At 40.9% G+C, this 123,296-nt stretch overlaps 2 pseudogenes and 11 gene segments (V, D, J or C); 11 read left to right on the forward strand and 2 right to left on the reverse strand.

The window, feature by feature from the left end:
- The first annotated feature begins 7,369 nt into the window (after window positions 1-7,369).
- Window positions 7,370-10,202, forward strand: LOC127186534 (Ig heavy chain V region PJ14-like). The segment is given in 3 exon segments: window positions 7,370-7,418; window positions 7,502-7,881; window positions 10,182-10,202. Coding segments are annotated over 3 exon segments (447 nt in total).
- A 446-nt stretch (window positions 10,203-10,648) lies between these two features.
- LOC127186522 (shugoshin 1-like) lies at window positions 10,649-14,179 on the reverse strand (annotated as a pseudogene).
- A 1,609-nt stretch (window positions 14,180-15,788) lies between these two features.
- On the forward strand, window positions 15,789-16,362 carry LOC127186523 (Ig heavy chain V region PJ14-like). The segment is given in 2 exon segments: window positions 15,789-15,895; window positions 15,983-16,362. Coding segments are annotated over 2 exon segments (426 nt in total).
- Window positions 16,363-28,369: 12,007 nt separating this feature from the next.
- LOC127186524 (Ig heavy chain V region PJ14-like) lies at window positions 28,370-28,919 on the forward strand. The segment is given in 2 exon segments: window positions 28,370-28,475; window positions 28,558-28,919. Coding segments are annotated over 2 exon segments (408 nt in total).
- Window positions 28,920-42,018: 13,099 nt separating this feature from the next.
- LOC127186525 (Ig heavy chain V region PJ14-like) lies at window positions 42,019-42,527 on the forward strand. The segment is given in 2 exon segments: window positions 42,019-42,064; window positions 42,148-42,527. Coding segments are annotated over 2 exon segments (426 nt in total).
- Window positions 42,528-49,044: 6,517 nt separating this feature from the next.
- On the forward strand, window positions 49,045-52,579 carry LOC127186526 (Ig heavy chain V region 6.96-like). The segment is given in 2 exon segments: window positions 49,045-49,084; window positions 52,251-52,579. Coding segments are annotated over 2 exon segments (369 nt in total).
- Window positions 52,580-54,868: 2,289 nt separating this feature from the next.
- LOC127186527 (phosphoglycerate mutase 1-like) lies at window positions 54,869-56,326 on the reverse strand (annotated as a pseudogene).
- Window positions 56,327-64,105: 7,779 nt separating this feature from the next.
- LOC127186528 (immunoglobulin heavy variable 3-21-like) lies at window positions 64,106-64,638 on the forward strand. The segment is given in 2 exon segments: window positions 64,106-64,225; window positions 64,319-64,638. Coding segments are annotated over 2 exon segments (366 nt in total).
- A 9,774-nt stretch (window positions 64,639-74,412) lies between these two features.
- Window positions 74,413-77,785, forward strand: LOC127186529 (Ig heavy chain V region PJ14-like). The segment is given in 3 exon segments: window positions 74,413-74,461; window positions 74,545-74,852; window positions 77,714-77,785. Coding segments are annotated over 3 exon segments (426 nt in total).
- Window positions 77,786-81,732: 3,947 nt separating this feature from the next.
- On the forward strand, window positions 81,733-82,249 carry LOC127186533 (immunoglobulin heavy variable 3-48-like). The segment is given in 2 exon segments: window positions 81,733-81,842; window positions 81,936-82,249. Coding segments are annotated over 2 exon segments (360 nt in total).
- Window positions 82,250-98,495: 16,246 nt separating this feature from the next.
- LOC127186530 (immunoglobulin heavy variable 3-74-like) lies at window positions 98,496-99,001 on the forward strand. The segment is given in 2 exon segments: window positions 98,496-98,568; window positions 98,673-99,001. Coding segments are annotated over 2 exon segments (375 nt in total).
- A 5,272-nt stretch (window positions 99,002-104,273) lies between these two features.
- Window positions 104,274-104,768, forward strand: LOC127186531 (Ig heavy chain V region PJ14-like). The segment is given in 2 exon segments: window positions 104,274-104,355; window positions 104,440-104,768. Coding segments are annotated over 2 exon segments (375 nt in total).
- Window positions 104,769-115,387: 10,619 nt separating this feature from the next.
- On the forward strand, window positions 115,388-115,930 carry LOC127186532 (Ig heavy chain V region PJ14-like). The segment is given in 2 exon segments: window positions 115,388-115,467; window positions 115,551-115,930. Coding segments are annotated over 2 exon segments (426 nt in total).
- The last annotated feature ends 7,366 nt before the right edge of the window (window positions 115,931-123,296 follow it).

Consider the following 123,296-nt stretch of genomic DNA (forward strand, 5'->3'; position numbering starts at 1 on the left):
AAGTTGCACAAACTTGGGGCTATGCTCTTGAGGGTTTGGTGGCCATGCTTTCTGCCCAGAAGAACCACCAGGTGCCCTCAACTGACAGCTGTCTCCTCACCAGCAGCAATTGTTTACTTCAGACCACCATTCCCCTCTTCTCCTACATGTCTAGCCTGGCTTAATTGGTATTGAATTTCATGTCCAAACTTTTGGCTGTAATACTAGGTCTAGTGTTCTAAGCAGATTCTGTTTACTGCTTTGGACACCATGTGGTACAAAGGGACTTTCTTTGGACTTCCAGCTCCAAATATTGCACAAGATTATTATATTTACGTAAGTTAAGCACTATATCAGAGCAGATTCTCAGATGTCTAACCCAACTACTGGCCTGGTCTATGTCAGACCACATGGCCCATGGCACCCATCATGCCTCCTCATCCCTTCACCCTTGTTATGGTTTCTTCCTCAAGTGTTGGCTGGGACCAATCTGAATCTGGTTTCATCCCTAGAGTTCCTAAATTGCAGAACAATCCTTCTTTATCCTCTTACTGCTCTTGTGCTACCGCTAACAGCTATTGCACATTCAGGACTTTATTTTAAACCAGTCAGTATGTGTTGGGTAGATGCTCAAATACAGCCCCCAAATATGAATACCAAAGTACAGCTGCATCCAATCTCTCTGCGTACAGAAATCAGCATTTAAAGTTACTACACAAAACCATTAATTGTACCACAGTGCATTTAAAAGATCACTCTAAAAGGCCCATATGAGGAATATACTACCCACAAAAGTCCAACCTATGGACATACTGACCATGAAATATTTCCATAACACTTGTTAATCTATTGCTGGAAATAGTATAATTGAAAAGTTTTCTTGTGTCGGGCATATATGCGGTTTGATTCAATGGCCATATTTCAAAAAAATCCCTCATTTTGGTTAATACAATATGTTTGACTCAATCATTACACCCTGTCGAAGGTTAGGCTACTCCTGTCACCTCCAAGAAAGAAAGAGTAGTAGTATATTTATTTCTTCTCCCAAAAACAATTCAGTTTTATCACTTATAAGGCTTATTAAGCCCAACATAGATTGTCTCTGAGAGATTTTTCACCTCATCTGCAGATCAGACAAAATGCTTGGAAACTTCTAGACTTGGGTTGAGCATGAGGAGTGGTGATATAAAGAATGGGCGATGGGAACGACCAAGACGGTTCAGGAGACCCACTTGGAGACCCTCAAGGTAGGCAGATCTGGGAACCCAGGGCCCTGCACAAACATTTGCCCCCAACCAAGAACAATCCGTCCGTAAACCTACAGCCCCTTTTTCAGATAGAGCCAATGGACACTCATTTACACAGTTGTGTGGGCGCACCGTTTTTTGTCCTCCGACCTTGTACTTGGTGGTCCCCAATTCTGCTCCTTGTCCCTTGGTGTGGGAGGCACGTGGGTAAACAGGAAGACGGTGACGCAGGCACTCCGATGAGACTCGATATGCTAAGCTCATATGGTAGGAGAGGAGATCCCCTTCTTTCATAGGCCTCGGTGAGGGGAAATAGTACAGAAGAGGGAGGGACGGTTGGGGCAGGAAAGATCTAATGGGGATGGGAAACATTTGGATGTAATCTGGAATAACTTATAATAAAAATTTAAAACTCTAGAATTAAAAAATACCTTTTCCACCCCTTCCTCTAAGTAATATTTACTTGTTTGCTGAGGTGTTTTTCTTGAATGCAAACAGTGTGATGAGTCCTGTTACACTTCAGTTCTGTGAGCCTGTTTCTCTTCGTTGGGAATAGCTGCTATTGATGTTGAATATATTACGGACCCATGGTTTATTTGTTTTTTTTCCTTTTTTAATTTTTTTGGATGTTGATATTGATAGAGTGTTGTGGGTGTTTCTGTGTGTGTGTGTGTGTGTTGTGTGTGGGTGTGTGTGCATGTACAATATAAAAAATGCATCATATATATATGTGTGTATCTATAAAATTTTCTGGACATTATACCTTGAACGTATAAATTTTATAAAATTATACTATATATTGTGTATATCACTATATCAGTTCTATATAATTATATACCCAAATATGTGTGAAACAAAATAACCTTCATAATGGTGAAAAATATATAATCCTATATGTCCATATTACCTGGATATAATGTGCTTATCGGAATATATACGTGTGTATTCTACATAAGATGAGTATACTTACCTTTCAAAAAGAGGCTGAAATTATGGCACTCGCTATTGGAAGTTTTGTATAAAGTTAGTCTTGACCTTTGAAGTGATCTGCACTTATCTCTGTACTTTTCATCCTCTTGTGACAAAACTGAAGTTTTTTCCTTAAGTAAAATTGTTGATTTGCCAGTAATAAAACAGCAGGTTGGTACTGGCACCAGCCACTATAGGTACGTGGACCACTGGAAAATGAATTGAAGACCCAGGAAGCATACACAACCCTTTGATCACTTGATTTGACAACGAAGTCAAATCCTTCCAATGGAACTACACCAGCTCTTCAAAAAACTGGTCTGTCTAACAGGGATGTCTCAGGTAGAAAAAAAAGCAATTCGATCACTATTGTCACCAAGCACAAAACTCAAGTCCAAGGGATTAAAGGACCTCAACCTAAAATAAAACAGAGGACATTAATCCAGCTAGAGGAAAAAGGGGGAAGCGTCTGGAACACATATGCACAGGAGACAACTCCTGAACAGAACACCACAGTCCAGGGCCTTAACTTCAAACAATTAATAAATGTACCTTCATGAGGCTGAAGAAGCTTCTCTACGGACAAGTGACATGTAAAGAGCACAAAGCGCCAGGCCTACAGATGGGAAAAGATCTCACCCAACCTTCATCTGACAAAAGGTTCTAATATCCAACAATTCTACGAACTCAAGAAATTAACACTCACCAAACCAAATACCAATTAGAGAACTGGGGCTCCGAACTAAACAGAGAATTCTCAACATAGAATATCAAATGCGCTGAAAAAAAAACTTACAGCAATGCTCAACTCTCCTAAGTCATCAGATAAAGTACATCAAAACGACACTGAAGATTCCTCTTACACCCATCCGAATGGCTAGATCCATAAATAACTCGACTGACCACTCCATGCTGGCAAAGGATTGGAGACAAGCGGAACACTCCTCATTGTGGTGGGAATGCCAAAACTAGAACAACAACTTTGGAAACCTATCTGGTGCTTTCTTTACAAATGGACTAGGGCTTCCTCAAGACCCAGCTATTCCCCTCCTGCGAATATACCCAGAAGATGCACTACACACATAGGGACCTATGTCAACCCTGTTCCATAGCTGCTCTAATCATATCGCCAGAACATGGAAACCCACATGTCCCTCAGTAGAAAAATAGATAAAGCATGCTGTGGTAATTCACAATGGAAGCTACTGCAGCTATGAAAAACAAGGCATTCCGAAATTGGGGGACACAGAGGTTGAACTGAGAAATTACCATCAGAAGTGAGTTCACCCAGAAGCAAAAAAACCTTAAAATGGTAATAGATCACTTATATGATGAAACTAGTCCAAGGTTACATCCCTAATGAAAACTGTTACCTACCAGGAAAGTCAGTCAGTAGGGGAGGACATCCATTGAGACTTTGAGGTGTGAGAAGCCTGGGAGAAGGAGAAATAAAGAATCCAGAGTCCTGGAAAACTCATAGCAGGTCTGGGCCCTGGGGTGCCTCCTCAAACATGGCCACCAGCCAGAAAAAATAGCAGTCAAACTTCGACACCCTACCCAGACTACCGAATGGACGGTGACATTCTCCACTACGTGGAGAAGGAGGATCTGACTTTCACCACAAACTAGGGTGCCCCATATTTGGACCATGTCCCTTGGTTGGGTACAGCTGGAGGCACTCAGCGGAAGGATAATCGTGTCACCAAGAGGAGACTCGATACCCTATGAGCACATACAGGGGGAGGGAGCCCCCTAGTCATCAGACACGGGGAGGGGAATCAGGAGTGGGGAAAGCGGGAGGGGAGGAGGAATGGGAGAATACAAAGGATGAGTAACAACTGAGAGTTGTAACTATGAATAATCATAATGAAAAGGGAAAAAAGAAATTGGTGAGTTTGGAGGTCACTTGGAAACTGAAGCTCTATGGGTTTCCTTCTCCTGAACCCGAAGGACTCATAAAAAGCATACAGGTTACGTTGCATTGTCTGACGTATTTAATTTTGTGGCATTTCCTCTTGGTAAAAATTACCTTACACCTCAAAGGAACAATATTGAATTTTCCTCAGTTTGAGGTTATGTACCACACTCATGAAATCTCAACACCCATGTTACTTCACAGACTGGTGTCAGGTACAGTCCATGCCCCATGTCTTCTCAGCCCTTCCCTCACACAGCCAATTCTACAATGTTCAGTTCTTGTTGGTGTTTCAAGCTTACAAAGCATCCATAGTTACTCTTCTTGAAATATGGTGCTGCTGACAGGAAGAATCTGGTGTCTCCGATGTGAGTTGGAAAACTGTCATTCAGAGATTCATTGTTTGTCTGTGGGATCCTTGCTAATGCACTTGAGCAGCTTTTAAAAAGGAAAAGAGAATCTGCTCATCTGAGGCTGGGCTTCCCTGGAAAACTCTTCTACTCACATGTGCACTGTGTGATGAAGCATCTGGGCCAAACTGAGTAGATGGTAAGCCATGAGATCAGGACTGTGAATCTTAAAATTCCACACTGTTGGGAAAACAATGGATCCACTGCCATATTTATCGGATCAAGTTGAGCATCAGGCTACATGGGTGAAAGTAAAACTGGACGAGCAGGGCAAAATCTTTTAACTGATTGGTTAGATCAAAAATGTGTTAGAGCCAAGTACAAGCATTTCTAATTCTCAAACATTTCCATTTGACCAAGAAAATAGAGAACATCTTAAGATTCTACCACTGTGTCCCAAAAATAACATCTAAATATCCATATAGTTGTAAGTAAGTTTTTAAACAAGTAAGCACAGAGAAATATTTTTGTCTGGAGCACAGCAGAGGTGGCAGTGGTGCATAGCTAGTCCTTGAAACCTTCCTCTTGATTATTTTCTTCTGATTAGTCCCTAGAGAGTTAGAAAGAAAAACATAGCCAGGGGATGTGACCCAGAATCCTGGCACACTCCACCTCAATCCAAAGCACCCAGCGTGAGTGTTCTCACAGGTGTCACCTGATAGCAATGATATGCAGGCAAGACATCTTCCTTGCTCTTTCCCTAATTCCATCTGAACACCAGGAAATATCACCTTAGTGTCACATCTCTAATAACCAGAGGAAAAAACATTAAATCCTAACTGATAATGGTATGGGTTACATTTCGTAATGGAAAAAAACAAAAGCAAATGTGGATGGAGAAGAAACAGATGCCTATGGCCTGACATGTGAACATGGTTCCACTACAGTACTGGCAAATATTGTGTGGATCACTCAGAGTGAGACATCCCACTACAAGTGGCACAAAAGTCTCAGATACAGGTGGGTAGTGTTGAAAGTGACAATTTCATTAAAAAAATAGTTTTGCATTTTCCTGTTCACATCCAGATTCCACTGTTGCTGCCCTGTAGTTTCTGTCCATAGTCTCTTATAGGATTCTGCAAGCCAATTTGGGGCACATGTTCTAATAATATTTATGCTTGATGCATGGGCTCATCCTTGCACTGTGTCCTTGGAAAAATAATGTCTGAATTATCCTAATGGCAGCAGACCCTACTGGTCTCTGTTTCACATACTCATGGACTATATTTCTCCAGGCATTTGCTTTTACAATGCCTGTGTCTACAACAGTAGGGAGCCTGCTTATACAGATTCTTTGTATCTCAGTGTCTTGAAACTCAACAGATAACAGGTACTTTTAAAACAAGGTTGTTTTTGAGAGACACATAAAGTGGAAATACCATGAATGTTGCTGATCTCCACCTGTCAGGGACCCTCCTACTCTTTCATAGGCTAAAGAGGCCAAAGTAATCCCATACAACTCCTTGGTACTTCTTACCAATAGGAAATTTCCAAACCCAATGGACTAGTCATGTGGTGTCTTGTGCTACTTGTCCTTGTTTCCTTGAACTTCATGAAAACCTAACTGAAACCCACAGACTATCAAAAGCCCTTTTTGTGTCCAAAGAAGCAAAGAGACCTACATTGTGAAAAAATGTTGCATTTATTTCTGTGAATTCTTTCTCAAATGTTTATAACCAAACGTAAGTACCAGACAAACCCAGATGAGACACATTGAGAATAGTGTCTGGACAAATATTTTTCTAACCCTCAGAGCTTGATGAACAAGAGGAGGACATACTGTGGGTGAGCATCACAAATTTCACAGATGGCTGTCTCTCTAATGAGAAGATCTGCCTCCTCCACTTCACTTACATTGTGAAGAAATGGAGGAAAAACTCTACAGTCTCTTGGGCTGTGTGGTGATAAACACGTCAAGGCATAGGGCTTCCCATGTTCATGTTTGACCTCCTCATTTCTTGCCATCACCTTATCTTGCTTATTTTTATGTCAGTTAATATTACTCGCAAGTCTGGTTGGATGCTACAGCTTTTGTGACACATTATGTGATAGTTGAAATCTCATCTCTCACCAATAAAACCTTATAATTAGGAATTTGCATTTTATGTGCTACAAATTAAGGTGAGGGAGAGAGAGAGACAGACAGAGACAGAGAGAGAGAGAGAGAGAGAGAGAGAGAGAGAGAGAGAGAGAGAGAGAGAGAGAGAGAGAGATCTCAAGACATAAAAATATCAAGATATGCTGTCTCTGGGTAATTAGCTGAACATTTGAATCTAGTCAGACGAGACCCAAAGCAGACATTTGGGTCTACTCTAATATAAACATTTGAAATCACAGGTACTAAATGTTACTGAGGTGTTTTTTCACAACTTACTTTCAAAATTAGTGGTAAAAACAAAGGATTCCCACTGATGGCAAGAGAAAGAATTTTTAGTTCCTTAAGCAGAATTTCAGATCAATAAGAGGCCAAATGACACCCAATAAATTCTCCTCAGAAACTTTCAGACATAAAGAGGTGCATGTAGGACAGGGTGCCCTGTTCAGCCAGCACTGCATGAATGCAGACACATTAACTATAAACAGCCCCACGTTTTTTTTCCAAGTCCTCTGCAGTGTGAATCTGGATATGAAACAAGACAGAAGTAGAAATTGGGTCTTAATTTTTCTCAGAAGATGCCCTAAGAAGCACAAAAAATCTCAGTCACCTGAAAATTAATCTGGAAAGTTGCCCTGTACTTCCTTTTATCCTCTCAGGAACCTCCTCCAATGCAAAGCAGCCCTCAGCCTCAGCCTGAAAGCCAACAACTAGCTGAGAAGCCCCATGTCCTTCTCACTGGAGCCTCCATCAGAGCATGGCTGTCCTGCTGCTGCTCCTCTGCCTGGTGACCTATCCAAGCTGTAAGTGTTTCAGGACTTCAGGAGATGGACCAGGGCATGTCATCTATGGGATGTGTGACTGATGGTGATGTCCTTTTCCCCAGGTGCCCTGTCCCAGGTGCAGCTGAAGGAGTCAGGACCTGACCTGGTGCAGCCCTCACAGACTCTGTCTCTCACCTGCACTGTCTCGGGGTTCTCATTAACCAGCTATCATGTAACCTGGGTCCGCAAGCCTCCAGGAAAGGGTCTGGAGTGGATGGGTGCTATGTGGAGTGATGGGGCCACAGGTTATAATTCAGCTCTCAAATCCAGACTCAGCATCCGCAGAGACACCTCCAAGAGCCAGGTCTTCTTGACACTGAACAGTCTGCATACTGAGGACACAGCCATGTACTACTGTGCCAGAGACACAGTGAGGGAACTTCACTCTGAGCCTGCAAAAAAAAAACTTTCTACAAGGATGTTCAAACCAGAAGAGGGCGCTGTAGCTAAGAAAGGGTTTTCTAGGTCACTCCATTTAGGGAATTTAAGACTATGCTGCATGCACATGTATTTAAATGCTAGGAACCAGAATTTCTTCTCCGAGGAAATGCAATCCTCTAGAGCCTTTCTCCAATGTCATATTCTACCAAACTTGATTTTTGTTGACACACAAGAAGAATTTTTTTACACACAAATAATATAAGCTATGAAGATTCGTCTTGTTTTCAGACTAAATGGTAGAAAATTTAATATGTTCTATATAAATGCAAATGTATTTAACCTTTTATATCCATTCATATACATAGAACTTACACTATATATTATATATTGTGTATGTATTTAATTATATAATGTATGAATAATTATATAATCATATATGTGGAACATATAAAAGTGTATATATGGTTAAAATTACATCGTATTGACATATATAATCCTATATATCCATGTATGATGTGCTATATATGAATATATATGTATATTATATAACAGAAAATGCTTATTTTTCATAAAGAGACTGAAATTACAGCACTTGTTGAGCGCAATTTTTGTAAGAAGTTTGACAATTTGAGTTTTCTGTAATCAACATCTGTACTTCAGCTGTTGTTATAGACAAAATGAAGCTTCTTTGATATTGTGATTTTCCAAAGTAACTTGGAAACTGAAACCTCCATTGTTTCTTTCTTCTGAACCAAGAAGACCCCATAAAAGATGCACTTGGTTGTCGTTTATGACATATTTAATTTTGTGTATTTTCTCTTGGTAAAAATTACCTTAAGCTTCAAAGGCAAAATTATGACTCTTCATCAGTTGTCTTATGTACCTAAAATCATGAAATTCTCAGACACCTGTGTATACTTTCCAGCTGGTGTCAGCTACAGTCCATGCCCCATCTCTCCTCAACCCTTCCCTCAGACAGCCGATTCTAAGATGTTCAGTTCTTGTTGGTGTTTTGAAGCTTACAAAACATCCATAGTTGCTCTTCCTGAAATCTGGTGCTGCTGACAGGAAGAAACTGGTGTCTCTGATGAGAGTTGGAAAAGTGTCATTCAGAGGTTCATTGTTGGCTGTGGGACCCATGCTAATGAACTTGAGTAGCGTTAAAAAGGAAAAGAGAATCTGCTCATCTGAGGGTGGGCTTCCCTGAAAACTCTTCTAGTGACACCAGTACTGCGTGAAAAAGATTCAGGGCCAAATTGAGTGGATTGTAAACCATGAGATCAGGACAGTGAATCTTAAAATTCCACACCTTTCGGAAAGCAATAGATGCACTGCCATACTTATGTGGGTGAAGTTGAGCACCAACCTACATGGATGAGCAGTGCAAACTTTTTAAACAGATTAGTTAGACCAAAAATATGTCAGAGCCAACGACAAGCATAATAATTCTCACACATTTCCACTTGACCAAGGAAATAGCATGTTCTTGACATTCAAACACTGTGTCCAAAAAAATATTAATGAAATAGCCGTATAACTGAAAGTAAGTTTTTATAAAAGTGAGCGCAAACAAGTTTTTCCTCTGGAGTAGAACAGAGGTAGCAATGTTGCATAGCTAGTCCTTGAAATCCTCCTCTTGATTATGTCTTCTGATTAGTTTTAGAGATTTATAAAAAAGACATAAGCAGGTGATGTGACACAGAATCCTGGCACACTCCACCTCAATCAAAAGCACCAGCATGAGTGTCCTTATAGCATGTCCTCTGATAGCAAATGATAAGCAGGCATGACTTCTGTGATGCTCTTTCCCTGATTCTGTCTAACCATGAAGAAATATCACCTTGGTGTCAAATACCAACTCAACAATTAATAACTGTTTTATAAATCATGTGTGATGTTTCTGTAAATAGATCTCTTAGAAATAACAGAAGGACCCCAACAGTTTTGTTGGTCAGGAACATGGTCACAGATAAGTTGAGTGACCTGATTCAGGCTGAGGAGACATGAAAACAAAGTTCAGCAGTGCCTGGTAGCCTCAAATCTGTCGTATTCTGTTCCCACATTAAATAACACTATTACTGTCTACAGTACTTAGTTGTTTCTGTGAATTATAGACTTTTAGAATTGTTTACTTATCAGGTAAAAGCTTAAAAATAGTGATAACTCTAAAGTATTCTAAGTGATGTAAACTACTCCAGGAGTACTTTTAACATTTTAGAAAGTTTAAATATAATTAAATGTTGGTATAATTTAATAATGCAATATACAAACATTTTTTTTCAAATTTCAGAACCAAACTATTTATATTTTGTTCCCAGATCAAAACCTAGAGCCCTTACTATTCACACTTTTCTACTGCAGAATGATAACATGAAGGGCTAGCCCACGGTCCATGACATACTACGATTCTGCTGAGGAATGGCAGTGTACTCACTCATAGTTTACAACAGTTACCTTGTCCCAGAACACAAACCATTACTTCTCTTAACCATGATTACACACACACAGTACATGAACAATTAATAATAGTAGAAGGAATCCTCACCAACATATGGAATGTCTTACTTTGATGTTAAGGATTTATGCAAGATCTACATCCTATCTTTATAAATTTTCCACTCTGTAATTCTCCTGCTTAAGAAAAAAAATAAAGATGTCAGAGAAGCTAGATGTTGGTACCAATCCACAGAATTACAAAGTACATGTCCAGGGCACATTCTCAACCCAGATGCTGAAAAGAGAAGGTTCTGCCCATTGTGAACTGTCTCCTAGACCCTAGTAGACAAAAAAGAAGGATCACCTTCTTCAGCATCCAACAAAAGGAGTTACTATGTTTGCTCTGTACTTCTTTTAGGACATCTCATATTCTTTTTCTGTTTGAAAATAGGAGAATTCAAGAAACACAGGTCTGATGTCCCCTGGATGGGGAGACCTGGTGGCACTCAGAGGAAGGATAGCAAGTTACCAAGAAGAGACTTGATATTCTATGAGCATATATAAGGGGAGGAGGTCTCCCTCAGTCACAGACATAGGGGAGGGGAGAAGGAGAGAAATGGGAGGGAGGGAAGAATGGGAAGAAACAGTTGAAGGGCTAACAATCGAGATGTAATATGAATAAATTAATAAAATTAAAGAATGAAAAAAAGATAGTAGTGAGCATGTGTAATGAAGAAGGTAGCTTTAATAAATTCTACATGACAAACAATTGTTGCGTGAATGTGGGTCTTATGCCATTTTATGTCTATAATTATATTACTTTATATTAATTTGTGAAAAAAAAAGAAACACAGGTCTGTGTAAGGGTTCCCTCTTCCTAGCTGCGAAGTGAGTGTTGGCTTTTTATAGCTTGTGATGGTGGTGCACCTGCGTTTAGGCAGAGGTACTGCTGGGATGTTTTCATTCCTTTTCAGAGACAAAGAAAGTCTCTTGATTTTCACCACAGGACACAGCAGGATGTTGGTGACATCCTTTAGTCTACAGTGAGGTGACTCTAGTTGGCGAGACACCCTCCATCTCTTTTTCATCTGTGAATTTATGTCCTCTTTTAGACCAAGGCCTGGTAACTTCTCTGTTCACCTCTTGCAAATCCCTGCAAGGAGGCAGGCAGAGCTCATCAGAATTGTCCTCAGAGGCACTGACTTCCTCCACACTCACTTCCCAGTTGCTGCTGTTAGTTTCTCCACTGGGGCCATTGCTCATTTTTTGTCTGAAAGGCGTAAGGTGAACACACTATTCCAGATTAAAATCGTAAGCATCACTGGAACTCATAGAGCCTCCAGTGTTGGAGGGACTACAGCCTTCTTACCTTTGCTTTTGTTGTCCTAACACTTCAATGAGGACTTAGATTTGCATCTCTTCTTGGCTCTTTTCTGCTCTGCTCTTCTTTTTTGTGCATGTTTATGCTAGCTTTTCATTTGTTGAGGATTAGATGGTAAAATGACTTCTTTTATTTTAGCAATTTTTTTCTGGGTAAGTCGGTCCAGGGGATAAGTTCATTTGGTCTTTGTTCCATAGACCAACATTTTGTCCTACATTTCCAAGTTTATGCAGTGTTATGGTTAGGTCTTTACATCCACTTCTCATGTCCAAAGGCTGCCCCACCCATTGACTGGCTTCATGCCCCAAAGTAGTGGAGTGACGTAAATTACTAAAATCTTCCCTTACTTGGTAATGGAAAGACATAGTCCTAGGTAAGCTGTTATCGGTAGACTCGACTTTACCAGAATCACAATTGCTCCCCAATGTGTCTGGAGAAACAGTAGGATTTGGCTCTTCAGTTTGAAAAGACCAGTTAGTTTCTTCAAGAGTAGTTTGCTGTAATGTCTTCACAGTAAAGTCCCTGGGCATGTTGTCATTATTGGGACCACTTCTGAGGGTCATCCTTTCTGGTTCTGAACAGTTTCTCCATGCTATCGGGAAGTTAGCCTCTCTTTCAGTGTATACAGCTGACATGCAAGATAGTAACACTCTCTCCTCAGGTTTAGGATGATGTCCTGGGCTTCTCTCACTTTGGATTTTTCATTTTCCAAAGCCAAAACTAACAACCTGTTGTTTTCTTGGTAATTTTTCAGCAGTGTAGAACTGTTAGTGGGTACTTGGCATGGTGCAACAATAAAGGACTTGCACCTGCCAATCTCTGCCAAGTTTTTATTCCTTTTCTCCTTCATTTGCTTCTTAATGTCTTCAAAACTATCTTGAAAGAACTTTTTCTGACACCTTTCCTTAACCACCTTTATCCAAAAGAGGCAGGAATTCAGATGTTCTCAGCTTTAAAATATTATTAATAGTCAGGTGCTGTGGAATAATCCAAGCTACTAAGAAGGCTAAGTCAGGTGGATCACACATTTAAGCTTGGACTACATAGTAAATCTCATCTTTGCCGCTTGTTCCCCGCTAGCTCATGTGGCCTCCTGCTCTGCTGCTCAGGTCACAACTACTGCCCCCACATTTGAAATGCTGCATTGCCAATATAAACATTATTGAGTTGATATTTATCTAGACTCTTCACTAGAGTTCAATTTATCTAACAACCACAAGGGAGATGTTATTAATTGGTTTACTTTTCTTCTGCTCCAATCCTTACATCTATTCCATATCTTCCTGAGAATCTTCTGCATTTTGGATGAACATGGATGAAGCTGGAAGTCTTTATATCAAACAACATAACGAAGATTGGGAAGAACAATCCTACCTGTTCTACCACATGCAGGAAGTAGATTGTGTGTTTTAGGGGTTTGGGCTTCTTTTTGTAGGGTTCAAAACTAGAATTGGAATGCTAGGAATGGAAGATTTCTTAAGGGAGTAGCAAGTGTGAGCCAGGGTAATAATCATGGTGTGAAAACAAAGGTGAGGTGTGGCGAGAGAAAAGCATTTTAGTTTAAGGGATTTTTCCTCCTTTAAGGCCTCTATCATTTTCATAATCTCAGATTTGAAATCTTTCTCTTGTGCATTGGTTGTGATAGGATCTCCAGGGCTTGTTGTCATGGTGACCCTACTGATTTCTGGTGGTATCAAATTGACCTGATGATTGCTGCTTGTGTTCTTCTGCTGGCCTCTTCCCATTTTGATGTCTCTTGTTGGAGCCTATGTTCAGTGGCTACTTGGACACCTGGAGCTTTCTGTGGGTTTTCTGGGTGACATGAAGTCAGATCAACTTGTGTTTGAGATTATGCTGTTTACCTGGTGCTTGGACCAAGCAACACTGGTGTTTTGGTGAGCCAAGGCTTTTTCTGTGCCTAGGGATTTCAGATGCTGTTCCTCAGTCAGGAAAACCCAGGAGCCTGGTGGCTGTTTGTCAAACTGGAGCTTTCTGTGGGTTTTCTGAGAGAACTGAGGATAGATCTATGTGTGTTCCCAACTGTGGTGTCTGCTCAGGGCTTGGACCTCCAGATATTGGTGTTTTTGTAAGCAGAGGCTTTCAGCCCCCTGGAATTTCAGACTCTGCACACCTGTCCGGGATCCTCGGTGTTTATTTGGCAAGGCAGATCCTTTTGTTGGGTTTTTAGGTGACCTATGGTAGGATCTACTCATGTTCCAGACTTTGGTATCTGCTCAGAAGTAGGAGCCAGAGGCACTAATGGTTTTGTGAGCCAATACTCTTTCTGGGCCCTGGGGATTTCAGAAGCTTCTCACCAGGCAGGTAAGAGCACATGAGCCCAGAAGCCAGAGGATGCCCTCCAGATAGATGTGTGCTGCTAGCCTTATGATCATGAGGACCTGAGTCCTTTCTGTGCTTTTTCTGGGTGGCTGGAGACAAGACTCAACTGTGCTCTGCACAATTTGGAGACCTCTCACCTGTGAGTTACAGGTGCTGGTGTTTTCTTGGCCTCAGCTAAGTCTTTAGGTGAATGAATGGTCATTGTTGTCATCCTACTTAAACAAGGTGTGTCTTCAGTGCCAGCATCTTGGATCACTTCCACATTTTACTTCTTTTTATGAGGTTTTGTGGACAACTGACATTCACATTCCTCAGGAATGCAATAATATTATTTAGGAACCTGGATTTTTAATGCATTTCAAACTGTAGAGACAAGGAGAAACAAAAAAGTACACACACACAAACAGGCAGACAGATGGAGCCAGACACAAAGAAATGTGAATCAGGACCTCATCTCCAAGTAATGTGTCCCCAGGTGCTCACGTGAATACTGACATGGCAGGAAACTCAGTCCTTTGGGTCTCCTGTCAGACAAATATTTAGAATCACTCATATTAAATGTTTGTGAATTGCTTCCTCACAAGTGAGATTTCCTAGGTGAGTGAAAAGAGGAGGATTGACACTAAGAGAAGAGTTTAAGTAGTTCCTTAATCTGGCTTTCACATGACTAAGAGCCAATGTGCATCATCTGACTAAATTTTATCCTCAGCTTCTGCTGGAATTGACAGGAACATACACATGCACTGAGGATGTGCTACTCTCTTCTGCCTGCACAGCAGAAATATGGACCCAGTTAAGGTTCTGCACAGTGTGAATCATACAATTTCTGTTTATATGGAAGTAGAAATATTGACAGAAGCATAAGTATTCCTGATTTTTGTTACCAGTTGCTCTAGAAAACACAGGGCAAATCTCAGACACTTGGAACTGTAGAGGAATTTTCATTCAGAACATGGCTGTTCTGAAAAGAGATCACATCCAAAGACCTTATTGGTCTGTGTGATCCATCTGGAATAGAAACATCCATTTAATCCAGGAGGCAGAGGCAAACAGATCAGAGATCAAGGCCAGGCTGGTATAGAGCAAGTATCGGGTGAAGAGAAGCTTAGGTACAGGTATGGTGGTGGTACATGTCTTTAATCACAAACAAAGGTACAGTTAGTTTGTAGAAGGAAGCACCCATGTTTAAAAGTGATGTCTAATTGAGTCACAGAGAAGCTGATGAATCAGAGAAGATTTGACAGAAAAAAATACCCCCAACCCTAAGAAGAAGAGAGTGGAAAGGGAAGCTACTTAAGAGGCAGTTTTTTGGAGTAGTAGGCGGTTTTGCCAGGACAGTATTAAAGAGGTGTGTTGCAGAGAGAGAACTCAGGTGAAGACTGAATGAGCCAGAAAATGAGAAGAAGCCAGAGATTAGAGCAGATTGATGACTTAGTTTGAGGCCAGTCAAAGCAATTCCAGGCCAAGAGAGAAGCTAGATTAAGTACATCAGCTGGGAGAAGAGTTTGAGCCAGAACAAGTGAGTTGAACCAGCAGCCCAGTACTCAGAAAGAACAGGTGAGAGAGAAAGTTTCTAAGAAGCTAGTCTCAGATGATGAAAATATTCTAGGCCTGTGTTAGATTTCATCGATGCTAGAAGCTTCTAGGTCTGGCCTTAGGTTAGCAGAAGGAAGCAGTAAGACTCTGAGACAACAATGGAAACAGGAGAAGTGCATTACATTTTCATGGAGGTGAAACTAGTGTACTTGCTGTGTTCTTCATTTTATCCTCTCAGGAACCTCCCCCAATGCAAAACATCCCTCAGCCTCAGGTTGAAAGCCCAGGCCTAGCTGAGAAGCCCTATGTCCTTCTCACTGGAGCCTCCATCAGAGCATGGCTGTCCTGCTGCTGCTCCTCTGCCTGGTGACCTTTCCAAGCTGTAAGTGTTTCAGGGCTGCAAGAGAGAGACCTGGGCATGTATGTCATCTATGGCATGTGTGACTGGTGGTGATGTTCTTGTTCCCAGGTACCCTGTCCCAGGTGCAGCTGAAGGAGTCAGGACCTGACCTGGTGCAGCCCTCACAGACCCTGTCTCTCACCTGCACAGTCTCTGGCTTCTCATTAACCAGCTATGGTGTACACTGGGTCCGACAACCTCCAGGAAAGGGTCTGGAGTGGATGGGAGAAATATGGAGTGGTGGGAGCACAGACTATAATTCAGCTCTCAAATCCCGGCTCAGCATCAGCAGAGACACCTCCAAGAGTCAGGTCTTCTTAAAACTGAACAGTCTGAAGACTGAGGACACAGCCACTTACTACTGTGCTAGAAACACAGTGAGTGAACTCCACAGTGAGCCAACACAAAAAATGTATTACACTGATGCTCAAACCAGCAGGGGGCGCTGAAGCCAAGCAAGGACTTTCTAGGTCACTTCATTTAGGAAATTCAATGCTATGTTGCAGGAATATATATTTCAATGCTAGGAACAATAGTTTCTTCTCCCAGCCAAGGCAATCCTCTAGAGACATTCTCCACTGTCATATTCTACCAAACTTAAGTTTTGTTGACACACTAGAAGAATTTATTTACCCACAAATGATCTAAGCTATTCATTTACTTCTTGTTATCAGACTAAAGGTTATATAATTTACTATGTTCCATATAAATACATATATATGTAACCTTTTATCTGCATATGTATAGAACATATAAATCATATATAATTATATATCATCCATGTGTAGAATTATATAATTATATATTAGGCATAATTATATACTCATATTTGTGAAACATAAAAATTACAGATATGGCTAAAATTATAACATATTGATATATATAAAATCCTATATTTCCATATATGATGTGATATATCTGAATATACATGTGTGTATATATATAACTGAATATTCTTATATTTTTAAAAGAGACTGAAATTCTAGCACTTCTTGATTAAAATTTTTGTACAGTTTTGAGTTTTCTGTAATTCAGCCTCTGCATTTTAGCACTTGTGATAGAAAGACTTAAGCTTCCTTGAGATACTGGGATTTTCAATGCTAGCTTGGAAACTGAAGTCTCCATTGTTTCCTTCTTCTTACCCCAGAGGACCCCATAAACGATCCAGAGCCAAGGACAAGCATTTCTAAATCTCAAACATTTTCATTTGACCAAGAAATTATAGGACATACTCTGGACATTCTTATACTGTGCCCCACCATAGCATCTAAATATCCATAGAGTTGTAAGTTTTTAAACAAGAAAGCAAGACAAGTATTTTCCCCTGGAGTAGAGCAGAAGTAGCAATGGTGTGTGGCTAGACCTTGAACTCCTCCTCTTGATTATGTCTTCTGATTAGTCCTAAAGAGTTAGAAAGAAAACATAGCCAGATGATGTGACACAGAATCCTGGCACACTCCACCTCAATCAAAAGCACCAGCATGAGTGTCCTTATAGTGTGTCCCCTAATAGCAAATGATAAGCAGGCATGAATTCTGTGATGCTCTTTCCCTAATTCTGTATGACCATGAGGAATTATCACCTTGGTGTTAAGTGTCAACTAAACAAAGGTCATAACTATTTTATAAATCATGTGTGATGTTTCTGTAAATAGATTTAATAGAAATAACAGAAGGGCCCCAACAATTCTGTTGGTCAGGAAGATGGTCACAGATAAGTTGAGTGACCTGATTCAGGCTTAGCAGACATGAAAACAAAATTGACCAGTGTCTGGTACTGTTAAATCTGTCGTATTCTTTTTCCACATTAAATAACACTTTTACTATTTATACTACTTAGTTATTTGGGTGAATTATAGACTTTTAAAATTGTTTGCTTATCAGGTAAAAGCTTAAAAATATTGATAACTTTAAATTAATCTAAATTATGCAAACTACTCCAGGAATTTAAAAAAAATCAGAGACTACATTATAATTATGCATCTACCAGTGGTATAGGTAGTAATGTAAGAAACCACTTTTAACATTTTTGAAAGTTTAAATATAATTAAATGTTAGTAAAATTTAATAATACAAAATAAAAACATTATTGAGTTGATATTTATCTAAAAACCTCACTAGAGTTTAATGTATCTAACAACAACAATGGAAATGTGATTAATTGGTTTACTTTTCTTCTACTTGTATTTTTAGAAACATTCCTACACTATCATAATCCAGTGATATTTGGCCCTGGTTTTATTAAGCATGTCATGATATTTTCATATACATGTCCACAGTTAAGACAGATATTGTCTGGGGATACCATATAAAATCTACTCTCTCGATGTATGATGAACATGATATGATTTTACTCTTGGTCAATATTCATACAGCTTATTTTTGAATAATCTGTCCCATATAACTTTTTAGTCTTGTCATCCTGCAGTCCACAAACCATAGTAACCCTTCCCTCAATTTTAGTTTGTCAGAGATCAAATTTCTTAGGTTCCACTTGATATAAGTTTCCTTTTTTATTTTCATGGCTGGTGTCACTAATAAAATGTGTTCCAAGCTCACCCAGGTCAAGGTGAAGTTTAGGCCATTGAAAACAGACCTGCATCAACTGCAAGAGGGAACATTATGACAGCTCATCAAGGTGCTGGAGAAGCAGCTCAGCAGTGCTAGAGCTCTTGTGTGGTGGATATGAGGGCTTAACTCAAAGGCTGATATTTCAAATTCACTCCACACTTTGAATAATAGTTGTTTGAACTATCAATGTCAATGGTTAGCCTATTGTTTTTTATATAAAACAGCAGCATCACGTTTTTTCTCAAAATCAATTCACTTTTATCACCTGTCTAAGGTTGAATCCAAGGATGACGCAGAGATCAGACAGCACAGAAGTCTGAGGTCATGTCCTCTTGCTTGCACATCATTCTGCTATCCATCCTGATTTGGATCAGTTACCTGGACCAATGTATTTGAGTACAATAAGTTGCAAAACACTCACATCTCTAATCATCAGAGAAATAAAAATTAAATCCTAACTGATAATGGTATGGGTTACATTTATTAATGGAAAAAAAAAACAAAAGCAAATGTGCATGGACAATAATGGGTCCCTATTGGCTGATGTCTGAACATGGTTTTACTACAATACTGGCAAACACTAGGCAGAACACTCAGAGTGAGGCATCCCACTACAAGTGGAACAAAAGTCTTATGTACAGGCTGGTAGTGATAAAAGTGGCATTTTCATTAAAAATATAGTTTTTCATTTTCCTGTTCACTTCCAGATCCCACTCTTGCACTGCCTCTCCCTGCTGCATTCTCTGTCTGAAGGGCTGAGGTGGGCAGTCCCATAAACACAGCCTGGCTGAATGTGCTCATGGCTCTCACATCCTTCTTCTGTTTCATCACATGTAGCTTGTCCTTGAGTAAAAATGGAGACAAAAGTTACACTACTCAGATTTTAATAATTAATTTACTGAGGTACTCTGGGCATACACTAACCTCTTTGTACTAACACATGGCTTCCTGAGTTTTCATGTGATTTATTACCCGTGGAACCACTAAAATGACAGACAAGAAAACATTCGTTGCTCCCCTGCAGTTTCTCTCCATAGTCTCTCATATGATTCCACAAGCCAATTTGGGGCACATGTTCTTGTAATGTTTATGCTCGATGCATGGGCCCATCCTTGCACCGTGTCCTTGGAAAGATGATGTCTGAATTATCCTAATGGTAGCAGACCCTGCTGGTCTCTGTTTTCCAAACTCATGGACTATTTTTCTCCAGGCATTTGCTTTTACAATGCCTATGTCTTCAACAGTAGGGAGCCTGCTGTTGTATCTCATTGTCTTGAAACTCAACAGATACCAGGTACATTTAACTAAGTTTGTTTTCAAGAGACACATAGTGGAAATATCATGAATTTTGTGGTTCTCCACCGGTCAGCGACCCTCCTCCTCTTCCATGGGCTAAAGAGGCCCAAGTAATCCCATGCAACTCCTTGGTGCTCCTTACCAATAGGATATTTCCAAACCCAATGTACTAGTCATGTGGTATCTTGTGCATCTTGTCCTATGTCCTTGATGTTCATGAAAAGTTAACTGAAACCCACAGACTATCAATAGCCCTTTTTGTGTCCAAAGAAGCCAAGAGACCAAAATATTGATTTTAAAAGGTGTGTTTCGTCGATCCAAGATGGCGGTGAGCAGTGTGGACCGCGTTTGGAGGCTCCAGTGAACAATTCAGGGAATTGCACAGATTTCTGAGCCAGGAACACCGAGGTCCGAACATCACGGCAGCGGGAGTGCTCCACGGTTCGGAGGGACCAGGGTGCAGAGGACCTGCGTGCCCCTGCACATGGGAGGAACGTGGTTTTTCTCTGATCGGAGCAGCAGCGGCAGAGGCAGAAGCACCAGCGGCACCAGCAGCGGCGGCTGAGGTTTGCAGCTCATAGCCTTCCGGTGGAGGCGACTGGTGTGGTGGATAGTGGGAGTTGCTGCGGGAGAGGGGTCTCGGGGCAGGATTTGGGTCGCGTGGAGCCTTTGGACCCAGACTGGACTCAGCAGACAGTTCGGCCCCAGAGTCCCGGGTACTGGCCCGGCCCAGCAAGCAATTCTGCCTGAGGCACTAACTCAGCTCCAGCCACAGCTCCCCTGCTGTGGCGCAGGGTTAGTTGAGCACGCTGCTCCACACTAGGCAGCACCTCAGCTCAGCGACAGCTCCCCTGCGGTGACACAGTCTGGGCGGAGCACTTGGTTTCACCACAGGCACTAACTCAGAGCAGCTGCAGTTCTCCTGCTGCAGTTTTCCTGCTGTGGCGCAGGCCTGGCCGAGCACTGAGTTCCACCCTAGGCACCACCTCAGCTCAGTGGCAGCTCCCCAGCAGTGACACAGTCTGGGTAGAGCACTTGGTTCCACCATTGGCGCTAACTCAGAGCAGCCGCAGTTCTCCTGCTGTGGCGCAGGCCTGGCCGAGCACTGAGTTCCATCCTAGGCACCACCTCAGCTCAGCAGCAGCTCCCCTGCGGTGACACAGTCTGGGCGGAGCACTTGTTCCACCACTGGCGCTAACTCAGAGCAGCCGCAGTTCTACTGCTGTGGCGCAGGCTGGACAGAGCTCTCGGTTCCACCAGCTCTAAGACTCTGGTTGGACACAGTGTGCAGTTTGAATCCAGAATTCCTGGCTGAGATTGGTGGTCAGTTCGGGCCCTGAGTCAATAACTGACCACAGCACGCACTTTGGGCCAAAAGGCCCTAGCGGAGCTTGGTGCGTAGTCCCAGCCCAAAAATTCTGGCTGGACCCTGTGTGTATTTTGGGCCCAGAATCCCTAGCTGAGCTTGGCAGACAGTTCAGGCCCTGAGAATCTAGCTGAGTTCAGCCCGTGGTTCGGTCCCAGTGCTCCTGGCTGGACTTGGCAGGGAACACAGAAGTCTGTGGATACCTTGGCCTGACCCAATGCTCATTCAGAGACCCAGATCAATTTCAGGATCCACAGAAGAGGGGGGCTGAGGATCACTGGCTGTGAGAGACCAGAACAACAGGGCTAACCTCCTAACATCCACACCAGTGAAGCTTTGAGCTCCCAGCCTAGGGAAATCGTGAGAAAACAAGTGAATCTAACGTCAGACACCTTCCATTCAACTCTGGAAGCTACCCAACAAAAACAAAGACGGCAAGATGTCTAAAGGACAACGAAAAAGCATACGCAAAAAACCCCAAAACAACATGGCGTCTCCAGTTTCCAGCTATCCCAAAGAAAACAACCCAGAGAACTCAAATACAACGTAAATACAAGAAAATGACCTCAAATCCTTAGTAATGAGGATGATAATGGAGGAAACAAATAAAATTCGTAATCAAATGCAGGAAGACGCAGACAAACAGGTGAGAGATATAAAAGAAGCACATAGAGTGGAACTGGAAAAATTGCAGGAAAATGCAAACAACCAGATGAAAGAAATAGATAAAACGGTTCAAGTTCTGAAGACCTATAAAGAGGCAATGGAAGAAACTCAGGAATATACAAAAAATCAGATGAAAGAAATCAAAAAATCAGTTCAAGATCTGAAAATGAAAATGGATTCAATGATAAACACACAGACAGAAGAAAAACGAGAACGTGAGACCTCAGAGAAGAAGGCGAGCAACACAGAGGTGAGCTTTTCTAACAGAATCCAAGAGATGGAAGAACGAATCTCAGGTCTAGAAGATACAATCACATATATTGAATCAACCATTAAAGAAAATGCCAAATCTGGAAAACTCCTGACACAAAACATCCAAGAAATTAAGGACACCATGAAAAGAAGAAATCTGAGGATAATAGGCATTGAAGAAAGAGAAGACATCGGACTCCAGGGCCCAGAAACTATTCTCAACAAAATCATAGAAGAAACTTTCCCCAATCTAAAGAAAGAAATGCCTATAAACATACAAGAGGCCTACAGAACACCAAATAGAATTTACCAGAAAAGAAAAACTGCCCCCCACATAATAATCAAAACACAAAACTTGCAGAACAAAGAAAAAATATTAAAAGCTGCAAGGGAAAAGGGCCAAATAACATTTAATGGTAAACCTATCAGAATTACACCCGACTTCTCAGCAGAGACCATAAAAGCCAGAAGGGCCTGGACAGAGATCCTGCAAACCCTAAGAGACCACAGATGCCAGGCCAGACTACTTTACCCAGAAAAATTATCAATAACCATTGATGGAGAAAACAAAATATTTTATGACAAAAACAAATTCAAACAGTACCTATCCACAAACCCAGCTTTACAGAGGGTACTAGAAGGAAAACTCCATCCCAAAGGGTCAAGCTACAACCAAAACTACCCAGGAAATAGATAACTATCCCATGGCAAAAACACAACTACACAAAAGCTCGACTGGAAACAACATCAAAATTAAGACTCTTAACAGTCACTGATCATTAATATCTCTCAACATCAATGGCCTCAATTCTCCAATAAAAAGACACAGACAAACTGAATGGGTACATAAACAAGATCCAACATTCTTCTGCATCCAAGAAACACATCTCACCCATAATGAAAGGCATTACCTCAGGGTAAAAGGTTGGAAAAAATTATTCCAAACAAATGGTCACAAGAAGCAAGCAGGCGTAGCCATTTTAGTATCGAACAAAATAGACTTTCAACCAAAATTAATCAAAAGGGATGAGGAAGGACACTTCATACTCATCAAAGGTAAAGTCAACCAAGATGACATCACAATTCTGAACATCTATGCTCCCAATACAAGGGCACCCACATTTGTTAAAGATCTCCTAAAAAAGCTGAAACCACACATCGATCCCCACACAATAATAGTGGGAGACTTCAACACCCCACTCTCACTGAAGGATAAGTCATTGAAACAGAAACTAAGCCGAGAAATAACATCATTAACCAATGCCATGGGTCAAATGGATCTAACAGATATCTATAGAACCTTTCACCCAAACAAGAAAGAATACACCTTCTTCTCTGCACCCCATGGAACCTTCTCCAAAATTGATCACATCGTAGGTCACAAAGCAAGCCTCAATAGATACAAGAGGATTGAAATAATACCTTGTATCCTATTGGATCACCATGCTCTTAGGCTGCAATTCAACAACAACAGAAATAACAAAAAGCCTACATGTACGTGGAAACTAAACAACTCTCTGCAAAATGACACCTGGGTCAGGGAAGAAATAAAGAAAGAAATCAAGGAGTTTCTGAAATTCAATGAAAATGAAAAAACAACATACCCAAATTTGTGGGATACATTGAAAGCAGTGCTAAGAGGAAAATTCATAGCACTAAGTGCCTTTAAAAAGAAATTGGAAACATCACACATAAGCATCTTAACAACACAACTGGAAGCCCTAGAAAAAAAAAAGAAGCAGAAACACCCAAGAGGAGTAGACGCCTGGAAATAATCAAACTCAGGGCTGAAATTAACAAATTAGAAACTAAGAAAACAGTCCAAAGAATCAACAAAACCAAAAGCTGGTTCTTTAAGAAAATCAACAAGGTAGACAGACCACTAGCCAAACTAACTAAAAGGCAGAGAGACAGTATTGAAATCAACAAAATCAGAAATGAAAAGGGAGACATAACAACAGACAATGAAGAAATTCAAAGAATCATAAGATCCTACTTTGAAGGCATATACGCCACAAAATTTGAAAATCTAAGGGAAATGGACGATTTTCTTGAACAATTTCACTTGCCAAAGTTGAATGAAGAACAGATAAACAAGCTAAATAGTCCCATTTCCCCTACAGAAATAGAAGCAATCATCGATGGTCTCCCAACCAAAAAAAGCCCAGGGCCAGATGGTTTCAGTGCAGAATTCTACCAGACCTTTAAAGGCGAGCTAATACCGATACTCTTCAAGCTACTCCAAAAGATAGAAATGGATGGAAAATTACCAAATTCATTCTATGAGGCCATAGTCTCATTGATACCTAAACCTCACAAAGACTCAACAAAGAAAGAGAATTTCAGACCAATTTCTCTTATGAACATCGATGGAAAAATACTAAATAAAATACTTGCAAAACGAATACAGGAACACATCAAGGATATCATTCATCATGACCAAGTAGGCTTCATTCCAGGCATGCAGGGATGGTTTAATATACGGAAATCCATCAATGTAATCCACCATATAAACAAACTGAAAATAAAAAACCACATGATCATCTCCTTGGATGCAGAGAAAGCATTTGATAAAATTCAACACCCATTCATGTTTAAAGTTTTAGAGAGATCAGGGATACAAGGCACTTTCCTCAACATAATAAAGGCTATATACAGCAAGCCAATAGCCAAAATCAAAGTAAATGGTGAGATACTCAAGGAAATTCCTCTAAAATCGGGAACAAGGCAAGGCTGCCCACTCTCTCCATATCTCTTCAATATAGTACTCGAAGTTCTAGCCAGAGCAATAAGACAACAAAAGGAGATCAAGGGTATCCAAATGGGAAAGGAGGAAGTCAAATTATCCCTCTTTGCAGATGATATGATAGTGTACATAAGTGACCCTCAAAACTCCACCAGAGAACTCCTAAAGCTGATAAACACCTTCAGCAAATTGGCTGGATACAAAATTAACTCAAAAGAGTCTGTAGCCTTCCTATACGCAAATGACAAGCTTGCAGAGGAAGAAATTAGGAAAACCACACCCTTCACATTAGCCACAAGCAATATAAAATATCTAGGAGTTACCCTAACTAAGCAAGTGAAGGACTTGTATGAAAAAAATTTCAAAACTCTGAAGAAAGAGATTGAAGATGACCTGAGAAGATGGCATGATCTTCCTTGCTCATGGATCGGGAGAATTAACATAGTAAAAATGGCCATCCTACCAAAAGCAATCTACAGATTCAAAGCAATCCCTATCAAAATACCTACACAATTTTTAAAAGACATTGAAAGTTCAATTCTGAACTTCATATGGAAAAACAAAAAACCCAGAATAGCTAAAACAATCTTGTACAATAAAAGGTGCTCCGGAGGAATCTCCATACCTGATCTGAAACTGTACTATAAAGCAATAGTAATTAAAACAGCATGGTACTGGCACAGCAACAGGCTGGTTGATCAGTGGAATCGAATCGAAGACCCAGATATGAATCCACACACATATGGTCACTTGATTTTTGACAAAGAAGCCAAATCCATTCAATGGAAAAGGATAGCATCTTCAACAAATGGTGCTGGTCTAACTGGAGGTCTATGTGTAAAAAAAATGAAACTGGACCCATATTTGTCACCTTGCACAAAACTCAAGTCCAAGTGAATTAAAGACCTCAACATAAAACCAGAGACACTAACCCACTTAGAAGAAAAAGTGGGAAAGAGCCTGGAACATGTTGGCACAGGAGACAACTTCCTGAACAGAACACCAACGGCCCAGGCCTTAATGTCAACCATTAATAAATGGGACCTCATGAGGCTGAGAAGCTTCTGTAAGGCAGGAGACACTGTCAAGAGAACAAAGCGACAGCCTACAGACTGGGAAAAAATTTTCACCAACCCTACATCTGACAAAGGTCTAATATCCAAAATATATAAAGAACTCAAGAAATTAAACACCACCAAACCGAATAACCCAATTGAGAAATGGGGCTTGGAACTAAACAGAGAATTCTCAACAGAGGAGTATCAAATGGCTGAGAAACACTTAAAGAAATGCTCAACCTCCTTAGTCATCAGGGAAATGCAAATCAAAACAACTCTGAGATTCCATCTTACACCCATCAGAATGGCTAAGATCAAAAACTCAAGCGACACCACATGCTGGTGAGGATGTGAGGAGAGAGGAACACTCCTTCATTGCTGGTGGGAATGCAAACTAGTACAGCCACTTTGGAAATCTATCTGGTGCTATCTCAGAAAAATGGGAATAGGGCTTCCTCAAGACCCAGCTATCCCACTCCTTGGAATATACCCAGAAAATGCCCTACCACATAACAGGGACATATGCTCAACCATGTTCATAGCTGCTCTATACATAATAGCCAGAACATGGAAACAGCCTAAGTGTCCCTCAGTAGAAGAGTGGATAAAGAAACTGTGGTACATATACACTATGGAATACTACTCAGCTATTAAAAACAAGGAATTCCCAAAATTTGTGGATAAATGGATTGAACTAGAAATGATCATAATGAGTGAGTTAACCCAGAAGCAGAAAGAATCAAATGGTATATACTCACTTATATCTGCATACTAGCCCAAGGGGCATGTCCCACGAAAGCCTTCACTTACCAGGAAACTGGGACACAGGGGAAGGCATCCTATTGGGACTCTAAATGAGAGACGCATGGGAGAATAGCAAAATAAAAGAATACAGATGGTCCTAGAAATCTACAAGTAGAACAATATGATAGGCAGATTTGGGCCCAGGGGTCCAGCTCAAACTAAGGCACCAGCCAAGGACAATACAGGAGGTAAACTTTAAACCCCTTCCCAGATCTAGCCAATGGTCAGAATATTCTCCACAGTTGAGTGGAGAGTGTGATATGACTTTCTCACGTACTCTGGTGCCTCACATTTGACCATGTCCCCTGGAGGGGGAGACCTGGTGGCACTCAGAGGAAGGACAGCAAGTAGCCAAGAAGAGACTTGATACCCTATGAGAATATATAGGGGGACGTAATCCCCCTCAGGAACAGTCATAGGGGAGGAGAATAATGGGAAAATGGGGTGGGGGAAGGAATGGGAGGATACAAGGGATGGGATAAACATTGAGATGTAACAAGAATAAATTAATTTAAAAAAAAGTTGCAAAATAAATAAATAAATAAAAAATAAAAGGTGTGTTTATTTCTGTGAATCCTTCCTAAACCTTTTTATCCAATATGTAAATACCAGACAAACCCAGATGAGAAACACTGAGAATAGTGTCTGGAAAAATATTCTTCTAACACTCAGAGCTTGATGAACAAGTGGAGGACATACGGTGAGTGAGCATCACAAATTCCACAGATGGCTGTCTCCATAATGGGGAGACCTGCCTCCACCACTTCACTCACAATGTAAAGAAATGGAGAAATGCTCTACAGTCTCCTGGGCTGTGTGGTGATTAACACGTTAAGGCATAGGGCTCCCCATGTTCATGCCTGACCTCCTCCACATTTCTTGCCATCACCTTATCTTGCTTATTTTTATGTCAGTTAATATAACTCTCAAGTCTTGTTGGATGCTATAGCATTTTTTAAAAATTATGTGATAGTTGAAATCTCATCTCTCATTAATATAAACTCATAATTAGGATCTTAGGTTTCTATGTGCTACAACCTAAGGAGAGAGAGAGAGAGAGAGAGAGAGAGAGAGAGAGAGAGAGAGAGAGAGAGAGAATGAAAGATAGACTGGCATAAATCAGGAGGTACAAAGATGAGTATCAAGGTCTGCTGTCTCTGGGTAATGAGCCGAACATCTGAATCTAGTCAGATGGAACCCACAGCAGACACTTGGGTCTACTCTAATATAAACATTTGAAATCACAGGTCCTAAATGTTACTGAGGTGTTTCTTCACAATTTATTTTCACAAGTAGTGGTAAAAACAAAAGACTCCCACTGATGACGAGAAAAAGAATTTTAGTTCATTAAGCAGGATTTCAGATCAATAAAAGGCCAAGTGCCACCCCATAAATTCTCTTCTGGAACGTACAGAGATAAACAGGGGCGTGTATGAGAGGGTGCCCTGTTCAGCCAGCACTGAATGAATGCAGCCACATTAAGTATAAACAGCGCCATGTTTTGTTTACAAGGCCTCCGCAGTGTGGGTCTGGATTTTGAACCAGACAGAAGCAGAAAGTGCTTCTTAATATTTCTCAGAAGATGCTCTAAGAAGAACAAAATCTCAGTCACCTGAAAGTGAATCTGGAAAGTTGCCCTATACTTCCTTTTATCCTCTCAGAAACCTCCCCCAATGCAAAGCAGCCTTCAGCCTCAGCCTGAAAGCCCAGGCCTAGTTGAGAAGCCCATGTCCTTCTCACTGGAGCCTCCATCAGAGCATGGCTGTCCTGGTGCTGCTCCTCTGCCTGGTGACCTTTCCAAGCTGTAAGTGTTTCAGGGCATCAGGAGAGGGACCTGGGCATGTCATCTATGGGATGTGTGATTGATGGTGATGTTCTTTTCCCAGGTGCCCTGTCCCAGGTGCAGCTGAAAGAGTCAGGACCTGACCTGGTGCAGCCCTCACAGACCCTGTCTCTCACCTGCACTGTCTCAGGGTTCTCATTAACCAGCTATCATGTACACTGGGTCCGCCAGCCTCCAGGAAAGGGTCTGGAGTGGATGGGAGTAATATGGGCTGGTGGCGGCACAAACTATAATTCAGCTCTCAAATCCCGACTCAGCATCAGCAGAGACACCTCCAAGAGCCAGGTCTTCTTGAAACTGAACAGTCTGCAGGCTGAGGACACAGCCATGTACTACTGTGCCAGAGACACAGTGAGGGAACTTCATAGTGAGCCTGTACTAAAAACTTACTACACTGATGCTTAAACCAGCAGGGGGTGCTGAAGCCAAGCCAGGACTTTCTACATCATTCCATTTAGGAAATTCAAGGCTATGTTGCAGGAACATATAATTTAATGCTAGGAAAAATAGTTTGTTTCCCAGGCAATGCAATCCTCTAGAGATCCTCTCCACTATCATACTCTACAAAACTTGATTTCTGTTGACACACTAGAAGAATTTATTTACCCAGAAATGATGGAAGCTATTCATTTACTTCTTGTTAACAGACTAAAGGTTATATAATTTATTATGTTCCATATAAATGCATATATATGTGACATTTATATCCACATGTATGGAACATATAAATCATATGTAATTATACATTGTGCATGTGTAGAATTATATAATTCTATATCATGCATAATTATAGATTCATATTTTAGTTAGACCAGTGCCATTTATTACAGATACTCCCTCTTCTCCACTGTATGATTTTGGCTTCTTTGTCAAAAATCAAGTGTACATAGCTGTGTGGCTTTATTTCTGGGTCTTCAATTCAATTCCATTCATGCACCTGGCTGTGTCTATGCCAGTAGGGTGATGTTTATGTTACTGTAGCTCTATAGTGCAGCTTGAAATCAGGGATGGAAATACCTTCAAAAGGTCTTTTGTTGTACAGATTTGCATTAGCTATTAGGGGGGTTTTTTGTTTTGTTTTCCAATAAGGAAGTGAGAATTATTCTTTCAAGATCTGTAATGAATTGTGTTGGAATTTTGATAAGCATTGCATTGAATCTGTAGAGTACTTTTGGGAAGTTGGCCACCTGTTAGAAGAAAAAATGGGAAAGAGCCTTGAGCTCATTGGCACAGGAGACAACTTCCTGAACAGAACACCAATAGTTCAGGTTCTAAGATAAATAATTAATAAATGGGACCCCGGGATCCAAGATGGCGGCGAGCAGTGTGGACCACGTTTGGAGGCTCCAGTGAACAATTCAGGGGATTGCACAGATTTCTGAGCCAGGAACACCGAGGTCCGAACATCAAAGCAGCGGGAGTGCTCCACGGTTCGGAGGGACCAGGGTGCGGAGGACCTTCGTGCCCCTGCACAAAAAAGGAGCGTGGATTATCTCTGATCAGAGCGGCAGCGGCAGAGGCAGCAGCACCAGCAGCACCAGCAGTGGTGGCTGAGGTTTGCAGCTCATAGCCTTCCGGTGGAGGCGATTGTTGTGGTGGATAGTGGGAGTTGCTGCGGGAGAGGGGACTTGGGGCAGGATTTGGGTCGCGTGGAGCCTTCGGACCCAGACTGGACTCGGCAGACAGTTCAGCCCCAGAGTCCCGGGTACTGGCCCAGCCCAACGTGCAATTATGCCCGAGGCACTAACTCAGCTTTGGCCACAACTCCCCTGCTGTGGCGCAAGCTTAGTGGAGTGCGCAGCTCCACACTAGGCAGCACCTCAGCTCAGCGGCAGTTCCCCTGCGGTGACACTGTCTGGGCGGAGCACTTGGATCCACCACCGGCGCTAACTCAGAACAGCCGCAGTTCTCCTGCTGTGGCGCAGGCTTGGCAAAGCACTCGGTTCCACCCTAGGCACCACCTCAGCTCCGCGGCAGCTCCCCTGCAGTGACACAGTCTGGACGGAGCACTTGGTTCCACCACTGGCGCTAACTCAGAGCAGCCGCAGTTCTACTGCTGTGGCGCAGGCTGGACAGAGCTCTCGGTTCCACCAGCTCTAAGACTCTGGTTGGACACAGTGTGCACTTTGAATCCAGAATTCCTGGCTGAGATTGGTGGACAGTTCGGGCCCTGAGTCAATAACTGACCACAGCACGAACTTTGGGCCAAAAGGCCCTAGCGGAGGTTGGTGCGTAGTCCCAGCCCAAAAATTCTGGTTGGACCCTGTGTGCATTTTGGGCCCAGAATCCCTAGCTGATCTCGGCAGACGGTTCAGGCCCTGAGAATCTAGCTGAGTTCAGCCCATGGTTCGGGCCCAGTGTTCCTGGCTGGACTTGGCAGGGAGCACAGAAGGGTGTGGATACCTTGGCATGACACAACGCTCAATCAGAGACCCAGAACAATTGCAGGATCCACAGCACAGGGGGGTTAAGATCACTGGCTGTGAAAGACCAGAACAACAGGGCTAACCCCCTAACATCGACACCAGTGAAGCTTTGAGCTCGCAGCCTAGAGAAATCGTGAGAAAACCAGTGAATCTATTATCAGACTCTCTCCATCCAACTCTGGAAGCTACACAACAAAAACAAAGACGACAAGATGTCTAAAGGACAACGAAAAAGCATACGCAAAAAACCCCAAAACAACATGACGTCTCCAATTTCCAGCTAACCCAATGAAAACCACCCAGAGAATTCAAATAAAACGGAAATACAAGAAAATGACCTCCAAACCTTAGTAATGAGGATGATAATGGAGGAAACAAATAAAATTCATAATCAAATGCAGGAAGACGCAGACAAACAGGTGAGAGATATAAAAGAAGCACATAGAGTGGAACTGGAAAAGTTGCAGGAAAATGCAAACAACCAGATGAAAGAAATAAATAAAACGGTTCAAGCTCTGAAGACCTATAAAGAGGCAATGGAAGAAACTCAGGAATATACAAAAAATCAGATGAAAGAAATAAAAAAATCAGTTCAAGATATGAAAATGAAAATGGATTCAATGATAAACACACAGACAGAAGAAAAACGAGAACGTGAGACCTCAGAGAAGAAGGCGAGCAACACAGAGGTGAGCTTTTCTAACAGAATCCAAGAGACAGAAGAACGAATCTCAGGTGTAGAAGATACAATCACAGGTATTGAATCAACCATTAAAGAAAATGCCAAATCTGGAAAACTCCTGACACAAAACATCCAAGAAATTAAGGACACCATGAAAAGAAGAAATCTGAGGATACTACGCATTGAAGAAAGAGAAGACATCAGACTCCAGGGCACAGAAACTATTCTCAACAAAATCATAGAAGAAAATTTCCCCAATCTAAGAAAGAAATACCTATAAACATACAAGAGGCATACAGAACACTAAATATAATTGACCAGAAAAGAAAAACTGCCCACCACATAATAATCAAAACACAAAACTTGCAGAACAAAGAAAAAATATTAAAAGCTGCAAGAAAATAGGGCCAAATAATATTTAATGGTAAGCCTATCAGATTTACACCTGACTTCTCAGCAGAGAACATAAAAGCCAGAAGGGCCTGAACAGATATCCTGCAAACCCTAAGAGACCACAGATGCCAGGCCAGACTATTTACCCAGCAAAACTATCAATAACCATTGATGGAGAAAACAAAATATTCCAGGACAAAAACAAATGCAAACAGTACCTATCCACAAATCCAGCTTTACAGAAGGTACTAGAAGGAAAACTCCATCCCAAAGGGTCAAGCTACAACCAAAACTACCCAGGAAATAGATAACTATCCCAAGGCAAAAACACACCTACACAAACGCTCGACTAGAGACAACATCAAAATTAAGACTCTTAACAGTCACTTGTCATTAATATATCTCAACATCAATGGCCTCAATTCTCCAATAAAAAGACACAGACTGACTGAATGGGTACATAAACAAGATCCAACATTCTTCTGCATCCAAGAAACACATCTCACCCATAATGAAAGGCATTACCTCAGGGTAAAAGGTTGGAAAAAATATTCCAAACAAATGGTCACAAGAAGCAAGCAGGCGTAGCCATTTTAGTATCGAACAAAATAGACTTTCAACCAAAATTAATCAAAAGGGATGAGGAAGGACACTTTATACTCATCAAAGGTAAAGTCAACCAAGATGACATCACAATTCTGAACATCTATGCTCCCAATACAAGGGCACCCACATTTGTAAAAGATCTCCTAAAAAAGCTGAAACCACACATCGATCCCCACACAATAATAGTGGGAGACTTCAACACCCCACTCTCACTGAAGGATAAGTCATTGAAACAGAAACTCAGCCGAGAAATAACATCATTAACCAATGCCATGGGTCAAATGAATCTAGCAGTTATCTATAGAACCTTTCACCCAAACAAGAAAGAAAACACCTTCTTCTCTGCACCCCATGGAACCTTCTCTAAAATTGATCACATAGTAGGTCACAAAGTAAGCCTCAATAGATACAAGAGGATTGAAGTAATACCTTGTATCCTATCAGATCACCATGCTCTTAGGCTGCAATTCAACAACAACAACAGAAATAACAAAAAGCCTACACGTACGTGGAAACTAAACAACTCTCTGCTAAATGACACCTGGGTCAGGGAAGAAATAAAGAAAGAAATCAAGGAGTTTCTGAAATTCAATGAAAATGAAGAAACAACATACCCAAATTTTGGAATACATTGAAAGCAGTGCTAAGAGGAAAATTCATAGCACTAAGTTCCTTTAAAAAGAAATTGGAAACATCACACATAAGCATCTTAACAACACAACTGGAAGCCCTAGAAAAAAAAGAAGCAGAAACACCCAAGAGGAGTAGATGCCTGGAAATACTCAAACTCAGGATTGAAATTAACAAATTAGAAACTAAGAAAACAGTCCAAAGAATCAACAAAACCAAAAGCTGGTTCTTTGAGAAAATCAACAAGATAGACAGACCATTAGCCAAACTAACTAAAAGACAGAGAGACAGTATTGAAATCAACAAAATCAGAAATGAAAAGGGAGACATAACAACAGACACTGAAGAAATTCAAAGAATCATAAGATCTTACTTTGAAGGCATATACGCCACAAAATTTGAAAATCTAAGGGAAATGGACGATTTTCTTGATCAATTTCACTTGCCAAAGTTGAATGAAGAACAGATAAACAAGCTAAATAGTCCCGTTTCCCCTACAGAAATAGAAGCAATCATCGATGGTCTCCCAACCAAAAAAAGCGCAGGGTCAGATGGTTTCAGTGCAGAATTCTACCAGTCCTTCAAGTGCAAGCTAATACCAATACTCTTCAAGCTACTCCAAAAGATAGAAATGGATGGAAAATTACCAATTCATTCTATGAGGCCATAGTCTCATTGATACCTAAACCTCACAAAGACTCAACAAAGAAAGAGAATTTCAGACCAATTTCTCTTATGAACATCGATGGAAAAATACTAAATAAAATACTTGCAAAACGAATACAGGAACACATCAAAGATATCATTCATCATGACCAAGTAGGCTTCATTCCAGGCATGCAGGGATGGTTTAATATACGGAAATCCATCCATGTAATCCACCATATAAACAAACTGAAAATAAAAAGCCACATGATCATCTCCTTGGATGCAGAGAAAGCATTTGATAAAATTCAACACCCATTCATGTTTAAAGTTTTAGAGAGATCGGGGATACAAGGCACTTTCCTCAACATAATAAAGGCTATATACAGCAAGCCAATAGCCAAAATCAAAGTAAATGGTGAGATACTCAAGGAAATTCCTCTAAAATTGGGAACAAGGCAAGGCTGCCCACTCTCTCCATATCTCTTCAATATAGTACTCAAAGTTCTAGCCAGAGCAATAAGAAAACGAAAGGAGATCAAGGGTATCCAAATGGGAAAGGAGGAAGTCAAATTATTCCTATTGGCAGATGATATGATAGTGTACATAGGTGACCCTCAAAATTCCACCAGAGAACTCCTAAAGCTGATAAACACCTTCAGCAAATTGGCTGGATACAAAATTAACTCAAAAAAGTCTGTAGCCTTCCCATACACAAATGACAAGTTTGCAGAGGAAGAAATTAGGAAAACCACACCCTTCACATTAGCCACAAGCAATATAAAATATCTAGGAGTTACCCTAACTAAGCAAGTGAAGGACTTGTATGAAAAAAATTTCAAAACTCTGAAGAAAGAGATTGAAGATGACCTGAGAAGATGGCATGATCTTCCTTGCTCATGGATCGGGAGAATTAACATAGTAAAAATGGCCATCCTACCAAAAGCAATCCACAGATTCAAAGCAATCCCTATCAAAATACCTACACAATTTTTAAAGACATTGAAAGTTCAATTCTGAACTTCATATGGAAAAACATAAAATCCAGAATAGCTAAAACAATCTTGTACAATAAAAGGTGCTCCGGAGGAATCTCCATACCTGATTTCAAACTGTACTATAAAGCAATAGTAATTAAAACAGCATGGTACCGACACAGCAACAGGCTGGTTGATCAGTGGAATCGAATCGAAGACCCAGATATGAATCCACACACATATGGTCACTTGATTTTTGACAAAGAAGCCAAATCCATTCAATGGAAAAGGATAGCATCTTCAACAAATTGTGCTGGTCTAACTGGAGGTCTATGTGTAAAAAAATGAAACTGGACCCATATTTGTCACCTTGCACAAAACTCAAATCGAAGTGGATTAAAGACCTCAACATAAAACCAGAGACACTAACCCACTTAGAGGAAAAAGTGGGAAAGAGCCTGGAACATATTGGCACAGGAGACAACTTTCTGAACAGAACACCAACGGCCCAGTCCTTAATGTCAACCATTAATAAACGGGACCTCATGAGGCTGAGAAGCTTCTGTAAGGCAGGAGACACTGTCAAAAGAACAAAGTGACAGCCTACAGACTGGGAAAAATCTTCACCAACCCTACATCTGACAAAGGTCTAATATCCAAAATATATAAAGAACTCAAGAAATTAAACACCACCAAACCGAATAACCCAATTGAGAAATGGGGCTTGGAACTAAACAGAGAATTCTCAACAGAGGAGTATCAAATGGCTGAGAAACACTTAAAAAATGCTCAACCTCCTTAGTCATCAGGGAAATGCAAATCAAAACAACTCTGAGATTCCATCTTACACCCATCAGAATTGCTAAGACCAAAAATTCAAGTGACACCACATGCTGGTGAGGATGTGGGGAGAGAGGAACACTCCTTCATGGCTGGTGGGAATGCAAACTAGTACAGCCACTTTGGAAATCTATCTGGTGCTATCTCAGAAAAATGGGAATAGGGCTTCCTCAAGACCCAGCTATTCCACTCCTTGGAATATACTCAGAAGATTCTCCAGCACACAACAAAAAAATTTGCTCAACCATGTTCATAGCAGCCTTATTCATAATAGCCAGAACATGGAAACAGCCTAAGTGTCTCTCAGTAGAAGAGTGGATAAAGAAACTGTGGTACATATACACTATGGAATACTACTCAGCTATTAAAAACAAGGAATTCCCGAAATTTGTGGATAAATGGATTGAGCTAGAAATGATCATAATGAGTGAGTTAACTCAGAAACAGAAAGAATCAAATGGTATATACTCACTTATATCTGCATACTAGACCAAGGGGCATGTCCCACGAAAGCCTTCACTTACCAGGAAACTGGGATAGAGGGGAGGGCATCCTATTGGGACTCTTAATGAGAGACGCATGGGAGAATAGCAAAATAAAAGGATACAGAGGGTCCTAGAAATCTACAAGTAGAACAATATGATAGGCAGATTTGGGCCCAGGGGTCCCGCTCAAACTAAGGCACCAGCCAAGGACAATACAGGTGGTAAACTTTAAACCCCTACCAGATCTAGCCAATGGTCAGAATATTCTCCACAGTTGAGTGGAGAGTGTGATATGACTTTCTCACGTACTATGGTGCCTCACATTTGACCATGTCCGGTGGAGGGGGAGACCTGTTGTCACTCAGAGGAAGGACAGCAGGTAACCAAGAAGAGACTTAATACCCTATGAGCATATACAGAGGGAGGTAATCCCCCTCAGGAACAGGCATAGGGGAGGGGAATAATAGGAAAATGGGGGCGGGGGAGGGAGAAATGGGAGGATACAAGGGATGGGATAAACATTGAGATGTAACAATAATAAATTAATAAAAAAAAGTGAATACAAAAAAACAGATTTTCACTTGCTTGCTTAGAGTTAGATCAAGATATTTTATATTACTTGTGGCTATTGTGAAGGGTGGAGTTTCCCTAACTTTCTTTTCATCCCTTTTATCATTTGTATACAGCAGGGCTACTGTCTTTTTTCGGTTGCTTTTTTATACACCAGCTTTGCTTAAGCTGTTTATCAACTGCAGCAGTTCCTTGGTAGACTTTTTAGGGCCACATATGTATACTATCATGTCATCCACAAATATAGTGATAGTTTGACTTCTTCCTCTCCTATTCATATCCCTCTTGATCTTCTTTCTCTAGCTAGGGCTTTAAGTACTATATTGAAAAGATATGGAGACAGTAGACAGCCTTATTTTGTCCCTAATTGAAGTTGAACTGACTTTTCTCTCCATTTCATTTTATGTTGACTATAGACTTACTGCATATAGTCTTTATTTTTTTGAGGTGTGTGCCTTGTATCCCTATTCTCTCCAAGACTTTACACATGAATGGGTGTTGGATTGTGTCAAATGCTTTTTTGGCATCGAAGGAGATGATTGTGTGGGCTTTTTTTTCCAGTTTGTTTATATGGTGGATTACATTGAAATAATTGTGCATATAGAACCACATTTGCATGCCTGAAATGAAGCCTTCTTGGTCATGGTGGATGATATTTTTCATGTGTTCTTGTATTTGGTTTGTGAGTAACTTATTGAATATAATTGCATCAATGTTCATAAAAGAAATAGGTCTGACATACTCTTTCTTTGTGGAGTCTTTCTGTGGTTTAGGTATCAAGGTGACTGTTGCCTCATAGAATGAGTGTGATAAAGTTCTTTCTGTTTCTATTTTGTGGGACAGTTTGAAGAGAATGGGTATTAGCTCTTCTTTGAAGGTCTGGTAGAATTCTGAGCTGAACCATTAGGCCCTGGGCTTTGGTCGGTTGGGAGACATTTGATGACTTTCTCAATTTTCTTAGGAGAAAAATAACTATGTAAGTTGTTTACCTGACATCGATTCAACTTTGATAGATGGTATTCAAGAAAACTAAAGATTTTGTTCAGGTTTTCAAATTTTGTGGCAAGTAGTTTTTGAAGTATGACCTAATGATTCTTTGGATTTCTTCCCTGTCGGTTTTTACGGCTTCCTTTTCATTTCTGTTGTTGTTGTTGTTGTTGTTTTGTTTTGTTTTGTTTCGTTTCATTTTAATACTTTGCCTTTGCCTTTTAGTTAGTTTGGCTAAAGGATTGTCTATCTTGTTGATTTTTTTCAAAGAACCAGCTCTTGGATTTGTTGATCCTTTGAGTTGTTCTCTTTGTTTCTAATCTATTGTTTTCAGCCCTGAGTTTAATCATTTACAGCCCTCTAGTCCTCTTTGGTGAGTTTGCTTCTTGTTCCAGAGCTTTCTTGGGTGTTGTTGAGTTGGTAGTATGGTTCTCCCAATATCTTTATAAAGGCATTTAGTGCTATGAACTTTCCTCTTATCACTGCTGTTATTATGTCCAGTAAGTTTGGGTACATTGTTTCTTCAGTTTCATTGAATTCTAGGAAGTTTTTAACCTCTTTTTTAAATTTCATTCCTTACCCAGAAATCATTGAGTAGGGAGCTGTTTATTTTCCATGAGTTTGTAGGCTTTCTGTTGTTTCTGCTGCTATTGAGTTCCAGCTTTAAACCATGGTGGTCTGATAAGATTCAAGGAATATTTCAATTTTTTTTGTATCTGTTGAGATTTGCTTTGTGACCAAGGATATGGTAAGTTTTGGAGAAGATTACACTAGATGCTAAGAAGAAGGTAAATTATTTTGTATTTGGGTGAAAAGCTCTGTATATATCAGTCAGGTCCATTTGATTCATGACTTCTATTAGTTTCATTGTTTCTCCATTTAGTTTCTATCTTTATGATCTGTCTATTGGTGAGAGTGGGGTGTTGAAGTCTCCTACTATTAATGTGTGGGTTTCAATGAGTGATTTAAGCTTTAGTAATGTTTCTTTTATGAATGTAGCTGTTCCTGTATTTGTGGCATAGTTGTTCAGAATTAAGACATCATCTTGATGTATTTTTTCTATGATGAGTAGGAAATGTTGTTCTCTTTTGATTAGTTTTGGGTGGAAGTTTATTTCATTAGATACTGAGATGTCTACTCCAGCTTGTTTCTTGGGTCTATTAGCTTGGAATATATTTTTCCAGGCCTTTCTTCTAAGGTAATGTTTATCTTTATTGCTGAGATGTGTTTCTTGGATGCAACAGAAAGATGAGTCCTGTTTACATATCCATTCTATTAGCCTGTGTTTCCCCTTGTGTGGGGAGTTTGAGACAAAGTCTCTCTGTGTAGCCTTGGCTGTCCTGGACTCACTTTGTAGACTGGCCTTGAACTCACAGCTATAAGACTGCCTCTGCCTCCAAAGTTCTGGGATAAAAGACATGCACCAACATGCCCACCTTTGGCCTGTGCCTCTTCATTGCAGATTTGAGGCCATTGATGTTGAGAGATATTAATGACCCATAGTTATTGGTTCCAATTATTAAGATATTGATATTGGGAGGGAGGGGCAGAGAGAGAGAGAGAGAGAGAGAGAGAGAGAGAGAGAGAGAGAGAGAGAGAGAACCTCATATCTCTTGTTTTTGTGAATGTGTGGTTATTTATTTCCTTTGTTTCTCTGGGTAATGTTACCCTCCTTGTGTTGGAGTTTTCCTTCTAGTGTCTTCTGTAAAGCTGGAATTGTGGTTAGGTACTGTCTGAGCTTGCATTTGTCACGGAATATTTTGTTTTCTCTTTCTTTGGTGATTGAAAGATTTGCTGAGTATAGTAGTCTGGGTTGACATCTGTGGTGTCTTAGAGTCTGTATGACATCTGTGCAGGCCCTTCTGGCTTTCATAGTCTCCGTTGAGAAGTGAGATGTAATTCTGACATGTTTGCCTTTATATGTAACTTGGCCTCTTTCTATTGCAGCTTTCAATGTTCTTTCTTTGTTCTGTATGTTTAGTGTTTTAATTATGTGGTGGGAAGATTTTTTTCTGGTCCAGTCGATTTGGAGTTCTGTAGGCCTCGTGTATATTCATGTGTATTTCTTTCTTTAGGTTGGGGAAGTTTTCTTCTATGATTTTGTTGAAAATATTTTCTGGACCTTGCAGTTGGGAGACCGCTTGTTCTTTTATTCCTATGATATTTAGGTTTGGTCTTTTCAGATGGTCCCAGAGTTTTTGAATATTCTGTGTAGATGTAACATTTTCTTTGACTACTGTATCCATTTCTTCTGTCATGGCCTCCATCCCTGATATTCTTTCTTCAACCTCTTGAATTTTGCTCTTAGTGCTTGTGTCTGTAGAACCTTTCCTCTTCCCTAGGTTTTTCATTTCTAGTATTATCTCATATTGTATTTTCTTTATATATTCTATCTCCATTTTTAGGTCTTGAAACCTTTTATTCATTTCCTTCTCCTGTTTGATTGTAGTTTCTTGTCTATCACTAATTTCTTTAAGTGATTTGTTCAATTCTTTCACCTCTGTCTTTGTACATTCCTATTCTAGTTTAATGGATTTATTTTCCTCCTTTAAGGCCTCTACCATTTTCATAACCTCAGATATGAAATCCTTCTCTTGTGTATCAGTTATGATAGTATCTCCAGGGCTTGTGGTGGTGGTTGTACTGCTAACTTCTGATGGTATCAAATGGACCAGCGGATTGCTACTTATGCTCTTATGCTGACCTCTTCCCATTATGATGTCTCTTGTTGGAGCCTGTGTTTGGTGGCTGTTTGGACAACTGGATCTTTCTGTGGATTTTCTGCATGACCTGAAATTAGATCTACTTGTGTTCCTGGCTTGAAGCTTGGACCAACAGATGGTGTTTTTGCTACCCAAGGATCTTTTTGCTCCCTGGGATTTTAGACTTTATGCACCTGCCCAGGATCTCCAGTGGTTGTTTGGGCATTCAGATTCTTCTGATATTTTTTATGTGATCTGTGGTCAGATTCACTCATGATCCAGACTGTGATGTCTGCTTGGAACTAGGACCAACAGATGCTAGAAATTTTGTGAGCCAAGTCCCTTTCTGTGTCCTGGGGATTTCAGAAGTTGCCCACCAGTCAGGTGTGTAGTGCTAGCCTTAAGCCTGTGAGGACTTGGGTCTTTTCTGTGGTTTTTCTGGGTGGCCAGAGGCCAGAATTTGGAGACCTCTCACATGTGCGTTACAGGTGCTGGTGTTTTCTGGATCTCACTTCAGTCCTTGGGTGCCTGAATGTTCACTGCTGTCCTGCTACTAATAAAGGTGTGTGTTAGGCACCACCATCTTGGATTCCCCAAACACGCATGCTACTTCTTTTTATGAGGTTTTGTGAACAGCTGACATTCCCATCCCTCCGAAATGCAGTAATCTTATTTGGCAACCTGGATTTTTAATGTGTTTCAAACTGAAAAGAGACAAGGAAAAACATAAAAGAACACACAGACAAACAGGTAGACAGATGGAGACACACACAAACAAACATGAGTCAGGACCTCATTTCCAAGTAGGGTATCCCCAGGTATGCAGGTGAATACTCTGAGACCTCTGACATGACAGGAAAGTCAGTCCCCTGGCTCTCCTTTAAGATAAACATTTATAATCACCTATACTAAATGTTTGTGAATTGCTTCCCCATGAGTGGGATTTCATGGATGAGTGAAAACAGTAAAAATTTATGGCATTGACACTACAAGAAAACGTTAAGTAGATTCTTAACATGGCATTCAAATGACTAAGAACCACTGTGCATCATATGACTAAATTTCATCTTCAGCTTCTGCTGGAAGTCACAGGGATATACATATGCACATATGACATGTTACACTTTTCTGCCTGCACAAGAGAAATATGGATTCATAAGGTTATTCACAGTGTGAATCATACAATTTCCTGTTTATATGGAAGTTGAAATCCAGACATAAGAAAAAGATTCCTGATTTTTTTTGTTACTAGTTCTTCAGAAAGTATAAGCTAGTCTCAGATGATGAAAACATTCTAGGCCTATCTTAGAATTTATGGATGCTAGAAGCTTGTAGGTCTAGGCTTATGTTAGCAGAAAAAAGCAGTAAGAGTCTGAGACAACAATGGCAACAGGAGAACTGCATTACATTTTCATGGAGGTGAAACTAGTGTACTTGCTGTGTTCTTCCTTTTATCCTCTCAGGAACTTCCCCCAATGCAAAGCAGCCCTCAGCCTCAGCCTGAAAGCCCAGGCCTAACTGAGAAGCCCCATGTCCTTCTCACTGGATCCTCCATCAGAGCATGGCTGTCCTGGTGCTGCTCCTCTGCCTGGTGACCTTTCCAAGTTGTAAGTGTTTCAGGGCTTCAGGAGAAGGACCTGGATTGGTCATCTATCGGATGTGTGACTGATGGTTATGTTCTTGTCCCTAGGTGCCCGGACCCAGGTGCATCTGAAGGAGTCAGGACCTGACCTGGTGCAGCCCTCACAGACCCTGTCTCTCACCTGCACTGTCTCGGGGTTCTCACTAACCAGCTATGGTGTACACTGGGTCCGGCAGCCTCCAGGAAAGGGTCTGGAGTGGGTGGGTGGTATATGGAGTGGTGGGAGCATATATTATAATCCAGCTCTCAAATCCCAAGTCAGCATCAGCAGAGACACCTCCAAGAGCCAGGTCTTCTTGAAACTGAGCAGTCTGCAGACTGAGGACACAGCCATGTACTACTGTGCCAGAGACACAGTGAGGGAACTCCACTATGAGCCTGCACAAAAAACTTTCTACAGGGATGCTCAAACTAGCAGAGGGCGCTGAAGTCAAGCATGGACTTTCTAGGTCACTTCATTTAGGAAATTCAATGCTGTGTTGCAGGAACATATATTTCAATACTACGAACAAGAGTTTCTTCTCCCAGCCAATGCAATCCTCTAGACACCCTCTCCACTGTCATATTCTAACAAACTTATGTTTTGTTGACGCACTAGAAGAATTTATTTACCTACAAATGATCTAGGCTATTCAGTTACTTCCTGTTATCAGACTAAATGTTATATAATTTACTATGTTCCATATAAATACATATATATGTAACCTTTTATGTGCATATGTATGGAACATATAAATCCTATATAATTATATATCGTGCATGTGTAGAATTATATAATTATATATTAGGCATGATTATATACTCATATTTGTGAAACATAAAAATTACATATATGGCTAAAATTATAACATATTGATATATATAAAATCCTATATTTCCATATATGATGTGATATATCTGAATATACATGTGTATATGTGTATAACTGAATATGCTTATATTTTTTAAAGAGACTGAAATTGTAGCACTTGTTGATTGGAATTTTTGTAAGAAAGTTTGACAGTTTTGAATTTTCTGTAATTCAGCCTCTGCATTTTAGCACTTGTGATAGAAAGACTTAAGCTTCCTTGAGATATTGGGATTTTCAAAGCTAGTTTGGAAACAGAAATCTCCATTTTTTCATTCTTCTGCACCCAGAGGACCCCATAATGATCCAGAGCCAAGAACACACATTTCTAAATCTCAAACATATCCATTTGACCAAGAAATTATAGGACATACTCTTGACATTCTTACACTGTGCTCCACCATAGCATCTAAATATCCATAGACTTGTAAGTTTTTAAACAAGTAATCACAGACAAGTATTTTCCTCTGGAGTAGAGCAGAAGTAGCAATGGTGTGTGGCTAGCCCTTGAAATCCTCCTCTTGATTATGTCTTCTGATTAGTCCTAGAGAGTTATAAAGAAAACATAGGCAGGTGATGAGACACAGAATCCTGGCACACTCCACCTCAATCAAAAGCACCAGCATGAGTGTCCTTATAGTGTGTCCCCTGATAGCAAATGATAAGCAGGCATGACTTCTGTGATGCTCTTTCCCTAATTCCGTTTGACCATGAGGAAATATCACATTGGTGTAACTGCCAACTAAACAAAAGTAAATAACTAGTTTATAAATTATGTGTGATGTTTCAGTACATAGATTTTATAGAAATAACTGAAGGCCCCAACAGTTCTGTTGGTCAGGGAGAGATAGTCACAGATAAGGTGAGTGATGTTTTTCCATCTGAGCAGATGTGAAAATAAAGTTCAGCAGTGCCTGGTAACCTGAAATTTGTCGTGTTCTGAGACCATATTAAATAACACTATTACTATTCCTACTAGGTAGTTCTTTGAGTTAATTATAGACTTTTCAAATTGTTTAGTTATCAGGTAAAAGCTGAAAAATATTGATAACTCTAAAGTATTCTAAGTGATGCAAAATATGCAGGAATTAAAAAATCATAGACTACATTATAATTATGAATCTACCAGTGGAATAAGTAGTAATGTAGTAAACCACTTTTAATATTTTAGAAAATATAGGTATAATTAAATGTTGGTATAATTTAATAAGGTAAAATACATTATTTAGTTAACATTTATCAAGAAACTTCACTACAGTTCAATGTATCTGACAACCACAAGGGAGATGTTATTAATTGGTTTATATTTCTTCTGTTTGTATTTTTAGAAACATTCCTACACTATTATAGTCAAGTGATGTTTGAACCTAGTTGTATTCAGCATATCATGATGTTTTCACATGCATGTCCACAGTTAAGGGAAAACACAGATATTGTCCAGGGATACCTCTTAAAATCTACCCTCACCATCTATGATGAACACAATATCAAGAACATCATGTAATGTGCAGGAAAATGGATGGAGCTGGAAAAGATCATCCTCAATGAAATAACCCAGGGGGACACACTTGGTATATACTCACTTATAAGTGATATTAGCCATAAAATACAGAATAACCATATTATAATCCAAACACCTAAAGAAGCTAATTAACAAGGAGGACCCTAGGGAGGATGCTTAATTCTTACTCAGAAGCACAAAGTGAATGGACCCTGGAAACATTTGAAGAGATGGAACAAGATGGAAGCCTACCATACATGTCCTCTGAAAGACTCCATCCAATACCTCCAGAAGCTGAAGTAGAAGCTGATTCTCACAGCCAAACTTTGACAGAGCACAAGGAGTCATACAGAAGAGTGTGGGTGGGGGATAGAATGACCCAGACGGTACAGGAACTCCACAAGAAGGCCAAGAAAGCCAACCAGACTGAGCCCAGGAAGGAGGAGTGGCAGAGGCTGATGCACCAAAAAAGGGCCCATGCATTGAGAGGATATAGCCCCCCTGCTCAGATGTAGTAAATAGGCACTTCAGTCTCCATATGTATCCTCTATTAAGGGGAGCAGGGACTGTCCCTGATATGGACTCTGTTGCCTGATCATTGAGCACTTCCCCCAGACTCGGTGCCTTACCATGCCACAGAGGAAGAGGATGCAGGCAGCCGTGATGAGACTTGTTAGCATGGCATCAGTTGTTAGTGGAAAAGAGATCCCTGTTGCTGAGGACTACAGGAAGGGCATAGGGAGGAAGAAGAAGGGAGGGTGGGAGCAAGTGGAGATGAGGGGAGGGGCTAATATTTGTATGTACAGTGAATACATTTTAAATCATAAATGTAAATTTAAAAATCACACATGTGGGTCCTTGATAATTTAAATCATATTGTTAAATAAAATATTATCCATATTATTCATATATTTGCTAAGAGAATGAATCTTCTCAAAATTATATGTTAGAATTTTATCCCTTTTTAAAGTAACGCTTCATGTGAGATAAATACAAAGAGGAGAGGAATATCTTGTAGAAGCTGTGAGTGTCTGAAGAACAATTGACAGACTGAAGCAGAGAGAAGGATACTGACAGGAACACTTCTAAGATTCTATGCTTGTCAGGGAGATCCATTCAGTAATTAAGTGAGTTGTCCCCAAGACATTGAATTAGATTTGCCCAGAGCTTCTGAGAAGATTCCAAGAATAATGTAAGATGTACCCAAAACAAACAGCTACAGAGTATTTGGAGGACTCATGAGGAAAAAACAATAATATAAGGCTGACTGCAGAAGTCATCAGAAACTCATCAGGCTTTAAAGGACTCCAATTTGTGGTTGAAGGAAGACACTGTTGGTAAACAAAAAGCTATTCAGAATATTGGAGTAGGAGATTTTTAATGTTCTACTCAATGGGCTTTTAGTATGAACAAAAGACATTGGGCACACATAGTGGTAGGTGTCCATCAGAACTTACAGGGGTTAGCTGTCATCCCAATGTCAGTATCTCTCTCCACCATTGACACTTGCAAAATGAAGATTTTGTACAGAGGAATAAGGGACAAAACATATGGGGTGGTATTCCATAGTGTATATGTACCACACTTTCTTCATCCATTCTTCTACTGAGGGACATTTAGGCTGTTTCCAGGTTCTGGCTATTATGAATAAGGCTGCTATGAACATGGTTGAGCAAATTTTCTTGTTGTGTGCTGGAGCATCTTCTGGGTATATTCCAAGAAGTGGAATAGCTGGGTCTTGAGGAAGCCGTATTTCCAGGTTTCTGAGATAGCACAAGATAGATTTCCAAAGTGGCTGTACTAGTTCGCATTGCCACCAGCAATGAAGGACTGTTCTTCTCTCCCCACATCCTCACCAGCATGTGGTGTCGCTTGAATTTTTGACCTTAGCCATTCTGATGGGTGTAAGATGGAATCTCAGAGTTGTTTTGATTTGAGTTTCCCTGATGACTAAGGAGGTTGAGGATTTCTTTAAGTGTTTCTCAGCCCTTTGATATTCCTCTGTTGAGAATTCTCTGTTTAGTTCCAAGCCCCATTTTTCAATTGGGTTATTGGGTTTCGTGGTGCCTATATGCCAAAAACTTTGAAAATCTAAAGGATATGGCCAATTTCCTTGATAAATTCCACTTAACAAAGTTAAATCAAGATAAGGCAAACAAATTAAACAATCCTATATCCCCTGAGGAAATAGAAGCAGTCATCAATAGTCGCCCAACAAAAAGAACCCTGGGCCAGATGGATTCAGGGCAGAGATCTACCCAAAACTTCAAAGAAGAACTAATACCAATATTCCTCTAACTATTCCAAAAAAAAAGAAACAGAAGAAACTCTACCAAACTCATTCTATGAAGCCACAATCACCTTAACACCTAAGCCACACAAAGACCAAACAAAGAAGGAGAATTTGAGACCAATCTCCCTTATGAACATACACACAAAAATACTCAACAAAAGATATACATGCAGGAAAATCATTCAAACATGGAAAAAGCATTTAAAACAATGTCGGTTACTCTAAAAAATACTGAGGTAATTGTCCAAAAGATTGTGGGATAGGAATTTTTGTTGTCATATGACCAAAATTGTTACCACTTCCTCTCAGATGTCTCAGATCCACTGAAGACTTGGCAGAGGCTGCACAGGCTGACTACCAGTGCTCATCATTTCCTGCTTCATTATTACAGGTGGGTTACACCATCTGCTTCAACTTCCTGCTGTGCTGACTTCCATGCTATGACGGGCTATGCCCTCAAGTGTAAGACAAAAGAGATCTGCTCTCCATTAAGTTGCACTGTTGGGATATGTCACCACAAGGAAAAGAAGAAACAAACTGTCATCTGAGACCTCTGCTGCTGACCTCTGTGATGGGGAACCAAAGAAATGTGTTACTGGGAGCTACATAGAGAATTGTTACTGTGACCCCAGAAACAAAGAAACCCATCTCCTGAAGCAGCTCATGGGGATATGCCATCAAACACATACACACACACACACACACACACACACACACACACACACACACACAAAGAGAGAGAGAGAATCAGAGAGAGAGAGAGAGTGACCTTTGATTCCTCAGCCGCATCACCAGAGTCAGTAAAAACCTTGCTTATAACAAATTCCCAACATTAGACCTTCCTCGAGCTCAGGAACAGCCTTGTGTTTGGAATTGATTCTCCACTGACAAAACTAAAAAAGTATGTAATAATATCACTAATGAAAAAAAAAACAGGTACTATTTTTACCTGTTACAGATGTGGGGTTAAAGGGCAGGATCATGGACAGGGAAGGATCCAGACATGGTTCTTCACTAAGCACAGCCCAAAGAAGTAAATACATTGTACACAGATAGGAATGCATATGGAAAACAAACGCCTTGTAGTCTCCCCTGATGGGCTGAGACACACCTGCTCTCATAACCATTGAAATTGTCTTCCTAGGCTGTGCATGTCTCCAATCTTCTGGGTTCCCTCAGTTTGAATGCAATTCTGCAAAATGCAAAATAGGATCAAATATGGCCCCAGAGAGCCCCAAACACCTGAGCAAGAATCCACTGATTTGATTAAGGATAAACAGCACAGGCATTCCCATTAACCTTTTGTCACAACAGTGTAGCAATGAGATGCCTGAGAATGAGAACATAGGTGAACACAGGATTACAGGGTGAGACTGTGTTTCAGGCACAGAAATGCAATGATAATCTTAGCAGTTATGGGAAGCGTTTAACGTCATAGACTTTAATCCTGTATGTATGAGACTGATTGGGCAGTAGCCAAGGAAGGGAGAACGGGCTTGGACAAAGTTGTGTATGGGTTTACAAGTAAGACTTCAGCCTTGAGAAGTTTCCAGAATGCTTTTCTTTTAGGTTTTGTCATCTAACACTCTTTGTAGATAGAGTTTGACGTCTATATCCCTTTAGTTCTTTCTTGTTATTACTTTTTAAATAATATTTTTCATATTTATTTGAGACGGTCATTAAATGTTGTCTTAATGTTCCATTGTATAAAGAGAAACCATGACCACAAAAACTCTTATTTTTTAAAGCAGTTAATTGGTGCTTGATTATATTTCCAGAGGTTTAATCGGTTGTTTTCATGGCAGGAAGCCTGGCAGCATGTAGACAGAGGTAGTACTTCAAATGAGTTAACATTTCCATATAGAGAACCTCAGGCAAGAGGAAAGTGAGATAGAGCCATTGTGCCTGGCTTGTTTGTTGACACTTCAAACGCCACCACCAGTGGTACAATTCTGCCCACAAGACCACATGTACTCCAACTAGATCACACTTCCTAATACTGTTCATATGCGACCAATCCTTATGACTATTTGTTCAAATATAAGGGCCCGTGGAGTCAATTCTTATTTACACTTCCTCTCACCCAAAGGGTGATAACCATATTGCAAGGAAAAATGTGTTTAGTCCATCTTCAAAAGTCCCTGCAATCTATCACAGTTTCAACATTGTCTGAAAGTCCAATGTTCCAAGTCTTTTCTGATACTCATGGAAAGCTCTTAACTGCACCTCTTGTAAAATCAAAATCTAAAACATATCACATACTTGCAACATACAGTGGCACAGAATATACATTACCATTCCGACATGGAGGAATGTGATCACAGGGAGGAAATTCTGGGCCAAAGTAAAACTTCAACGAAACAGACCATACTCTAAACTGTATCTCCATGTCTGAAGTCAAAGCCCCTGCAGACCTCCAACTCCCCTTGTTGGTGTAACACACTTCTCCCTCTTAGATTGGATCCACACCCAGTCTTCATCTGCTTTGGCAGGTATCTCTTGGCTCTGCGCCACCATCACCATGGGTTCTCCAACACAGTTCAGACTTCACCTTCATAGCTGCATGCAATGGCCCCTCTGGGGCTCTACGCACAGCTCTTGACACATGGCTGGCCTCAGCAGTTTTCCTTAGCTTTGGAGTGAGATTCCGCAGATCCTTTCTTGTGACGTGGCTCTAAAGCTAGAACCATTTGGCTCAAGCTCCCAATTTCTACTGCATTGTTGGGGATGGAATGTGGCCCCTTTTCAAGCATGTCCCTTGACTTCTTAAGCTTCTCTTTAATTCCCTTTCACAGGTTGGAAGCATAGCTGAGTGAAGTCTTGCCCTAAGTTCACCACCTGTTTATTCCATTTAGCATCAGACTAGTCCCCTTATTTGTTAACTTATTCATTTTTCACTTTACCTCCCAGTCATAGCCTCCACCCTCCTCACCTCCAAGTCCCACTCTCCTTTCATCTTCTCCCATCTGCCCTCCCTTATTCTTCTGATTAAGGGAGCCTCTGCCATCCACCTACCACAGCTCATCAGGTCAAATCAGGACTGAGTGTGTATTCTTTCCCTGTGGCACAGAAAGGCAGTCCTGGCAGGGGGAAGTGATCAAAAAGAAGGCAACAGGCTGGGTATGGTGGCATATCCCTTTGGTCCCAGCACTCTGGAGGCAGAGGCAGGTGGATCTCTGTGAGTTCAAGGCCAGCCTGGGCTATAAAGCAAGTTCAGGACAGCCAGGTCTTCACAAAGAAACCCTGTCTTTAAAAAAAACTAAAAGAGAAAAAAGAAAACAGAACCCATGTCATAGATAGCCCTTCTTTCCTAAAGGACTTACTTGAAGCCTGAGCTGCCCATTGGCTAAATCTGTTTATGGAGCCTAGGTCGAGTCCATGCATGGTCATTGGTTGGTGCATCAGTCTCCACAAGGCCCTCTGGCCCTGGTTACTTGGATTTGTTGGTGTTCTTGTGGAGCTCTTGTCCCCTCAGGTCCTTTTCTCCTTCTCCTCTCTTTTCCACAAGAGTCTCCACAAGGCCCTCTGGCCCTGGTTACTAGGATCTGTTGGTGTTCTTGTGAAGCTCTTGTACCCTCAGGTCCTTTTCTCCTTCTCCTCTCTTTTCCACAAGAGTCACTATATTTTATACTCCTCGCAATTATTTCAAACCACTGCTGAGTGGAACCTCTCAGAGGACAACTCTGTTAAGCTTCTGTCTTCAGGCACAATAGAGTATCATAAATTGTGCCAGGAGTCTACACTTTAAAATTTCATCCCCTTGAGCAAAAGGTCACATGTAATCTAGCAAAGTCTTACCTCCTAATTCTTCTCAAGAATTACCACTACTTGACAACTAGCCATTCATATACATTTGCCTATGGAGGTGATTCTTCTTCACATCCACAAACATATTTTGATCATATTCACACACACACACACACACACACACACACACATGCATGCATGCACGCATACATACATACATACACTCCTCCCTATCTATTCAAAAATGTTTTCTTCTACTTTTTGTTTTGCTTTGTTTCCATTTTGTCAGTCCAGTTGCATTGTCCCACAACTCTTGGAAGTAGGATTAGAAAGTTTTCTGGAGAGGAAGAGTCAATTTGCTTTAAAGATGTTGTTGGTTTTCAGACACAGAAACAGAGGGTGAAGTGCCACTATCATTTACCAAAGAAGAGCTCATCTCCAGGTTCTCCCAGCATGCAGACGTATAGAGTATGGCTGGCATACCCCGCCCTCTACTCTGAACTTTTCAGCCCAAGGGCTGGACTTTTTTCACCCCACAGGTAAATCCCTCTCTCTCTCTCCCTCTCCCTAAATTTCTCTCTCCTTGTGTTCATATGATCTCTTCCCTCACACCTATCTCCATGTCTTCATGGAGATTCCCTTGGCCCAATAAAACTGCCTTTTTTCTTTGAATTCAGCTTGAATTGGCTTGTTTTCTGGGTAAAGAATACCTATGACATATATGCCATGGTGCAACCTGAGGGGCACATTGCTCTAACCTAGCCTCAAAGTCATGAAAGCAGGAAAGCTGTCCCTTCATCTCACTGTTAGTAAAATTTGAGTATTTGAATGGCTAGTTTCTTAAGCAGCACAACAAAGGTGTCCCTGGGGTCAGGGTTTGTGGGTGAGCAAGGACTTCATAGCAGAAGAGCTGTGTCAGCTTCTCACCTTCTGCAGTACTCAGAAAAACAGACAAGAGACTCATTACAAGGAACATTTGCAAATAAAGAAGTGTAGACAAAATTTACTATAGCATCCATAATGAGATTTTTTTCTTTTAGGGGAGTTACAAGGGCAGAGAGATATGAAAGAAAAAAGAGAAGAGTAGGATTCAGGTGCATAATGTGAAATTCACCAAAAAACAAATAAAACGTTAAGAATATTTAAAAAATAAACTTGATTCAGCAATACTGAGTACCTGGTCTTCTTACAGAATACCCAGGATCAGTTCCCAACACGCACCTGCAACCAAGCCTGAAGATATGAGTTCAGTCCCCAGTATGTTCGTGATTTAATGTTCACTGTTGTGTCACCTAGATTAAGAGTGACGATCAACATTTATGACCACAAAAGATAAAGATTGAGGACAGAGAACCTACAACTTAAACTTTCAACCAGACTGTCTCAATATAAATGTCATCAATGTTCTTCAACACTCCAGCATATACACTGAAGACCAGTTTGGCTGAGAGGTCTAGCACAAGAACTTAATAAACAGCAAGAAGATATGCAAATTATGACTCCTTCTAGTGATAAAAAGCAGCCCAGCCCTGTCCCTGCAGCCTGACAGAGGAGCCCAGCCCTGGATTCCCAGGTCGGCCTCCCAGTGATCTGCTCTGCACTGAGAACATTCACCATGGAGATGAGACTGGGCTTGGTTTTCCTGGTTGCTCTTATAAAAGGTAGTTTATGAAAAACCAGAGACACTGGAAATGTGAGAGGACTTGGCTGAGAGGGTCACTAAATATGTGGGACACTTTGCTGACCAGATTCTCTGTTTGCAGGTGTCCAGAGTGAGGTGCAGTTGGTGATATCTGGAGGAGGCTTGGTACAGCCTGGCAGTTCCCTACAACTCTCCTGTGTGACATCTGGATTCACCTTCAGTAATGACTACATGCACTGGGTCCGCCAGGCTCCAGGAAAGGGGCTAGAGTGGATCTCACGCATTAGCAGTGGTAATGGTGATGAAAGGCTGTATGCAGACTCTGTGAAGGGCCGATTCACCATCTCCAGAGACAATTCAAAGAGCACTCTGTACCTGCAAATGAACAGTCTAAACACTCAAGACACAGCCACCTATTACTGTGTAAGACACGCAGTGAGTGAGGATTAACTGCAAGCTCAGACATAAACCTCCTTGCAAGGCTGCTAGAGACCAGCAGATGGTGTGAAGGATTCATGAACTTAGAATCACCCCACAGCAGGAACACAGGTTAATAAAGATCTTGAATTCATCTTCATGATACAGACATGTTTTTTATGGAACTCCTGTGTTCTTATGTAGTAATCTTTGAAGGGTCTGAATATAAAAAAATGTTGTCATCTACTGTGACATATGTAAATACAAAAGCCCTCTTAACTAATCAAACAACAGAGCATCACTCAGGCAGAAGAGACTCTGCCTTGGACACCAGGACAAGGTCCTTAAGACACTTGGGGACGCTTGAGAGTACAGAGACCTTAGGCAGAGGAAAGAGACCCAGCATAATTCAGAGGGGTGTTTGGGATTAAGAATGGAACAAATAAGAAGTCAGAAGATGTCAGGATCTTCCAAACCCTAAAGACAAAGCACAAAGCATGAACATTAGACCCAAGGCTGCCCTAGCTATCAAACTGTTAATAAAATGTGTGGATGTCACAGATAGGGACTCATCACTGAGAACCCCAATAAAAGTAGTTACCTGTGGCTATTGAACCCCAATTTGCCATAGGCAGCATGTAACCAATCCACTGATAGACGTTCTCTATGAAAATGCCAGGAATAAATAATGGAGTATTTTGGCCATAAGGGGGACATCTTGATGAACTGTTCTAACACTCAGAGCAGAAAGCAGGGAAGGAAAGGAGGCTGTAAAAGTGTGGTGCAACATTTTGCCATTAAAAGAAGGACTCATGAGATCTACCCCTTCCTAGAGTATTAGTGGCAGTTACCTATGGGTGGAGGAATGTGCACTTTCTTCAGTGATCTAGCCACTTATAAATCCCTGTGATGGCTGGTGTCACTGATAAAATGTGTTCCAAGCTCACCCAGGTCAATGTGAAGTTTAGGCCATTGAAAACAGACTTGCATCAAATGCAAAAGGAAACATTATGATAGCTCATCCATGTGCTAGAGAAGCAGCTCAGCAGTGCTAGAGCTCTTGTGTGGTATATATGAGGGCTTAACTCAAAGGCTGATATTTCAGAATCACATTCCACATTTTGATTAATAGTGTGTTCCAACATATCAATGTCAATGGTTAGCCTATTGTTTGTCATATAAGAGTGCAGCATCACTTCTTTCCTCAAAATCAATTCATTTTTATCACTTGTGTGAGGTGTGAATCCAAATGATGACAAAGAGATCATGTCCTCTTACTTGCACATCATTCTGCCGTCCATCCTGATTTGTATCAGTCACCTGGACCAATGTATTTGAGTAGAAGAAGTTGCAAAGACTCACATCTCTAATCATCAGAGAAATAAAAATTAAATCCTAACTGATAATGGTATGGATTTCAATTAGTAATGGAAAAAACAGAAGCAAATGTGGATGGACAATAATGGGTCCCTATGGCCTGACCTATGAACGTGGTTCCACTACAGTACTGACAAATGCTGTGCAGAACACTCAGTGTTAGACATCCCAGTCCTAGTGGCACAAAAGTCTCACATACAGGCAGGTAGTGATAAAAGTCACTTTTTCATTAAAAATAGAGTTTTGCATATTCTTGTTTTTTTCCTAACTCTCTTCTTGCTTGCTTTTCCCCATCTATGTATCTCTCTTGCTGTCTGTCTCACTCTACATTACTCTCTCATGTCTGTTACTTGCGTGCTATTCTCCGAGGGCCAAACCCAGTACTTTTTATAAAGTTATGTTTAATTTGTTATTACAGATGACATCATGATTTTTGTCATCTTTTACAATCAACCGGGCATTCAAAACTCAACAATGCAAGAGAAGAGTTTATCAAGGAAACGCAAACAATCTGTATAATCTATAATAAAACATACAGAAAAAAATCAATTTCCAAGAAATTTTCAGTATAACTTCATTGTTATTTCTTAAACAGTTCTCAGGAAAGTGTAATCATGCATTTCCCTGACCGTTTCCTAAGCAGACTCTTAGTAAACAAAGGCTGTGATCACTAGCTCCTGTCTCTCCTGGTAAGAGGAGCTGTCCCTGCATGAGAATCAAGAACCTGCACCATCAAAGGTGTTATTCTGGCTAGAATCTATGATGGGAATGGGTGCAGGGGATAGAATACTAAAATAGAAATGGGAGCCACAGGGTCCCATCAGCAGTGACAAGTTAAAGTTAAGATCCTGAATATGTAGTCAGTGTGACAGGTCTTGGGGAAGGATGCATTAGGCATAAACTGGCAGGCAGGCTGTTCTAGAGTAGTAGTCAGCCTCCTTGCCTTCACTTCAGAACTTTACTCTGAGCAGCCATAGCTTCCATTGCTTTTTGCATGGTCTCCTCATCTCCCATGAACTGCATGGGCTCCAAGGACTTCAAGTTCTTGTCCAATTCATAGACGATGGGGATGCTGCTCAGCTGGTTCACCTACATGATGACCTCTTCTGAGGGACCCTACATATGCTTTACAATGCCACAAACGCTGTTGGCGTGGGCAACAGTCAAGACCTCCTTGATCTCAGAGACAATTTCTTCATTACAAAAGGGAATTGCTCTGGAAATAGGGTCATTCAGGGACTCACAGGAAGGTAGCTGATCGTCAGTAAGGTCTGCGTGCCTGCAGTCCTTACTGATGTTGCTGTAGAAGGGATGTCCCACTACCTAGGATGTAATAGGACATAGTAAGATTGCCTCCAGATCTTCACCTGTGCCTCACCATGCATACCAATAGTTTCTGCTTTATTAGGACCAGTTAGATCTCCATAGTGTCACTCATTGATGTGCCAGCTCCTGGCAACCATCAGCCACATCAGGTCAGTGGCATCCAGGACTGTCCAGAGGGTCCTATTGCTCTCTTCTTCATGAAGGGGAAGATGTTATATTCTTAGCCAGCATCTCACAGCATCTGCCCTCTGTGCACAGCCTCCTCTTGGCCCGCTCGGCTCAGGTTGGTCTTATGCCAGCTCTGAAGTGGTTCTCCAGGTTCCAGGCACTCTTGACATGTCAGATCAACACCAGCATGTAGGCAGACTCTGGGCAGGAGATGTGATAGCAACTCAGTCATATTCTAAACAAAGGAATATCAAATGTCCTAGAATCACTTAAAGAAATGTTGAATGTCCTTAGCCATCAGAGAAATGCAAATCAAAATGACACTGAGATTCTATATTACATCTATCAGAATGGCTAAGATCAAAGACTCAAGTGAGAATGTGGAGATAAGGAAACACTCCTCTGTTGCTGGTGGGTGTGCAAATTTGTGCAAACATTTTGGAAATCAACCTGGAACTTTCTCAGAAAATTGCTAACAGGTCTAGCTCAAGACCCAGCTATACAAGTCCTGCGCATATACGGAAAAGGACATTTGGTCAACTGTGTTCATAGTGGCATTATTTGTAATAGTCAGAAACTGGAAACAATCAAGATGTCCCTCAACTAAAGAATGAATAAAGAAATTCAGTTACATCCACAAAATGAAATACTATTTACCTATCAAAACCAAGAACATCATGAAATTTGCAGGCAAATGGATGGAGCTGGAATAGATCATCCTGAGTGAAGTAACTCAGGAGGACACACTCAGTATATACTCAGTATATAAGTGATATTATCCATAAAATACAGAACAACCATAAAATAATCCACACACCTAAAGAAGCTAATTAACAAGGAGGACCCTAAGGAGGATGCTTAATTCTCACTCGCATAGAGAAGGTCTAGGTCCCCCTGCTCAGATGTCATTGATAGACAGTTCAGACTCCATATGTATCTCCTATTAAGGGGAACAGGGACTGTCCCTGATATGGACTCTGTGGCCTGCTCATTGAGCACTTCCCCAAGACTCGGTGTCTTGCCATGCCACAGAGGAAGAGGATGCAGGCAGTCTTGGTGAGACTTGTTAGCCTGGGGTCGTTTGGTAGTGGAAAAGGGATCCCTGTTGCTGAGGACTACAGGAAGGGCATAGGGAGGAAGAAGAAGGGAGGGTGGGACCAGGACGAGATGAAGGGAGGGAACTACAATTTGTATGTAAAGTGAATACATTTCTTAAAATAAATGTAAATTTAAAAATCTCAGATATGAGTCCTTGATCATTTAAATCATATCGTTGAATAAAATGTTATCCATATTATTCATATATTTGCTAAGAGAATGAATCTTATCAAAATCATGTTAGAAATGTATCTCTTTGTAAAGTAATGCTTCATGTGAGATAAATACAAAGAAGAGAGGAATATCTTGTAGAAGCTCTGAGAGTCGGAAGAAAGATTGACAGACTGAAGCAGAGGGAAGGACACTGAGAGGAACACTTCTAAGATTCTATGCTTCGCAGGAAGATCCATTAGGTAATTAAGTAAGTTGTCTCCAAGACATTGAATTAGATATGCCCAGAGCTTCTGAGAAGTTAAGATTCCAAGAATAGAGATCCAAGATGGCGGCAAGCAGTGTGGACCGTGTTTGGATGCTCCAGTGAACAATTCAGGGAATTGCACAGATTTCTGAGCCAGGAACACAAAGGTCCCCACACCACAGCAGCGGGAGTGCTCCACGGTTCGGAGGGATCAGGGTACAAAGGACCTGCGTGCCCCTGCACACTGGAGGAGCACGGATTTTCTCGGGTCAGAGCGGCAGTGGAAGAGGCAGCAGCACCTGCGGCACCAGCAGCACCAGTGGCATTTTTGGGCCCAGAATCCCTAGCTGAGCTCGACAGATGGTTCAGGCCCTGATTATCTAACTGAGTTCTGCCCGTGGTTCAGGCCCAGTGTTCTCGGTTGGACTTGGCAGGGGACACAGAAGGCTGTGGATACCTTGGTCTAACCCATTGCGCATTCAGAGACCCAGAACAATTACAGGATCCACAGCACAGGGGAGCTGAGGATCACTGGCTGTGAGAGTCCAAAACAACAGGGCTAACCTCCTAACATCCACAACAGTGAAGCATTAGAGTCACCAGCCTAGGGAAATCATAAGAAAACAAGTGTATCTATCATCAGACTCCCTCCATCCAACTCTGGAAGCTACCCAACAAAACAAAGATGGCAAGATGTCTAAAAGACAGTGAAAAAGCATACGCAATAAAAAAAAAAAACCAAAACAACATGGCGTCTCCAGATCCCAGCTATCCCAAAGAAAACAACCCAGAGAACTCAAACACAATGGAAATACAAGAAAATGACCTCTAATCCTTAGTAATAAGGATGATAATGGAGGAAACAAATAAAATACATAATCAAATGCAGGAAGATGCAGCCAAACAGGTGAGAGGCATAAAGGAAGCCCATAGAGTGGAACTGGAAAATTTTCAGGGAAAAACAAACAACCAGATGAAAGAAATCAATAAAACGGTTCAAGCTCTGAAGACCTATAAAGAGCCAATGGAAGAAACTCAGGAATATACAAACAATCAGATGACAGAAATAAAAAAATCAGTTCAAGATCTGAAAATGAATATGGACTCATGATAAACACACAGACAGGAGAAAAATGAGAACATGAGACCTCAGAGAAGAAGGCGAGCAACACAGAGGTGAGCTTTTCTAACAGAATCCAAGAGATGGAAGAACGAATCTCAGGTCTAGAAGATACAATCACAGATCTTGAAGCAACCATTAAAGAAAATGACAAATCTGGAAAACTCCTGACACAAAACATCCAAGAGATTAAGGACACCATGAAAAGAAGAAATCTGAGGATAATAGGCATTGAAGAAAGAGAAGATATCAGACTCCAAGGCCCAGAAAATATTCTCAACAACATCATAGAAGAAAATTTCCTCAATCTAAAGAAAGAGATGCCTATAAACATACAAGAGGCCCACAGAAGACCAAATAGAATTGACAAGAAAAGAAAAACTGCCTGTCACATAATAATCAAAACACAAAATATACAGAACAAAGAAAAAATATTAAAAGCTGCAAGAGAAAAGGGCCAAATAACATTTAATGGTAAACCTATCAGAATTACACCCGACTTCTCAGAAGAGACCATAAAAGCCAGAAGAGCCTGGACAGAGATCCTGCAAACTCTAAGAGACCACAGATGCCAGGCCAGACTACTTTACCCAGCAAAACTGTCAATAACCATTGATAGGGCTTCCTCAAGACCCAGCTATTCCACTCCTTGGAATATACCCAGAAGATGCTCCAGCACACAACAAGAAAATTGGCTCACCCATGTTCATAGCAGCCTTATTCATAATAGCAAAAACATGGAAACAGCCCAATTGTCCATCAGTAGAAGAATGAATAAAGAAACTGTGGTACATATACACTATGGAATACTACTCAGCTATTAAAAACAAGGAATTCCCGAAATTTGTGGATAAATGGATTGAGCTTGAAATGATCATAATGAGTGAGTTAACCCAGAAGCAGAAAGAATTAAATTGTATATACTCATTTATATCTGCATACTAGCCCAAGGGGCATGTCCCATGAAAGCCTTCACTTACCAGGAAACTGGGACAGAGGGGAGGACATCCTATTGGAATTCTAAATTAGAGAAGCATGGGAGAATAGCAAAGTAGAAGGATCCAGAGGGTCCTAGAAACCTACAAGTAGAACATTATGATAGGTAGATTTGAGCCCGGGGGTCCCGCTCAAACTAGGGCACCAGCCAAGGACAATACAGGCAGTAAACTTTAAGCCCCTACCCAGATCTAGCCAACAGTAAGAACATTCTCCGCAGTTGAGTGGAGAGTGGGATATGACTTTCTCACGTACTCTGGTGCCTCACATTTGACCATGTCCCCTGGAGGGGGAGATCTGGTGACAGTCAGAGGAAGGACAGCAGGTAGCCAAGAAGAGACTTGATACCCTATGAGCATATACAGGGGGAGGTAATCCCCCTCAGGAACAGTCATAGGGGAGGGGAATAATGGGAAAATGGGGTGAGGGAATATGGGAGGATACAAGGGATGGGATAAACATTGAGATGTAACAAGAATAAATTAATAAAAAAATTTTTTTTTAAAGATTCCAAGAATAACCTAAGATGTGCCCAAAGCAAACAGCTACAGAGTATTCAGAGGACTCTTGAGGAAAAAAAAACAATAAGATAAGGCTGACTCCAGAATTCATCAAAAACTCATCAGGCTTTAAAGGACTCCAATTTGTGGTGGAAGGAAGACACTGTTGGTAAACAAGCAGCTATTCAGAAAATTGGAACAGCAGGTTTTTAATGTTCTACTCAATGAGCTTTTAGTAACTTTCAAAACCCTGCAAAGTATTATGAACAAATGACATGGGGCACACATAGTGGTAGGTGTCCATCAGAACTTACAGGGGTTAGCTGTCATCCCAGTATCAGTATCTCTCTCCACCACTGACACACAAAAAATGAAGTTTTGTGCAAAGGAATAAGGGACAAGATATATGGGATGTCCAATGCAAAAATAAAAAATAAAAATTGGTGGAAGTACTTCAGTTCGGACTGAACAGCTTAGTTTGGACACTTTTCTCCCTTCCCTGTTCCTTTACATTACCAGAGCATGGAGGAAAGCCCTGCAATCCCTTGTTCTCAATCATAGCCTCCTATCCACTTCTGGCCATCATTTAGGCTGCTCTGTCCTTTTGATGGCTTCAGTTACCATAACTCTCATGTCTGGTTGCATGCTACTTCTTTTTATGCAGTATTGTGAACAGTTGGCCTTCCCTTCCCTCACTAATGCAGTAATCTTATTAAGGAGTCTGGCTTGATGATGTGCTTCAATCTTTAAATAGAAAAGGAAAGAGATATAAAAATACGTAGAGACAGAAAGACAGATGGCCAGATGGAGCAGATAAGGAGGTAGTGAGACTACTATTCAGATATGGCATCCCTAAAAGACAGGTGACTATGTGAGCCAACCTCTATGTCAGCAAAAACAATCTCTTTAGTCTCCCCTCAGATAAATACTTAAAATCATCATGCTGACCCCCCAATGTCTAGATCCACAGGCATCTTGATCTCCTTGTGGAGTTCTTGGGTGCTATAGGTCCTCCTGTCGACTCATTCTTCCATACCACTCTCAACACTCCACCCAGGGTCCATCTGAGAGGCACAACATCTGTCCTGTTCCCCAGATGGGTGGAGTCTCTAACATCTATATTCGGCTAACATCAACTAACCAGCGAGTATATACAATGTGTACCACTCTGGATCTGGGTTACCTCAATCAGGATGATTTTCTTTCTCCCATCTGCTTCTCTGCAAATTTCAAGATTTCCTGGATTTTCATAACTGATTACTATTCCAGTTTGTAAATACACCAAAGTGTCTTTATGTATTATTGTGTGGAAGGATATCTAGGTTGTTTCTAGATTCTGATTATGACAAATAAGGCTGCTATGAACAAAGTTGAACCAATGCCCTTGTATGGTGGAGCATCATTTGTTATATACTCTGGAGTGGTATGGCTGGGTCTTTTTTTAAGCTAAGAAATTTATTCAGATTACATCTCAATTATTATCCCCTCACACAACCTTCCCATTTCCCTTTCTCTCCCTCTTTAACCATTTTCCCAGTCCTTAGGTCTCAGACAGAAGGGGACCTTCTCCCCCACCATATGATCACAACCTGTCAGGTCCAATCCTGGTAGCTTGAATACTCTTCCTCTGAGTGCCATCAGGCCTACACACCAAGGGGAAGTGGTCAAATAGGGGACACCAGGGTCCATGTCAGAGTCAGTCTCCACTCTCCAACAACTGTAAAGAATATGCTGTTCATTGCCTAGATCTGAATAGGGTTTCTAAGTTTACTGCATGCATTGTCCTTGGTTGGTACAGTAGTTTAAGCAGAACACCTGGGTCCAGACCTGTCAGCCTTTATGGTCTTCTTGTAGGTTTCTAGGACCCTCTGGATCCTTCTACTTCCCCATTCTCATGCATGGGTCTTAACGTAGCACTATTCTGAGTGTTCTGAGAAGGTGCCTGATTGATTCCCAAAGTATTTGAACTTGTTTGTACTCCCACCAGCAATGGAGGAGTATTCCCTGTTCTCCACATCCTCACCAGCATGTGCTGTCACTTGAGTTTGTGTTCTTAGCCATTCTAAGGTGTTAGATGGAATCTCAGAGTTGTTTTTATATACATTTTCCTGATGACTAAGGATGTTGAACATTTCTTTAGGTGTTTTTGGTCATTTAATATTCCTCTGTTGAGAATTCTCTGTTTAGCTCTATGCCTCATTTTTTAATTCTGTTATTGGTTTAGTGGTGCTTAACTCCTTGAGTTTTTTATATATCTTGGATATTAGTCCGTTGTTGGATATAGGGTTGGTGAAGATATTGTCTCAGTCTGTAGACTTTGTTTTGGTCTATTGACAGTGTCCTTTGTCTTATATAAGACTTTCAGTTTCATGAGGTCCCATTTATTAAGTGTTGACCTTAGAATCTGAGCTGTTGGTATTCTGTTGAGGAAGTTGTCTCCTGCTCCAATGAGTTCTTCTAGCAGATTCAGTGTGTATGGTTTTATCTTAAGATCTTTAAACTGCTTGGAGTTTACTATTGTGCAGGGTAATAAATATGGATCTATTTGCATTTTTCTAAACTGTTGCACCAACCAAGAACAACTCATGTACCAAACCTAGATCCCCTGTTCAAATAGAGCCAATAAACACCTTATTCTCCAACATTGTTGGGAGAGCAAAGACTGCCTCTAACATGAACTCTGGTGTTCCCAGACTTGATCACTTAATAAAAATAAAATATATTGAAAAAACATTGAGGGAGAAATTAGAAGGAACTATCCATCACACGTTTCTGTAAAAAAACAACAGTCTCTGCCCAGCTAAATGTCAGCATGGAAATGGAAAAGTTTAAAAAATAGAGACTTTTGAGCTGTGGCCGTGACACAGATGACCTTTAGAGACTCCACTCAACAGAGGATTGGGACAGACACTAGGACACCCAGGCAGAACTTGGGAAAAGAGCTGTGAGTTATAAGGAAGATTTAGGGGATGGAAGGACAGGAAAGCAGGGAGTGTTTGTCATGAGCTGCACAAGGGGACTATCAAGGCTGGAAGATCTGGACTGGGAGGGGTGGCCTGCATGAACTCATGTACCAACCAAGTACATTGCCAGCAGAGAACCTAGATGCCATTTTCAGATGAAGCCAATGAACATCTCATTTTCCACATGGGGAATCAGAGCAGGAGATCAGGGGACAGCCTATGACATGAACTCTGGTGCCCTTGGGAAAGATTCCCTAAGGAACACGGAGGAAAAGGGTGCAGGGTATCCTGATGAGACCTAATAGGCTGTGTTCAGAGGGTAGGAAAAGAGGACCCCACCTGTCAGAGGTCTAGGGGGAGGAAGAGGATGGAAGATGATAGGAGGGTGGGAATAGGAGAGTTAGAGTGAGGGGAATACAATCAGGGTGTAATGAGAATAAATAGGCATGTCTTATCCAGAAGACAGCACCTCACAGCACTCCCTCGCATGCTCCAAGCCTGACATTTATTCCACATCATCCTCAGAATCATCTGCATTTTAGATGAACATGGATGAAACTGGAAGTCTTTATATCGAACAAGATAATAAAGATTAGGAAGAACAAACCGGCCTGTTCCTGTCACATGGAAGTAGATTGTGTATGTGTTAGGGGTTTGAGCTCTTCTTGTAGGTTTCAAAACTAGAGGGAGTAGCAAGTGTGAGCAAGGACAGGGGAATAATCATGGTGTGAAAGCAAAGGTGAGGTGTGGTGAGAGAAAGAAGATGAGTAGGAGGGAAATAAGAGAACTGGAGAAATAAGACCAAAATCAGACTAAAACTAAAAATCATCGAAAGGTAAGAGTTATTTTATATATATATATATATATATATATATATATATATATATATATATATATATATATATATACATACACACACACACACACACACACACACACACACACACAAAGACAGTGATGTGTTGTCTGATGTAAAGATGAATGATGAGAATGGTGGACAGAATTTTAAGAAATCATGAGGAGACTTCAGTTGCAAAACAAGTCAGTGTGCTGCAAATAACAATGTTTCCATTGCAAACACTGAGTGGAACACTGAGTGACACATGTGCAAGCCACTGACATGATGAAGAGAGAGTTCTCTCAGAAATGAATCAAATTCACAAAAGTCCCAAGTGTCCTCATCAGAGGGAAAGAAGTCTAATAACCTCTCTGCACATTGATGACCTAGACCAAGAGCCATATCAGGGAGTAATCACATGCAATTCAGACCATAGGGAAGACTAAGCTCTTATATAGAAACAAATAATTTCACATTTATACTGGGAAGATATAGCACTATTTTATGACAACATGTGTGCATGTGAGCAAAAGAGAAAAAAATTAAGTAGGATGGATCCTTAACAATGTAAAACTGCATACAGAGTAACCATTTTCTGTTAATTTCTGTAACGTTCATCAGTCTTTGATGTCTTTTGTCAGATCTGAGCACTGCTTCCTGCCAAAGTCCAACAACATAACCTGCAACAGCAGGAAGACATGCAAATAAAGCTTCTCTGTGCCCATGAAAAACAGCCCTGCCCTGACCCTGCAGCTCTGGCAGAGGAGCTCAGCCCTGGATTCCCAGATCCGCCAATTCGGTGATCAGCACTGAACACAGACCACTCACCATGGACTTGGGGATCAGCTTGGTTTTCTTTGTCTTGATTTTAAAAGGTAATTTATGGAGAAGAGATGCTGTGTGTTGTGTGGACATAAGAAAGATAAAAATTGTGACGGTTTTCTGACCAGAATTCTCCATGTTTGCAGGGGTCCAGTGTGAGGTGCAGCTGGTGGAGTCTGGGGGAGGCTTGGTACAGCCTGGAAAGTCCATGAAACTCTCCTGTGAAGCCTCTGGATTCCCATTCAGTAGCTATTGGATGAGCTGGGTCCGCCAGGCTCCAGGCAAGGGGCTGGAGTGGGTCGTATACATTCATCCTAGTAGTAGTTACATCTACTACGCCGATGCTGTGCAGGGCCGATTCACCGTCTCCAGAGACAATAGCAAGAACACCCTGTACCTGGACTTGAACAGTCCTAGGTCTGAGGACACAGCCACATATTACTGTACTGGAGACACAGTGAGTTAATGACACTGAGAACTCAGACACAAACTTCCCTGCAGGGAGCTGATGATCAGCAGGGGGCGCTGAGAGCACACAGAGCTCTGAGTAACAGAGTTACAGCCTGTTCAGAGTCCTGAAGGCCATGGAATGTTTCTGTTTGGCATCTGCTGTGAAGATATCCAGGGTGGGGTCTCTGGGGGCTGGATGCAGATGCTCTTTCTGTTTGCTTTATCTCTTGTGTAGCCAGAGTTGATGGCTCAAATAACTGATCAAGATTGGGAAAAGAAAGAAGAAAGCAAAAAGGGAGCCCAAGGTTCCTTCTCTAGGACTGACAGTACCTTCGCCTAGGAGGAGAATTTAAACTGACCACAATTCTCCTATGGCTGAGGCTGTAAAAGTGGCTTCAGCCAGAAAGTGCAGGAGGGTCATAAAAGGACGCTCTTTGATCTGTAGACAGACATCCTTGTGGAGATCTCCAGTAAGCTAATGTAAACTTAGACTCCGTTGAAAAAGCCCTGAGTCTGCTACCTATTTGCGAATCTACAGGGAAATAAGAAATAAGAGAGAGAGAGATAATAAACAGCTCTCACACACATACATTCAAGAGAAAAAGTGGATGAAATTAGACATCTTGACTTCAACTGAAGTCAAGTTTCCAGTTTTCAACACCGTTTATTGTTGGTGACTGAACTTATACTTCTGAGAAATGGGAATTTCCTCATAGTCAAAAGAGCACAGTTAATCACAAAAACAGATAAATTCTAAAATACAACAGATTACATGTTTTAAAGATAAACATTTCTTATCTATGTATCCATCACATAAGTTTATAGTGAGTTCAGAATGACAAAGGTTGAAAGGGTCGAAGAGTTGGGAGGGTCTGAAGCTTGCAAGGATATATGACATATCAATTAGCACTGATCTAACTATACATTATCCAGCTATCTATTAGTTCATTATGAGTTTAGGACAATAATTTTATCTGTCTTTCATCTAAAAAAACAGTAAATTCAGGCATCTCTAGATAGCCTCATTTCATCTTGGTTTCATGGGTAGTTTGAAACCAACTTGTGTCTATTTATGCTGAAACACCAGGATTCGTGGTACCGTCTGGAGTGGAGTCTTATCTGAGGTCATAAATCTACTCCAGCCTATCCCTAGTGAGGCATATGGAGGTCCACAAAGGTATTTATGGCAGCCATAAACTAACTTTAACTGTTAGAACTACTGAATCAAATCAGGAATTCCATAATCAGGGATTAATTCATCTGAATAACAAAGAGTACATCTTCAACAAGATCCTATAGGAAGTTTGCTCAATCAGAGCTCATCAATACCCAGAAAGTAACAGTTCACAACAATGTCAGATGTTTTCACTTTTTCTTTTTCCAGACAGGGCTTCTCTGTGCAAACCTGGCTGTCCTGGACTCACTTTGTAGAGCAGGCTGGCCTTAGACTCACAGTGATTCACCTGCCTTTGCCTCCCTGGGTGATGGGATTAAAGGCATATGCCACCATTCCTGGCTCTAATGCCAGATTTTAGAAAGATGCAGCAATGCACAATTGACAGGGTAGTCAGAGGCTGGAAGCAATTCTGGGGTGCATCAAGGTATAGGCCTTGCAAATCAATCAACTCTTAGCCCATGTGCCTAGTGAGCTCCCTTAATGGGGTGGATCTTGGCAATGGAGGGCTGGATTCTTCTGTGTTTGAGCTGTCTGTCCACAAGGATTCTCTCTACAAGTATAATGTATAGTCATCCTTGAATTGTCCAAATGCTTACTCCACTTTCAGTTTTCCATTGTCATATCTGTTTTTAAAATTTTTCTGTTTCTCTATATGTCTATATTTGTCTCTCTCTTTCACACTTTCTTTCTCTCTCTCTCTCTCTCTCTCTCTCTCTCTCTCTCTCTCTCTCTGTGTGTGTGTGTGTGTGTGTGTGTGTGTGTGTGTGTGTGTGTGTGCTTGTGTGTGTGTTTCTCTCTACATGGGTGTGAGTCCATCTGTGTGTGTGCATGTGTGTTTGTGTGTGTGTGCACATATTGACACTTCTTCTGTAAATCTACATGATAATTTTGAAAAAAAGTTCCACCACGTGTCCTGGATTTCAGCATCTGGCGAGACTGTCTGGCTAATGAGTCCCAAGGATCATACTGTCTAAAAGTGCCAGAGGTGGGATTACTTCTTGGCCACCACACCTACCTCTTTTTGTACTTATGGAGTACAATACCCGGGTCTTTGCTGTATTGTGGTAAGAACTTTAAGCATACAGCAGTTTCCACAGCCCATAGATTATTGTAAAATGTAGTTCAAATTCTGACTTGAAAAACCTGCAGAGGGCAGAGGTGATTCTGTGTGGAGACCAGGATCAGTCAGATCCTGAGGAAGCAAAGGACCCTTGAGACTATGAAAGCCAAGACTCAGGGCAGAGACTCAGTAAGATTCCATGGCTAGGGACTGTGTGAGATTCAAGTTAGAGGCAACAGGGAAATCATGCAAGGCCTGTGACCATGAAACCAGATGACTTCAGTCTCTCCATCATCCTCACACAAACCATACACAACAGAGCCATCCCTGACCATCTGTGGGGCTGGTAATAAAATATGTGTGAAGCTCAGCACTGAGAAGTGATGCCAATGTAGGTAGTGATAATGACGGAGCTAGGTTAGCAGCTACAAGCTCCTGACCACTCACTGGGTGGCTCTCTGGTGATGACATAGCTGTGGCTGCAACAAATTGTTGTCCTATGAGTTCTAAAGAAATTGATGCAGAGAACTCAGTATTCATGGTTTTGTGCATTTGCCAGAGATTTGGAAATGAGGGCAGAAGGCATGGCTGCTTCTACAAATTGATCCTACTTTCTCTGCCCTCCTCTGACTATGTCGTCCAATCACCTGTGTGATGACAATGTTCCTGTGAGGCAGCTGAGGCTTTAACCTCAGGTCCATGGCAGCTTCCAAGCCACAGCTGCCCTAGTGAATTCTGGAAGCCCAGGATGGAATATTCCAACACTAAAGCAAAGGAAGAGAGGAATCAAATGCTACTAAATCCTTATTTTAAAAACAGGACTACAGGAATAGTGCTGAGCTGTCTACAAGTCAAACGCCCTCATCACAATCCCCATCTCCCTGTGCTAAATCTGTCCCCTCTAACCTCATTCATCAGCCAAGGGATTCTCAGACTGTGTTCATCACAAACATGTTCTTCACTGCTGTTTCCCAAGGGGCATCGCAGTACCCTGTGTGTCACTTTTCACACTATCCTATCTGAGGACAGGGGAAGGATCGATGTGATGTCATGTCATAGAAATCTATAAAAATATGTATACTACATCGAAATGAACACTGCAAGTTTATGTTGCTCATTTTTTTCTTTTTAATGTTTTTTCATTTATTATTATTTATGTTGCCAGTTTTAAGATCTCTGGGTGATTAAATAAATCAGATTTTAATTGTTCCTTCATTTTCTGTGCACATCTTTATTTGCTTGACAATGTTGGAATTATGTATCCATTGAGGATGGAGGCATCTGCTGTTCCCACACTCTGAGATCACCTGCTGCCAAATTATAACGCAGGTTTCTACATGGTCCTAAAAACACGATAATAAATATATTGTAAGCCAAATATGGACACTGCATGCAATATCAGGAGTGAAGTGACCAAGAACATTGGGATGTAGCACTACAGGCCAGTCCACATTAGTCTCACAACCTTTTCTATGGTTAAGTGAAGAGCACAAATATTTGGAACATTCATGACTCTACACTGCTGCCCTCTGCATCAGCTTCAGCATCCAGGTTCCTGACCTGGTTCACTTCCTTCCCTGATGTTTGTTTCTGATGAACAATGATGTAGAGAATGAAAAGCTGTGGAAATGTGTGTCTTCTGTAGGAAAGCATGCTTCATAGAAGGTAAAGGGAAGAGAGAGGAAAGGACATTGGGCGCTAGAAGGCTGACTGATGCAGGGGATGGATGAGAGATGGATGTCTCTAAGCTTTTTTGTTTCACCTCATGGAGGTTCCGCACTGTGAGGAAAGAATCCCAAGGCACAGATGTTCTAAAGGACCCCAGCCTCCCAGTCCTGCTGTGCCCAGTGTCACTGCAGAGCTTAGGTTACTGAATGAGAAGCTCCACAGTGTTGATGCCGCACACAGTTTTCACAGTCTTGGGACTCTCATCACAGAAGTCATAGAAAAGAATCTGAGTCAAGTCACAGTGAACAGGCTGTGCTTCTGTGGACTTCAATTCATCAGCATACGGAAGCCAGCATGGACAAATGGGGCTCTCACCTGATGACTGCTGTAGGAAGTGGCCTCACTGCTTAGATAGAATGAGGACCCAGCAGTATGATCCGAGCACTCTCCATCTCTGAGAACATTCTGTCACCTGTTGTTCTTATACAGAAAGAGGTCACCAAGTACTCTGAGTAATTGTGTTTTTTAAACACTGTTTAAAGACTCTAATGTCCACCATTTGAGATTTCTATTGCAGGTTTGCCACATTGATGGATAAGGGTGAATCTCATTATTCACTCACACAATCTTTGAAAAATCTCAAAATTAAAATTATTTTAATCACACCAGCCAAGGAGAATATAGGCAGTAAGCTTCGAACCCCTACCAAGACCTAGCCAACGAACAGGATATTCTACACCATTGAATGAAGAGTGAGATCTGAGTCTCACACGAACTCTGATGCCCCTTTTCTGACCATGTCCCCTGGATGGGGAGACCTGGTGGCACTCAGAGGAAGGATAGCAAGTTACCAAGAAGAGACTTGATATTTTAAGAGCATATATAGGTGGAGGAGGTCTCCCTCAATCACAGACATAGAGGAGGGGAGAAGGGGGGAAGTGGGAGAGAGGGAAGAATGGGAGGAAACAGGGGAAGGGCTAACAATCGAGATGTAATATGAATAAATTAATAAAATTTAAAAACACAAAGAAAAAATAGCTCAAAAAAAAAGAATGTTAGTTCACTCAGGACCATAAGATAAACAGTGTACGGGACATAATGTGTATAAGATGTTGCTCATTTCACGCATGAGTGGAAGAAGAGCTCTATGCTTAAAATTCAGTGTGAAGATGGGTATGTGCACACAAATAGTGTAGAGCAGTCAAGTCCTAAAATGACTCATTTCTTCCACAAAGGCTGTAGCGATGCTCCAGGACACACAAAGGATCATTACTGATATTGGGGACATAGCAATACTGTATTCTCGGATGACCCTAAATTTGTGCTTAATTAAATAATCATAGGTCAGGAAAGAAATCTTAATTTTATTTGCTGCCCAGTTAAAACCTCTCATGTAATGAAGGAAAACACAGTTCTTGACTTATTGTGAGTTAGAGACTGGAAAGCTTTCTTTGTTAAAGGATTATTGTATCACAAACATTTTAGATTTAGTGGGCCATCAGGTCTGGTTACAACTGTCCAACTCTGCTGTAGTAGGACAAAAACAGTCACAGACCAAAAACAAATTCACAAACTGTATATGAATAGTTGTTTTCCAATAAAACTTTATTTAAAAATATACATGATAAGATGAACTTAGACTGTGTTCCATAGTTTGTCAATCATTGTAATACCTCACAATACTTAGCATATAACTTGCCATTAGTTTAATTTGTAGTTTAATGCATCCTAATATATGTTACATGCTATATTTCAATAATCAAATTGAATAATATAGAACAATATATAAATATATACAAAATATCTTTCAAGCATATAAAAAAGACTCTTTTGGCTTATATATGGCTGGAAGTAGCAGCTACCTACGAGCTTAAGCATTAATCTCTGCTTGTGTAGAAAGATGGCTTTCTGTAGATTTGCATAGTGTTATGGAATTTAGTGTCAGGACTGTTATGCGCTTTCACCAGCAACTGGAAGGAAGCTAGGAGCAGCTGGCTTTGCATTTCCAAACTGGAGGCTGTAACTGGAAAGACAGTGAATGAAGTAGGTGCCTTGATAGCAAATAAAGGAAAGTTAACCCTCCTTGCTGTTTTCCTTCCTGGCTGAAAAAATTCCAGGGCTTTTTTTCTCACAAAAGATGAGACTCCCTAGAAATAGAAAAGTCCTTCAGGATGAGCTTTAGCAGAATATTACGCCAGGAAACAAATGTGTTTCTGATTGTGTATTCACCATTTTTCCCTTCCACGTCTGGAAGGCTGTAATCTAGTTCTGTGTGTTCTTCAGGGCTCTGGCGATACAGCCACAGCCACTCACTTGTGAGTGCCTGGCAGCTGGACCACTGCTCAAATGCAGAGGCACCAGCTAGGGATCTGCACCTGAAAGTGCTAGGCCTATGAGAGGGTGCACCCAAGTTCTACTTCACCATTTCCCACTCCTTGTCCTGAAAGTCAAGTTGAGATGGTGTGGCTTGCTGCATATGGACAGGAGAAGGCTTAGGTTGAGTGAGAGTGAACAGCCTGACATTGTCCCCCCAAATAAAATATTTTGAACTGGGGAAAAAATTAACTATATACCTTAAATCAATAAAACAAATATGAATAAATCACTGTTTTGGAAAAATGTATGTAATTGTAAAATAATTTTATAGACGTATAAGCACCAAATTTACAAGTATACACAAAGGAATGAATTTGAAAATAAATTGATTTTGTATTTTGGGACATAATTGTCAACATGTTATCTGCATTATATATTTTAATTTATCAGATATTTTAGTACTATGTTTAGAAAATATTTAATAAATACCTTCATTTGGCCGAAAAAAAATCTTGGCTACCACACCGACCTCTTTCTGTGCTCATGGAGCACCAAACTTGGGTCCTTGTTCTTATGTGGTAAGAACTTTAAGCACAGAACAGTTTCCAAGCTCATAGATTGTTTTAAAATGTAGAACAAACTCTGACTTGAAAAATCTACAGAGCATCCCAAAGAGCACATGTGATTCTATATGGGGACCAGGATCAGATCCTGAGGAATCAAAGGAGCCTTGAGACTGTGGAAGCCAAAACTCAGAGCAGAGACTTAGTAAGATTCCCTGGCTAGGGACTGTTTGGGGTGCAATTTAGAGCCAACAGGGAAATCAGGCAGGGCCGGTGACCATGCAACCAGATGGCCTTCAGTCTCTCCATCATACTCACACAAACCATACACAACAGAGCGATCCCTGACCAGCTGTTGGACTGTTATTAAAATGCATGTGAGGCTCAGTACTGAGAAGTGAGGCCAAAGTAGGTAGTGATAATGACTGAGCTTGGGTTAGCAGCTAACAGCTCCTGACCACTCAATGGGTCGCATTTCTTTTCTTGCTCTCTCATTATGTTTTATGGTTTAGTCTCATAGTTCCTCCAATATTAATTGCCAAAGTCTATTGTTCACATACACAGGCACAGACACAGACACAGACACAAACTCACAGGCACAAGTGTGAACATACAAACACAACACATACACACACACCACCTGGACTATTATCTTCTCACCCAGGGCCTGAGATTATTAATCCTTATGTTCTGTGATATCAATAATGTTATCCCTGAACTGGTAGCTATAAATCAATTTTGACATCCCTCAGACCCAACTGTCACCACCCACTGGAGAAGCTATGCATGTTTCAAGAAATACTGACATACTGAAGCAGAGAGGAGGAAAACTTAGAGAAACAATTCTAAATTCTGTGTTTCTGAGGGAGTTCACTAGGTAATTAATGTGTCCTCAAGACACAGAGACATTGAAAAGGACTTGTGCCTAGCAGAGCTCAGGTTCCTATAGGAATCTAGGATGTGCTCAACACAAACAGCTATGCAGACTTGGGAGGGCTCATGAAGAAAAAGCAATGAGATGTGTCAGTGTCCAGGATTCATCAAGCACAGATCAATATTTGAAGGACTTCACTTTGTGATAGAAGGAAGACACTGCTGGTGAACCAGCTGCTCCTCAGAACAATGGAGTAGGAGGTCTTCAATAGTCTATGCTGGTGGGCTTTAATAACCTACACTTACCCTCGGAGAGTAGGAACAAGTAAGATAGAGCACCCCTAGTGGCAGGTGCCCTTCAGGACATGTACAGGAAGGCTTTCTCTGCAATGTCCAGACATCAGCACTCCACTCACAGAACACAGATTATGCACAGAGAAATAATGAACAAAACATATAGGAAGTCCAATGTGAGAGAAGTGGTGGATGTTCTCTGAGTACTGACTGCCCAGGATAGGTTGGGCTGTTCTCCTCCCTTCCCTGGTGTTTTACATAAGCAGAGCATGGACAAAATTGCTACATTACCTTGTGTTGAATTATTTTTATATAACTGTTTGTTTCTTTTAATTTATGACTTAACCTAGCTAACAAATAAATAACTGAGACTCCTTTGTATCTGTTCACCAGGCTTTACACACAATCTTGAGAAGTTTAAATCTGTTTTTCACCCTCTTTGTTGTCCTGACTCCATCTTTGCAAAATCCCCATGTTCCTTGCTTAAAGTTCTTTCTTTGTTCCATTTCATCTCTTCTTCACCTCTACCATTGTCTGAAATTCCCAGTCAAACCCACATTTCCTCTTCTAACTCCTCGCCTGGTGTCAGAAAATTGAGCTCTATTTTTTCCATATTTAGAGAACTGATTTTAAAATATGCTTCAAATTGTAAAGAGACAAGAACAAAGATTTTTAAAAGGTACATTGGCACAGAAAGACAGACAGAGAGGCAGGCAATCAGATAAGTAGACAGGTAAGTAGGAATCAGGAAGTAGTAAGACTTGGCCCCAGATATGGTGTCCCTGAGTGGACTGGTAAGAGCTCTAAACCCACTGGCATGGCTACAAAGTCAATCTTCAGATCTCATCTCAGACAAACATTCATAATTACTGTACAAAATGGTTGTGAATTGTTTCCTCACAGGTTGGATTTTCTAGGTGAGAGATAAGGGTAAGATACCACCACTGACACTAAGAGAAAATATTTAAATAGTTCCATAATTTGTATTTCACATCACTATAAACCCAAAGTGCATCATAAGACTAAACTCCATGCTATTGCTTCTGCTTGGTATGCACATACATTGAGGATGTGGTAGCTGCTTCTTCCTGCACAGCACAAATACGGACTCACTTAAGGCCTGCACACTGTGAACAAAAAGTCATGTTTGCACAGTGTGAATCATAAAATTTCATGTTTGTGTGGAAGTCCGGACTAGACAGAAACAGAAAATGTTCCTGGATTTTTTGTCAACATTTTTTGTCACAAGAGTATTAACAGAGGCAACTAACCAGAACCCAGAGGGTTTATGGTGACTGAAGCACCAGCCAAGGACAATACATAGACTCGACCCAGGTGCCTGCAGGGATGTAGCAGATGGGCAGCTCAAGTTTTATGTGGATCCCCTAGGAAGGTAGTGGGAGGCTATGTCTGATATGGACTCTGCTGCCTGATTTTTGATCACTTCCCTTAGATGGTGCTGCCTTGACAGACACAGGAGATGAAGACATCCTCAGTCCTTATGTGATTGATGAGCTCTGGTGGGTAGGTATGGGAAGCTCCCTACTTCTGAGGAATAGTGGAGGACATAAAAGGATGGTGGGACAAGGGAGAGAGGAGAGGATAGCAGAGGCTGTACCCAAGAAGTAAAATGAATTAATAATTGTTTTTAAAATTATTAAAATAAAAATGTAGCACAAGGCAAATCTCAGTCACCTGGAAGTGAATCTGGAGAGTTGCCCTGTGTTTCCTTTTATTCTCTCAGGAACCTCCCCCAATGCAAAGCAGCCCTCAGCCTCAGCCTGAAATCCCAGGCCTAGCTGAGAAGCCCCATGTCCTTCTCACTGGAGCCTCCATCAGAGCATGGCTGTCCTGCTGCTGCTCCTCTGCCTGGTGACCTTTCAAAGCTGTAAGTGTTTCAGGGCTTCAGGAAAGGGACCTGGGCATGTCACCTATGGCATGTGTGACTGATGGTGATGTTCTTGTCCCCAGGTGCCCTGTCCCAGGTGCAGCTGAAGGAGTCAGGACCTGACCTGGTGCAGCCCTCACAAACCCTGTCTCTCACCTGCACAGTCTCTGGCTTCTCGTTAACCAGCTATGATGTAACTTGGGTCCGCCAGCCTCCAGGAAAGGGTCTGGAGTGGATGGGTGCTATATGGACTGGTGGAGGAACAGATTATAATTCAGCTCTCAAATCCCGACTCAGCATCAGCAGAGACACCTCCAAGAGTCAGGTGTTCTTGAAACTGAACAGTCTGAAGACTGAGGACACAGCCATGTACTACTGTGCCAGAGACACAGTGAGGAAATTCAACTCTGAGCCGCACAAAAAAAACTTTCTACAAGGATGCTCAAACCAGAAGAGGTCGCTGTAGCCAAGCAAAGGCTTTCTAGGTCATTACAATTAGGGAACTTAAGACTATACTGCATGCACATGTATTTCAATGCTAGGAACTATAGTTTCTTCTCTGAGCCAATGCAATCTTCTAAAGCCCTTCTCCACTGCAATATTCTACCAAACTTGATTTTTGTTGACACACTAGAACAATTTTTTTACCCACAAATAAAATAAGCTACTCAGATACTTCTTCTTATCAGACTAAATGGTAGATAAATTAATATGTTCCATATAAATGCATACATATTTAACCTTTTGTATCCATCCATGTACTTGGAACATACACATTATATATACTATATATTCTGTATGTATATAATTATATAATATATGTATAATTATATATTCATATATGTGGAACCTATAAAATTATATACATATGGTTAAAATTATATCATATTGATATAATCCTATATTTTCATGTATTATGTGCTATATATGAATATATATGTACATGTATATAACTGAAAATACTTATATTTAATTAAAAGACTGAAATTATAGCACTTGTTGAGGTCAATTATTGTAAGAAGTTTGACAATTTGCATTTTCTGTAATTCAACATCTGTACTTCAGCTCTTGTGATAAACAAACGGAGACTTCCTTGAGATATCGTGATTTTCCAAGGTCGCTTGGAAACTGAAATCTTCATTGTTTCCCTCTTCTGAACCAAGAGGATCCAATGAAAGATACAGTTGGTTGTCATTTTGACATATTTATTTTTGTGCATTTTCTCTTGATAAAAATTACTTTACATCTCCAAGGCCAAAATTATGAATTTTCACCAGGTGTGTTCTGTACCTAAAACCATGAAATTCTCATACACTGCTGTATACTTCCCAGCTGGTGTCAGCTACAGTCCATGCCCCATCTCTCCTCAGTCCTTCCCTCAGACAGCCAATTCTACGATGTTCAGGTCTTGTTGGACTTTTGAAGCTTACAAAGCATCCACAGTTGCTCTTCCTGAAATCTAGTGCTGCTGACAGGAAGAACCTAGTGTCTCTGATGTGAGTTGGAAAAGTGTCATTCAGAGATTCATGGTTGTCTGTGGGACCCATGCTAATGCACTTGAGCTGCTTTAACAAGGAAAAAAGAATCTGCTCATCTGAGGCTGGGCTTCCCTGGAAACTCTTCTAGTGACACCAGTACTGTGTGATGAAGATTCAAGGCCAAATTGAGTAGATTGTAAACCATGAGATCAGGACAGGGTATCTTAAAAATCAACAGTGCATTCAAAACTCAAAAAACAAGAGAAAAGTCTAACAAGGAAATACAAACAATTCTGTATAAAGTACAATAATACATACAAAGAATATCAATTTCCAAACAATGCTCAATATAACCTAATTATTACTTCTTCTTAAGCAATACTCAGAAAAGTTTAATCATAAATTTTCCTGTACTAAAGCCATTGTGTTTTCAAGATGGCCACAACAACAGAGCTTGAGTTAAATGTTCTCTAATAAAGAAACAACTTGACTTACACCCAATCCCAAGCCAAAAGGTGTGCTATCCAAGCCTAGCCTAACTACCAATGGATTCTTTATTGTAAATTATCTCCAAGGCAGGATGCTGCCTGCCCACCTTCTATTTCTCCCAAAGCAGATTATAAAGGAACATTACACTATGTAGCCAGGAACAGTTATGCCAAACTCTTAACTTTTCTTCCATGCAGTTTCTGATTGGGTGCTAACAATCAGAACAAAAAACTGTACCATTGTCTCAAGCTTTTGGCCAGATGCCCTCTTTCAACATTCTCTGTGGGAAAAGTTTTCCCTGTATGAATTTCCTTAGTGATGAAAAATAAAGAAAAAAGGATAGTTTTAGGAAAAAAAGGACAGACTTTTAGGCAAAATTACACCTGGGCCACACATAATATTTAATGTCAGTGGTGATTAGCTGCACATCTTTGGAACTATGTCAAGCAAATCCTCTACAGCTGTTTTGGATGTCAAAAGATCATGCTAGACAGTCACAGGTCTCTGAAACTTTGTAAAACAAAGCCTCTGTGACTTATCCTCATGTCTGTGACAGTGGATTTCTCTAATTGTCTCTGTTTCTTTCAATGTTCATTGTATAAAAAAAGAACAGTCCAATAAATAACATCTTGAATCGCTGTGATGTTTTGCATTACACAGCTTAGCATGTCATGTGACAGCAATACAGGCTATGGAAGTTTTACTTGGCTTTAGTCTGAATGCCCCAAAAGCAAACAAAGCCACCTGACAGATATTCTCATCCAGCATGGATTTGAAGGAAAACTTAATGGACCAAATGAATTCAAATACTTCTCCCTTTGATGCAGTAACATATTTCTTTCACAGTATACTTTCAGTAGGCATTATATAGTGAGCAAAATGTAACCAGTACATCTTGGATTCTGGGTTGATAATTTCTCCACAGCAAACTGAAGCTCATTAGCTAAACTTCATCAATAACACAGCCAAATATTTACATGTTTTATTATTTTAAATACCTCCCCAGGTAAGCATTTTTTATACTTAGAGTCTGTTTGTGTTGCAACTCCATGAACCAACACCAAAACTGTACTGGCTGTACATAAGCCTCAAGCCTATACAACCCTCTGTATTGCTGCTGCTCTTTGGAGCTCTCAAAGCCACAGCCTCCTCACTGGGCTGCTGAGCTGCCAACACTCACACACTCATCCTCCTCATCTCTCCCATAAGTCCTGTAAATACCCCTTTCTCAAAATAGTGGCCTCTAAACCATAACAGATTCCTTTCTACATGGTGATGGGTTCAGGGTGTACTGGGAAAACGCACTTCCATAACAATAATGAACTTAACCTATGAACCTGTAAGCAAGCCCCAGTAAAATGTTTTCTCTTATAAGTATTGCTTTGGTCATGGTTCTCTTCACAGCAATATAATAGTGATTAAGATAGGGACAGATAAATTGTTAAGAGAGCATTGTAAGAAAGATAGAGAGAAAAAGAAAGAAAGAAAGAAAGAAAGAAAGAAAGAAAGAAAGAGCGGAACCAGGATGGATGTGCTGATGAATCATGGTATCAAAGCAGCAGAAGAGCAGTTATTATAGAATGACTGACAGGCCGTGGCTGTGGAGACCAAAACTACAAAGTTTGTTTCCCCGATAAGAACAAAGGCCATGGTGAGGGGAAAAGCAGGTCCAACCTCAAGTCACTCTGATGATGCTGAGGAAAGTTCCAGGGCCACAGGCTTACCCCCACTGTTCTGCGGGTGGATACTATATGGCAACCAATGTACACAGCTCCAACCTCAGGCCTGCTGACATCTAAGATCCACAGAGACAGACCCAGCAGCTGTTCCAAAAAGCAACCCATCTGCCAAAGGACATTATCATGTCCTCTATGCTCAAGGTTCTCCAAGATAACTGCAAACAGCAAGAACAGGTCTGAATGCAGTGTCTGGGAAGCTGGAGCTCATGAATTATAAAGCAAGAGAGCCAGTCACAGGGCATATGACTCCATAAACTGCTCTGGTGAGAGGAGAGCCCCAGGCTCCTGAGTGGTGCTAAGCATCATCCATCAGAGGAGAGCTCCAGGCAGATCCCTGAGTACCACCGGACTATAAGAGAATGAACATAGCCACCAGTCTGAGAAGAGCTCCTAGAGGAACATCTAGATCCCTAACCAAGGCTCTTCCCAAACTCCTGAGAACTCCACTGGGCAAGGAATTACCAGCTAATGCCAGATACAACCAGATGGCTAAGGCCAGTGTAAAAATGCAAGCAACAAAAGCCAGAGAAACATGTGATCTGCAGAACTCAGTTATCCACCAGCAAGCAGCCCTGGATAAAATAACAGAACAAAACACAAGGAAATGACATTAAATATATGCTAACAAAGATAATTATGGCTTTTGAATAGGGGGGCTTTAAGGAAATACAGGGAAATACAGCCAAACAGATTGAAGTGTTAAAAGAGGAAATGAGTAAATCACTCAAAGAAATACTGAAAGACACAAAAAAATATAGGTACAGGAAAGGAATAAAATGGTTCAATACCTAAAGATGGAAATAAAAACAATTAAGAAATCACAAACTGAGGAAACTGTAGAGAAAGAAGACATAGGAAATAAAACAGAAATACATAGGTAAGCATCACCAACAGAATACAAGCTCTGCAAGGAAGATTCTCAGGTGTAGAAGATATGACTGAAGAAGTTGATACATCCATCAAGGAAAATGTTAAACAAAGCACACAATGAAAAGATGACACCTAAGAATAATAAGATTAGAAATTTATCCAAGGCCCAGAAAATATTTGCTACAAAACTGTAGAAGAAAAATTCCACAATCTGAAGAAAGAAATACCTGCAAGCATAAAAGAGGCCTGCAGAACACCAAATATATTGGAACATGAAAGGAAATCCTCTCAACAAGTAATAATACAAACACTAAATGTACAGAATAAAGAAAAATATTAAAAGTTGCATGGGGAAATGCCAAGTAACATAAAAGGTCATACCTATCAGAATCACACATGACTTCTCAGCAGAGACCATAAAAGCCAATAGGAACTGGTCTTACTGTATGTATACATGGAGAAAATGCAAATAGATCCATATTTATAACACTGCACAATACTAAAGTCCAAGTGGATCAAGGGCCTTAAAATATAACACTAAAAACACTGAATCTTATAGAAGAGAAAGTGGGAAAGGGAGTTGAACTCACTGACACAGGAGACAACATCATGAACAGAACACCTGCAGCTCAGGCTTTAAGATCAACTATTAATAAAAGGCACCTCATGAAACTGAAAAGCTTCTGTATGGCAAAGGACACTGTCAATACAACAAAACAGTAGTTCAAAGACTGGGAAACGCTCTTCACAATCCCTACAGCTGACAGAGGACTAATATCCAAAATATACAAAGAACTGTAGAAATTAAACACTAACAAAACAAATAATCCAATTAAAAATGGGTTACAGAGCGAATCAAATAATTATTTTCTAAATTGCACATCCCTCCTTTATTATGCTCATTTGTGAAGAGTTAGTTCTGAACCCACATGGTAGGGTCAAGCTACTGAAGCATGATTCAGACAGTGAAAGACAAAAAGTTGGACATGATCAACAAGCCCTTCACCTCTCCAAAACAAGGCCATGGGATCCCCATCTGAAGCTCCAAGATAAAGTTAAGATCCGGAAGATGTAGTCAGTGTGACAGGTACTAGGGAAGGGTACAGAAGGCATAAACAGGCAGGGAGGTTGTCCTTGCCTTTCCTTCTTGACCTTGCTCTCAGCAGCCACAGCTTCCGTGGCTTTGCGCATGGTCTCCTCATCTCCCAGGAACTGCATTGCTTCATGGAGAAATCAAATCAAATCTAACACAAAGACAGTGATTTGTTATCTGATGCAAAGATGAAAGATGAGAACATTGGACAGAATTTGAAGAAACCATAGGGAGGCTTCAGTTACAAAACAAGTCAGTGTGCTGCAAATAACAATGTCTCCACATAAAAAGACTGAGAGGAAGATCAGCAGTGACAAAGGATGATACATTTGCAAGCCTCCTATGCCATAAAGAGAGTTATCACTCAGAAATGAGTAAAATTCAAAACAGTCCCAAGTGTCCTCATCACAGAGAAGGAATTCTGATAACATCTACATACAATCATGACTCTGTCCACTAGCCACATCAGGGAGAACCCATGTCCAGTTCAGACAATAGGAAAGACTGACGTCATGAATAGATATAACACTGTGTGAGGATATTTAATTTTCCAATTATATTGGGGAGACATAGCAGTATATACACACAGCAGGTTGTGTACATGTGCACAAAGGAGAACTAAATAAAGTATAATGAATACTTAAAAATGGAAAGCTCATCTGTGGAGAATGTCCTGTCTATTGGCTAGATCTCAGTCGGGGTTCAATGTTTAGTGCATGTATAGTCCTCGGATGGTGTCATAGTTTGAGCAGGACCCCTGGGCACAGAACTGCACATCATGTTGTTCTTCTTGTAGGTTTCTTGGACCCTCTGGGTCCTTCTATTTCCCCATTCTCCCATGCTTCTCTCACCTTAAATCCCAATAGGATGTCCTCCCCTCTGTCCAACTTTCCTGATAAGTGAAGACTTTCATGGTACATGCTCCTTGGCCTAGTGTCCAGAAAGATCCTACGGAGGAATCTTTATACCTGATCTCAAGCTGTACTATAGAGCAATAGTAATTAAAACAGCATGGTACTGGTACAGCAATAAGCTAGTTGATCAATGGAACCAAATTGAAGACCCAGATACGACTCCACACACAAATGGTCACTTGATTTTTGCCAAAGAAGCCAAATCTATCAATGGAAAAAGCATAGTATATTCAACAAATGATGCTGGTCCAACTGGATGTCTACATGTAGAAAAATGCACTAAACCCAAGTCCAAGTGGATTAAAGACATCAACATAAAACGATATCGGCTGGAACGACAAGTGGGGAAGATCCTGGAACACTTTGGCACAAGAGACAACTTCCTGAACAGAACACCAACAGCCCAGGCCTTAAGGTCAACAATTAAAAAATGGGATATCATGAGGCTGGGAAGCTTCTGTAAGGCAGGAGACACTGTCAACAGAACAAAGCCACCGCCTACAGACCAGGAAAAGCTCTTCACCAACCCTACATCTGACAAAAGTCTTTGAAGTCTTATATCAGCTCTGAGCACTGTTTCCTGCCCAGGTCCAACAACATAGCCTGCTACAGCAGGAAGACATGCAAATGAGGCTTCTCTGTGCCCATGAAAAACAGTCCTGCCCTGACCTTGCAGCTCTGGCAGAGGAGCTCAGCCCTGGATTCCCAGATCCTCCCATTCAGTGATTAGCACTGAACACAGACCACTCACCATGGACTTGGGGATCAGCTTGGTTTGCTTTGTCTTTATTTTAAAAGGTAACTCATGGAGAAGAGATGCTGTGTATTGTGTGGACATAAGAAAGAGAAAAATTGTGATGGTTTTCTGACCAGAATACTCTATGTTTTCAGGAGTCCATTGTGAGGTGCAGCTGGTGGAGTCTGGGGGAGGCTTGGTACAGCCTGGAAAGTCCATGAAACTCTCCTGTGCAGCCTCTAGATTCACATTCAGTAGCTATGAAATGAACAGGGTGCACCAGGCTCCAGGCAAGGGGCTGGAATGGGTCGCCTACATTAGTTCTGGTAGTAGTACCATCTACTACGTCGATGCCGTGAAGGACCGATTCACCATCTCCAGAGACAATGCCAAGAACACCCTGTACTTGGACCTGAACAGTCTGAGGTCTGAGGACACAGCCACATATTACTGTGCCAGAGACACATGAGTGAGTGACACTGAGAACTCAGACTCAAACCTCCCTGCAGGGAGCTGATGACCAGCAGGGAGTGCTAAGAGCACACAGAGCTCTGAGTGACAGAGAGTTACTTCCTGTTCAGAGTCCTGAAGGACAGGGAGTGTTTATGCTTGGCATCTGCCCTGAAGAGATCCAGGATATGGTCTTTGGGGCTGGATGCAGATGCCCTTCCTGTTCGCTTTATCTCTTGGGTCTCCAGAACTGATGGCTCAGGCAACTGATCAGGATTGAGAGAAGAAACAAGATGCAAAAAGGGAGCCCAAGGTTTCTTCTCCTAGGACTGAATGTACCTTGGCCTAGGAGGAAAATTTAAACTGAGCACAATTTTCCTATGGCTGAGGCTGTAAAAAATGGACTCTGCCAGAATCTGATGGGGGGGGGTCATAAAAGGAGGCTGTTTGATCTGTGAACAACCTCCTTGTGGAGATCTCCAGTAAGCTAATGCAAAGTTAGAGTTCAGTACAAAATTGTCATTTTGACATATTTAGTTTTGTGCATTTTCTCTTCATAAAAATTGCTTTACATCTCCAAGGCCAAAATTATGAATTTTCACCAGGTGTGTTGTGTACCTAAAATCATGAAATTCTCAGACACCTGTGTATACTTCCCAGCTGCTGTCAGGTCCTGTCCCTGCCCCATCTCTCCTCAGCCCTTCCCTCAGACAGCCGATTCTACAATGTTCAGTTCTTGTTGGTGTTTTGAAGCTTACAAAGCATCCACAGTTGCTCTTCCTGAAATCTGGTGCTGCTGACAGAAAGAATCTGGTGTCTCTGATGTGAGTTGAAAAAGTGTCATTCAGAGATTCAGTGTTGTCTGTGGGACCTATGTTAATGCACTTGAGCAGCTTCAAAAAGGAAAAAAGAATCTGTTCATCTGAGGCTAGGCTTCCCTGGAAACTCTTCTAGTGACACCAGTACTGTGTGATAAAGATTCGAGGCCAAATGCAGGGATGGTTTAACATACAGAAATCCATCAATGTAATATACCATATAAACAAACTGAAAGAGAAAAACCACATGATCATCTCTTTAGATGCAGAAAAAGCATTTGACAAAATCCAACACCCATTTATGTTCAAAGTTCGGAGAGATCGGGAATACAAGGCACTTATCTAAACATAATAAAGGCCATATACAGCAAACCAACAGCCAACATTAAATTAAATGGAGAGATACTCAAGGAAATCCCTCTAAAATCGGGAACCAGACAAGGCTGCCCCCTGTCCCCTTATCTCTTCAATATCGTTCTTGAAGTTCTAGCCAGAGCAATAACACAGCAAAAGGAGATCAAGGGAATCCAATTGGGAAAGGACGAAGTCAAACTATCCTTATTTGCAGATGATACGATAGTGTATATAAGTGACCCACAGAATTCCACGAGAGAACTCCTACAGCTGATAAACACCTTCAGCAAATTGGCAGGATAAAAAATAAACTCAAAAAAGTCAGTAGCTTTCCTGTATACAAATGACAAACAGGCAGAGGAAGAAATTAGGAAAACTACTCCCTTCACGATAGCCACAAACAATATAAAATATCTAGGAGTAACTCTAACCAATCAAGTGAAGGACTTATTTGAAAAAAACTTCAAACCTCTGAAGAAAGAGATTGAAGATGACATGAGAAGATGGAGGGATTTACCTTGTTCATGGATCGGGAGAATCAACATAGTAAAAATGGCCATCTTACCAAAAGCGATTTACAGATTCAACGCAATCCCTATCAAAATACCTACAAAATACTTTGAAGATATTGAAAGATCAATTCTCAAATTCATATGGAGAAATAAAAAACCCAGAATAGCAAAAACAGTCCTATACAACAAAAGATCCTCTGGAGTAATCTCCATACCTGATCTCAAGCTGTACTACAGAGCAACAGTAATTAAAACAGCATGGTACTGGCAAAGCGATAGACTGGTGGATCAATGGAATCGAATCGAAGACCCAGAGATGAATCCACACACATTTGCTCACTTGATTTTTGACAAAGAAGCCAAATCTATTCAATGGAAAAAGGATAGCATCTTCAACAAGTGGTGCTGGTCTAACTGGATGTCTACATGTAGAAAACTGCAATTAGACCCTTATTTGTCACCATGCACAAAACTCAAGTCCAAGTGGATTAAAGACCTCAACTTAAAACCAGAGACATTAATTCAGTTAGAGGAAAAAGTGGGGAAGAGCCTGGGACACATAGGCACAGGAAACAACTTCCTGAACAGTACACCAACAGCCCAGGCCTTAATGTCAACAATTAATAAATGGGATCTCATGAGGCTGAGAAGCTTCTGTAAGGCAGGAGACACTGTCAAGAGAACAAAACCACAGCCTACAGAATGGGAAAAGATCTTCACCAACCCTTCATCTGACAAAGGTTTAATATCCAAAATATATAAAGAACTCAAGAAATTAAACACCACAAAACCAAACAACCCAATTGCGAAATGGGGTTTGGAACTTAACAGAGAATTCTCAACAGTGGAATATCAAATGGCTGAGAAACACTTAAAGAAATGCTCGTCCTCGTTAGTCATCAGAGAAATGCAAATCAAAACGACACCGAGATTCCATCTTACACCCATCAGAATAGCTAAGATCAAAAACTCAAATGACACCACATGTTGGCGAGGATGTGGAGAGAGAGGAACACTCCTTCATTGCTGGTGGGAATGCAAACTAGTACAACCACTTTGGAAAGCTATCTGGCGCTTTCTCAGAAAAATGGGAATAGGGCTTCCCCCAAGACCCAGCCATCCCACTCCTTGGAATATACCCAGAAAATGCCCTACCACATAACAGGGACATATGCTCAACTATGTTCATAGCTGCTCTATACATAATAGCCAGAACATGGAAACAGCCTAAGTGTCCCTCAGTAGAAGAATGGACTAAGAAACTGTGGTATATTTACACGATGAAATACTACTCAGCTATTAAAAATGAGGAATTCCCGAAATTTGTGGACAAATGGATTGATCTATAAATTATCATAATGAGTGAGTTCACCCAGAAGCAAAAAGAGACAAACGGTATATACTCGCTTATATTAAAACACTAGTCCAAGGGATACGTACCATGAAAAGCTTTACTTACCAAGAAAGTGGGTCAGAGGAGAGGATCTCTGATTGAGACTTTAGGCAAGAGTAGCATGGAAGAAAGAGGAAATAGTAGGACCCACAGGGTCCTGGAAACCTACAAGAAGAACTTTATGACAGGCAGATTTGGAGCCTGGGGTCCTCCTCAAACTAAGGCACCAGCCAAGGAGAATATAGGCAGTAAGCTTCAAACCCCTACCAAGACCTAGCCGACGCACAGGATATTCTCCACCGTTGAGTGGAGAGTGAGATCTGACTCTCACACGAACTCTGGTGCCCTTTTTCTGACCATGTCCCCTGGATGGGGAGACCTGGTGGCACTCAGAGGAAGGATAGCAAGTTACCAAGAAGAGACTTGATATTCTGAGAGCAAAAATGGGGGAGGAGGGCTCCCTCAATCACAGACATAGGGGAGGGGAGAAGGGGAGAAATGGGAGGGAGGGAAGAATGGAGGAAACAGGGGAAGGGCTAACAATCAAGATGTAATATGAATAAATTAATAAAAAAAGATTCGAGATCAAATTGAGTAGATTGTAATCCATGAGATCAGGACAGTGAATCTTAAAATTCCACACCGTTTGGAAAGCAATGGATGCACTGCCATACTTATGTGGGTCAAGTTGAGCATCAGCCTACATGGCTGGGAGTAATAGTGGTTGAGCAGTGCAAAATTTTTAAACAGATTGGTTAGACCAAAACTATGTCAGAGCCAAGCACAAGCATTTCTAAGTCTCAAACATTTCCCATTGACCAAGGAAATAGAGAACATGTTCTTGATATTCTAACACTGTGTCCTAAAAAGTATCATCTTAATATCCATAGAGTTGTAAGTTTTTAAACAAGTAAGCACAGACCAGTATTTTCCTCTGGAGTAGAGCAGAGGTAGCAATGCTGTGTGGCTAGTCCTTGAAATCCTCCTCTTGATTATGTCTTCTGATTAGTCCTAGAGAATTAGAGAGAAAACATAGGCAAGTGATGAGACACAGAATCCTGGCACACTCAACCTAAATCAAAAGCACCAGCATGAGTGTCCTTATAGTGTGTCCTCTAAGAGCAAATGATAAGCAGGCATGACTTCTGTAATGCTCTTTCCCCAATTCTGTCTGACCATGAGGAAATATCACCTTGGTGTCAAATGTCAACTAAACAAAGTCAATAACTGTTTTATAAATCATGTGTGATGTTTCCGTAAATAAAAGGGCCCCAACAATTCTCTCACTCAGGAAGATGGTCACATCTAAGTTGTGTGACCTGAATCAGTCAGAGCAGAAATGAGAACAAAATTCAGCAGTGGCTGGTAGCCTCAAATCTCTCGTATTATGTTCCCATATTAGATAACACTATTACTATTTATACTACTTAGTTGTTTGGGTGAATATTAGATTTTTAAAATTGTTTACTTATAGGATAAAAGCTTTAAAATATTTTTTTTAAACTAGGATTGTTTTTATTATCAACAAAAATTAAAATGGCAATAATTTAATATATGACATAAAATAACCAAAAGATCCATTAGGCAATCTGAATGCTATATAAAGTAGTCTCAGTAGAAATATACTTTAAGTTTAAAGAAGAGGGCCACATAAAATTAATTAAATTCTTTTTTTTATTAATTTATTCTCGTTACATCTCAATGTTTATCCCATCCCTTGTATCCTCCCATTCCTCCCCCCCTCCCCCATTTTCCCATTATTCCCCTCCCCTATGACTGTTCCTGAGGGGGATTACGTCCCCCTATATATTCTCATAGGGTATCAAGTCTCTTCTTGGCTATTTGCTGTCCTTCCTCTGAGTGCCACCAGGTCTCCCCCTCCAGGGGACATGGTCAAATGTGAGGCACCAGAGTACGTGAGAAAGTCATATCACACTCTCCACTCAACTGTGGAGAATATTCTGACCATTGGCTAGATCTGGGAAGGGGTTTAAAGTTTACCTCCTGTATTGTCCTTGGCTGGTGCCTTAGTTTGAGCGGGACCCCTGGGCCCAAATCTGCCTATCATATTGTTCTACTTGTAGATTTCTAGGACCCTCTGGATCCTTTTATTTTGCTGTTCTCCCATGCATCTCTCATTTAGAGTCCCAATAGGATGCCTTCCCCTCTGTCCCAGTTTCCTGGTAAGTGAAGGCTTTCGTGGGACATGCCCCTTGGGCTAGTATGCAGATATAAGTGAGTATATACCATTTGATTCTTTCTGCTTCTGGGTTAACTCACTCATTATGATCATTTCTAGCTCAATCCATTTATCCACAAATTTCGGGAATTCCTTGTTTTTAATAGCTGAGTAGTATTCCATAGTGTATATGTACCACAGTTTCTTTATCCACTCTTCTACTGAGGGACACTTAGGCTGTTTCCATGTTCTGGCTATTATGAATAAGGCTGCTATGAACATGGTTGAGCAAATTTTCTTGTTGTGTGCTGGAGCATCTTCTGGGTATATTCCAAGGAGTGGAATAGCTGGGTCTTGAGGAAGCCCTATTCCCATTTTTCTGAGATAGCACCAGATAGATTTCCAAAGTGGCTGTACTAGTTTGCATTCCCACCAGCAATGAAGGAGTGTTCCTCTCTCTCCACATCCTCGCCAGCATGTGGTGTCGCTTGAATTTTTGATCGTAGCCATTCTGATGGGTGTAAGATGGAATCTCAGAGTTGTTTTGATTTGCATTTCCCTGATGACTAAGGAGGTTGAGCATTTCTTTAAGTGTTTCTCAGCCATTTGATACTCCTCTGTTGAGAATTCTCTGTTTAGTTCCAAGCCCCACTTCTCAATTGGGTTATTTGGTTTGGTGGTGTTTAATTTCTTGAGTTCTTTATATATTTTGGATATTAGACCTTTGTCAGATGTAGGGTTGGTGAAGATTTTTTCCCACTCTGTAGGCTGTCGCTTTGTTCTCTTGACAGTGTCTCCTGCCTTACAGAAGCTTCTCAGCCTCATGAGGTCCCATTTATTAATGGTTGACATTAAGGCCTGGGCCGTTGGTGTTCGGTTCAGGAAGTTGTCTCCTGTGCCAATATGTTCCAGGCTCTTTCCCACATTTTCTTCTAAGTGGTTTAGTGCCTCTGGTTTTGTGTTGAGGTCTTCAATCCACTTGGATTTGAGTTTTGTGCAAGGTGACAAATATGGGTCCAGTTTCATCTTTTTACACATAGACCTCCAGTTAGACCAGCACCATTTGTTGAAGATGCTATCCTTTTTCCTTTGAATGGATTTGGCTTCTTTGTCAAAAATCAAGTGACCATATGTGTGTGGATTCATATCTGGGTCTTCGATTCGATTCCACTGATCAACCAGCCTGTTGCTGTGCCAGTACCATGCTGTTTTAATTACTATTGCTTTATAGTACAGTTTGAGATCAGGTATGGAGATTGCTCTGGAGCACCTTTTATTGTACAAGATTGTTTTAGCTATTCTGGGTTTTTTGTTTTTCCATATGAAGTTCAGAATTGAACTTTCAATGTCTTTAAAAAATTGTGTAGGTATTTTGATAGGGATTGCATTGAATCTGTAGATTGCTTTTGGTAGGATGGCCATTTTTACTATGTTAATTCTCCCGATCCATGAGCAAGGAAGATCATGCCATCTTCACAGGTCATCTTCAATCTCTTTCTTCAGAGTTTTGAATTTTTTTTCATACAAGTCCTTCACTTGCTTAGTTAGGGTAACTCCTAGATATTTTATATTGCTTGTGGCTAATGTGAAGGGTGTGGATTTCCTAATTTCTTCCTCTGCAAGCTTGTCATTTCTGTATAGGAAGGCTACAGACTTTTTTGAGTTAATTTTGTATCCAGCCAATTTGCTGAAGGTGTTTATCAGCTTTAGGAGTTCTCTGGTGGAGTTTTGAGGGTCACTTATGTACACTATCATATCATCTGCAAAGAGGGATAATTTGACTTCCTCCTTTCCCATTTGGATACCCTTGATCTCCTTTTGTTGTCTTATTGCTCTAGCTAGAACTTCGAGTACTATATTGAAGAGATATGGAGAGAGTGGGTAGCCTTGCCTTGTTCCCAATTTTAGAGGAATTTCCTTGAGTATCTCACCATTTACTTTGATTTTGGCTATTGGCTTGCTGTATATAGCCTTTATTATGTTGAGGAAAGTGCCTTGTATCCCCGATCTCTCTAAAACTTTAAACATGAATGGGTGTTGAATTTTATCAAATGCTTTCTCTGCATCCAAGGAGATGATCATGTGGATTTTTATTTTCAGTTTGTTTATATGGTGGATTACATTGATGGATTTCCGTATATTAAACCATCCCTGCATGCCTGGAATGAAGCCTACTTGGTCATGATGAATGATATCTTTGATGTGCTTCTGTATTTGTTTTGCAAGTATTTTATTTAGTATTTTCGCATCTATGTTCATAAGAGAAATTGGTCTGAAATTCTCTTTCTTTGTTGAGTCTTTGTGAGGTTTAGGTATCAATGAGACTATGGCCTCATAGAATGAATTTGGTAATTTTCCATCCACTTCTATCTTTTGGAGTAGCTTGAAGAGTATCGGTATTAGCTCACCCTTAAAGGTCTGGTAGAATTCTGCACTGAAACCATCTGGCCCTGGGCTTTTTTTGGTTGGGAGACCATCGATGATTGCTTCTATTTCTGTAGGGGAAATGGGACTATTTAGCTTGTTTATCTGTTCTTCATTCAACTTTGGCAAGTGAAATTGTTCAAGAAAATCGTCCATCTCCCTTAGATTTTCAAATTTTGTGGCGTATATGCCTTCAAAGTAGGATCTTACGATTCTTTGAATTTCTTCAGTGTCTGTTGTTATGTCTCCCTTTTCATTTCTGATTTTGTTGATTTCAATACTGTCTCTCTGCCTTTTAGTTAGTTTGGCTAATGGTCTGTCTATCTTGTTGATTTTCTCAAAGAACCAGCTTTTGGTTTTGTTGATTCTTTGGACTGTTTTCTTAGTTTCTAATTTGTTAATTTCAGCCCTGAGTTTGATTATTTCCAGATGTCTACTCCTCTTGGGTGTTTCTGCTTCTTTTTTTTTCTAGGGCTTCCAGTTGTGTTGTTAAGATGCTTATGTGCGATGTTTCCAATTTCTTTTTAAAGGCACTTAGTGCTATGAATTTTCCTCTTAGCACTGCTTTCAATGTATCCCACAAATTTGGGTATGTTGTTTTTTCATTTTCATTGAATTTCAGAAACTCCTTGATTTCTTTCTTAATTTCTTCCCTGACCCAGGTGTCATTTAGCAGAGAGTTGTTTAGTTTCCACATACGTGTAGGCTTTTTGTTATTTCTGTTTTTGTTGAATTGCAGCCTAAGAGCATGGTGATCCAATAGGATACAAGGTATTATTTCAATCCTCTTGTATCTATTGAGGCTTGCTTTGTGACCTACGGTGTGATCAATTTTGGAGAAGGTTCCATGGGGTGCAGAGAAGAAGGTGTATTCTTTCTTGTTTGGGTGAAAGGTTCTATAGATATCTGTTAGATCCATTTGACCCATGGCATTGGTTAATAATGTTATTTCTCGGCTTAGTTTCTGTTTCAATGACTTATCCTTCAGTGAGAGTGGGGTGTTGAAGTCTCCCACTATTATTGTGTGGGGATCGATGTGTGGTTTAAGCTTTTTTAGGAGATCTTTAACAAATGTGGGTGCCCTTGTATTGGGAGCATAGATGTTCAGAATTGTGATGTCATCTTGGTTGACTTTACCTTTGATGAGTATGAAGTGTCCTTCCTCATCCCTTTTGATTAATTTTGGTTGAAAGTCTATTTTGTTCGATACTAAAATGGCTACGCCTGCTTGCTTCCTGTGACCATTTGTTTGGAATAATTTTTTCCAACCTTTTACCCTGAGGTAATGCCTTTCATTATGGGTGAGATGTGTTTCTTGGATGCAGAAGAATGTTGGATCTTGTTTATGTACCCATTCAGTTTGTCTGTGTCTTTTTATTGGAGAATTGAGGCCATTGATGTTGAGAGATATTAATGATCAGTGACTGTTAAGAGTCTTAATTTTGATGTTGTTTCCAGTCGAGCTTTTGTGTAGTTGTGTTTTTGCCATGGGATAGTTATCTATTTCCTGGGTAGTTTTGGTTGTAGCTTGACCCTTTGGGATGGAGTTTTCCTTCTAGTACCCTCTGTAAAGCTGGGTTTGTGGATAGGTACTGTTTGAATTTGTTTTTGTCATAAAATATTTTGTTTTCTCCATCAATGGTTATTGATAATTTTGCTGGGTAAAGTAGTCTGGCCTGGCATCTGTGGTCTCTTAGGGTTTGCAGGATCTCTGTCCAGGACCTTCTGGCTTTTATGGTCTCTGCTGAGAAGTCGGGTGTAATTCTGATAGGTTTACCATTAAATGTTATTTGGCCCTTTTCCCTTGCAGCTTTTAATATTTTTTCTTTGTTCTGCATGTTTTGTGTTTTGATTATTATGTTGCGGGCAGTTTTTCTTTTCTGGTCAACTCTATTTGGTGTTCTGTAGGCCTCTTGTATGTTTATAGGCATCTCTTTCTTTAGATTGGGGAAATTTTCTTCTATGATTTTGTTGAGAATAGTTTCTGGGCCCTGGAGTCTGATGTCTTCTCTTTCTTCAATGCCTATTATCCGCAGATTTCTTCTTTTCATGGTGTCCTTAATTTCTTGGATGTTTTGTGTCAGGAGTTTTCCAGATTTGGCATTTTCTTTAATGGTTGATTCAATATCTGTGATTGTATCTTCTAGCCCTGAGATTCGTTCTTCCATCTCTTGGATTCTGTTAGAAAAGCTCACCTCTGTGTTGCTCGCCTTCTTCTCTGAGGTCTCACGTTCTCGTTTTTCTTCTGTCTGTGTGTTTATCATTGAATCCATTTTCATTTTCAGATCTTGAACTGATTTTTTGATTTCTTTCATCTGATTTTTTGTATATTCCTGAGTTTCTTCCATTGCCTCTTTATAGGTCTTCAGAGCTTGAACCGTTTTAGTTATTTCTTTCATCTGGTTGTTTGCATTTTCCTGCAATTTTTCCAGTTCCACTCTATGTGCTTCTTTTATGTCTCTCACCTGTTTGTCTGCGTCTTCCTGCATTTGATTACGAATTTTATTTGTTTCCTCCATTATCATCCTCATTACTAAGGATTTGAGGTCATTTTCTTGTATTACATTGTATTTGAGTTCTCTGGGTTGTTTTCTTTGGGATAGCTGGAAACTGGAGACGCCATGTTGTTTTGGGGTTTTTTGCGTATGCTTTTTCGTTGTCCTTTAAACATCTTGCCGTCTTTGTTTTTGTTGGGTAGCTTCCAGAGTTGAATGGAGGGTGTCTGACGATAGATTCACTTGTTTTCTCACGATTTCCCTAGGCTGCGAGCTCAAAGCTTCACTGGTGTGGATGTTAGGAGGTTAGCCCTGTTATTCTGGTCTCTCACAGCCAGTGATCCTCCGCCCCCCTCTGCTGTGGATCCTGCAATTGTTCTGGGTCTCTGAATGAGCGTTGGGTCAGGCCAAGGTATCCACAGCCTCTGTGTTCCCTGCCAAGTCCAGCCAGGAGCACTGGGACCGAACCACGGGCAGAACTCAGCTAGATTCTCAGGGCCTGAACCGTCTGCCAAGCTCAGCTAGGGATTTTGGGCCCAAAATGCACACAGGGTCCAGCCAGAATTTTTGGGCTGGGACTACGCACCAAGCTCCGCTAGGGCCTTTTGGCCCAAAGTGTGTGCTGTGGTCAGTTATTGACTCAGGGCCCGAACTGACCACCAATCTCAGCCAGGAATTCTGGATTCAAATTGCACACTGTGTCCAACCAGAGTCTTAGAGCTGGTGGAACCGAGAGCTCTGTCCAGCCTGCGCCACAGCAGGAGAACTGTGGCTGCTCTCAGTTAGCGCCAGTGGTGGAACAAGTGCTCCGCCCAGACTGTGTCACCGCAGGGGAGCTGCCGCTGAGCTGAGGTGGTGCCTAGGATGGAACTGAGCACGTCACCAAGCCTGCGCCACAGCAGGAGAACTGCAGCTGCTCTGAGTTAGCGCCTGTGGTGAAACCAAGTGCTCCGCCCAGACTGTGTCACCGCAGGGGAGCTGCCGCTGAGCTGGGGTGGTGCCTAGGATGGAACTGAGCATGTCACCAAGCCTGCACCACAGCAGGAGAACTGCACCTGCTCTGAGTTAGCGCCAGTGGTGGAACAAGTGCTCCGCCCAGCCTGTGTCACCGCAGGGGAGCTGCCGCTGAGCTGAGGTAGTGCCTAGTGTGGAGCTGCGAGCTCAACTGAGCCTGCGCCACAGCAGGGGAGCTGTGGCCACGCTGAGTTAGTGCCTCAGGCAGAATTGCTTGCTGTGCCGGGCCAGTACCCGGGACTCTGGGGCCGAACTGTCCGCCGAGTCCAGTCTGGGTCCAAAGGCTCCACGCGACCCAAATCCTGCCCCGAGTCCCCTCTCCCGTAGCAATTCCCACCAGCCACCACACCAATCGCCTCCACCGGAAGGCTATGAGCTGCAAACCTCAGCCGCTGCTGCTGGTGCGGCTGGTGCTGCTGCCTCTGCTGCTGCCGCTCCAATCAGAGAAAAACCACGCTCCTCCCGTGTGCAGGGGCACACAGGTCCTCCGCACCCTGGTCCCTCCGAACCGTGGAGCACTCCCGCTGCCGTGATGTTCGGACCTCGGTGTTCCTGGCTCAGAAATCTGTGCAATTCCCTGAATTGTTCACTGGAGCCTCCAAACGCGGTCGACACTGCTCACTGCCATCTTGGATCCTCTCAAAAGCTTTAAAATATTGATAACTCTAAAGTAATCTAAGTTATGCAAACTACTCCAGGAATTTAAAAAATCATAAACTACATTATAATTATGAATCTACCAGTGGGATAAATAGTAATGTAATAAACCACTTTTAACATTTAGAAAGTTTAAATATAATTAAATGTTGGTATAATTTAATAATATAAAATAAAAACATTATTGACTTGATATTTATCAAGAAGCCTCACTAGAGTTCAAAGTATCTAACAAGCACAAGGGAGATGCTATTAATTGGTTTACTTTTCTTCTGCTTGTATTTATAGAACTACACTGTGCCAAATACACAGTGAGGGAATTCCACAGTGAGCCTGCAGGGTGCTTAAGACAAGCAGAGGGGCGCTGATTCCCAGCAGGAAAGACTCCCTAGGCCCAGTAGGAGTCATTATAACTGAGAAGTTCAGAACTATGCTCCAGGAGCATGTATTTCAATGCTGGGACCTGTGCTTTTCCCCTTCAAGCCAAGGAAATCCTCTAATCTCCTATCAAGTGTCATATTGTATTAAACTTCCCCTTTGTTCACACAGTAGAAAAATATTTTCCCTCAAATCCTCTATGCTATATATTTACTTCTTTATACCAGAAAAAGATCACACATTTTCTTACATTTACACACACACACACACACACACACACACACACACACACACACACACACATATATATATATATATATATATATATATATATATATTATGTATATTTGCATATAGATATAGATTTGATATACATATGGAGACATTTATAGATAGATACATAGATAGTAAGATAGAGCTATAGCTATATTACTTAAATACACTTATATTACAAAATAAGTCTGAAATTATGACATTTGTTGAATGTAATTTTGATTAGACAGTTTGGGAAACTTGAGTAATCCATTATTTGTACCCTTTGTTTTTGTACTTGTGGTAGAGAAAGTACAGCTTCCTTAAAATATTGTATCTTTGTTGACAAAATGAGTAAAGACAAGGATTTATATCTAAAGTAGAACAGAAGTACTAGTACAATCATAACATAGTTTTAGAAAATAAAAATGAAATAGGAAATAAAAAGATGATACCTTAAAGCTTTCTGGTGTTAAGCATATTCTGTTGTTATCTCTAGAGTTACCAAGAAAATGGATACACAGATGACATGAGTGCAGAACCCTAGCACACACTACCTTATCCCAAACTGCCAGAGGTGGTGTTTCTGTAGCATGTGCCTTTTATAGTGTGTGACAAGAATGACATGTGACATGTATTCCTATGATTCACCTACCCCAATTCTGTCAAATAAACACATTTCAGTTTAGCATGATGTCTCAATTATATAAATATAAATTATAGTTTTACAAATCATGCATAGGTTTTCCTGTTTATGGACTTCATGTGCATAGGACATGAGACCCTCCAGTTCAGTGGATCAGGTCTGTGGTTCCAGATAACATGTCTGAGCTCATTCAGTCACCAAAATGCAAAAAGGAAATTCCACAGTGCCTGGAAGCTTCAGAAGTGAGTCAAGTCTTGCCCTCAGGTCACCACCTGTTTATACCATTTGGCATCAGACTAGTCCCTTTTCTGTTAATTTATTCATTTTCCCTTTACCTCCCAGTCACAGAATCCTCTCCTCCCAGTCCCACCTACCTTTCCTTATCTCCCATCTGCCCACTGTTATTCCTCTGAAAAAGGTGTCCCCCAAGCAACCTACCACAGCTCATCAAGTCAAATCAGGACTGATTGTGTCCTCTTGCCCTTTGGCACTGCAAGACAGTCCTGCCAGTGGGAAGTGATCAAAAAGAAGGCAACAGGCTGGGCATGGTGGCATACATCTTTAGTCCCAGCACTCCAGAGGCACAGGCAGGTGGATCTCTGTGAGTTCAAGGCCAGCCTGGGCTACAAAGCAAGTCCAGGATAGCCAGGTATACAAAGAGAAACCCTGTCTTTAAAGAAAACAAAAAAGAAGCCAGCAGGGCCCATGTCATAGAGCGACCCTCCTTACTAGAGGACCCACTTGAAGCCTAAGCAGCTCATGGGCTAAATATGTACAGAAAGTCTAGACCCAGCCCATACATGTCCTTGGTTGGTGATTCAGTCTCCAAAAGCCCCTCTAGGCCCAGGTTTCTTGGCTCTCTTGGTCTTCTTGTGGCGCTCCTGTCACCTCCAGGTCCTTTGCTCCTTTTCCTCTCCTTTCCACAAGAGTCACTACATTTTGTACATGTTTCAATATTACTCCTGGCAATTATTTTAAACCACTACTGAGTGTAACACTCAGAGGACAACTCTGGTAAGATCTTGTCTTCAAACACAACAAAGTATCATAAATACTGTCAGGAGTCTATACTTTAATTTTTTATGTCCTTGAGCACAAGGTCACATGTACTCTAGCAAAGTCATACCTCCTAATTCTTCTCAAGAAGTGCCACTCCTTGACAAATGGCCATTCCAATACATTGGTCTATGGAAGTGATTCTTCTTCATATCCACAAATATATAATATATTTTGATCATATTCACACACACACACACACACACACACACACACACACACACACACTCCACTCCTCCCTATGTGGTCAAAAATGTTTTCTTTTACTTTTTGTTTTGCTTTGTTTCTATTGCTGTCCCATCCATTTGCATTGTCCGACAACTCTTGGAAGTAGATTTAGATAGTTTTCTGGAGAGGAAGAGTCAATTTGCTTTAAAGGTATTGTTGGGTTTCAGACACAGAAAAAGAGGGTGAAGTGCCATTATCATTTATCAAAGAAGAGCTCATCTCCAGGTTCTCCTAGCATTCAGACTCTCTACCTGTTATAGAGTATGGATGGCATAGTCTGCCTTCTACTTTGAACTTTTCAGCCCAAGGGCTGGGCTTTTTTTCTCCCCAGAGGTGCTCTCTCTCTCTCTCTCTCTCTCTCTCTCTCTCTCTCTCTCTCTCTCTCTCTCTCTCTCTCTCCATTTCTCTCTCCTTGTGTTCATATGATCTCTTCCCTCACACCTATCTCCTCATCTTCATGGAGATTCCCTTGGCCCAGTTTTTTTGGGGGAGACCAGTGAAACTACTCAAGGGTTGCCCCTAATAAAACTGCCTTTTTTCTCTGAAATCAGATTGAATTGGCTTGTTTTCTGGGTAAGGAAATCCTATGATAGGTAGACCATGGTGAAACCTGAGGGGCACATTACCATAACCCTAGCCTCAAAGTCACAAAAACAGGAAAGCTGTCCCTCCATCTCACTGTTGGTAAAATTTGAGTATTTGAATGGCTAGTTGCCTAAGCAGCACAGCACAGTTGTCCCTGGTGTCAGGGTTTGTGGGTGAGCATGGACCTCATAGCAGAAGAGCTGCCTCAGCCCCTCACTTGCTGCAGTGCTCAGGAAAACAGTCCATTTACTTTCTCTTGGCAGCACATTAGAGATGACCCTGTTGGCATGGGTACAGGTGAGCCCATCCTGAGGACTTGAGAGTAGGAAATCTGATTCTTGCCCTTTCTGGTTGCAGCATTGTGGGAGCTAGCCTGGACAATATTGGAGACCTTGCCTTGATAGTGTAATTGCTGAAGACCTGACCAGCTCAGCTACCCCTGAGTCCACATCTAAGATTTTGAGTTGGCCCAGCACAAATTATACAACATCTATGCACTGCTGGAGCATGTGAAGGGGTCAGGCTTACAGATGCAATACAGCAGGATCTCTATGACACAAGGCAACAAGGAGTTGCTGTGAGGATGCAGAAGCCAGAGGCCTCAAACCAGACCAGTGACTCATTACAATGAACATTTGCAAATAAAGAAATGTAGATAAAAATTATGATGTAGGACTCCCTGTGACACACTATAGTATACATCATGAGATTTTTTTTCTTTGGGGGGGAGTTGCAAGGGCAGAGAGATACGATGGGAAAATGAAATGAGTACGATTGGGGTGCATGATGTGAAAACCAACAAGGACAAATAAAAAGTTAAGAAAAAATTTGAAAATAAACTTGATTCAGCAGTCCTGAATACCTGGTCTTCTTACATAATATCCAGGATCAGTTCCCAACATGCACCTGCAATCAAGTCTGAAGATCTAAGTTCAATCCACAGTATGTGCAAGGTCAATATTCACTGTTGTGTCACCCAGAGTAAGAATGAGGATCAATTCTTATGGCCACAAAAAATACAGATTGAGGACAGAGAACCTACAACTTCAACCAACTACCATCTGTCTCAAGGTAAATACTACCATCAGTGTTCTTCAGCCTTCCAGCATATACACTGAAGCCCAGCTTGGCTGAGAGGTCTAGCACAAGAATTTAATGTAGAGCAAGAAGATATGCAAATTGAGCCTCCTTCTGTTAGTGAAAAGCAGCCCACATTGACCCAGCAGCCTGACAGAGGAGACCAGCCCTGGATTCTGAGGTCGGCCTCCTTAGTGATCAGCACTGAACTGAGAATATTCACCATGGAGTTGAGTCTGAGATTGGTTTTTCTTGTTGCTCTTATAAAAGGTAGTTTATGAAGAACCAGAGACATTGGATGTGTGAGTGGATTTGACTGAGAGGGTCACCAAATGCATATGACAGTTTTCTGACCAGATCCTCTGTGTTTGCAGGTGTCCAGGGTGAGGTGCTGTTGGTGGAATCTGGAGGAGGCTTGGTACAACCTGGTGGTTCTGTAACACTCTCCTGTGTGGCATCTGGATTCACTTTTAGTAATTATTACATGCACTGGGTCCGCCAGGCCCCAGGAAAGGGGCTAGAGTGGATCTCACGCATTAGCAATGGTAATGGTGATGAAAAGCTGTATGCGGACTCTGTGAAGGGCCGATTCACCATCTCCAGAGACAATTCAAAGAGCACTCTGTACCTGCAAATGAACAGTCTAAACACTCAAGACACAGCCATCTACTACTGTGCAAGACACACAGTGAGTGAGGATTAACTGCAAGCTCAGACATAAACCTCCTTGCAAGGCTGCTAGCGACCAGCAGATGGTGTGAATGATTGATTCATGAACTTAGAGTCACCCCACAGCAGGAACACAGCATAATAAAGGTCTTGAATTCATCTTCATGACACAGAACAGTTTTCCATGGAATCCCTATGTACTTATATAGTAAGGTTGGACATGTCTGAATATCAATAATTTTGTCATCTACTGTGACAAATGTAAATACAAAAGTCGTCTTAATGAAACAAATGGCAGTACATGCCTCGGGGCAGACGTGAGTCTGTCTTGGACAACAGGACAAGGTTCTTAAGACACTTGGGCCTCTTGAGAGTACATAGACCTTAGGCAGAGGAAAGAGACCCAGCATGGTCCAGAGGAGTGTTTGGGGAAAAGTGTGGAACAAACAAGAAGTCAGAAGATGTCAGGATCTCTCAAACCCTAAAGACAACACACAAATCATAAGACCCAAGGCTGCCCCAGCTATCAAACTGTTAATAAGATGTGTGGATGTCACTGATATAAACTTATCATTGAGGCCCTAATAAAATACTTACCCATGGTTGCTGAACACCAGTTTGCTGTAGGCAGCATGTGACCACCCCACTGATGGAGGTTCACTATGATAAATAATGGAGTATTTGGCCATAAGTGGGACATCTTCATTAAGTGTTCCAAAAGTCAGAGCAGAAAGAAGGGAAGGAAAGGAGGCTGTAAAGGTGTGTTGCAACATTTCAGCATTGAAGGAAGGACTCATGAGATCTACCCCTTCCTAGAGAACTAATGGCAGTTAACTATTGGTGCAGGAAGGTACATGTTTTTCAGTGGTGTAGCCACTTACAAACCCCAGTGCTGCATTAAGGAACCTCCTGCCCCCCTGCCCTCATGCAGGCAACTGTAATTAAACTCAATAAGTCATATACAAGAAAGGTAAGAACAGGAGGAAACGTTTTGCAATAAAGTCATAAGGTGATGGAGAAGAGGAAAATTTGAGTCAGTTCAGTGGGTGTGTGCCCTAAACTATCAAAAAATATAAAGATGCATAAATAGTTTAACAAATCTATGTTCATTTACCTCATTCCCCTTCTGAGAAGATGTCAGATCACTTGGTTTGTACTTCTCTGTAACTGCTCAGGTCCTGACAGATGCCTAGGGTAGTGAGTGGTTTTATTTTCTTCTTTCCACATGTTACTTAATTATATTTGTAGTTTTTGTTCCTGTAATATGCACTGAATTTAATTGGTTTAGGTAATTTTCCTTTCACTATGCCCATGTCTATCTTTTCCTCAGAACTGCTTCCCATAGCTCTTTGTTACCTGGATATGTGACACATAAGTCTTTTGGTGAAATCTCAGACTCAGGGCCTTGATGGGACTTTTCTCCTGTTTACTTCATCTCTGCCAGTAGATGGTGGCTCACTTTCTCAGTAGCTTAACAAATGTGTGTCTTCTGTAAGGAAAGTATTCATCCTTGGAGATAAATGAAAGAGAGGAAGACATTAGGTAATGGAAGATTGGCTAATGTAAGGTAGGCCAGAGAGAGTTGAATGTTTCTTTCTCACAGACCTTGATTAGCAGGTTCTAAAATATTTGATAATGGGTATCTTCTGAGAGTCAAACACCAAAGTTATTGTAACTTCTGTAAAACCCTAAAGTAGATGAACATCTTTGCAGAGCAATGCAAAGGGATGAGACTGGAGAAGCTGAGAACACAGGATGAAATATTGCCACACTAAAGCAAAGGAAGAGAGGAGTCAGATGCTACTAAATCCCTTTGCTTCCATAAAGGTACAAGAATAGGGCTCAGCTCTTAACAAGATATAGGCCCTTACTACAGACCCCCCTCTCCATTTCTAAGCTCTTCATTGGCCACTGGCATCCCAGAATCTGTGTTCATCAGGAATGTTTACTTCACCGTTGTTTCCCAGTGTAAATCTCAGTCCCTCCAGGACCATTTTTCAGTATCCAATTTGAGAACAGGGAAAGAGCATCAACTATATCTGATGAGCAGGTAATATAGGCCATGCCTAGGGCAGTGCTGTTGTAATGTGTAATTTACTCTTCCTGCTTATGAATCTTCCCAAGGCCTGCCAAAATGTCATATTCTGTGAAAATCTCAATTTGATTTAGCATAATATTATTTTCTTATAGAGGCTCTAAGTTATCCATTAACACTTTCTCTGCTGTTGGGAAAATGGGAGTACATGAAAGTCAGACTCAGCATATTTTATCAAGTGTCTGTAATTATGAAACATGGAGAGAATTCTTGCTTTTCTTTTGTTTTATTTTTTTGTTTTGTTTTGGATATTTGCAGACAGGGTCTCTCTGTGTTACCCTTGACTGTCCTTGACTTGCTTCGTAGACCAGGCTGGCCTCAAATTCACAGTGATCCGTCTGCCTAGGCCTGCAGAGTGCTGGGATTAAAGGCATGCACCACCACACCTGCTTGAGAATTCTTAAGAAATTCTAAATCGCCTATGGGTCATCCTTTCTTTTCTACACATTTTGAATAAAACCACAACTTACCTGAATTGGCTATTAAAAGATAGGTTACAAAATTACATATGCTCTGTCTCAATATCTAATGTAATTGTGTCCCACCATAAGATACAGTTAGTCTATGTTCAGTTGTTGTTTCTGTTGTTGTTTTTGTTTTGCACATATTCCATGTTTGAATATTCAGGTACTTGGTAACACTGATTTTCCCTGTGAAGTTTCAAGAAGAATCATTTCATATGTTACTTAAAGTGCACAGTCTTGAAAAAGTATTAATCTATACCTGGGTGGTATCAACCATACTCCTTGTTCCAATCCTTATTAATCCTTGAAAATTGGTTCTATAATCTTTAGAGTTCAACATTAATTGCCAAGTCTCTTGTTAACATACACAGACACAAACTCACAGGCACAAGTCCGAACACGCACACAACACATGCACACACACACCACCTGGACTATTATCTTCTGACCCATAGCCTGAGATTATTAATCCTTATGTTCTGTAGAATCAATAACTTTATCCCTGAAGTGGTAGCTACAAATCAATTCTGAGGTCACCCAGAACCAACTGTTACCACCCACTGGAGAAGCTGCACGTGTTTCAAGAAATACTGACCTACTGAAGCAGAGAGGAGGAAAACTGAGAGAAACATTTCTAAACTTCTGTGTTTCTAAGGACATTCCACTAGGTAACTAAGTGAGTTGTCCTCAAGACACAGAGACATTGAGTTGGGTCTTGTGCCTAGCGTAGCTCAGGTTCCTATAGGAATCTAGGATGTGCTCAACACAAACAGCTACACAGACTTGGGAGGGCTCATGAAGAAAAAGCAATGGGATGTGGCAGTGTGCAGGATTCATCAAATACAGATCAAGCTTTAAAGAACTTCAATTTGTGAGAGAAGGAAGACACTGCTGGTGAACCAACTGATTCTCAGAAAAATGGAGTAGGAGGTCTTCAATAATCTATGCCTGTGGGCTTTAATAACCTACACTGACCCTCAGAGTGTTAGGAACAAGTGGGATAGAGCACCCCTAGTGGCAGGTGCCCTTCAGAACATGCACAGGAAGGGTTTCTCTGCTATGTCAAGACTCCAGCACTCCACTCACAGAACACAGACTATGCAAAGAGAAATAATGAACGAAACATAAAGGAGTCCAATGTGAGAGAAGTGGTGGATGTTCTCTGAATGCTGACTGCACACAATAGGTTGGGCTGTTCTCCTCCCTTCCCTGGTGTTTTACATAACCAGAGCATGGACAAAATCGCTACAGTACCTTGTGTTGAATTATTTTTATATAACTGTTTGTTTCTTTTAGTTCATTACTTAACCTAACTAACAAATAAATATCTGAGACACCTTTGTATCTGTTCACCAGGCTTTACACACAATCTTGAGAAGTTTAAATCTGTTCTTCACCCTCTTTTTTGTCCTGACTCCATCTTTGCAAAGTCCCCATGTTCCTTGCTTGAAGTTCTTTCTTTGTTCTATTTCATCTCTTCTCTGCCTCTACCGTTGTCTGAAACTCCCAGTCAAACCCCACTTCCTCTTGTAACTCCTCGCCTGGTGTCAGAAAGTCAAGCTCTATTCTTTCCATATTTAGAGAACTGGTTTTAAAATATGCTTCAAATTATAAAGAGACAAGAAGAAAGATTTTTAAAAAGTACATTGGCACAGACAGACAGAGAGACAGACAGGCTGATAAGCAGACAGGCAAGCAGGAATCAGGAAGTAGCAAGACTTGCCCCCCAGGTGTGGTGTCCCTGAGTGTACAAGTGGAAAAATTTCACCCACTGACATGGCTACAAAGTCAATCCTCAATTCTCCTCTCAGACAAACATTCATAATTACTGTACAAAATGGTTGTGAATTGTTTCCTCACAAGTTGGATTTCCTAGGTGACAAATAAGAGTAAGATACCATCACTGACACTAAGAGAAAACATTGTAAATAGTTCCTTAATCAGGATTTCACATCACCAAGAGCCCAAAGTGCATCATAAGACTAAACTCCTTCCTACAGCTTCTGCAGGATATGCACATGCATTGAGGGTGAGGTAGCTGCTTCTTCTTGCACAGCATGAATGTGGACTCATTCACTTCCTGCACAGAGTGAATCATAAACTTTCATGTTTATGTGGAAGTCAAGTGTAGATAGAAACAGAAAATGTTCCTGGATGTTTCTCACATTTTTTTTTCACAAGAAGACTAACAGAGCCATCTAACCAGGACCTAGAGGGTTTATGGTGACTGAAGCACCAGCCAAGGACAACACATGGACTGGATCTTGGCCACAGCACAGATGTAGCAGACAGGCAGCTCAAGCTTTATGCAGGTCCCCAAAGAAGGTAGATGGAGGCTGGGTCTGACATGGACTCTGCTGCCTGATTTTGATCACCTCCTTTAGGGGGGTCACACGAAAAGTAGACATCCTTAGTCCTGATGTGATTGATAAACTGGTGACAGAGGGTATGGGAAGCTCCCTTGTGCCTGGGAATAGGGGAAGATGGATGGGAAAGAGAAAGGGATGGCGGGATATGGAATAGAGGAGATGAGAGATGGGGCTGCCATCAGAATGTAAAGTGAAAAAATAAATGCTTTTAAATATTATTAAAATAAAAAGGTAAAATAAATAAATAAATAAGCAAATCTCAGTCACCTGGAAGTGAATCTGGAACGTTGCCCTGTGCTTCTTCTTATCCTCTCAGGAACCTCCCCCAATGCAAAGCAGCCCTCAGCCTCAGGGTGAAAGCCCAGGCCTAGCTGATAAGCCCCATGTCCTTCTCACTGGAGCCTCCATCAGAGCATGGCTGTCCTGCTGCTGCTCCTCTGCCTGGTGACCTTTCCAAGCTGTAAGTGTTTCAGGGCTTCAGGAGAGGGACCTGGGCATGTGATCTATGGGATGTGTGACTGATGGTGATGTTATTTGTCCCCAGGTGCCCTGTCCCAGGTGCAGCTGAAGGAGTCAGGACCTGACCTGGTGCAGCCCTCACAGACCCTGTCTCTCACCTGCACTGTCTCTGGCTTCTCATTAACCAGCTATGGTGTACAGTGGGCCCGCCAGCCTCCAAGAAAAGGACTGGAGTGGGTCGGTGGTATATGGAGTGATGGGAGCGTATATTATAATCCAGCTCTCAAATCCCGACTCAGCATCAGCAGAGACACCTCCAAGAGCCAAGTGTTCTTACAACTGAACAGTCTGCAGACTGAGGACACAGCCATGTACTACTGTGCCAGATACACAATGAAGGACCTCCCCTTGTGAGCTTGCACAAAATCTTCTCAACAGGAGATGTAGGTGGGGCTGACGCCCCGCAGGGACTTCCTAGAACCAGTAGGAGTCATTAAAAATAGGAAGTTCAGAACTATGCTCCTTGAGCATGTATTTCAATGTTAGGACCTGTGGTTTCCTCTTCAAGATAAGGAAATCCTCTAATCTGGTCTCCACTGTCATATTCTATTAAACCTCTCTGTTCACACAGTAGGAAAAATAGTTTTCCTGAAACCCTCTAATCTATACAATTACTTCATGTTACCAGACAAAGGGAATATATTTTTTGCTGTATATATGAATATATATATATATATAATTTATGTATATTTGTATATTGATAAAGATGTGATATATTGATAGATAGGTACATACATACATATGTACATACATACATACATACATACATACATACTCAGATAGATAGATAGATAGATTGATTGATTGATTGATCTACAGATATATTACTTGAATATACTTATTTTACAAAAGAAGTCTGAAAATATGGCATTTGTTGATTGTAATTTTGGTTAGAAATGTTGGGAAATAATGAGTAAATGGTTATTTATCCTCTTTGTTTTTAATCTTGTGGTAGAAACACCACAGATTCCTTAAAATATTGTACCATTCCAAGGTAACTCAGAACCTGAAATATCGATTGTTTCCTTATTCTAAAAGAAGGGGATCTGAAACAATGAGTTCAATTGGTTATCATATTTGACAGGCTGCATTTTATACATTTCCATCTTGGTAAAAATTACTTTATATATCAAAGCCCATACGTTTCAAAGTTTTGAATCTTCTGCAGTTGTATTGTGCATCATCAGACCATGAAATTCTCACCAACTACTATGTACATCATGTCTGATGTAGCCACCTGACCTGGTTTCATTTCTCATCAGCTCTTCCTATATACAGCTGAGTTCTATTATTTTCATATCTTGTGCTTTTCTTGCTGCTTTTGTTGCCTACAAATGCTCCCAAAATTACTCCTCTCATACTCTCCATTGTTGCTGTCTGGAAGAGACTGGTATGTAAACTATGCGCTAGAGAAGTGTCATTCAGTGAAGCCGGATTGGCTGTAGGATCCATGCTAAAGGAACCTGGATTGAGGGAACTTAAAAAAGGAAAAGAGAATCTGCTCACCTGATGCTGAGTCTTCCCTGGAAACTCTTGCAGTGACAGCAGCAGTGTGTGATGAAGCTTCAAACACCATATTGACTAAATTCTTAGAATTCTGAAATGAAGAGAAATAACACTGGATTGAAAGACTGCACACAATACTGAAGGAGTCTGCTTTTGCATTCCCATGATGGTGAATTGGGGATGTAGGACAGCCTAAATAGCTCTCACTAAAAGTGGGTAAGCAGCATAAATACTTTAATCAAGGTTGTTGGAAGAAATAATACCAATATGAAGAGGTTTTAATTCCCAAGGATGTCAATTTTGAGAGAGAACATGCCCAACTTGCTATTGAGATGCTATCACCATGTACAACAGGAACAATCATAGTCTATATTGACAGAAGAAAATGGTTGGCCAAATAAGTAAAGACATGAATCTACATCTAAAGCACAACAGAAGTAATAATAAATCAGTAGAACAGATTTGAGAAACAAACATAAAATAAAATAGGAAATAAAAAGAGAGGTCTTAAAGTTTTCTCCTGTAGACATGTCCTGGTGTTATTTCTAGAGTTACTCATGGGCGACTCCTGCCATTTCCCACCGGCAAGATATTATCTTGCACATCTCCTTTAGATTAACAATTCCTAGACCAATGTTTTCCTTTCTCACATCAGCTACAGTACCCTGGAAGTCTGAGAACCTCCTAACCATCATGGCCAGATGCTCCTTGTTCTGCCCTACAAGTACCATTTACGCCAAATTGAGTGCACCTGTTATTTTAAGGTCTGGCTCTTTTAACCTTACAGATTCTTTGAACATGACCAAGTGGGCCACAATTAAAATACCAGGTGTTATGATATCTGGGGCCTCTAGCTACAGCTTGTCCTACAATGTTGTTTTGACGTTCCGGAAGGCTAATATTAACTGTTTCTCTTACCCATTCTTCTAACGGAGCTTCTCTTTCCTTTAAGGGTCTCATTGCCCATCTTACATTCTGTGTTAGCACTTTCATATGTCATAATGAGTTTCAATGCCTGTTTGGTGTCAGAATCTGTTATTGCTCTATCTAGCACTGATCCAAATCTCTGCAAAAATTCTGTGAATGCTTACCCAGGCCCTTGAAATATCTTAGTAATGGGAATGGTTATCTTACCAGGTTCCTCTACCTTGTCCCAAGCTCTTAAGGCTGTAACATGACATTATTCAATCACTGTATCATCATGTTAGACATGGTCTCTTAATTCAGCATATTGCCCTTCACCAAGCAATGGCTCTTTACCAACATTTATCTCCCTTCTACTATTTTCTTGTTCTATTTTCTCTGCCTCCCTTCACCATTCTGATAACCATAACAGTTGTTGTGCCACTTCTAATACCAATGAAACCAAAGTTTTCCATTTTGGGGGAACATGTCTATTCCGCATAGTCCAGTCATTCAACATTTCTTTAACAAAAGCCAAATGTATTCCATACCTGATGACAGATTGCTTAAAATGTTTTAAACCCAACATATCTATTGGACTCCATGCCATTTCATCATGACCCTCAGCACCATTTTGAGCAGGCACATGCCTTACAGTAACTGAAAAAGCTGATCGTGACTGTATGACACTGGAAGGTTCTTCTATGGGAACATTTTTCTCCAAAGACCCTTTTGTTTGTCTGCTGTCCTGTTCCTCTAGTTACTTTACAGCCTCTCTGGCTTCCCATTTCTCTTCATCCCCTTCCACATGCTGTTGTTCTGACCATCTGGCACATGGAGCAGGGAAGGGTGGCAATTGTGGAAGCACTCACTCTAAGTTACCATGTTTTTCTCCTTTATCAACAGCACTTTTTGTTTTCCAATTGCTTCAACCTCTACCTTCAAATTTTCTAGTTGTACTGCTAACTTTGCAATACTTTCCAGAATGATAGAACGCACTGACCCTTTCAGTTTTCACATCTTATTGGTCCTTCTTACAATTTTTTTTAAATGTTATACAATAAAAAGACCAAGAAACAACAAAATATTCCGTCTGAGTATAAAGCAGGAAAGGAATTTATAATAGCAGTGATTTTGCCTGAAAGAACATGACTATATTTTGAAAACCATTATCTTCCTCCACAACATTAGAAGTTAAGTTACCCATGATGCCCAAAGCAAGTTGGGCACCAGTTGTAGGCTCAATTTCCTTAATAATTATATTTTATTATGAAATTATTAACCAAGCATACCTCACTAATAACCCGACTAACCTAAACAAGGGAAAATGGACATTAAAGTACACAGACATGAAACCTTCTGGGTATCAGTTCTGAGGAAAGACTCTCTTGGCATATTCAGCAGGATTTCTTCTGCTGGAACCTGGAGCATCCAGAACCCGGAGCAGCAGCTGAGGCCTGAAGCAGCAGCCAAACCCTGGAGCAGGAGCTGAAACCTGGATCCTCAAAGCCTTCACTGGAGCGGTTCTCTTGAGGAGCATTGCAAAGTGGTGCAACAAACAGCCACACAATCCCAAGTCTAAAAACATGGCCCACCTATTGTTTTTGGCTCACATTTATATCTCCCACCAGAATTAGCTCAAGGATGTTTTTCATCTGTTAACAACAAAGCTCACCCACAACGTGGTTCAACTTCTAAGGAGATAAACATCACCTGCTCTCTCACAAGTCTGTTCCTCATACCACGCCTGAGATCTAAACAACAAAAAATATGTTTACCTTTCCTTCAATCTCTCTTTAGAATACAAGAAAAAGTCAGATTGACATCCTGACTATGAATCAATTGTAGATGTATTAACATGTTAATTTTAACATTTTCTAAACTTTACAAAATGAAGCACATGGGCTATTGTATGTATGACATTGCTCTAAGATGACATCATCAAGTGTAATGTGTACTCTTAATTCAGAATATGAAACGTCACCTAGTAACTGATCCTTGGCAATATCAAAGCTCCTAGTCCTATTTTCTTGTTCCATATCTTAAGCCTCATCTTTCCAAGATGTTTGCCATTGTAGTTGAGGACCAGGATCTAAGATGACTGTCATCAAATCTGACTAATCTTTAGTATTATGAATTCTGCATGCCCCGGTAATTCACTATTTGTGTTACATAAAATAAATGTAAGCCATGGGTTATTACTACCTTTTTAAATCTCTTTAAGTCCTCTGGCTATATGGATAAACATGTGGACACTGATCATCTGGTTTTAATCCCCATATCACAGCTGGAAAAATCTGTTAGAATACCCTGCTATTAAGATCTCATTCCATCATGTCTGGGTAGCACTAAGAGCTTGGCCAAAAACAAGAAAGACTCCTTTCTTAGTTGGCCTTCCTCTTTTCTCCATAACCTTATGTGTAGAGTGTCTCTACTCACAAATTCCTGACCTTTCTTAGAGGATGACCATGCACAGATCCTTCTGCAATCACTACATGACTTAGCTCAAGACTACGGGTCCTTCCCCCAGCCCATATGACAATTAGGTACTGTGTTATGATCAATCAATTCTTTCTGCCTCACTACCAAGAAGAAACTTGATACCCTAGCTTCATATTCAAGAGGAGGAGATCCCCATCAGTCACAGTCATAGGGAAGGGGAATGGGGTGAAAGTGGGAGGGAGGGAAGAAGGGGAGGATGCACGGGATGGGATAACAATTGAAATATAATATGAATGATTTTATTTTTCAATAAAAAATTTAAAAAAGAAATAAATAAATAATAAATAAAATAAATACTTCCTGCCTATAATGCTAAGAACCATAATATGCCTTACCCCTAAATCAGTAAAATGAGCTTCCTCTCTGAGCTGACTCCCAGAAGCATTTTCCATCATACTCAAAGTTGTACAAATGCCATCCATTGCTTCTGCTCCCTTTATCACCATGGCCCAGTGGCCAACAACCCCTGGGGGAAGGAAGGACAATAAAATCATTATAGAGCTTTCTTTTAATGGGTTTGGACTTTGATTTTTCAGTCTTGTCATGAGGTGGTGGTTTGCACTTTAGATTCACCCAAAAATTCTTTGTTATACAAACGATTATCTAATGTGTCTGGCTTTAGGTTGAGATATTGAATACACTTGGACTTTAGTTTTATGAAGAGTGATAAATAAGGATCTACAAGTATTTTTCTACAAGTGAACATCCAATTAGACCAGCACTGGTTGTTGTTGTTGTTGTTGTTGTTGTTGTTGTTGTTGTTGTTTTGAAGATGCTGTCTTATTACCATTGTAAGGTTTTGGCTTCTTTGTCAAAAATAAATTGTACCAATGTGTGGGTTTATTTCAGAGTCTTCAGCACAATTCCATTGATCCACCTGTCTGTTTCTATGCCAGTACCATGACAGTTTTGTTCTTGTTGCTCTATAGTACAGCTTGAGATCTGGGATGGAGATGCCTCCAGAAGATATTTTATTGTACAGGTTTGCCTTAGCAATTTGGATTTTTTTGTTTTGTTTTTCCAGATGAAGTTGAGAATTGCTCTTTCAAGATCTGTGTTGAAATTTTAAAGGGAATTTCATAGAATCTGTAGAGTACTTTGGGTAGGATGGCCATCTGTTAGAAAAAATGGGGAGCCAGGTGATGGTGGCACATGTCTTTAATCCCAGCACTTGGGGAGGCAGAGGCAGGTGGATCACTGGGAGTTCAAGGCCAGCCTGGCCTACAAAGTGAGTCCAGGACAGCTAAGGCTACACAGAGATACCATATCTTGAAAAACCAAAAAAATGGGGGGAAAGAGTCTTGAGCTCATTGGCACAGGAGACAACTTCTTGAACAGAACACCAATAGATCAGGCCCTTAGATCAATTATTAATAAATGGGACCTCATGAAACTGAAAAGCTTCTGTAAAGCAAAGGACACTGTCAACAGAACAAGCAGACAATGTACAGACTGGGAAAAGTTCTTCCCAAACCCTACATCTGACCAAGGGCTAATATCCAAAATATAGAAAGAACTCAAAACACAAAACACCAGGATTATTAGATACTAGGATGGCTATTCCAGCTTGTTTCTTAGGGTCCCTATGCTTAAAATACCTTTTTTCAACCCTTTCATCTAAGGTAAAATTTATCTTTAATGCTGAGGTATATTTCTTATATGAAACAGAATGATGAGTCCTTTTTCACACATCCATTCTGTGAGCCTCTGTCTCTTCATTGGGGAGCTGAGGCCATTGATGTTGAGAAATATTAATGAACCATGGTTATTGGTTCCTATTATTATGATGTTGATATTCGTTGACTGTGTGTCTGTGAGTGTGAGCGTCCCTTCTTTTGTTTTTGTGGATGCGGGGTTATGGGGTTATTTATTTCCTTTGTTTCCCTGGGAAATGTTACGTTATTTGGGTTGGACTTTTCCTGCTAGTATTTTCTGTAGAGCTGGATTTGTAGTTAGGTACTGTTTAATCTTGGATTAGTCATGGAATATCTTCTTTTATCTATTTATGGCGATTGACAGTTTTGCTGGGTATAGTAGTCTGGGTTGGCATCTATGGTCTCTTAGAGCCCGCATAACATCTGTGCAGGCCCTTCTGGTTTTCATTGTCTCCATTGAGAAGTCAGGTGTAATTCTGATCAGTTTGCCTTTATCTGTGACTTGGCCTTTTTCTTTTGCAGCTTTCAATATTATTTCTTTTTTTCTGTGTGTTTCCTGCTTTCGTTATTATGTGGTGGGAGGATTTTCTTTTCTGGTCCAATCTATTTGGAGTTCTGAAGGCCTCTTGTTTATTTATCTGCATTTCCCTCTTATATTGGGGAAATTTTCTTCTATGATTTTGGTAAACATATTTTCTTGGCCTTGCAATTGGAAGTCTTCTTCTTCTATTCTTTTTTTTTTTTATTAATTTATTCTTGTTACATCTCAATGGCTATCCCATCCCTTGTGTCCTCCCATTCTTCCCTCCCTCTCCTTTTCCCCTTATTCCTCTCCCCTATGACTGTTCCTGAAGGGGATTATCTTTCCCTGTATATGCTCAGAGGGTATCAAGTCTCTTCTCAGTAACGTGCTGTCTTTCCTTTGAGTGCCACCAGGTCTCCCCCTCCAGGGGACATGGTCAAATGTGAAGCACCAGAGTACGTGAGAAAGTTATATCCCACTCTCCACTCAAGTGTGGAGACTGTTCTGACCATTGGCTAGATCTGGGTAGGGGTTTAAAGTTTACCGTCTGTATTGTCCTTGGCTGGTGCCTTAGTTTGAGCGGGACCCCTGGGCCCAAATCTACCTATCATAATGTTCTACTTGTAGGTTTCTAGGATCCTCTGGATCCTTCTACTTTGCCATTCTCCCATGCTTCTCTAGAGGGAATGGATAAAGAAACTGTGGTACATATACACTATGGAATACTACTCAGCTATGAAAAACAAGGAATTCCCGAAATTTGTGGATAAATGGATTGAGCTAGAAATTATCATAATGAGTGAGATAACCCAGAAGCAGAAAGACTTAAATGGTATATACTCACTTATATCTGCATACTAGCCCAAGGGGCATGTCCCACAAATGCCTTCACTTACCAGGAAACTGGGACAGATGGGAGGACATTTTGGTCTTTTCATAGTTTCCCAGATTCTTTGGATATTCTGTGTCAGGAGCTTTTTAGATGTAACATTTTCTTCGACTGCATCTATCCCTGATATTCTTTCTTCAATTTCTTGAATTCTGCTCTTAATGCTTGTATCTGTAGATCCTGTCCTTTTCCCTGGGTTTTCCATATTTAGTATTATCTCTGATTGTGTTTTCCTTACAGATTCTTTCTCCATTTTTAGAGTTTGAAACTCTTATTTCTTTCCTTCTCCAGTTTGATTGTAGTTACTTGTCATCCATTAAATTCTTTAAGGGCTTTCTTCAATTCTTTCGCCTCTTTCTTTCTGTATTCCTCTTCTAGTTTAAGGGATTTTTCCTCCTTTAAGGCCTCTATCATTTTTATAATCTCAGATTTGAAATCCTTCTCTTGTGCATTGGTTGTGATAGTATCTCCAGGGCTTGTTGTCATGGTGGCACTACTGATTTCTGGTAGTATCAAATTGACCTGATGATTATTGCTTGTGTTCTTATGCTGGCCTCTTCCCATTTTAATGTCTCTGGTTGGAGCCTATGTTCAGTGGCTACTTGGACACCTGGAGCTTTCTGTGGGTTTTCTGGGTGACATGAAGTCAGATCTACTTGTGTTCTAGATTATGGTGTTTGTGTGGTGCTTGGACCCAGTGACACTGGTGTTTTGGTGAGCCAAGGCTCTTTCTGTGCCAAGGGATTTCAGATGCTGTTCTTCAGTCAGGAAAACCCAGGAGCCTGGTGGCTGTTCGTCAAACTGGAGCTTTCTGTGGGTTTTCTGAGAGACTTGAGGTTAGATCTATGTGTGTTACCAACTGTGGTGTCTGCTCAGGGCTTGGACCTCCAGATATTGGTGTTTTTGTGAGCAGAGGCTTTCAGTCCCCTGGAATTTCAAACTCTGCACACCTGCCAGGATCCTCGGTGTTTGTTTGGCAAGGCAGATCCTTTTGTTGGGTTTTTAGGTGACCTATGGTAGGATCTACTCATGTTCCAGACTTTGGTATCTGCTCAGAAGTAGGAGCCAGAGACACTAATGTTTTTGTGAGCCAATACTCTTTCTGTGCCCTGGGGATTTCAGAAGCTTCCCAGCAGTCAGGCAAGTGCACATGATCCCAGAAGCCAGTGGCTGCCCTCCAGATAGATGTGTGCTGCTAGCCTTATGACCATGAGGACCTGAGACTTTTCTGTGCTTTTTCTGGGTGGCTGGAGACAAGACTCAACTGTGCTCTGCACAATTTGGAGACCTCTCACCTGTGGGTTACAGGTGCTGGTATTTTCTGGGCCTCAGCTAAGTCTTTAGGTGAATGAATGGTCATTGCTGTCATGCTACTTAAACAAGGTGTGTCTTCAGTGCCAGCATCTTGGATCCCTCCCACATTTTACTTCTTTTTATGAGGTTTTGTGGACAGCTGACATTTACATTCCTCGGGAATGCAATAATCTTATTTAGGAACCTGGATTTGTAATGCATTTCAAACTGTAGAGACAAGGAGAAACAAAAAAGTACACACAGACAAACAGGAAGACAGATGGAGACATACACAAATAAATGTGAATCAAGACCTCATCTCCAAGAATTGTGTCCCCAGGTGCTCACATGAATACTTACATGGCAGGAAACTCAGTCCTTTGGGTCTCCTCTCAGACAAACATTCATAATCACTCATACTAAATGTTTGTGAATTGCTTCCTCACAAGTGGGCTTTCCTAGGTGAGTGAAAAGAGGAATATTTACACCACTGACACTAAGAGAAAATTTTAAGTAGTTCCTTACTCTGGCTTTCACATGACTAAGAGCCAATGTGCATCATCTGACTAAATTTTATCCTCAGCTTCTGCTAGAATTGACAGGAACATACACATGCACTGAGGATGTGCTACTCTCTTCTGCCTGCACAGCCGAAATATGGACCCAGTTAAGGTTCTGCACAGTGTCAATCATACAATATCTGTTTATATGGAAGTTGAAATATTGACAGAAGCATAAGTATTCCTGATTTTTTGTTACCAGTTGCTCTAGAAAACACAGGGCAAATCTCAGACACTTGGAACTATAGAGGAATTTTCATTCAGAACATGGCTATTCTGAAAAGAGATCACATCGAAAGACCTTATTGGTCTGTGTGATCCATCTGGAATAGAAACATCCATTTAATCCAGGAGACAGAGGCAAACAGATCAGAGATCGAGGCCAGGCTGGTATAGAGCAAGTATCGGGTGAAGAGAAGCTTAGGTACAGGCATGGTGGTGGTACATGTCTTTAATACCAAACAAAGATAAAGTTAGTTTGTAGAAGAAAGCACCCATGTTTAAGAGTGATGAATAATTGAGTGGCAGAGAAGCTGATGAATCAGATAAGATTTGACAGAAAAAAATACTCCTAACCCTAAGTAGAAGAGAGTGGAAAGGGGAGCTACTTAAGAGGCAGTTTTTCAGAGTAGTAGGCAGTTTTGCCAGGACAGTATTATAGAGGTGCATTGCAGAGAGAGAACTCAGGTGAAGACTGAATGAGCCAGAAAATGAGAATAAGCCAGAGATTAGAGCAGATTGCTGACTTATTTTGAGGCCAGTCAGAGCAATTCCAGGCCAAGATATTAAGTACATCAGCTGGGAGAAGAGTTTGAGCCAGAACAAGTGAGTTGAACCAGCAGCCCAGTACTCAGAAAGAACAGGTGAGAGTGAGTTTCTAAGAAGCTAGTCTCAAATGATGAAAACATTCTAGGCCTGTGTTAGATTTTATGGATGCTAGAAGCTTCTAGGTCTAGCCTTAGGTTAGCAGAAGGAAGCAGTAAGACTCTGAGACAACAATGGAAACAGGAGAACTGCATTACATTTTCATGGAGGTGAAACTAGTGTACTTGCTGTGTTCTTCCTTTTATCCTCTCAGGAACCTCCCCCAATGCAAAGCAGCCCTCAGCCTCAGCCTGAAAGCCCAGGCCTAGCTGAGAAGCCCCATGTCCTTCTCACTGGAGCCTCCATCAGAGCATGGCTGTCCTGCTGCTGCTCCTCTGCCTGGTGACCTTTCCAAGCTGTAAGTGTTTCAGGGCTTCAGGAGAGGGACCTGGGCATGTAATCTATGGGATGTGTGACTGATGGTGATGTTCTTGTCCCCAGGTGCCCTGTCCCAGGTGCAGCTGAAGGAGTCAGGCCCTGACCTGGTGCAGCCCTCACAGACCCTGTCTCTCACCTGCACTGTCTCTGGCTTCTCATTAACCAGCTATGGTGTACACTGGGTCCGCCAGCCTCCAGGAAAGGGTCTGGAGTGGATGGGAGTAATATGGAGTGGTGGGAGCACAGAGTATGATTCAGCTCTCAAATCCCGGCTCAGCATCAGCAGAGACACCTCCAAGAGTCAGGTCTTCTTAAAACTGAACAGTCTGAAGACTGAGGACACAGCCACTTACTACTGTGCTAGAAACACAGTGAGTGAACTCCACAGTGAGCTAACACAAAAAACGTACTACACTGATGCTCTAACCAGCAGGGGGCGCTGAAGCCAAGCCAGGACTTTCTAGGTCACTCCATTTAGGAAATTCAAGGCTATGTTGCAGGAACATATATTTCAATACTAGGAACAATAGTTTCTTCTCCCAGCCAATGCAATCCTCTAGAGACCCTCTCCACTGTCATATTCTACCAAACTTAAGTTTTGTTGACACACTAGAAGAATTTATTTACCCACAAATGATCTAAGCTATTCATTTACTTCTTGTTATCAGACTAAAGGTTATATAATCTACTATGTTCCATATAAATACATATATATGTAACCTTTTATATGCATATGTATGGAACATATAAATCATATATGACTATATATCGTGCATGTGTAGAATTATATAATTATATATTAGGCATAATTATCTACCCATATTTGTGAAACATAAAAATTACATATATGGCTAAAATTATAACATATTGATATATATAAAATCCTATATTTCCATATATGATGTGATATATATGAATATACATGTGTGTATGTAAATAACTGAATATGCTTATATTTTTAAAAGAGACTGAAATTGTAGCACTTGTTGACTGGAATTTTTGTAAGAACGTTTGACAGTTTTGAGTTTTCTGTAATCCAGCCCCTGTATTTTAGCACTTGTGATAGAAAGACTTAAGCTTCCTTGTGATACTGTGGTTTTCAAAGCTAGTTTGGAAACAGAAACCTCCATTGTTTCTTTCTTCTTAAACCAGAGGACCCCATAAACGATCCAGAGCCAAGGACAAACATTTCTAAATCTCAAACATTTCCATTTGACCAAGAAATTATAGGACATACTCTTGACATTCTTACACTGTGCCCCACCATAGCATCTAAATATCCATAGAGTTGTAAGTTTTTAAACAAGTAAGCACTTTTTCCCTCTGGAGTAGAGCAGAAGTAGCAATGGTGTGTGACTAGCCCTTGAAATCCTCCTCTTGATTATGTCTTCTGATTAGTCCTAGACAGTAATAAAGAAAACATAGACAGGTGATGAGACACAGAATCCTGGCACACTCCACCTCAATGCAAAGCACCAGCGTGAGTGTCCTTATAGTGTGTCCCCTGATGGCAAATGATAAGCAGGCATGACTTCTGTGATGCTCTTTCCCTAATTCCGTTTTACCATGAAGAATTATCACCTTGGTGTCACTGTCAACTAAACAAAGGTAAATAACTAGTTTATAAATTATGTGTGATGTTTCAGTAAATAGATTGTATAGAAATAACTGAAGGTCCTAACAGTTCTGTTGGTCAGGGAGAGATGGTCACAGTTAAGTTGAGTGACCTTTTTCAGTCTGAGCAGATATGAAAATAAAATTCAGCAGTGCCTGGTAGCCTGAAATTTGTCGTGTTCTGAGACCATATTAAATAACAATATTACTATTCCTACTAGTTAGTTCTTTGAGTTAATTACAGACTTTTCAAATTGTTTAGCTATCAGGTAAAAGCTAAAAAATATTGATACCTCTAAAGTATTCTAAGTGATGCAAAATATGCAGGAATTTAAAAAATCATAGACTACATTATAATTATTAATCTACCAGTGGAATAAGTAGTAATGAAATAAACCACTTTTAATATTTTAGAAAATATGGAGATAATTAAATGTTGGTATAATTTAATAATGTAAAATACGTTATTTGGTTAACATTTATCAAGAAATTTCACTACCGTTCAATGTATCTGACAACCACAAGGGAGATGTTATTAATTGGTTTATTTTTCTTCTATTTGTATTGTTAGAAACATTTCTACACTATTATAGGCAAGTGATGCTTGAACTTAGTTGTATACAGCATATCATGATGTTTTCACATGCATGTCCACAGTTAAGGGAAAACACAGATATTGTCTGGGGATACCTCATAAAATCTACCCTCTCCATCTGTGATGAACACAATATGATACTAATTGTGGTCAATATTCATACAGTTCATTTTAAAATATTCTGTCCCATATAACTTTTTAGTCTACTCATCCTGCAATTTTCAAACCATAGTAACTTTTCCCTCAATGTCAGTTTGCCTGAGATCAATTTCTTAGGTTCTGTTTGATTAAATGTTGCTTTTTCATGTTCATGTGTGGTTGTCACTGATAAAATGTGTTCTAAGCTCACCCACATCATTGTGATATTTAGGCCGTTGAAAACAGACCTGTATCAAACACAAGGGGAAATATCATATAGGTGCTGGAGAAGCTGTTCATAAGTTGAAGTGTTCTTGATAAGATTACATGCGGGCTTATCTCAAATGCTAACATTTGAAAGAAGGGAGGAAAGAGAGAGAGAGAGAGAGAGAGAGAGAGAGAGAGAGAGAGAGAGAGAGAGAGAGAGAGAGAGAGAGAGAATCAGAGAGGGGATCCAAGATGGATTTTCTGATGAATCATGGTATAAAACCAGCAGAAGAGCAGTGATTATAGAATGACTGACAGGCCTTGGCCATGGAGTGCAAAACTACAATGTCTGTGTTTCCCAGATAAGAGGAAAGGCCATGGTGAGGGGAAAAGCATGTCCAACCTCAAGTCACTCTGATGATGCTGAGGAAAGTCCCAGGGTTCCATAGGAGTGTCTTCTCAGCCTTTGGCCACAGGCTTACCCCAACTGTTCTGTGGGTGGATACCCTATGGCAACCAATGTGCACAGCTCCAACCTCAGGCCTGCTGACGTCTAAGATCCACAGAGACAGCCCCAGCTGCTGTTCCAAAGAGCAACCCATCTGAGGCTCCAGCACTGAGCAGTGAGGTCAGTGTAGGTAGTGATAACCACTGAGCTTGGGTTAGCTGCTTCCAGCTCCTGACCACTCCATGGGTAGCATTTCTTTTCTTCACCTTTAATTATCTGTTATGGTTTAGTTTGCATAGTTCCCAAAGAATTTAAAGAGCAAAATGAGTTTCCTTTTAATATGTTAATCCCATTTCTTTCCTCCAGGCATCTAAGGGTCTTAACTAGCAAAGATGCTCAAAAACATGATGTGAAAGACCTGTGGCTCATTTGGAGTTGGGTGCTTTATCTAAGGCTCAGAAGTAGTCAGGTGTGGCACCTAGAACCAGAATAGAGCATTATTCTTTATGGCATTCTGGGATCACATGGATTATGTCTCTATATTCATAGGCAGCAGTGGAAGCCAAGGAACGATGATTGTTCAATCGAAGCATGATGCACCTAGGACATTGTTTATGTGTGTCAGTTTGTCATGGAGCTGTGTGCTCTTTGTAGATGGCACAGCTGTAGCTGCAATACATTGTTGTCCTGTGAGTTGTGGAGAAATGGAAAAAGTGGGCTCTGTATTTACAGGGTCACCATTTAGGCAGAGATCTGAAAGATGCAGGCAGAAACCATGGCTCCTTCTACAAAGTGATGCAATCTTCTCTGCCCTACTCAGCCTGTCAGGTCAAGCCACCTGTGTGATGACAATGTTCCTGAGAAGGTTCTTTCCAGCCACAGCTGCACTGGTGAATTCTGGGTAACTGGAAACTGGTCCAGACAGGCTGATACCTTAGACAGAAGGGTTCTGTGATTTCTTCCCATAGACCTTACCCAACAGGTTCTATAATATTTGGTAATGGATGTCTTCTGACAGAAAAACATCAAAGTTCTTGTAATTTCTGTACCTTTGTAAAGTACATGTGCATCCTTGGAATGCAATGCAGAGAGTATGTGAGAGCACATGATGAAATATTGATTGACAAAAACAAAGGAGGAGAGAGGTGGAACATGACTAAATCCCTGTGTTTCCAAAGAGGAGTTAGTAAAGTTACTGAGTTGTCTACAAGTTGCAGGCCCTTATCAGAGGCCCATATGTCTGCCTCATCTTTGCCCTTCCTAAGTTCAGACTCTGGTCAAAAGAATCCCAGAACATGAAGTCATCACAAGTCCTTACTTCACTGCTAAGATATTGCCCAGTGCTTGTCTCATGCCCCTTCAGGTCAATTTTTACAGTATCTTATTTGCAGACAGAGGAACCATTAGTGTGGTGTCATGTCACATAATGAGAGAAGCATGGGAGAATAGCAAACTAGAAGGATCCTGAGGGTCCTAGAAACCTACAAGAAAAACATTATGATAGACAAATTTGGGCCCTGGGGTCCCGTTCACACTATGGCTCCAGCCAAGGACAATACACGCTGGAAACTTCAAACCCCTACCCAGATCTAGCCAATGGAAAGGACATTCTGCACAGTTGAGTGGAGATGGGGGTATGACTTTCACATGTACTCTGTTGCCTCATATCTGACACATCCCCTGGATGGGGAGACGTGGTGGCACTCAGAGAAAGGACTTGATACTCTATGAGCATAGTAAAGGGGGAGGAAGTCCCCCTCAGTCACAGTCATAGGGGATGGGAGTAAGGGGAGAATGGGAGGGAAAGATGAATGGGAGGATACAAGAGATGGGATAACCATTGAGGATGTAATAAGAATAAATTAATATAATAAAATTTAAAAATTAAAAAAGAAAATATTACATACTTGAAAATGAAATATTTCCATAAAACTTGTTTGTCTAGTGCTGGTAAATAACATAACTGAAGAGTTCTTGTGTGCAATATATGAGGCCTTAATTCAAATGGTAATATTTCAAAAACACATTCCTTATGTTGGTTAATAAATGTTGTGTTTGAAACTTCATTACTCCCTGTCAAAAGTTAGGATACTCTCTGTCACATCCAGGAGAGGAATATTACTTATCTTCTCAAAGAACAATTCACTTTTATCACATATAAGTGGATGTAAGTCCCACATTGATGTCCTCTGAGAGATTCAACTCAGCTGCAGATCAGGACAAGTATTGGGACTTGCTCCTGGACTCTGGGTGGAGTATTGAAAGTGGTATGGAAGAACGGGGTGGTGGAAGGACCCAGAAGGTTCAGGAGACCATCAAAGCAGGCAGATCTGGAACCAGGGGCCTGCACAAACTTGTGTGCCAATCAAGGCCAATGCATTCAGTACATCTAGACCCCTGTTCAGATAGAGCCAATGGACACCTCATTCTAGAGAACTTTCATCAGAGGAACATTGAATAGGTGAGAAACATCAGGCATCAGGGAAATGCAAATCAAAATGACTCTGATATCCCATCTGTCAGAATGTCTAAGATTAAAAACTCAAGTGACAGCACATGTTGGTGAGGATATGGGGAAAGCAGAACACTCCTCCATTGCTGGTGGGAGTGCAAAGGTGTACAACCACTTTGGAAATCATTCTGGTACTTTCACAGGAAATTGGGACTAATTCTACCTGAAGACCCAGCCATACCACTCCAGGGCATATACCCAAAAGATTCCCTACCACACAACAAGATATTTGCTCATCTATGTGCATAGCAGCTTTATTTTTAATAGCCAGAATCTGGAGACACGCTGGATGTACCTCAACAGAAGAGTAGATAAAGAAAAGTATGGTGCATTTACACATGCAATACTACTCAGATATTAAAAACAAGAAGATGCTGAAATTTGCAGGCAAATGGATGGAACTACGAATTATTGTCCCGAGTGACATGACTCAGACCCAGACAGGCATGCATAATATTTTCTCACTCATAAGCAGATATTAGCCACATAATACAGGATAGCCACACTACAATACTGAGACTGATGCACAATCAAGGACCATATATGATGTGGACCTAGACCTTCTGCTCAGATACAGTGCACAGACAGCATAGTCTCCTTAGGATTTCCATAATATCTGGAGTAGAGTCTGTTTCTGACATAGACTCTGGACCCTCATGTTGATAATGTCCCCCTGGCAGGGTCCCCTTGTACACCATAGCAGAAGAGGATACAGGTGGTACAGATGAGACTTGATAGGCTGAAGTCAGATGTTGGAAGAGGAGGGCTTCCCATTCTGAGTACTAGGGTATGGAATGAGAGGTTATTAGGGTTGGAGGATAAGATCGGGAGATGATGATGGAGGGGATAGAGTTGGGATGTAAAGTGAACAAAGTAAAAATATGTAAAAGAAAGAGTGTCTATTTTTTGTTCTGTTGTTTGTAACTTATCATGGATTTTTCACTCATTTTCTTATCTAAGTCAAGCTCTGTTCTGATCTCACTTATAAAGGATGTATAAAATTGCAATCATTTCCAAAAATATAGCTATTTCTATGCTGATGCAGCAGCATCTTTACATAGGATGGTGCACATTCTCTTGTACCCTGTCCCTTATAAGCACCAGCCAGAAGCCACACACCTACCTGCCCCAGCTCTGGATTGCACTTTGTATGCTGTCTTTCTCCTGAGCACAAGGCTGGTGCCAGGGGCTCCAACATAGCTCTGTGAAGTTGCACATTTGGGGTGACAATGCTCTGAGGCTTTGGTTGACCATGTTTCCTGCCCAGAAACACAGGCTAACCTCAACTGATCAGCTTGTCTCAGCCCCAGGCAGCATGTGGGTGCTAGGGAGCCACTTCCCTCCTTCTCCTGCCTCTTCCTTGCTTGGCTTAATGGTCTGAATTTGATGTCCAAAACTTTTGGTGTAATGCCTGAGTCTAGTGTTCTAAGCATGGATTCTGTTACCTACTCTTGGACACCAAGTAAAACAGGACTTTCTTTGAACTTCCAGCTCCCAAATAATGACACAGACACTTATTATATTTACTATAAGCTTAAGCACTTTATCAGAGATATATTTATCAGGATCAAGTTGAGCATCAGGCTACATGGGTGGAAGTAAAACTGGATGAGCAGGGCAAAATTTTTTAACTGATTGCTTAGACCAAAAATATGTTAGAGCCAAGGACAAGAATAACTAATTTTCAAACATTTCCATTTGACCAAGAAAATAGAGAACATGTTCTTCAGATTCTAACACTGTGTCCCAAAAATAACATCTAAATATCATTATAGTTGTAAGTAAGTTCTTAAACAATTAAGCACAGACAAGTATTTTTGTCTGGAGTAGAGCAGAGGTGGCAATGGTGCATAGCTAGTCCTTGAAACCTTCCTATTGATTATTTCTTCTGATTAGTCCTAGAGAGTTAGAAAGAAAACTTAGCCAGGTGATGTGACACAGAATCCTGGCACACTCCACCTCAATCCTAAGCGCCAGCCTGAGTGTCCTCATAGAGTGTCACCTGATAGCAAATGATACTCAGGCAAGACATCTTCATTGCTCTTTCCCTAATTCCATCTGACCACCAGGAAATATGAACTTAATGTTACATTTCTAATAATCAGAGGAATAAAATTAAATCCTAATGATAATAGTATGGGTTACATTTAGTAATGGAAAAAACAAAAGCAAATGTGGATGGAGAAAAACAGATCCCTATGGCCTGACATGTGAACATGGTTCCACTACAGTACTGGCAAATACTGTGCAGAACACTCAGAGTGAGACATCCCAGTCCAAGTGGCACAAAAGTCT

This window comes from Acomys russatus, unplaced genomic scaffold (assembly GCF_903995435.1).
Source record: "Acomys russatus unplaced genomic scaffold, mAcoRus1.1, whole genome shotgun sequence".
In the NCBI taxonomy this organism is placed as follows: domain Eukaryota; kingdom Metazoa; phylum Chordata; class Mammalia; order Rodentia; family Muridae; genus Acomys; species Acomys russatus.